Source organism: Gymnogyps californianus, chromosome 4 (genome assembly GCF_018139145.2).
Source record: "Gymnogyps californianus isolate 813 chromosome 4, ASM1813914v2, whole genome shotgun sequence".
Classification (NCBI taxonomy): domain Eukaryota; kingdom Metazoa; phylum Chordata; class Aves; order Accipitriformes; family Cathartidae; genus Gymnogyps; species Gymnogyps californianus.
In genome coordinates this window covers 15993133-16137311 of record NC_059474.1, presented here as the reverse complement: position 1 = coordinate 16137311, position 144179 = coordinate 15993133, and the positions used below count along the sequence as shown (strand labels likewise).

Below are 144179 nucleotides of genomic sequence, written 5' to 3'. Positions count from 1 at the left end.
AATTCCTACAGGAGTGTTTGTGTTTGAGCCGCCCAGCCTTCAAGGGGGCTTTTCCCCATATAAGGAATATGAGCAGAGAAGGCAATTGCAAACCAGCTATTAAAACTTACTGAGCTAATTTGCTAAGAGGTTGTCAAGTTAAAAAGATTAAAGTTCCCATTGTCAGCATTATATTTGCACATTCTCCAAGTTTAATATTCAGTTGGATTCTAAAAATCATTCAGATTTCTCTCTTAATTGTAGGTGGTATATCCTTCTCTCACTGAAGTCCAGAAGCATCTTACAGTTGGCAATCTCAGCAGCAACACAGGATCCTGACGTCAACTGCAAAAAGCAATTTGAAGGCTGAGTGTTGCAGCAGTTACTTACGTGAGGTCCCTCACGAAATGCATGGAGAAATCCTGCTAGGAACTTGTTTTAGAGATGCACAACTGTCACCTACTGTGTAGCTACGGTTACATTTGCTTGGAAATAAATTATTATTTAAGAACCTGCTCAAAAGCAGATGACCTGAGATTTTCCTGCAAAACCAGCAAGTTGCCCAGGACACGTTTATGTGCCTTTGCTGCACAGCCAGAGAGGAGCACAGCGAGGTAAAAACCATGAACCAAATCTTCCCCATCACCAACAGAGTCACAGGGGATTAAAATTCCTTGTAGGAGGAAGCGCTGTTTGTACCATTGCCATCTTCCACATAAGCCCCTGGAAAACCCAGCAGGAGACTCCGCAAGGATTTGCATCGCTCCGTGTATATCGGGAGGCAAACTAGGAACAAGTTTGGGGAGACAGCTTTCGTCTAGGAAAAAAATATCACCTCTAATTAGGTATGGCAAAGGTATTACCTACCACCATGCAGGCTCCGGGAAGTGCTGCCAAGAGGGCTACAGTGTGGGGTAGCCCTGGGCCATGAAACTCTCTGGCCTGCCTCAGAGCTGAGAAGGCCTCGGGGGCAGATAGTCGGGACAGAAGCGGGACTGAGCTAGCCTGGCTCTGCCCAAGAGCTGGCGCATGGAGGCTGCATCACTAATTAATTTCCCGTACTGGGCAAATCCTACCCTGAAGGAAAGGTTGTAACATTTCCTTTTCCCAGTGCAAGCTACTCCCACCCAGGGGACCATCTGGGTCTTTTTATACGACATTATATATTGTATAAAAAGCGTGTGCTCTTTACAAAGGCTTTTTTAAGGTCTTGCAGCCACTTTCGTGTATGTGTGCGCTGTCTTTCACATGTTTAGCTGATGCTTTCATAAGACACCCATGAGCAGGACGCATCCTTCCCCGTTTCATCGCCCCATGCGCTACACGCAGCGCCTCTGTGAGCGAGTCTCCTCACACCTGGAAAGAAAAACGTCTCCGGTGACTGCAAGAAGCCCCCTCACGCTGCAGCCAGGCAGGCTCCGCTCCCGCTTCCCCAGCCCGCACCACGGTTTGTCACTGGATACTGGGACAGGGCACTGGGGCCGCGCCTTTGCACCCGTGTCCCCACACGGGGCGGCCTTGCCCTGGCCCACCCCGGCCCCCGGTGTCACCGCGGACCGGCTGGGCGCCCAGGGCTGGCCAGCGCGGCCGAACCCCCCCAGCCCCGAGGGGCGGCCGAGGCCGGGCACTGCGGCCAGGACGCCTCTAGGTGGGGCCGCCCGTCTGCCGGCAGCGCCCGGCCGGCTCCGCCGCGGGCCGTCCCGGCCGCCGCCGCTCGGAAACGGGAGGGCGAGGGGCGGCGAGCCGGGCTCCTCCGCGGTGGTGTCGGATAAGGAGCCGGGGGGGTCTCCGGTGGGCACAGGGAGAGGCAGTTGTGGGGCACGGCGGCGTTTGGGTTTTCCGCGCTGCAATGTAATACACGTCTGCAAAACGGCGGATCCGATACAATATGTGGTGTTTGGCTGCTTCCAAACCGGGGGTGGGGGGGGGTGGGGGGGTGCGGAGCCCTTATCAGGAGCGGGGACAAGGTGGAAATCGTGCCGCCGCCGACGTCCCCGTTTCAGGCGCTACCCTGCCCGCTCGGCTGCCCACCCCGCTGCCTCCTCCCGTCCCCCCCGAGCCTTTTCCTGCGTGGAGGGTTTGCGCCCCGTTTCTCCCACACACGCTCGGAGGGGGAGCCTGCGCCCGCCGCACGCCGTGGCCGGGGAGCCCTTGCCCTCCGGTGCTGCCCCAGCTGAGGGCGGCCGGGAGCCGGCTGCGAGCCCCTCCGCCCGGGCGGTCAGTGCGGAGCAACGCCGGGCCGCCGCTCTCCCCCCTCTCCCTCCCTCCTTCCCTCCCTCCCGCTGCCCGTCTTCCCCGGCGGGGCTGGAGGGCGGGCGCGGCGGGACCACCCAGCTGGCCCCCGGCCGCCGCAGCCCCGGGACCGCCGGCCCTGCCCGGCCTCCCTCCGCCGCTCCCCTGCGCCTTACCCCCGCTGCTGCTCGCTCTCCTCCCGGCCTCCTCCCCAGGCATTTCCTCTCCCGAACAGTAGTTTTCTGGTCGGGAAGAGGGCGCAGAGATCGCCCCGGGAGGCGGGAGAGGGGGAGAGAACAAAAAAGAAAAAAAAAAAGAGAGAGAGAAGAAAGAAAAAAAGAAAAGGAGGTGGCAGGGAGGGAGCTGGGTAAATTAGCAAAGAATTACAGCCATTATAAACTAACCGCAGGTATTTCCAAGAGCTTGGACGCGAAGCCTTGTAAATCAGGGACTTCGCGGGCTGGAAGCTGCCTGTGCCGGAGCTCGGAGCTCGGCTGCACCGGGGAGAGCGCGTCTTCCTCCTCCCCGCCGCTCCCCCAGCCCCAAAGCGGCCGTCTGCTCTGCCTCCTGCTCGGCGGTCTGCCGCACCTGAGCGGAGCCCGAAAAAAGAAGCGCACGCCGGAAAGCTGCCCCGGCCAGTCCTGCCCGGAGCTCCCGGCTCCGCCGTGCCCAGAGCCCCTCTCCGGCCGTCGACCCAAACCACGGCTCCCGCGACCCGCACCTCCAGCCTCTCCCCTTCGAAGCGCGGAGCCCTTCCTCTCTCCCCACGTCTCCGTCCACGCGTCTCCTCTGATACCCCAGAGCTAAACACTCTCGGCTGTTTAGCACCCCTTAAAATGCCCGCACAGGGCACCCTTCCTACACCTCCTACACATCTCCTCGTAAGTGGGTTTCTCGCAGCTTCCCCAGACGCCTCTTATTTCCCTCCAGCTGTTACAAAAATCCCCTTTGGATATTTCCTGAGCGTATCGTGGCACCGGAGTCTTGGGTGGCAGAAGCGATGGCTTTCCCGGGAAATACCTGGGTGGGAAAAAGGGATAACGAGTGAGTCCAAGCAAGGTTACTCAAAGGGGCTGAATTTGTTCAGAAGGATAAAGCCTGTTCTCGTTCAGCCACGCAAAGGTGCTCTCCGGCTTCGTGCTGCGTATGAAAGCGGGATTATTTATTTTATTCATTTATTTTCCGGGTAAGAACGATGATTGAAAACATTTAATTCGTGCCAGAGTCGTTGATAATCAGTTACCGTGGCTTCGCGGTCTACTGCAAACAGACGCTCATCTCTGCGGGATTAAGTAAGGAAATGTTGGAGGTGGACGCACGCCTGTGAAGAAGCAGGTTAACACCCTGGGAATTCGGCTCACGAAGCAAAGCCGAGTTTGGGGGTATCATTTTGATATGCTCTGGCTCGTTACGTCGCCGCGTCTCCCCAGCACCACAAAACCACGGTCGTGAAGCGCTGGCATTTAATTTCTCGTGTACCTGCTTGATACCCTCGCCGGGGTTTTTCTGTTAGCTCTGAGAGTGCCAATAATGTCTGAAATAAAGAAAAGCATGATGCTTGGGGGCACATTGTTGTTTTGGCAACGAGTCGCATTTCTGCAATTCACGTGCGTGCAATAGTTTCCAAAAGCTTCTTGTTTAGGGCCATTTTCTTTCAGGGAAAGGATCGTTTCGAGGAAAGCGGTCTTTAATCGGCGAGAAATTGCCCTCCTAAAACGGTCTTTAAAAACCCCATGAACCGAAGACCGTCCCTAATATAAAACGGACCACGTTTTTAAACAAATGGAACGGTGAAAAGCCCATTTGCAAAAACCGTTCGAGGCTACTTTGCCTTTACACCCACAAGGCGAGCGGCCGGAGGTTTGGGCGCTTCCCCCGCAGCGCACACAGCCCCGGTCCCGGCGCGGCGTCGCGGTCTCCGACAGACCCTGAAACAAGCCGTTTCCCGAAGCTCTTCCCCCAGCAGCACGCATCCAATGCTGGCCAGCCTGCGGCGTCGTTCCCGTTCCCCCGCGACGTTTCCCGCCGTGACCGGACCCTTCCCCGCCGCCGGGCTGCAGCCCTCGTTGCCCGGCTCGGCCGAGGCGCGGCGAGAGGGGAAGCACCCTGAAACTATTATCCCTCACTCTCCGGGTGGAAGCCGCCGCTCTCCGCCAAGGAGAGGCACCCTCCCTCCGAGGGTCGCCTCCGCCACGGGCGGCACCGGCCGGCAGCGCGGCGCCCGGGGAGCCCGGCGGGGGGGGACGGGGGGGGGGGTCGGGGAGCCCCGAGCCCCGCGGGCCGCAAGGGGTTAAGGCGCGGCGCGCCCCGCCGCGCGCCCCGCGGAGCCGCGTCGCCCCGCGGCGGGGAGCCAATCGCCGGGCGGGCTGCGCGGGGGCCGCCCAATGGGAAGGCGCGGGGCCGGCGCTGTCAGGCGGCGGTGAGGGATGACAGCGCCGCCCGGAGAAAAAGGAGAGGGCGGGCGCGGGGCGGGACAGAGCGGGGCGGAGGCAGCGCCCGCGCCGCCAGGGACCCGCGGCGGCGCCCGGCGGAGCGCGGCGCGGCGGCCCCGGCCCTATGGGCGGGCGGGCCGGCAGCGGCGCAGAGAGGCTGCCCCCGCTGGCGCCCGCCCTCCCGGCGGCAGAGAAGGGCCCGGCACCGGCGCGGCCGCGGCCGGCGATGCGGTCGCCCAGCTGAAGGCGCGGCGCGGTCCGCTGCTCGCCCGCGGAGGCCGCCCGCCGCCGGGCCATGGCCGTCCGCGGCGGCAACGCCCTGACGCCTTTCTCCATCCAGGCCATCCTCAACAAGAAGGAGGAGCGCGCCCGCCACGCGGCGGGGCGGCCGCCGCCCCCGGGGGCGGCCGGCGGATGGCGGCTGTGCGGCGCCGCCGAGGGCCCGCCGCTCCCCTCGCCCGCCGCCGCCGCCCGCGCCCCAGCGCCGCGGACGCCGGTGGGCTGGGACTCGGACTCTGCGCTCAGCGAGGACCCCGAGGGCGAGCGGCGCTCCGAGGAGGAGGGCGCCGGTGGCAGCGCCCGCCCCGCCGAAGCCGCGGGCGGGGGGCGGCCGGCGGCGGCGGCGGCAGAGGAGGCGCAGCCCCCGGAGACGGCGGAGCGGGACGCCGCCGGCCTCAGTGACAGCGAGATGTCGGCCGCCGTCTCAGGTAGGGGCGGCCCCGGCGGCGGCCCCTCCGCACCCGCGTGGGGAGGGCGGGAGAGTCCCGGGCGGGGGGGGGACTGGGGGGGCGGGGGTGATGTGTGTGCTGAGAACGGGAGACGATCGGGGCTTTCCGCCGGCCCCGCGGGGTTGTGCGACGGGCCCGGGCTGTGCCGGGGGAAAAAGCCCCCGAAACGCGTCCCGCGGGGCGCGGGAGGGCGGAGCGGGGAGAGCCCTTTTCCGGGCTGAGCCCGCAGCCCGGGAGGGCGCCCGGCGCTTAGCGGAGAGCGAGAAACCCCGGCTGCCGGCGGCGGCTGTCCCGGCGGCGGCGGGGTGGGCAGCGGCCCGTCGGGCTCTCCGCCCGCCCCGTCGCTGCAGGCTGGCCGCACGGATCGCGCCCGGCCGCCTGCGCGGGTGCGGGGCGCGGGGGGTGTGGGTATCCCGGTGCCTGCCTGCCCTGACCGCCGTGCTCTCGCCCTGCCCGCAGATCGCAGCCCCCCGGAGGAGGAGGACGGAGCGGGCAAGTGCGGGAATCTGCTGCCGGGGGAGGAGGAGGCGGCGGCGCCGAAGCCGCGGAAGAAGCGCTCCCGCGCAGCCTTTTCCCACGCGCAGGTCTTCGAGCTGGAGCGGCGCTTCAACCACCAGCGGTACCTGTCGGGGCCCGAGCGGGCCGACCTGGCCGCCTCGCTGAAGCTCACCGAGACGCAGGTGAAGATCTGGTTCCAGAACCGGCGCTACAAGACCAAGCGGCGGCAGATGGCCGCCGACCTCCTGGCCGCCGCCCCCGCCGCCAAGAAGGTGGCCGTCAAGGTGCTGGTGCGCGACGACCAGAGACAGTACCACCCCGGCGAGGTGCTGCGGCCGCCCTCGCTGCTCTCCCTCCAGCCCTCCTACTACTACCCCTACTACTGCCTGCCCGGGTGGGCTCTGTCCACCTGCGCCGCAGCCGCTGGCACCCAGTGAGGGGCACACATACATACACCACCACCACCACCCCCCACCACACACACTGGCAGCCAGGAAACCCATCTCCCCTCTGCCACCACCCCCCCACCCATCCATCCATCCATCCGGCTTCTCAAATCCAGAGCCCCAGCTGCAGCTCTCAGTGCCTCGGACAGTATTTATTATTATTTTATTGTTATTTTTATTATTAATATTATTTGGATGGTTCCTCACCCGCTCCTCTTCCAACGTAGGACTTCTCGGCCACCCCCGCCCCGACCCTCACCCCGTCCCCACCCCGCCAGCTGAGGACTCTCGCGATTCGGCACGACTAGTTCATGGTATCCATGTTTGTCAGTGTATTTGGTGTAGACTTTTTGTTTGTTTGTTTGATTTCGCTTCGGATTGGTAGAGACTCGATCTTGTGTTGGAGAGAGAAAGAGAGAAAAAAAGGAGAGGAAAAAAACCCCACAACCCGCAAAACCAAATGCAGCTCAAAAGAGATCAAGGACTCCCTCGGTGGATTGTAAGGAAGATTATTTTTGACGTCTGTTTGAGTCCTTGGTCTTCCAACTCGTTGCAAACTGAGTGTGCCTTGTATGGTGCTGAATGTAAGGAAGCCTCTTTCAGATCCCCCCTGCTCTTGTTGCCCATGTTATTCCTGTACTCCATGATCCCTGGCAAAGGATAAATATGTCACAAAAGGGTGAGACTTATATCGAAACTCCAGACTTCTTTTCCTTTTTTCCTGAGATCTTTCTGTGTTCAAGGAGGGAGGACTTACGGATTTTTCGCACTTTCCAGTTGTATTAAAGTTGTTGTTATTATTTTTATATTCAATGTGAATATTTCTAGTCAGGCTTTTTAAGAAATCGATGTAACGGGAAATTTTAATACCATCAGTGCCTTCTGCAGTTCTTCTGCAGACCTCTCCTTCAGGGGCGGGGATTTCTCGTCTGCTCAGCAATGTAATTACAGTCTCTTTCTTTCAAGGTAACTCATTGCTTTTTTTTTTCCTTCTCCCCCCCCCCTTTCTCTTTTAATGGCACTGTGCACTCAACTAGATTATTTACTTCAAATGAATTGTGAATGTTTGTAAGCTACCCGCTGTACTTTTTTTTTTTTTTTTTTTTTTTAATTTATAAACTTTAGTTTAACACTTAGCTCTGCTGCTTGTGTCGTTTCTGAGAGCGGACACGGATTTCCCCAGCGACTTTTTCCCCGCAGCAGACTTCAGGCTGTAGTTCAGACCATGTCCCTCCTTTTTCCACTCGCACGGAGGCTGGCGGTAGCTCTGGTGGGAACTGGCAGCTCCGGCGGTGGGGAATCGTGGGGCCTGGAGGAGATCTCGCCCTCCGGTCCCCAGGCCCGCTCTGCCCGTGTGCACCGTGCAGCGCCGGTGCCCGTTCCCTCCGTGGGAAGTGGAGGGGGCGAAGGGGCTCGGGCCGGGTGCCCGAAGGAGTTATTTGATAACGCGTGTCCAGGATGGAGCGATCGCCCCTTCTGCCGGAAAGCCGGGATCGCTGGTTTAATTTACGGCTGCCTGGGTTACGGTGAGGATGCGGTGCGGTCGGAGGAGCCGCGGGGACATCAGGTCGGTTTTCCCGGGCGAGGGCGGTCTCGCTGTGCGGGCTGGGACGGGCGGCCCGGCAGTCGCCCTCTTCCACGGGCCGTGTCGGTTTAAAACCTTGGCAGCTCCCGGGGAAAATGCGTGGGTCGGCGGACTGTTTTCTCTCTGCCGGAGCCTGGCGGGGAGGCCGGGGCCGGGGGCCGCGGGCGGGCGGAGGCTCCGGCTGGGGCTGCAGGATGGGGCTTCGCAGTCCTCGGCGAAACGGCCGAGGCCGTTTTTATCCCGACACAACCGCGATAGCCGCTTGGGGCAGCCTCCCGCCTTGGACTGAATCCCCTCCAAGCCTCCGCGGCGAGCCCGGGCCCTCGGCACGGTGCTGGCAGTGCATCCCCGCCGCCGGCTGCCGACCTCCGGCCGTCCCCGCCGGGGCCAGCGCTGCCAGACGGGGCGGGCAGCCTGCGCTGGGGTGGGCAGCTCCACCCGGGGGGCCGGGGCCGGGCAACGGGCGCTCAGAGGGACCGGACCCGGTGGTGGCTGCGGGAGTTTCTCCACGCCGATGGAGCCCTGCCCGGGCCTCTCTCACAGGCGGCCGCGTTGCCTGGGCGCCGCCGATTTCCCCATCGCCGCCGGCTTCTTTCCTTCCCCGCTGGGTCCCACGGGCTTCCCTCCGGCTCCCGAGCACGGAGCGGCTCGGAGGAAGTCCCTGCTGCCCCATCGCCCCCCCGACCGCGGTCCTTGCGAGCCGCCCCAAGAGGCGGCCGGGCCCCCTCGCCCCGGCGCTCCCCGGCTGTTATTTCGCTCTCCCCAGGCTCGGGCAATCAGCGCTGCGGGCTGGCTGGCTTGCCCCGCAGGTGCGGTGCACCCGGGCCGGCACCCCCGGCCGCCCTCGGCGGTGGGGAGAGGGGCGGCGGCGGCGGCGGCTGCCCGGGGGTGCCCCGGCCCCAGCGGGGGCTCGGGGCGAGCTCTCTGCGCCTAAAGCCGTCGGTCGTCGTGGCATCGGGGGGAATGCTTTCGTTTTGGTTTTGTTCCGCCGGGCGGGTCGGCAATCCTGCCGGCGAAAGGAGCGCTCCAGCTGTAGCGGTCCTGTGCTCTATAGCGAAGACCTTGGCGGATGCGGGAGGACTGACATTTATTAGGCCCGATCCTGAAACGCTTTTTCTTTTTTTTTTTTGTTTCTTCTTTTTTTTTTTTTTTTAAACTATTTCCTTCCGCCTTTCCCACCGCTTTCCCTCCTGGGAAAATGAACGTTTTGGATGGCAGGAGCAGGGCCCCCGTGCACGTGGGAAGGTGAAGAGGAGCCCCTGCTGCCCCGCAGACAGCTCAGTTTGCTCCCTTTCTTGCCCCTGGGGATGTTTCTCTGCCTGCAGCCCCGTGTCCCCGTGTGAGGCTCGCAACCCCGTACAAGACATAGAGCCGCCGACTCCCATCCCAGCTTCGATGGGACAACTTACACCAGCGGAGGTTTTGGCCCCAGTGGGGATGGGGAGGCAAGGCAGCTGGGGTGGCTTTCGGCGAAGCTGCTTATGGTTCCTATCGGGCTCTCTGTTGGAGAGAGAGGATTATTTCGAAGCCTTCTTTTTCCCGTAGGTCACCGTGTTTTATTATTTTGCTCCGTGCTTGCTGACGGACGTAGCGCTGTAGGGAGCCGCCTGATATGAAAAGAAAGCGTCGGTCATGAGAGCTTCCCCGGGGTTCCCGGGGTTGTAACACTGGATAAGATACGCAGGATAAAACGTCAAACTATTTTTCTTTGAATCCGGTAAAACTAAGATGCATATTACTCGAGATAGAAATTGCCGAAAAAGACGATCCGAGTGAAGTTACTTGGAATTTTAGGATTGTGTTTAATATCGAATATTTACGCATCGAGATTGTTCTCGTTTGACGTTGACAAAATCCGATATTTGAGAAACGTCAATATTTTGCATTGGGAAAATTTAATCGATAATTTAACGGAATTTTACGGGAATTTGGAGGCGTTTCTATTCCTGTTTTTATTGATAATTTTATGATTTGAAATATAAAGCAAACGCTCTGAGTCTTTTTGTCTTTTCTTAATGACAAAGTCCCTAGTAACCCGCGTGTAACTGTACCAAGGCCAAAGGAATTAGTCTGGATTTTCGGCGTTGAAGTTATCAGCAAAACCTGGGCTCTAACACGCTCTCTCCTTCCTCCCCGAATACACATTCAGCTCATCAGCACATCCACGGCTGCAGCATGAAGATAATCTCCCTAACGATATGTCCCAACTTCGGCCTCTCTCCCAAACCCCGAATCCGTACAGGAGCCGTGGGAATCATTTTCCACCCGGCCATGGGCAAGCTCCAGTCTTAAAGAAGAGAAAACAGTCGCAACAGAAAGAGGGAGGGAGAGAGAGAAACTACCGCAGCTACAAGAAATTCGATTGTTGAAATGTAGTGTAAATTGTGTATATCTTTGCATGTCTGTCCATAGGCGCTTGTGTTTGTGTATTAAACACTCGCACAGGCGCAGAGACCAACTCTGCAACTGGGAGGCTGCCTATATTTAGATACCTCCCGCTCGCTCGCAGGGTAATAAAACAGGAAACCACGTAGATTTCCCCCCCTCACACACATACATACACACTCGTCAGGTAGAAATCAGCGACGCTTCCCCGGGAGGAGGAGAAGCAGCAGAAGATGCCGGAGCACTGCAGTCCCCCCGACAGCGCAGCACCTGCCCGGCCTCCCAGGGGCTCCCGGGAGCAGGGGGCAAAGGTGGCCCGGAGGTTAAGGGCCTCTCCCCGGCAGGCCTGGGGCTTTGGCAAGCACTTTTCCGCTCCGTTTCTCCTGTCAGTGGGAAGGCGACGCACCCCGAGGGCCGGGGGCACGGGGAAGCCCAGCTACCCTCCCGGCGGCTCCCCCGGGTCTGCGGCACCACACCGCCGGAGCAAGCAGCTCCTCTTGGAGGGCCCCGGAGCCCAAGGCAGGGATGCTCCTGCCCGTAGGCGCTCGGGAGCGCTGGGAGCTCTGCCGCAGCGGGGCTGAGCCAGGCGGCCGAAAAGCCGGACCCCCGCGGCCGGGGGAGCCCTAAGGCGGTGGCAGCGGTGGCTCCAGCGAGCAGCCTGTTTTTTTTCCCGAGGTGATAAGAAAAACAAAGGGCAGATCTTTCTGCCCCGGCCACATCCTCGGGGATGCTACCGCGCCTAGCCTGTCCGAAAGCCTCCCAAAAACGAACTCTTCCTCGGCGTTGTTCGCTGCTGCGGGGAACAACGCGATTAACCGGGGAGCAAGGTGAACCAGGGAGCAAACGAAACGTCTCCCAGCCAAGTCGCACGGCGGTCAGCGCCGGGACCCCGCACCGCTGAGGGCCGGGGCAGCACTCCCTCCTCCGGGGGCGAGCAGAGACGCCGGTGGGCGAGGAGGCTCTGCCCGCAGCCCCCCGGCCCCGCTGGGGCTGCCGCCTGCGGGGCCCCGCGCACCGCTCTGCCCCCGGGGAGCCGCGTTTCCCCCCGCACCGAGGCAGCTCCGCACGACGGCTGGCCGGTGCCTTGCTGAGGGACCACGGGAGCGGGCGGACTCTCACCCGCAGGTGGGACTTGCCCTTTTTTTAAAAAATAGATTGCGTTTGTATTATTGTCTTTTTTTTTCCTTTTTTTTTTTTTTTTTTTAAGAGAGGGAGAGAATTTCGGCAATCCGCACGCAAACCCTCTCTCTCTCCGGAGGGATGGAGCGGAGCAAGAGGGCGAGTTCACGCCCGGGCCCGCCGGGGAGAGGGATGTCGCAGTGCCCGGCGAAGGCCGGCACCAGCCCGGGGCAGGCCCGGGGCGAGGGCTGCCCTCCTCCCCCCGCCACTGCAGACACCGCCCTGCCCAGCTCCCAGCCGGCTCCCACGGGGCCGAGAGGAAAGCCCTGGCCAGAGGATGAGGGTTTTGACTCCGCGGCCCGGAGCCCTTGGGGCGGCTGAAGAACCATCCCCGCCTCTTTTCCCCGGCTGGTTTCGCCAGCTCTGTACCGGAGCTGCGGGAGGTGTTAGCCACGAGGCTGGTCCCAAGTGATGCTGGCGATGAGTGCAATTGTCGGGGCGCTCCTTGAAAAAATAATAGCGGGGAGTGGTGGCTGCAGAGCCGCGGGTTACGCCGTTTTGGGGCTCTCAGGTGCGCCCGTGGCTTTTTGCCTAAAATCTGACTCGGTAGTAAAGAGGCCGGCGCTTGGGCTCCCGAAAGACACTGCTGGCAGCCAGCAACGGATCCTCCGCTGAAACAGAAACGCATCTAAGCCAAGGAAGCCTCTCCTCTCCCGCGGCAGTAGCTCGGCTCTGGGAGCGGCAGGCAAGGGGGGCTGCCCTGCTGCTGGCCACGGGCGGAAGGCGACCTGCAGGGACTACCTGCTGTCTCCAAAGTTGCCACCAGGACTGGTGACTGATGTCCTTCTCACCAGAGCAGGGACACAGCTATTAATAAAAATATATATATCTAGGTAATAGTGCTCGCAGGTATTTCAAACATTGTTTTTTTCTTTCTTAAAAAAAGAAGGAAAAAAAAGCATGGGAGCTAAAAAGGCTACACGCAGCCTTCTCACGTACGGCCGATTGACAACCAAAACAGCGCTTCCACACCGAGCAAGAATGGCCATAAAACCATAAATCGGGTGGAAAGGCAAAGAAGGGTCTCATTTTCAGCTTCCCGGGGCTGGACGACATCAGCGTGGGAGCAGGGGCGCCGGCGGGCCGGGGCAGAGGGGCGGCGGGGGGGGGGGAGAGGGGGGGTGTGTTGGCCACCGGGCCGGGGCCGGGGCGAGCGCCCACGGGGCAGGAGCCGGCTGCTCGGGGGGGCGCGGGTTACTGCTTTGTTTCCTAAATTGCTCTGTGGGGAAAGCAAATCCTGCAAGCGGTGATGGCTCTGAAAGCCACCGTCTCCCCTGCCCGCTGCTTCAGAGCCCGACCCTGCCTTTCGGCTCTGGCGGTTTGAGGACCCTGCTCGGCACTGGTGATCTGCTCCCCGTTAAAGCCACCCGACGGCGAGACCCCCCTGCTTTTCTCCCGGGTAGGGGTAAACCACTTTGCCCATGGATCTGCGCTGCGTTGCGCTTAAACTGGCCGGGGAAACTCTTTGTGTCGCAAAGGACTCGAGTGATAATTAGGGATGAAATGCGCGTGGAGAGGACTAATATTATTTTTGGCTTGTGCGGGAATAATACAGATTTACAAACTGTACGAATAAAGCTGGGTAGGCTGGGAGGGGAGGGAGGGGAGGCAGTTCTGCTGGCTGCCGGCAGCACTTGGGCTTGATGGCGAGGTTTGTGCCGGGCTCTTCTGCTCGGGACAGCGAAAACAAGGGACGGGTCGGGTCCGGGATTTGCTTTTCGGCACCCGCGTGCGGTAACGGGGGGCGGCCGGGGGTCTCTGGGGGCGATGCGGGCGGGTGGCGGGGTGCGCAGCCCGAAAGGCACCGCCGAGAAGCCGCGGGGCCGTTTTCCTCCGGGGGGGGGATGTCGTGAGCGGATTTACCGAGGTGGCGGCGTCGCCGCTCTGTTCTGCACGGTGGCACAGTACTTCTAAATGAACACAGCAAACAAATAATTTTTAGTTGGCTAATTAAAAAAAAAAAGGAAAAAAAAGACGATTCGCGGCTCCCTTTATTCAGTTAAGAATAAAAAATAATCGCAAACGGGGAACTTCTACGGACATATTACTTTTTCCCAGCGACCGCAACAAGAAAAGAATATATGCGCTCATTCCCTGGTTATAAACACCACTCTGCAGGGGTGCAGACTGTCATTTTGTCAAGTGACTCTGAAGGTTACTTTAATTTGTCTGAAATTTTACTAATTTATCGGATTAAAAAAAATTAAAATGCTTGGAAGAAGCGGACGATTTTCCTCGCTCTGAGGGAAAAACCTTTTGCGTGTTGCTTTAAAAAGTGCGGTCTGCGCCGTGGATTCGCGGACCCTGGGAAGTTGTGCTTAGATGTCCGTGTCAGGCTATGGCCCGGGGGATCACAATGGCATAATTTTACCAAAAATACCTCCAAAAGATACTGAAATGTCCGCTTCGTTTTTGCGAACAAGTGATTTCGCTGAAGAAGCATCAGAAACCAAGGGAGAGGGTGCAGAAAAAAAAAAATCTATCGCAAGCCCTCGCCGTAAGGGGCGAACTTTAAAAGGAAAAAACGACATTTTATCTTAGAAAAAATATATGCAACCTCTGCAACGTGGAAATTACTTGCAAACCGATCTCGCCTTGGGAAGAGTCTCGTTTTCAGAGCGGTGGCACAGCCCTTTTGCCAGCCAGGCGCGGCAGGGGTGAGCGGGGGGCTGGCGGCGCCGGCTGCGAGCTGGGGACCGCGGCGGGGCCGTGGCGCGCTGCCCCCCCGCAGGAGAGGGGGAAGCGGGTCCCCGGACGTCCCCTCCTGCCAAGGACTGGTGTAACTACGGGAGATGCAGACGTGTCCCTTGCAGAGGACATCTTGCAGAATCCCTCCCCATCGTTTCTCTCCTGCCCTCCTTCCTCCGGGAGGTGCCTGCTGGCTGCTCGGGACAACCGCCCATCGCCGCCGCATCCCGCCCGGCTCCGTGCCCCTCGCCTCCCTCTCCCTGCAAAACCTTCTCTGGCCGACCGAGCGCCTCTCCCCTGTCCCCCCACCGTGAGCAGGGCCACGCGGGCTCGGGGCAGAGCCCTCGCCCCGGGCCACCGCGGGCAGCGAGGCGGGAGCGCCCGGCTCCGGCAGCACGGTCGCCCCGGCGCCTCTCCCGAGCCCTGCCAGCGCCCCGCCGGACGGCTCCCGGCCTCCCGCGGCCCAGCAGGGAGGGTCTCCTCAATGCCAGGCCTGTGTATTTGTAGTTTGATTTCGCACGTCAAGGATAATTTCTTCATACAACTTAATGGACGCGGCTTGACATCCATAATGATCGCTAATCATTCAAATTATTTTTGCTAGCGCCCAGACATGTTCCAGTTGTTGTGATAGATCGCGTTTCACCCATAATGACGGACAATTACCATTTCTAATTCGCCGGCTTTTGACACCTAAATCCACCCACCATATGTGGCTGAAACGCGCCGGGCTCGGCGGCGAGGCCCTGATGACATTTGCAGCAAGCCCCTCTCCTCTGAGAGCGGCACCTGGGATGCCACCCACCCCCCCGGCACCCCCGGCCCTTCCCCAGGCCGCTGGAGCTCGGCCGTTTGCCATCGCAAGCCCCCGGACGGCAGCTCCGTGGCCGTGGGCGTGCGTGCGGCGAGCCGGCGGGGACAGAAGTGAGCCCCACGCGGAGCGGCCAGCCCCGCAGCTCACCGCCTCGCCACCCTCCTGGGGCAACCGAGCTGGGCTCGGCCTCGGGGCGGTTACACACCGGAGGAAGCCCCGGCTGGGAAGGCGGCTTGGTCCGGGAGCCGGAGGCGTCCCTGCGGGCTGTTCCCTTCCCGCTGCCCCTATCGCCAACGCGGCCAGGGAAACCCGTGCGTTTATTTGTGCTCTCAGCGCGGGCGAAAAGCCCTGATCCTCCTCGACGTGGGGACACATGGCCTGAGTGGGAGAGACGGAAAAGGGTGGCGGGGAGGTTCAGCGGTAAAAAGGGCGCGCAGTGCCTTTCCATCACATCCATTAGCTTTCCCGGGGCATTTACCTCCACGGTTCCCCTGGAAATCCGATGCACCCGATGGAAGGTCTCTCTGCGGGATCCGATGCATCCGATGGAAGCAGGACCGGCGGCTCCGTGCCTCCGCTGCCGCCGCCGCCGCCGCCCCAGCCCCGCTCGCCCGGCCCGGCCCGGCCCGGCCCGGCCGTCGGGGCACCCACCCGCTGCGTGGGCAGACGCGCCCCGGTGCCCCCGGCCCCTCCGCGCCGGGACACGTTTTGCCTAAAGCAAGCGGGTGAGGACATACCCTAGGTGATTCTTTTTTTGTTGTTTATGAATGAATGAACGAATGAAGCCGTGGCGTTTGGTTTTAACCCCCGCACGACGGAAGCGCCGCCGCAACTGCCACGACACAACGTCCACGGCACAACGTCCCTGCCGAGTGCTGCAAGGCGAGGAACTCCGCGTTCCTATAGATTGGCAGGCATCGCTTGCTTTTTAAGCCCTAAATATTTCTGCTGCACTAACCCTTAAAAGGCCACATGAAACATTTCCTTCGGCAGGAATAATTGACTGTGGATATCCCAGTCAGAGCTGCAAGGAAGGGCAGAGAGAGAGCAAACAAGGTCAGATCCCGACGTTGTGCTGCTCTCCCCCGCAGTGCAATGCTCACCGACGCAGCCCAAGGCGTACTTAGAGCGACAGAGAAGCACAGAGTCACGCAGAGACACGCGTGTTTCCAGTGAGACAGGCAAATTTTTCCGAGGGCTGGTGATCACCGGTGTGAGGGTCAGACGTGCGAGCATGTCGGGGCACTACCCGGAGCTTCTCAGTGCCCTCATCCCCTTGTTGTGCCCCCTGAGCGCCTCTACAAAACCCACCCGTGAACTCAAGTCTCCCCGCACACAGCCCTTCCCCGCTGCCTTGGACATCGCTTCCCTTCATCGCAAAAGCTTAAAACCCACCCAAACCCGACAGGTCCGGTTTAATACCCTCTCTGAATTTTTTTTTTTTCCCCCTGCTGTTTCTTCGCTGGGCATCCGCCAAAAAGCTGCCGCCGGCGGCAGGGCGAGAGGACCGCCGTGTCCTCCAGCGGCGAAGCGGCCGGGAGGATGCTGCGGGGATGCGGGCGGGGGAGCTGCCGGGCCAGCCGTCGCCGCCGGACCCCAGCTCGGGGCGGCGAGAGGGAACTGTCATCGGCGGGAAAGTGCTGAATTTGGCCTGCCCGCCGCGCCGCCCCGGCCCCGCTCCTCTGCGGGCGGCGTGAAGCCCGCACCCCCCGCGCTGACCGCAGCGAAACGGCCCCGCGAAGAGCAAACACATCGAACCCCGCTTTGGACAGCTGGGGGTGAGGGAATGTGGTTCTCATTGTCTTTTTAACGGAGAAAGTGGAAGGATTTCTCCATCAATATGCTTTAAAATAAGGACCAGAGGGATTGCCTGTCTGAGGTTTCTCGGTTCCCGGCGAGGTATTTTGATTAGGAGGTTTATTTCTAGTTAAAATTCCACGGCATGACTGAGGTGTTATTGCAGTTTCACCAAGAACTAAACAAAATACTTTCTCAGCCCTCGATTTCGAGGTAAAGACGATGGAAAAAACCACCGGCCCACTACATGTTAAAAATTAGGGCTCTGCGAGTCAGCGAGTACCGACTGACTACCAGGAGCGAGGGCTTCTCGCCTGGGAAGGGAAGGCTGGTCTGAAACGCCCCGGTCCTCAGGCGGACCCAAACACACCGCAGGGGAGGGCGAGGGGGCGGACGGGGAGTTTGGGAGCTGTGTCCCTCCTCTGTATCCTCGCTCCCCGCACCTGGCATGCGGGAGTCTGTGTCTTTGCCACCTCCCTCCCCGGGTGCTTTATCCCACCAGCCCTTATTTCTGCAGGGCCGCGAGTACCACTGAGCTCTCCCACCCGTGTCTGCCTCACCTGGATCCTCAAACACCTTCTCATCCTTCCTCCCCTCGCCCCCAACGGATCTGCCCGGTTTTAGGTCAACGGGAGAAGTGCTCGACTTGAGTGTCCTTGCTCAAGTAATGACACGCAGTGAAAGTTTCGCTTGGTGGCACCTGGGAGGTCCAGAACTGCATCATGCAAAGGAATAGACCCACGGCCTTCAGCAGGAGCAGGACTGGGGCTCAGGTGCCCAGTAGTGCTAGGAAGGTCATCAAGGACACCCCAGTAAGAATCCCCCAAACTCAGCAGAACAATACTTGTTAATGACCTTCACTGGGTTTGGACATACTGGTGTGATTAAAGGGTCTTTAAAGTTTATTTCCCCGCCGGTACTCTGCCAGGTGTCTGGACTCCAGATAGCTCAATTTCTGCCAGGTTTGGTCTGGGGCTTTTGCCACGTTTTAGATCACGTTCGCACCTTCTCCACTCTGGCCTTCACATGCTCACCCTCATTGGTTGTAGTGAGCTTCCTAAAACAAGCAACAAGACAAAACCATGGCATTTAAGAACTAATCAATAAATTTTCCTGTATGTCTTTGACAAAGATTAGGCTCTCACTATATGTGTCACTCCAGCCAGCTACAGAGACTGGTGATATATGAATTGGGGGAGGGGGGGGGAATTAACCTATATCTCCATTCTCTGCTAGGATGACCCCAGGGAAAGAAAATCAATGTTCCAGCAACAGAAGGTCCGTTTTCCTTCAAAACTTTGCAAGATACATATTATTTTATGTCTTAACACACCATCTTAAACCTGGACATCTCAGAGATCTGTGTGGGAGCAAGACCTGTTCCATTTATTCCTTTTGCAGGGTATTTTCTAGGTACTGTTGGAACAGAAAGGTCTCTTAGCTTCCTAGCCAGAGTTCCATTGGGGTACCAAGGAAAGCACGAAGACCTCAGTGCTGCTTGCTTCTGTCCCCCCTCCCAAGAGACCCAGCTGAACCAGTCTGTAGTCCTCTGGTGGCTTGGTACGTGGTGTTTGACACTGCTGTCTTGTGTTCTAGAGTTTCAGCTATTATTTACAAAACCAGAGTGTCTGTCACTAAGTTTCAATGAAAAGGTGTAATTTGCAAAGAAAAAGGCGTAGCTGAGTCTGCAGACAGTTTAACACATGCTCTCAAAGGGAGGTGCCAAGTGCCCGTTTTATTTAAGACGCTAAATTTCAACATTTTAGCTTCTAGCTAAAGAGCAAAGTTTAAGCATAATTGAGCCTGTTGGATCTTCTCGAAGGATGAACAGGTTTTTCTGTGTCTATCATGGTACAACTCACGCTTTGCTGATCTCTCAGGTCTCTCCAGTGGCACTTTTCTTCTAGTCATGTTTACCATTCTCTAGGAAGAAACTAGCAGAGTTTATTTATCCTTCGTAGACACAAATATGAAGTTCATGTCAATAGTTTCCTGTGTATTTTCTGCCTTTTCTACCACCACTGTAACCTCACACAAATCTCTGCAGACTCACCATGCAGTTTTGGTGAATGGCTTCAACAGGTAAAACTGCATGAAAGAGAAAAGCTAAGGAAAATAATTCAAATGAGGCAAGACAAGGAAGTTTTACCCTAGCTTAATCATTTGAACTGACTGGCACAGACATCTGGACAGTGAGGACAGAGGGAGGTGAACTGAGGGCGATATACCCGTTTTATACCCACTAATAAACATAAAAACATTTTGGGGAGCTGGAAAGGGAAGGGTAAAATGAGGACAACAGAGGCATCTCTGGAAATGCAGAAAGGCTGTCAAACTGTGTCTTTACTTTTAACTTATCTGATTTTTTTCCTTACAGAGAAGGCCTAGTGGCATGGTAAAGATAATGACCCGAAGTTTATTTAATGTTTCCTGATTTTTTTTTTTTTGGTATGTTATGACCTAGATTACTTAAACACGGTTTTCTTTTTTAATTAAAATAAGTATAGATTGTAAATCACTGTATCCTTTTAAAAGTATTAAAGTCATATAAGAATGGTGTAATTAGAGTAAGTGATGAAAACTTTCTGGTCAGTACTTCAAAACATGTCAAATTAATAATGAACAACTTGAGTAAGGTGTTGCAAATAATGTTAATTAAAAATGTCCACGTGCAGTCCCTTTGAGGGCATGTGAATAAATATCTAACAGTTTCTATTGGGGTCTCAGTTTATACTGAAAATGAGGAAGTCTTTATAATTCATAACTATTACAGAGTCTTTATGAATGGTCTTTCTCATATTTCCCACTGGAAACCATTAGATAATCTGTTTTTATTATACAGAGCCAAACATTTGGCTTAATATTTTTGTTTTAGAACAGACCACAGAATCGTGGGGATATTAGCAATCTCGTAATTTTTAGGGGTGCCTTAAAACCATGTACATTTATTCCTGTCTTGAGAGTTTCTTAAAGTTACAATCTTTGATCCTTGTTCTCCGAAAAATGTTACCCGAGATACATATAAAACAGGCATTAAAGGAGTTTCCTACTCTATGTTTCTTCATTAACCATCTACCTTACCACCCACCAATGCTGTGGATTTAAGAGTCTACATAATTGAGTCCGTAAATTAACAAAAAAATCCAGACAGCTGGAGCAACCAAGCAGTAGATGGTACATTGGCCTTAATGTTCTCATATTAGCACATTAAACAAGCAGAAAGGGAGCTTTTAATTATGCCTGGGTTTTTTTATGGCAACAAGATACATGTCTTTCCCTGACCTTCCTGCAAAGTCAATATATTTTGGGGGCCAAAGCTGAATTAAGAGAGATAACAAAAGTGCGTGGATTGAAGGATTATTCTGAGTATCTGAGAAAGATTGTTAAGTAGGAAGCAATGAACTTCAAGCGCAAGCCAAACTGGTGTTCAGTGTTATAAACTATGAGTTATTCAGCATTTCAAACTGACAGCTTGTAAATGTAGATTTTATTAAATGCAGAGCAATAAAATTTTGTAAGTTTCTGTCATTTTGAATTTTAGTGGCTCAGATTGAAGCCTCCAGCCTTTTAAATCACAACTTGTATGAGCACAGCTCTAAAGCATTCACCATTCTTAAATGTGTGCTTTTCAAAACCTCATTATTGCCTTTGCTCACAAAATATCCTTGTCAGGATCCAGGTATGCATGTCTCATGTCAATGATAGGCTGACAGGCTCATGCCCTCTGTTGTGTTTACATTGCATATTGTATAAAGCTTTCTTCTCTTCATTCTCACTAGGCAGAAAATAAAACAGGGTTAGCAGTGATACCACTCTTCAGACCAGCCAAATTTTCTCCTTTGATCTCCAAAAAATCTCTTTGCATGTGCATGGCAAGAGTCTGGCTCAAGGATCCTTGTTTTGCACTTCAGACAGACATTGAATGACTCAGGACAAATGAAAACATACTAACACCTATCAGTTTAAAGCTGAAATCTAGCAGGGAATATTTTGGAAAAGTTCTTGCATGACAAAGTGCGATCAGTGGAGATCTCTGGTAACATTTTAATGGATAACAGAGCTTGAGGAGAAGGCAGTTTTGTGTAGGCAAAGGATTGCAGGAACTTGGCCAAACAGCTCAGACATTTATAAGACCAATTTTTTTTCAGAAGATTACAGCTGTCACTGAAGCACCAAAGTGAAGTGACAGAATTGCACAGCATCCAACAGGTTTGTGTTTGCCAGTGGGGATCTAAAATCCAGCCACTTCACTTGATGTGCTCCAGCAGTCACAGATACGTATATCAGTGTGTGTGGCTGTGGGTGTGAGTGTACATTTGTCCATTTAAAAGGAACACTATCAACTCGAATATCATATTTTCTTCTAAAAATGTGTACTCTAATTACAAATAACCATAGAAAATCACTCCAAACATTTCAAATTGTGTTGCATGGTGAGAAAGTTTAAACAGCCAGCACATCTAATTGTAAGTCTGAATCTCGGTTCTCATAGCACTCTAGATGTGTATTTTTCCTAGTATTCATCAGGTCCATGCAATAAGCTGTGCAAGCTCTTAGTTCATTTAATATATTGCCAAACTGAACACGAATTTTACTCTGTTATTATCCAGCAAGAATTTTGCCTGAGTAAAGTAAAGTAAAACCAACAAGATCTGATCCACTATTAGATGCTAAAAGGATATGTGGTGGAAACCTCAAGACACTGAAAATAATACCCTAATCTCTCATTAGTAATAGTTGCACATTCTCAAAACCTTAATTGCAAGGTTTCATCTTGGTCTATTTGAGTACAGAATTAGATATGCAAATTCTGTCACAGTTGTTGCTTTTAATTTTTCCTGGTGTGCTTCTCCTATCTCTTCCTTACTATTTTCTATATTTATTGGGTTGCTAATACATCTCTACAGTTTGGCTAAACATAGATCTGAGATAATCATGCCATAAAGCTACTCCAGCTCCATCAAGAACGCCTATAGTTTTGGCAGTGGTAAATGAACTGCCCTCAAAGACGTAAAATTTCCTGGGAGGAAATTAGTTTGGGAGCACATAGGCTAGCGTTGAGCAAAAGCATTTTGGGTGAGTCATAACTTTTGATACCACATCACAAGAAAATCAATACAAAGTAGGGTTTTGAAAATCAGTTATCCCAGATATGTAATTCTGCTGGTCATATTCACTTATAGATTATTGGCAGTTAGTTCTGATTTTAGTTTGTCATGTGCAATAAGAAAGATGGACAGGAAAAGTATCTGAAATTTTAGCCCTTTGTCATTCCAGCTGAGACACATTACCACTGAGCTGTGAGCTTTACTGTGTTAAACAATACCAAATATATCCAAGAGAGTAAGTTTATTAGACCTACGGCAGGCCAGCTGCTGAATCGGACTGTGATGCCCAGCCGCCCAGCCAGGACATCAGCTCTCCAGTTCGCTGGATGTCACAGTAGCTGAAGTGGCAGCAGGGATTTGTGCCCGGCCTCACTCCTCATGTCATGGCTTAAGTCACTGATGAAGACTGAAGATGAGTTCACGCGAAGGCATGAGGCTGTGGTCTGGGTGAGTTGTGGGCGCACGTTCATTGCTGCCAAATCTCTTGCTGTGGTGATAACTGCGGGCAGAGGTGTGGTAGCAAATAACGGAGGGGTTGGGGATGATAACATCATGAAGTACTGCAGCTGTCTGCTCTCTGAATGCGAGTCAGAGCCCTCTGCCACACTGGGTAGTGACACAAATGCCTGTCAGGCAAAACAGACATTTCAAAGCTGATCAAGACATGTTACATTTAGTTATTCAAATGGGGATCATTTTCTGGCAAAGTACACTGGGGTAGTTAGTGCTTCAGTCATCTTTGCCTTCATTTGCTGACATGTTGCACTGAAATGGCACAACTGATGAATGACTGGATGGTTTGTGGAGGTAATGCTAGGCTTCATCCTCTCTTGCCCTGTATCTTATATAGTCTCTAACAGCAGTACATAGCTAAGCAGGAGGCTATTAAATGGCACTTCACAGACATTTCAAATTCATTTTGGACTGGAATAGTTGCTTACTCAAGAAAATCAGGCTCAGGTGTCTGCAGTCAGTGCAAACCTACCACTCCCATGACAGTTTCACAGGAAAGCGTGCATCCAGCTGAGTAATTCCAGACTGAGGTGTACACCTGACTGTATTGCTCGTATATTCACAGCAGCTAAAAACTGTAGTCAGGTATGAGTATCTCAGTTCACCAGGTGATGTACACAGGTAGAGCCAATAGATCATACTTGTTCCTTAAAAATTACAAATTGCAATCTAGGGATAAAGAAAGAAACAGAAACTTGCCACAGTCATGGGGGAGAACCAAGAAACAATGAGACAGTTTTATTCAATATGACAGACAACTGTACTGGATCATCAGCACCTTCCAGCTGCAAGATACTTACAGACAAGGAGGCTGAGCAGTGAAGGAGTGGAGGAGGAGGCTCTTGTCTCTTCACATCTGAGTCCTTGTGTAATCGGACTGGTAATGTTTTTTCCCATACAGTATGGGAGCTTCCTGAAGAGCTATGCAGGTGCATAACCAAAATAATTCGAAGTCCAGAGAGATCTCTTTCTGGAAAAAAGCTCCTGGAACAGGGATTCAAGTTTTGCCAAGTGGATCACAACCCAGAATATTTTTCTATGCTATACAGAGACTAGTAAAATAAAGCCTAGGAGTCTGGGGAACTAATTAGGTTTGAGTACACTGAAAGCATGGTTGGTATGTGCTGCAGTGAACACAGAACTGCATGTTTAGGTATAACAGTCATGACTATAACATCTGTAGTTGTTGGAGATAAATATATTTTTGGAGAGGTCAAGGTAGGAAATCCTGAGCTCTAATCTTGCCTTTGAGGCTGATCATCATATATGACTTTAAGCAGGTTAGTTAGACTTGGCAGAAAGGGGATTGCAGTGGGTTTCCCATGTCAAGACTCATTCAACTCATGTATGTGCAGTTCCTTGGATGGAGATCAATAGCAAATGATTATTGTTGGAGAGGCTGATCATAAAAATGCTGAAAGGGATATATTCACTATCATGGGAGTCTTAAAAATAATTTGCAATTAATAATTTATTCAGAAAATTGAGTTCGTCTTCTTGTGAATTGTTCACAAGTAGATCATATCTTCACAGATTGATAGATTATATAAAGGCATTTACTGATGTACTTCCAAGGGATTACTCTTGGCATAAAGTTCAGTGTGAAAAAGAATAATTAATAAGGACCTCCAGGCAAGTGGAAAATAAGATACATTGCAACACAGGTTTACTTCATATGTCAGATTAAGGTGACAGTTTTCTTTGCTGAAAGATTTTTTAGACAAGGGCAATATGGTAGTGTATTGGGTTTGCGTGGCAAGGTTTTGGTAGCGGGGGGGCTACAGGGGTGGCTTCTGTGAGAAGCTGCTAGAAGCTTCCCCTATGTCTGACAGAGCCAATGCCAGCCGGCTCCAAGATGGACCCATCTCTGGCCAAGGCCGAGCCCATCAGCGACGGTGGTAGCGCCTCTGGGATAACATATTTAAGAAGGGGAAAAAGTTACTGTGCAGCAGCAACTGCAGCTGGAGAGAGGAGTGAGAATGTGTGAGAGAAACAATTCTGCAGACACCGAGGTCAGTGAAGAAGGAGGGGGAGGAGGTGCTCCAGGCACCGGAGCAGAGATTCCCCTGCAGCCTGTGGTGAAGACCATGGTGAGGCAGGCTGTCCCCCTGCAGCCCATGGAGGTCCACGGTGGAGCAGAGATTCCCCTGCAGCCCGTGGTGAAGACCATGGTGAGGCAGGCTGTCCCCCTGCAGCCCATGGAGGTCCACGGTGGAGCAGAGATTCCCCTGCAGCCCGTGGTGAAGACCATGGTGAGGCAGGCTGTCCCCCTGCAGCCCATGGAGGTCCACGGTGGAGCAGATATCCACCTGCAGCCCGTGGAGGACCCCACACCGGAGCAGGTGGATGCCCGAAGGAGGCTGTGACCCTGTGGAAGCCGGCACTGGAGCAGGCTCCTGGCAGGACCTGTGGACCCATGGAGAGAGGAGCCCGCGCTGAAGCAGGTTTGCTGGCAGGACTTGGGACCCCGTGGGGGACCCACGCTGGAGCAGTCTGTTCCTGAAGGACTGCACCCCGTGGAAGGGACCCATGCTGGAGCAGTTTGTGAAGAACTGTAGCCCGTGGGAAGGACTCGCGTTGGAGAAGTTCATGGAGGAGTGTCTCCTGTGGGAGGGACCCCATGCTGGAGCAGAGGAAGAGTGTGAGTCCTCCTCCCCCTGAGGAGGAAGGAGCGGCAGAGACAACGTGTGATGAACTGACCACAACCCCCATTCCCCGTCCCCCTGCGCCGCTGAGGGCGAGGAGGTAGAGAAAAATCAGGAGTGAAGTTAAGCCCGGGAAGAAGGGAGGGATGGGGGGAAGGTGTTTTTAAGATTTGGTTTTATTTCTCATTATCCTACTCTGATTTGACTGGTAATAACTTAAATTATTTTTTTTTCTCCAAGTAGAGTTTGTTTTGCCCATGACAGTAATTGCTGAGTGATCTCCCTGTCCTTATCTCAACCCATGAGCCTTTCGTTATATTTTCTCTCCCCTGTCCAGCTGAGGAGGGGGAGTGATAGAGCAGCTTTGGTGGGCACCTGGCATCCAGCCAGGGTCAACCCACCACAGGTAGATATCATCTATGTGGACTTTGACAGAGAGTAGCTACTCATTAAGTCAGAAAGGTGGAAATCAGTAGATGAAGTGAAGATGGGAGAACTAGCTAAAGAGAAAATGATGATGGCTATTACTGAAAGAAGTACCAGGTTGCAGGGGATGGGCTACCTCAACGATAAGCTTCAAGTGCAATCTTGTGTAATGCATTTCTTAATGAGCTACCCACAAAAAGAAGGATTGGGCTGATTAACCGGTAAGAGGATGTTGGGAAGCTACAGAGGAGGCTCAAGATATTGGGCCAAAAGAACCAGGTAACTCTGTGGTCTGAAACGCTTGATGTGGGATAAGATTCAGCCGTATAAAGTGCAAGGTCGTACACTTGGAAACTAGTAACTAAATCTTCAGGAGAAGATAAGACATTATAGCTAGCAATTTAAGAGGAGAATGAGATGGTTACTAGATCTATTGGAAATGTGATTTATTTGTGAAAAAAGCAAATGCAATTGTAGTGCTCAGTAATAAAAGCTGGGGGAAAGGAGGAGAAAGGGGGACATCTGAGGTCATGGCATTTGTCTTCCCAAGTAACTGTTACGCATGCTGAGGCTCTGCCTTCCAGGAAGCATCTACCTGCTGATGGGAAGTAGTGAATCAGTTCCCTTTTTTGCTTTGCTTGTGTGCGTAGCTTTGTTTCACTTATTAAACTGTCATTATCTCAACCTTCATTTCTTGCTTTTGCCCTTCTGATTCTCTCCCCCATCCTGCTGAGGGAGAGCGAGCAAGTGACTGGGCGGGAGCTTATCTGCCAGGTGGGGTCAACCCACCACATGGAGTCAAACCACTAGACTCTAGAACAAGCTTCCAGCAAGAGTGGTGGGGGCAAATGACTTTCCTGCTTTTGTCATGGAACTTGATGGTTTCCTTCAGGAATTCAACAACAGGACATCAGTGATTCAGGTGGGTCCTTCCAAACCTGCAGTCCTAGATGCTAGAAAATAATCCTAGAATTATTTTCCACATTGTTATAAAAGGAAGAAAAAATTAATGGCTTTTTATTGGACTGGTAACAGGTCAACACTGTGAGAAAGACAGCTTTCTCCATTATTCTAACAAGCATTATGGTTTGGAGACAAGGAACAGGAGATCCCAGTGATCCTCTGTGTTCAAGTGGGAAATTTCACATTTGCGCGACCCTCTCAGTAGAAGTTAGATGTACTTTGTGTGAATTCCAGTTGCCTCTTCTATAAATTAGTTCTTGTTCTGAAGGTCTTTTTGACCCCTTCTCTTTCTCTAATTGTTGTTGTTATTTAGCCTGGCTGTTGCTGGATTGTCGACTCTGAGTTGGCTGGTGTGCTTTCCTTCAGCAGTGAGAAAAAGTGTTTACCACACTGAAAATGTGGTGTGGCTTTATTAGTAAATTCGGCTAGCGAAAAGACCAGAGAACTTGTTTGTGCATTCACACAACTGGAGAGCAAGTTTCCAGTGTGGGTTTTTCATATTAGCTATGGCCAGAATTACTGTTCATGTCTTAAATACTAGCCAGGTGTCAGTTAGCTATTTCCCTTTCCACAATGTAGGGAAAATTTAGCACCTTACACAAAGAAAAAAGCTACTACTTACTTTATTCTTCTCTCCCCAGCACAGACAGCGTAGAAGGAGATACTTTGTTTGGGACCACATGCCTTGGTCACTTTTGCGGTAAGCAGGATGCGGTTAGCCTTCTCTTAAACATTTAGCTTGGCTTCCATAGTTTTGTGCTTGGTGAACCTCACTGGTCCTGTTTTACTGTGTAGTTTGTGGGGAACAGCTGGCTAGTGGTTCTTCCCTGTTTTATTAGGCGATGTAGTTAATAAAAGTTGCGGCCTTCAGTTTAACCATAATCCTGTGTGGAAAGTCTTGTTCATTGCAGCGTCTGGGCCAGAGACGTTTACATCACTGTAATCAACAAGTACTTGAAGCAGTTATTCCTTAAATGACCTTAGGTTAGCAGGAAGTAAGATGGAAGAATGCCCTTCCAAAAGCAAGGATTTCCAACTTGAGTAGGAACTGTTTTTTACATGTATAAAAACAAGTGATTATTTACCATTTCCACTCAGTTGTCAGTCTAGTCAGCCGCATTAATCACTGAGTCTGACTCAAGGCACAGCAATCAAGCAGTGCAGAAGAAAAGACTATCTGGTAAAGACATTAGAGATGATACTGATGAAGAAGAAACAGTTCGGTTTTTATTTGCAAATCTCTAGTGCAATTAAAAGTAACAGCTGCTTTCTACTCTGCTCCAGAGCTGAGTGGCAAAATCAACACAATAATGCAAGTAAATCTTTTTTTTTTAATGCCCATTCCACTTTTTTTGCAACAATTTTGCTTTTCTTTTCAATAAGAACCCTTTTCGCGTTCAAACAGATGTAATGGCAATTTCCACCTTGAAGAAGAGGAGCGTCTATGGATCCCAGCTACAGATATTTGAAATAGAAAAATTGGTATGATGAAACACAAAAGGAAATGCATGTGTTTTTATAAGCACAGGAAGAAACAGCAGAACCAAAGTTAAAAGAATGGCTTGCATTGGTAACAGAGGGGACGGCTCCGTCGATCACTCTGAGAAATGTGTTGTTTCCATCAAGCGCTGAAGGCAACAGCACAGATGACTCACTAGTTAATGACCCTGCATTCCTGACGAGGATGGCAAAAAGGTCGCAGGCTCTCACACATGCTGTTCCTTTTTCTGTCAGCCCAGAATTCCCCCTCATTCAGCTTGATTCGCACCTTTTCTCAGAGCTTGGGAGAAGCATACAGCTATTTCCTATGTAGGTAGTGATTTTTGGCTCTTTTGTAGATACTCGCACATAGGAAATGCAACCTTATACCATATTCTAAAAAATTCACACATTCACAAAGGTCTAGTTTGCATTTGTACAATTTGCATTTGCAAACACAGTACACTGTGTATGCCACAATTATTTAGTCAGGGTAACGTAAGAACATGGGGGTAAAGGAACCAAAACTGGAACTGTGCTATTTCTTCTTCAAACTGAAACTGGTTACCAACAGTTGTTTTCTAATTAAACTGGAAGAAAATGGTGGGGAAACAAAAAGAGTATTTCTGATTGCCAGCTCAAAACAGGAGCAGAAATGAAAAGCAATGGCTTGCACTGAAAAATGTGATCGGGAGGCTGCAGGGGAAGATGTGAGGGAGGGAACCGGTGGCATCCAAAAGAGGCACAGAAATAAGCAGGTGCCAGGAAGGAAAGTTCCTTTTAACCCAGATGAGGAGTGAGCTGGGTACATGGCTCTGTCTCCCGTGAAGGAGGAAGATGTTGCACAGCAGGGGTGGACTGCAGAAACTGAATAATAAGAGACTCCCACACTTGTCTCTGATCCTCAGAAATTCCCATAGATCTTTCCCTGCACCAGCTTCCTACAACACCCACTCAACCCTTCCAGCCCCCGTTCCCTATCTACATAAAACCTCTGACTCCTCCACCACTGCCTGTCTCCTCTCCTAAGCCTCTCTGGCACCTCCTGTCACACTCCATTACCTCTGTCCCCCCAAAACTCATTCAGCAGTTGTAGCGATCCCACTTAGGGAGAGCTGCCAAGCCTTCAAATACTGGAGCCTTTTCAGCCAACACTGAACTGGAACAACTTCAGTGACAATCTGAAGATAAAGAACCAAACCGAATGAAAACATTTATTAAACTCACTGCCCAGCTGATAAAGGTGGAAGATTTAGTAGTGGCATAGAGCGGCAGCAACAATTTAAAAGTCCTCAACTGGAAGTTAAAATCTATGTAGGCTAAATCTAAGCCTTCTGGGTTTGCTTTTCTCAGCAACCCTTCATGGACTCCTGTGAGGTGTTTTCAAACACCCAAGCCTCCACTGATCAAGAACTATTGGTTTAGGGAATTGAAATGAGTCATATAGCTCTTCCCTCCCTTTTTCTGAAGTATAGAGATAGGAAACTGCCTATACCATTTGGTTTCAGATATTAAGAATTCAATTTAATTCAGCAGAAAATGCTCAAGCCGAGTAATAGGCCAAAACTTGACACAGAATGGGGATACAATTACTTTCTTATTTGGAGTTTAACTGAAATATGGGAATTTTTAAATTGTTGCCATCTCACTTATCATTGACAATATTCTCAATTACCAGTGGATTACCAGTGAAATTTCTTCATAAAGAAGTAATATAACGTATATAGAAATTATAATGAAAAACTAAAGAGCAAATACCAAAATACTGACTGAATGTCCACTAAACAATATACATTTTCTGTGTCATTGGGTGACCCCGGCATTTTTCAGTGAAAGCTCTATTCAAAGGCACTGCTCAAGGGTTTTTTTCTTAGTATTCTAAAAATGCAGAAGAAGAGTTTCAAATTATTTGCATACTGCCATCAATGAAGAAAAAGTAATTTTGACTGCAGTGTGTTCTGTTTGTTAATTCCAGTGCTCTTCAACATGCTTCACGTATTTCCTTTACCTGTAAAGTATCAAGCAGTCCAAGACTAGCTTCCTTTCATCTATAAAATGTTGTTCATATTTAGCAAATAACAAACTAGGTAAGATTACAACGACAAAAACATTTCAATTTGAAAACCTCCCTAGAGGGGATGTGCTGGTACCAACAATTCGTACCACTCCACATAAAATAACCACACCACACTGTTAATGTGCTTGATGAACATCGACAAATAAGACGTATAAAAATTTGTAGTCTGATTCTTTGCTCCGTTATGCTAGTATAAAGTGAAATGATGGTAAACAACACTCTTTTGCAGTTTTATTGTTAATTAAAGCATTAACTCCATTGGGCAGCTTTAAGCTTGTACACTGATTTTTTTATATAATAAAAAAGGATTTTAGTACATCCCTGTCATCCATACACTTAACAACTGCAAGGAGGCTCTTGGGGGCTGAGTTGTCTGATTACGTTACTGTGCTGTCTCCTGGGGTAGTTTCCATTCATCTTTCTTGGTAGTCAACAGCAAACATGTGTGTTTATCCATATCAAGTATTCTTTGTCTTTCCAAAACTATGCCTTAATATGTAAGTGCTTGTTTAAATAGATCAGATACACAGCCTCAAGACAGGTTTAAGCCCATGAATGCCATATTCAAGATCAAACAGTTTTTTCTATATTGTTCCCTCATTTAAATGATGACGCTAACTTTTAATAAGCTTGGGTGATTTGTGGAGGGAAAATGAATGTAATTAAAGAAGAAAATTAAGTTTGGGGATGTGTATTATAACACACACATTTCTTTGTCATATTTCACATGAGAATACATGTAGCCTGGAGGCCCGGAGCCCCTTCCTCTCTGATCATCCTGCCTTTGCACACGCAGCCCGAACCTCGCCAATTCTCATCTTGGGGGTTGAATAGAACCCTGCTTCTCCCCAAAAGAGCCGGGAAGCTTTGAATTAATCTTTTATGTTCTTTCTTAGTGTGATTGAGGCAGAATTGGCAGGAATATGAACAGTTCCATCAACAGTGGTTTATCAATCATGTGTCTGCCCTGACGTGAGGTGTGGAGCTTTTAAATGTCTAATGCCAATTGTACAACCGTTCAGTATGTCAAAAATCATAAAGGAAAATTCCATGTTTGTCCCTGTTGCTCTTCCTTCCAAGAAATGCCGTTCAGCTGAGCCCTGATGCTGATCTTGCTGAAGTTCCTAGTTAAGAGAACTTGCAGTATATTTAGGCTAAAACATGATTTGAAGTGGAAAACACTTGATGAGTAACACGTTTAATTTGTTTTGAAGTATGAAGAAAGTGACAAAGATGTGTGTCTGGTTTTCCATTAGAAATTAAGGGCTTTTTTGCTTTTTTTCCCGTTTTTTCAGAATGTCATTGGGAAAGCATTTGGCCTCAATTCTGCAAACGCTTGAATACATGAGTAATAAGGAATCTTCTTGATCCTGCTGAGGACTGAGTAAAACAGTGTACTTGTAATATTGGAAATTTCTAACGTACATTTCAAAAAGAAAACCTGAAAGAGACTGAAACAGGAATTTCTATTCAGACAATACACAAAGTTGTTCTAAAAATTCTTAGCTTGATACTGAATCCATTAAAGTACATCTATACTTTAAACAGTTTTAGTTCTCTTTTGTTCAAATTGTTGTGTAAACTATACCCAAAAAATTGTTATCGCTCATCATATTGGAAGGATATGTCAAATAGTGGCTTGCAGGCATCTGGTACTATTGGGTATCTTTATTAATGACTTTGGAATAGAGAATATGATTCTTAAAGTTGCAGATATAACCAAGTTGGAAGGGATAGCACGCATTTAGGAGGACAAGATTATAAATAAAATTATATTGACAAATTGTGCAAGTAGCCTGAAATAGGATGAAATTCAATAGGGACAAGCAGAAAGCACTACTGTTAAACAGGAATAAAACCTCAAAGTGTATGAAATTCTGATAACAGGAGGGGATTCAGAGGTTTTTTAGTAAATCAGAAACAGTATGAGTCAGCAATGTCATACCGCGAAGAAAGCAAACATCATACTGTGATATGTAAACAGGAATCTCATATATAAGACACATGAAGTAATACTTCCACTCTACTCAGTAGTCATAAGGTCTCAACCAAGGTACTGTATCCAGTTTTTGGCACAGCACTTCAAGAAAGTGGAGAGAGGCCAAAGGAAAGCAACAAGAATAATCAGAAGTCTAGAAAATACAACCCAGGGAAAGACTGAACGAAGAGGAGTTGTTTAGTCTATGGAAAAGAAGACAGACTGAAGACATGCTAACAGTTTTCAAATATGTGAAAGACTGCTGCAAAAGAGGAGGTTATAAACTGTTCTCCATGGCCATTGTGCATAATAAAATAACGGTTTAAAATTCAGTTAGGGCTATGTTGACAAGTTTTCTTACTAATTACCTATATGAATCAAAAAGTTCTCAGTAGATCACTTAAGAAAATGGTGGCATCCCTATCTGGTAGGTTTAGAAGAAAGTTAGGCAGAGCTGTCAAGAACGGCTGAGCTGCAACGTGGGGAAATCAGGCTGGACTCGGTGCAGTGCTTGCTATCGCATTTGCTTTCTATGTTAGCACATTTCTTCTTTAAAAATATTAATGTATCTTGCTGCTGTGTGGAAGCCCAGCCAAGAAAGGGACTTGGCCGTGGAGGTGGATGTAGCCAGCATGAAAATGCAGCCCCTTGGTTGTAGCAGATCACCTCTGCTAGGACGCACGGCAGACGACCGGTTTTCTGCCCTCGAAGGAAATCTCTCCGGGAACACCCAGTTTTTGTCTTCCCTTTGTAAGTCTTCAAGTCGCCCGCCGGAGCTGCCCCCCCCGGAGGCCTGCAGCCAACACCGTCAGGAGAGCCCTGCGGGGCGAGAGGGGCGTCCACCCCCGCCTCAGGCAGCCCCGCACCGCCGGCCGCGGACGCGGGATGGCGGAGCGAGCCCCCCCGCCCAGGTCCGTTGGGGCCGTTAGCCCCGCCCTATGCCCCGCCCACCCCGCGACCTCTGACCTCCACGTTCCTTAGTTACCGCGCGAGGCGTCACTTCGGGGCTAAACCACCGCTGCGCGTAGTGGCGAGTCGGGCTGAACCATTCGTCCAGCCGCTTGGGGGGGGGAACGGAAGTGAGGGTGTCGCGGGTGCTGACCGCTTGCGCCCACAGCGGCTGTTGGACTTGTTGCTGTAGCTCCCGCCCGCGAGCTACCCTCTCCCCCTTGCCTCCGCTCTCTCGTTGGTCTCGTCCCGTGCGGGCCATAGCGACGGCGGGGGCTCTGAGGGAAGATGGCGGCTCCGGCCTCTGCACAGCTGCCGGCTCCGTGAGCGCGGCGCTCGCTCCTTTCCCCCTTCCCCTCCTCGCTCCTGCACCTCGTCCCTCCCGGCTGCCCTCCGCCTCTTCTCCTTCCCCACCGGGGGCGTAGGGACCATGTCGGACTCGGAGGAGGAGGAGAGTCCGGACCGCCAGCTCAAGCTAGTGGTGCTGGGGGACGGCACCACTGGCAAGGTCAGTGCCGGCCCCCGCCGGCAGCGCCCCGCTCCTCTCCGTCGCCGCGGTGCCCCGAGCCCCCTTCCTGGCCTTCCCCCCCTCAGCGGTCCCCCCGGCTCTCCCGCTGAGGAGGGAGCAGCCCGCGGCGGCTTCCAGTCTATCGCGCTGCCGTTGTCGCGATACCCGGCGGCGTGACGCCAGCTGACTGCTCCCCCTTCGCTCCCGGCCCTGCACTTCTCCCTCTCCGTTGTCTCCCCCACGTGCGTGGGGCGGGGGCGTAGCGGAGAGCCGGGACGGGGCCTCGCCGCTCCCCGGCCGGCAGGCAGAGGCGGGCTCTTCGCCGGGGAGCTTCGCTCCGAGGCCGCCTGTATCCGCTCCGTGCTCGGCAGCGAAACCCTCTAACGGGGTTTCCGTACCCTCGCGGCACCCGAAGAGCTTTGGTCAACAAGTAGACGTATACGACTTTACTCTAATTTTCTTGAGCCCTTATAAAAGGAGCGGCTAATAACGTAATTACTGTGGTGCTGCCTGGTATGGAGTTTCCCATTGATCCCCGTGCGCTGCATACCGCGCACTGGTGACGGGTCATTGCTGGGCTGGAGTTGCTGGAATAGCCCGAAGTTGTTCTCAGTGGCTGGCAGTGCCTGGGAGGGGGCTGGGGTCGGGGCCGAGCACGTGAATTCGCGGTTCCCGCCGAAACGACGAGCAGGAAAGGTTGCTTAGCTGGGTGTCCAGGTTCTCTTGAGTTCGGCTTCAGAGCTAGTAACATCCTGAGGTGGATAGAACAATTTGCATCTATTTGAGTTACTGTTTCAGAGTTTGGAGAGACACTTCTGGGTCAATTTCGTTTTTGTTTGTATGGGTTTTTTTCCTATCTATAATCAACATAATTAAATACTGTTTATAAAAGTTTGTTTATAAACAAGTTATACTTGTCTTTTTAAAAGAGAAATTTTGACAAAGAGACCAAAGAAGGCGAAAGAGAGGCTGCTTTCTTACCCATTAAAATAGTCACTGATCTTTAGTATATGTGTCTGAACATATCCATTGCCATATGTAGCCTGAATCCTTTTGTGAGATACACCTGAAAATAGTAATTTTATTGTATATTTGAAGAATACAGTTTTTCCTCTATCATTAACTTTTGAACACATGGGGAGGCAGAAAGACTGCCTGCCTCACAGTTCATGTGAAAAGTAGAAATATTCTTAGAGATGGTTTAAATGAACTGCCTGCCATTAATAGAAATAAGCTCTTAGCAAAAGTACGTGCATGGTTTTGCTCACTTACTTATGCAGAGCTCTGTGAAGAAATAAAACATTTTTTGTGTCTCCAATGATTCTAAACCCAGTCTGAAGTGGTACTGTATTCATCTGAGTCAGTAGATGGGCAATTCCAAACAGCTGTGTCATGAGAGCATAATAAATGCACAGGATTGACAGCTGAAGTGCTGTTTCACTGGTAGCATTCCCCAGGACTTTTCCATTCAAACTGAGGAATCCTTTTTCTACTGCTGTACAGCACCTTGTGGCAAGACTTCTTGCCAAACATGGATTTTCAAGCATTCTTGAGTTTTGATGTATATTCCTGCTGGTTCCTACTTCTCACGCGGGAGCTGCCACTCACTGAATGTCTTGCTAGCTCTAGGAATCCTGTGCTTCAAGTGCAGTTTATTTTGCATGAACAGCAGCTGTGCTTTTCCTCCTGTCCCCCCTAGATGATGCTGTAATAGAGGCTTCTTCCAGCCATCCTGATGGCCTAGCAGCAAACACTTGCAATAATAGATTTATTGTAAGACCTTGTAAAAATAAAGAAGTGATTGGGTCATGGAATGGAAGGATAAAATGTACCTAGTGTTATTTCAAGCACATCAGAAGACTAAATTATTGAGGTTCCTCTCCTTTGTTGGCTACTCGTTCTGCTTACTTGTTGAAACATGTGTATGTCTATATGTTTTCAGCTCTAAATAGCCTGCCTCTCACATCTGGTTCACAGCTGGTCTTTACACACTTGTATCCTTAGCCTCTCATTTACTGTGCAAGACATTGTTTTTTCTCTTCCTCTGTCGCTGGGATCATTGGACAGGAGGAGTGTAGGAAATAATGGAATATATCTTTGAAATAGTGTCTCGTGTTTAGTGTGAGATGTTCACATTTGACTTCTTTCCATTGCTCCCCCTCCTGCCAAAAAAAAAAAAAAAGGAAAAAAACCTGATTTTATTTCCTCCCTCTTGGCCATCTGGGGCTGTCTGGTCTTCAGTTCCCCAGGGGAAAAAAAATTATGTCTTTGTGAGTCAGCTGGCTGAAGGTCTAAACTTGCTTTCTTTTTCCTCACCCATTGTTTAGAAGCAATGTGATTCAGGTTCTGTGCAAGGGTTGGTAGCAGTTTAAAAACAAATCAGTGTCAGTTCAAGCTAAGGGTAATGTTTGTGTTTCCACTAGCTAGGAATTGTCCTATCTATGAGGCAAGGGAGGGACTTTGTGCTTCTATTCATTTGTTTTGTGGTGGTTGAATGAATAATTGGATACTTAGAATTTTAAGGGTAGGAATAAGCACTGCTGGAACAAGCTCTAAGGAGAGAAGAGTAAAAAGGGAAGAAGGAATGAGAGGAGTGAGACAGAGCAGAATTTGAAAAAGTATTGGGGTAAAATAGAGACGGTAAGGAAATGGTAAATTGTTGAAAAGTTGAGGAAGGCAAGGTTGGTTAGTAAGAAGATAATAATAGAGAATGATTTTAATGAACTAGACAAACTAGGAGAACAATCTGAAAAGAAATCGGAAGCGGGGACAATGTGAGATGAAAATAAACAGCAATTATTAATAGCAGTTGGCTCTTTGATTTTGATTACAGGATACACACAGCAACCTTATGCATCTAGGTTTTAAATCAACCCAGTCTTCCTGAGCCAAAATGATTTTCCATTAAAATAAACCAGCAGTACTAGTATGGATTGAAAAAAATGATGTTATGATCCAGATATTTCCACTCTTGCTATGCACAGATTGGCTTAATATTGAAGTATCTAATGATGCTGATTTGAGCTAGAAGTACTCTGATTTGCTACTGTTGAAAAAGGTTTTGGGCCTCTGGAAGCAAATCTTGGAGCTATTCATGGGAAGGGAGGTCCTGAAAAATAGGTGTGTGGGAGGAGCAAAGCAGCCGAGGTTCTGTCTTGCTGCCATCTGTTGCAGCTGCGACTGAAGTACAGTAGCAGAAACATCCTACCTTTTCCTTCTCCTCTTAACAACGGATGATGAAAATGAAAGAGCGAATGCTCGACCTAGTGTGGGAATTTGTAGGAGCTAAAATGTAGGCTGGAATACAGAGCGGTGTCCTGCTTGCTTCAGGATTTTTTAGGATGCCAGATTTTTAAGGATTGTGCCAGTTCTGGGTCTTGTTACACATGGGCTCAAAAACGTCATCAGTGTTGACAGAAACATTGTTGGCATTGTTCAGTCTTGCAAATGGAAAATTGCATCAAGTGTCCTGTGGAGATTGGCCTAGCTTCATAATGTCGAAAAGTTTGGATAATTTTCTCTTTTTCAGTGAACAAAGTTTCATCAGTAGTTAGGAGTGGAAAGACATCAGCTTCAGGTGACAGAACTACTTCCTTTGTTTACAGAATACTCCTCCCCTCACCCCCGCCCCCCCAAGCTAGACTGTTCTCAGTGAGAAATTCTCTGTGTTGGACAGTTATGTGTTTTTATGCGAGTTAAAGCATTTCGTTATTTAGCCTAGTGTTTCTTTTCATTTTGTCTGTTTTAAAATTCTTGCCAGTAGGAATAGGACATGACTGGGGGGTGAATGTTGCTGTGCTTGGAGAATGGCATTGACATTCTACAAGAGAGTGAGGGAGGGGGTGGACTGGGATGGGATATGCGTTGCTTTTTGGAAAGTGGATTCTCAATTGGCGGGTAAAGTTGGTATATGACTGGAAATTCATGGCTTCAGAACTGTGTGCTTGCATCCCATTGAATTTTGGTTTTAGTTTTTCTTTCTTACAACTGTGACACTACACTTTGGCATTGCTTTCTGAAAGCTTTCTTCTATAGGATTTTGCTCAAAGAATTGTCATTGGCAGAGTTTTCTCTACAAGTTTCCGTGTTGTCCTGGTGAGTAGTCAGTGTCAGTCAGAGCTGGCTATCATTGCTTGTTCTGTTTGACTTTCAATTTATTTCAATTTATTGACTTTTCAATTTATTTCATAAATATTGTTTGCTTTTTTCCCTATTTACTCAGTATGTAGGTGTTTAGGAACAGCTTGTCAGCAGTTTATACTGTGAGTTGTTGATATTGAAAAATAGAAGCAAGAAATTGTCTTGCCTCGCCTGTGAGGTTTAATTGCATCTTCGTTTGTTTCCAAAAAACCTTCCCAAATATCCCATTGTATTTTGCATTTAGAATACTGTAATTTTTATGTATTATTTTTTACTGCTGTCTTGATTGCTGTATGTTAGAACCCAAAGACTTTTTTTTTTGTCTGAAAGGAGGGAGTTTGTAACACCAACCTTCAATAGTGTATTGCTATTCAGAGCAGCATATAAACATTTGCTTTGAAGTATTTAAGACAAATGCGTGAACCTGCCAGACTGGGTGTAATGGAAAGTCTGCTATGAAAGTTAGTGGCCTGGTTGTCTTAGTAGAGATGTGAAGGAACAAGGCCTTCTTGATATCATACTGTCCTCTGATCTCTACATTAATGGCTGAAATTTTATGAATGGAGCATAATCTTTTTTAAAAATGGTCACTGATCACTTATTTATTTTTACAGCTACAGTTCTACTGAACCTTTATTTAACTTTGGTTATTTTTTACATAGATTGTACTCAACATATCCCTACAGGCAAAACTGTCATGCAGAATCTTTTATGGCAAGCATGGCAGAGAACAATTTTAGGATTGAAGGGAGTATTTGCATTGTAGAGGTACTTGAATATTCATTGACATAACTTCTTTGTTTACTGATGTGGAGAAGTTTGAACTGTTGCTCTTAGTATTTTGTGGATAAATGCTTGTTCTGTGAATAAATAGAGGACTCTAGTCTGGTAATCCAACACCTTCCTTGAGCTCTAACATTTATTAGGAAAAAAAAAAAATTAAGGAGTTAGTCAATGATTTTCTGCTATAAATTCCTTTGCGTTCAAGAGCACAGTAGAGGAAAACTGTTTAAGAGAACTTTGCCATGCTGTTGATTGCTTGCTGCTCTTATTGGTTGGCTGTTAATTGAATGTATGTTGTTTATTTTTACTAACACCCCTAGAAGCCCTCAGGGAATATTGAGTGTCACAGAGTGATAAGGCTAATATTTACTGAGCCCTTAAAACAAGAAGGGAGTGGTTGCTTATTTAATGGGGTTCTAAATTAGTGAGTTGGAGAATATAGAATACTATGATATAGTCAGATGATATTTTAATCTGTACTCTGGGTACTGGTTACTTTTCCGAAAAGGAAAATTTCAAGGAGAAGACTGTATGGTGTATTCCTGCAATGTTCTTATTCTTATTTACATCTTTAAGGTCATGACAGATTAAAAATAATGTCTTTGTAATCTTGACGTGCTAACTATTGTGATTAAAAGGATCAGTTCTACTGAATTTTTCAGTACTACAGTCTAAATCTGTATTGAATTTTATTTTGTGCATGTTGTTATTATTACTATCACATAGCTGTAGGCAGAAGAATCTTCTCACGATTCATCCTCTGTGGTCTTCACCCTTTCCACGGTGATATAAATCTATAAGCATACACATGCTATTTCTTAGTTAAAAATGCAAGTTTACTCGCTTTTTTCCCCATTTATTTATTTATTTTTAATCCTCTCGGGGCATGAGTTCAGTGAAGTAAATGAAAATGTTGCCATAATTGATTTTTTGGATTACTTCCTAAACATATCTTCTGATATCAAAATATCATTTATTATATATATATATGACAGTAATAGGAATATAAATGTGATCTAGAAACAAGAAAACAGTAAATCTTGTGTTATTTACTTCACAGATAATTTAATGGTTGAATAAATGTTTGCATATTTATACTAGAGCTTTAATGCTGGAGCTCTGGTGATCATGTTTTCATGCAAAAAAAGAGTAAGTTACCTTTTCTTCCTGTGTACATTTGAGATTATTAGCATAATTTAGATCTTTGTTATAACAGTTCTATTAATAGAACTTGCCTATTCTCATTTTTCAGGACTATTGGCATTATTTTGCTATTACATTTTTAACTACATGTGCTCTAACAGCAATTTCTAATAACAATTGATGTGACTCATCTCTTTGGGTCTTGATGAATGGAAAGCTGGCAAAAAAATTCCTTCTTGCCCATTTTGAGTTTTCTCAGGCAGTGTAAGGGTTTTGTGAGGCTGTTAGGCTTTTTTTCTCCTTAGATATGTAAATGCATATTTAGATTTTTTTTCCTGCAATTACTTTGTTTTTATATTTTCAGATGTCATGTCGACAAGACATTTGCAAGTGTACGCCACTAATTTGGTGTAGGATGTATTTTATCTGTCACATTAATTTTTAATTTTTTCCACAATACAAACTTTTGTATTCTTTATAATTGCACCTCTCTTTTCTCCTTTCCTTTTTTTTTTAACCTTAGATTGTGAGGCTTTTTTTCTTTTTTTTTCCTTTCTTTCCCTTCCCCTCCCCTCCCCCCCTTCATGGAGAACTTAAATTGCTAGTGAAAGAATATAAATGCCTTGCTTCATTACTTTATGTAGGTTAGTTGTGTATCCTTTTAGCAGTATGTAGTAAAAGCTGATTATTAGGTCAACAGTGTATTGGTCTACTTTCGTAAATCCACAAAATATAAATTGAATAAATAAGTTTCCAAAGTTCTGCTTAAAGGAATGACTCTGCAAATGTGCATTCTTAACATGTGTGTCATTTTTTCTGTGTACAAGAAAGTACTCTTCCTATCTTAGACTTCATGTAATCCCTGATCCTGAAACTTTGATGTACAGTGGCAGGAATCCTGCCACACTTTGGAGCTCCTGTGGGACTCTGCACTGTGCAGATCTCTGTTCCCTCCCAGAAAGTTGGTCTGGGATCATGGTGTTCTGTACCAGGCAAAGACCCTTGTTTTGGAAATGAATGCTTTTTAAAAGTAATAGGATCTTCAGGTATGGATAGTGTCACTTAGATTTGTGTTAATTTGAGCGTACTAATGATACCTCATTCAAATCTGTGTAATATTTTGTAATATGAATATCACAGTATCTTTGAAATACAAGGGAAATATGCACCTTGCTTCTTTTTGCATAAATTAGTAGCCTTTGCCACCTCCTTTTATTATGTTGAAGTTAGCAGGAATGCTTGTCCATCCAAATCCATGAACACTGTCAGCATGCATTGATTTAAAAAGTGCTTAACTGTATTTCATACTTCTGGTTTAACATCAAGTTTTTTTACTATTTAAAATGACAACTTAATTTGATATTGTTCTGTTTTAGACATCCTTAGCCACACGTTTTGCCCAAGAAACATTTGGAAAACAGTACAAACAAACCATAGGACTGGACTTCTTCTTGAAAAGGATAATATTGCCAGGTAAGAGAATCAAAACTGACACTGAAAGGTTGGGCAGCAGTAAGACTTGCAGAAACAGATTCTTCAAAGTAATGTATACTAAATAAGCTTAGTACAGTGCTTTTTATGGAAAAGTAAATTGGGTTATTTAGAGAAAATTTTGTTAGTACATTCTTGCCAGGTGACAAAAGGTTATGCATTTGCAACTTATATCTTTAAGTAAAACACTGAATTCAAATAAAAGGAATGCTATCTATGTTCATGATTTTTGTTATCTCTACTTGAGTGTACTCGCTGTCCATATGGGTAGTGTAACATACAACAATGAAATGGAACTTTAAGTATATTCATTGAGAAAGTATATGTGTTTTGAAAGAAATAGATTTTTTTTTTTTTTTTTTTAAATGAAATACACAACTTGTATGAGTTGTGCGAGAGAAGCATAATGCAGCTATGGAATCGCAGTGCTCTAATATGTGAATGCTGTTTTATGCAAGGCAGCATGAAATTGCTGGCATTTAATAGACCACTAAAATTTAGGGTCCCTCGGCACTCATAAAAATACAGTTTGAGCATTCAAGATGTTTCAGTTCACGACGGCAAAGAAACTATTTAGATGCCAGTTGCAGCACACTGCATGGAAAATGCAAAGAAATAATTAAAAAAGAATAGTTGCTGGTAGAAGTTTGTCTCCGAACAATTAGGGGTTTGAAATAAGTCTTTTCATTGATTTGTCGTTGCTCAATTTCTAAGTATGAAAGTATTTCGTTAAATGTGTTTTCTTCTGGCTTCAGAAATCAGAAGTTAGAAAAAGTATCTGTAATTATTAAAATTTGTAGTGAGATTTGATAAAGTTGATGCGAGTTCTGTAGTTCTGTCTTTTTTCTTTGTGGAGGGCGGGGACGGAAGAAAACCCAGAAATGAAGCATTTTAGCTATAACCTGAAGTTACAAGACAATATATATAGTTCTTGAACTTACTTTGTTAAAATTATATTGCCAATAATTTCTTGATTATGTTTATATATTTTCTTAAGTGAAACAGAATAATCTTTTCAGACTATTCCTGCATTCACTATTTTGGTTTGGCCATTTTGCTGTACTTTTTTAGTATCTGGTGAGTGATAAAGTACCAAATTTCAGTGCTTATTTCTCCATAAAATCAACAGAATAATTTTTTTATTGTCCTGCTCATGCCTCTAAAAATACCAGTGTACATAATACTTAACAGCAGTACTTGCAAGTGGAATGTGTACACAAATCATGCACTGTGCATGTTGAGAACTTGCATTTTGCAAGTTTTTTTCCAGCTGTTAAGCATACAGAAGCTATTAGTACATTACTAGGATTCTAAATATTCTTGCTGAGTAGAAAATTTGGAAAATTATCAACTATTGATTCATTCATGTTTTACTTTCTTCTAGTTTTATTTTGTAACAAAATCAGAATGTAGATGAAAATAGCACCAAAACAGCAACAAAGTCTGCACATCTATTTTTCTCATTTATCATTAACAAAATAGTAACGTTCATGGAATGTATTCATATTCAGGAAGAAGCATTTTTCTGTAGATTGTCATTCTGATTTTGCCTATGCCAATATATTTGTTTAGGTATATATGGATTTCTGTGTTTTATAGGTAAGGTGAACTGGTGGTGGGGAGTGAGAGGGAAGGAAGAGAAGAGGGAGGGAGGTAAAATTTCTAAATACTGGAATGGGAAGCATTACTTAAGTAAGCGGATTTTTCTAATTTCTTGATTAGTTCTGGGTTTGTAGAGCTGCTATGTTTACTTGAAATGTTAATTCATACTGCTGCACAGAAATTATAATATGTATATCAGTAGGGAAAAAAGCCTCGATTTCTTTTATTAGGAGAATTGATGAACAACTGTGGTTCAGTATTTGATTTTTTTTTTTTCTTCTTTAAATGTAAGCAAAGATTTCAGAAGTTAAAATTACTGATTTCTAGAATTGCACAGAAGTTTACATTAGGCCACATGAAAAATGCATTTTAGCTTGTAAAATAAAGTACTGTTTTCCTGTTTTTTTGGCTTTTTTAAAATAAAGGCTGTATTTGTCTCCAGTTGTTTTACTAACTGATGCAGTTTTGCAGTGAAAAAAGTAAATATTTTACATAGTAAAACAATATGGTTTAATACAAATAGTAAATACTTTGATTAATTTTGAACAATATGACTTTTAGTGTTCAACTGTTGATGAATTCTCTTCATGCAGTTTGTTCAAAATATTTTTTTCGAATGCATATCAATTTCAGTATATTTATTCATGCAGTATCTTGTATAGTCTGGATGCAACCACAGTGTAGATTTTACTGCTTAAATAGTGTATCTGTTAGTCAGAGGGTCTGCTGATAGAGATTCTTAACAGCCATAGTCGAATACTTTTAGGAGGGTTGTGGGTGCAGTCCAGTAAGCAGGATTCTTCTGTGAAAAGGATTTTTTTAAGTCATCAGTGCAAAAAGTGGGCAGACTCATGTTTTTAGTTCCATCTTGACTGTGCAGCACTTTAAGTAAGGTTAACCAATGCACCAAGTATACTTCTGCAGGATCACTACTGAATCAGCCCAGTGGCTTCAGTTCATACCAGGAACAGTCTAGATACCTGCACTGTGTTGCCTCAGTTATTTTAACTTCGCACTTGTGTGCATTTTCTACAGAGTAAAGAAGTGCTAGTGTTTTCTTGTTCCTTATCAGTGTATTACATACTATTTTTATGGGATTCTTCAGTTATTTTTATTGGTATGTTAACCTTGTTTCTAAGAACTGTCTTATTATGCATGGTTTATTTTGGTTGTCATTCTCCAGTTTGTATGTTCCTCTTAAATCTATGAAAAAATAGAAGATTTCAAACTGCAGAAAACTTCATGTGCTACTATCACAGTTGTTAATTAAATATTTGCTAGGCAAATTGTCCACAGTTTTTCCTTCTGTCAGAATAACATCCTAACATCCTTCTTTCTCCCCCAAAATCAGTCTGAGCACAAAGCAAATATTACAGGACCTAATGGAAAAAAAGGGAAAATGAAGCATTTTGCACTGGAGATGATCAGCATGAATTTCAGTAGTTAGTGAGGTCTTAATTAAGAACCACTTCACCTTAAATGAACAACCTTTTTTCCTCAGTTTCTTTTTTTTCTCTTCTTAGTGAAGGAAAGTAAATAATTCATAACAGTAGATTTTTAAGTTGAACCGTCACTGTTAGACCATTTAGTTTAACTTCCTGCATTAAAGTTTCTCAGATAATTTCATACAGTTATCCAGATACTAAGCCCGGTATGCTGTGCATGGTTATTACTCTTAGGAGGAAAGATGAAGTTAGAAACTTTTTAAAGCATTTGAACACAAAATTAGGCATCTGAAAATTGTTGAGTTTGAAAGTGATAATATTTATAAAGCTTTTTTTCCAAATAGCTGGCATTAATGACATGGTAAATTTCCAGTAGAATACATACAACCAAGTTAGGGGTGGAATACTGCAGCATGGTGAGCTTTTGATCATGTTTAGTTTGTTTACCCACTGAGGATGCATAGTCATTTCAGACTGTGGATTGGCCAGTTTATCCACATCAGATGCTTTATGGAAGACTTTCCTGCATTGTTTGCAGTCACTTATGTTCTAAGCTTTAAAAATAATTAATAAATACATAGTATATGCACTGTCAAAACAAATAAGCTTTTTATTCTATGAAAGGTTGCCTTTATTGAACTGGAGTGTTTATGATGTATTTACTAAGCTCCATGTAGAAATTCTTTATCTTTATATTAGATAAAACTCAGTGTAGCTTAAAAGTACTGTGAATAGATTGTCTCACATTCATCTTTATATATTTGCGGCCAAAGTAGCTGTTTAGGAAATCTGCACTTTTAACAGATTAAAGCAAGGTGCATCCTAAAAATGTAATGTGGTATATTTAATACCACAAGTAGCATATATTCAGCTATATAGTTCTAATTTGCTGTTTATATTCACTGAGCGCTGGGATATATTTCCATGGAGCACACTCACTTGCATAACTAATGTGAGTGTGTTAGTTATAAATTGATGGCTGCATAGATCACATTGTGTAAAATAAGGTTGTTAACATAAAATAGTTGAATTAAGAGTATATCTTTCTTAGCAGCCCAAAATATTGTGTTCTTTTTCACTCGACTCAATTGTTGTGATGTGGAATTTGTTGCAATTTTTTTTTTAATCTAGGAATAAAATTAATAGGCAGTTATGATTATTTGTGAGTATGTAGAATTGTTATGAACATGTAAGTCACGTGAGTTGTGCGTAGATTAGAAAAATTTTCATCATGCCTTACTGTTAGAGTTTGGTGCTTCCAGGTAATCAGTACAGTTTTGAAGACTTCTCACCATGCAAAATGAGCCAAATTATACTTTAATATGTTTGTATGCATGTGGTGACATACATTGCTGTGTGTGTATGTTTAGTCTGTGGGTTTCCAGTTGTTAGCTTGCAGAATATGTATGACTTGTAGGATATTAAATAGTCTGTATTTACACTGTTTTGTTACTTTGTTTTTGAAAACCTGTTAATGGTTTCAACATAGCTTAGAGACTGTTTAGAGCAGAAAGGAAGAATGATTCTTGGTCTAGATTCTTCAAAGATGAAATCATGTAAATCATGTCCAATTTAGTTGCTTGCTTTGGGGTGGTGGGTGGAGGAAATAATCATAGTTTGCATCCTCAACTTAGATATGTGTCAGTATTTCCATTTCTTAATCTGTCAACTATATAATTCTTTAACTGTATAGTACTAAGAGCATCACTACCAAAATACAGTTACTGTGCAGATTTTCCCCGCTTCTAGATTTGTAACGAAATTTGGGGGGGGAGGGAGGGAAGGGACACGGTGTATGAAATAATGCGGTTAAGTTGGCATTAATTATATTACCTTTCAATTCCAAATACTGCAGTATAGAACTTTCTCTGTAAAGAGGAAAAACAAGCTTTACATGTTTCTTCAGTGAAGTATGTTATATAATTTCTAGTCAGGAATGTTATACTTTATGCAATTCCAATTCTTTTCTGTTAATATTAAATATCTTAATATTTAGCTGTAGTTTTACTGCATCTTAATGACTTAGCTGGACACAGGTGACTTTTTTTCCAAATGATACAGTCATTTTTGTGTTGAAATTTAGTTACTATTTATTGTATACTTGTAAAAAGCTATTGCTGGTGATATGCTAGAGCTGTATTACCTGCTGTGATAACATATCTTTAATTTTATTTGTATCTAAATGTTCCAGGTTACACAATATCTGTATCATTTTCTTTTTCAGGAAATTTGAACGTTACTCTTCAAGTGTGGGATGTAGGGGGGCAAACGATAGGAGGCAAAATGCTGGATAAATATATTTATGGAGCTCAGGTACAGTATAAATGATGATAATTGTATCTGTAATAATTATATAAAATTCATTGAAACTTTGTTCTTAAAATTATACATCTTACAGGTTGTTGTTTTGTAGAACTCAAAAACGTTGAATCTCTGCTTAACCTAAACTTAATTGCTATTAATACGCAAGTCTAATTTTGGTATGTAGTTAATTTTTTAGAGCTGCTTAAAAAGCAAAGCAAGGGTGCACATTTGTAGATCTGAATAACTCTTAAGAACAGATGTATGTTTCCATGCTTTGTGTCTTGAGTTAAGAAAAGCAATCATAGTAAATAGTAAAGGCTATTTGGATATCCACATGGTAGATATAGTGGCTGCTTTCAGAACAGATGCCTCCTGGGGGGAAAAAGTAGAAGGAGGAAATTAAGAGCAATCCTACACCATTAAACTCATACATGCAACTGGGGTTATAAGAGGGCAAACAAAAGGAGGCAACCAGGTAGCTAAATATTTTTGCAGAACTCCTATCCAATGAAAATTAATTTTGTCTTGAGGTTAGCTAAGCAACTTAAAGGGAATGGTAGGATTAAGTAAGAGCTAAATGTTATAACAGTATCTTGAGTTATGAGATGATTTAGGAGGATGTACTATATGCCAAACTTCTTAACATGAGTGATCCTAAAATATACTCTGCTCTTTAATTTGGAGTTTGTAATGAGAACGATATGCATAACATGTTTTGTTATGTAATGTTATATTTATCTGAAAAGAAAACAAATGCACCTATTTTTTCCCCCAATACTTTAAGCAATAGGAATATGGAATCCTAAAACTTTTATTGGACAGAAACTTTGTGCTAATAAGTACAGCACAGGGATGGCTAAGTAAGGAGATTAGAATTTATTAGTTAATAGGATAAAGACAAACTTGTCAATTTAACATTTTGTCACTTTCAAAAAAATGTCTAAATGTTTTTAGCTGTTGCATCTGTTTTATAGTGTTTTCTTATTTTTTAATAAAAAACATTTTGCTGCCCTGTTAAAGATCTACCAAGCAACAGGAGAAAGTGGCTTCCATGACAAAGGGAATTTGATTAATCACAAATTGTTGCCATATGCCCAAAGTACACTGAATGAAGGAAATAAAAGGCTATTAACTTTTTCTGTATTGAATTTGGTGATAAACTTAGGAGTTTCTTATCAGCAATAGCAGGTCAAAAAGGTAATACCAGTGCCCAGAGTAGTGAAAAAGTTGATATCACTAAGTCTAAAGTTACAAAAGCTTGATTTTTTTGTCATTCTGAGCACATTAACAAAAAAACCCCAATCTCTTCTCCTTTAATTCTCCCCGAACCCTCACTGTAACCCTAATTTTTTTTGATGAAGTATTGGCTGTTCTCCCTCCCATTGTTGGCATGTATTGCCAATGTCTGTAATAGGCTTCTTATCATCAAAGCTAACTTGTAACACACTTTTCTATTAGCTTTGTAACAGCACCTGTTAAAGACACATAAAACTACCTTTATTTTCATCTATTCATGAAACACCATGAATAATTCGGAAAGGCACTGCTTTCACCTTGTTTCTAGGCAGAAGCTTATTTCATGTTGAACATCTGTAGCTTTGTAGAAGAAAAAGAGGAAAGGTAAAGTAGAACAAGTAGGAGTATTTAGAAAGAAAAATCCTTTTAAGTACGTATAAAAAGTCCTGTGAATGGACAGTAAAGCAGCAGGAAAGTAATTGGGAAGAGCTAGCATGGAATTAGCAAGGGTAAATTGTGCCCAACCAACTTGATTGCCTTCTGTGGTTAGGCGATTGGCTCTGTGGAGAGCAGTGAATGTCATTTACCTTGACTTCATCAAGGCCTTTGACATAATCTCGCATAATATTGTTACAGACAAAATGTAGAGATACAGACTGGATGGGTGGACCATAAGGTGACTGAAAAGTGAACGGACAGCTGAACTCAAAGGGAGATGGTCCATAGCTCAATGTCTTACTGGTGACTGGTTATAAGTTGTATTCCTTAGCGGTTGGTACTGGGCTCATGTCTTTTATTGATTCTTTGAACAATGGAACAAAACATTGTTTGTAAGTTTGCAAATGACACCAAATTGGGGAGGAATGATCAATATGCTGGAGGGTAGGGTGCTATTGAGAGAGACCATGACCAGCTGAAGGAATGGACCAACAGAAACCTTGTGAAGTTCACTGAAGACAAATGCAAAATCCTGCACCTGGGACAGAATAACCTTATGCAGGCTGGGAATCAACTGGAGAGCATCCAGCGAAGGGCCATGGAGCTGATTAGTGGACTAGAGCATCTCTCCTATGGAAAGGCTGAGAGACCTGAGACGGTTCAACGTGGAGAAGAGAAGGCTCGGGGGGTCTTACCAATGTATAAAAATACCTGAATGGAGGGTGCAAAGAAGATGGAGCCAGGCTCTTTTCAGTGGTGCCCAGTGACAGGACAAGAGGCAATGAGCACAAACTAAAACACAGGAGGTTCCCTCTGAACACCGGGAAACACTTTTTCACTGTGAGGATGACCAAGCACTGGCATAGGTTGCCCAGAGAGGTTGTAGAGTCTCCATCCTCAGAGATATTCAAAAGCCATCTGGACATGGTCCTGGGCAGCTGGCTTTAGGTGACGCTGCTTGAGCAGGGACCTTGGACCAAACGACCTCTAGAGGTCCCTTCCAACCTCAGTCATTCTGTGAAATGGCTTTGGAGAAAAGAAGGCGGAGGTCTTACTGGAAGAAAAAAAACCAAACAGTTGAATGGGAGTCAGCAACGCACCCTTGCAACAGTAAAAGCTAACTGAATACTGGGCTGCATTATTAAGAATGAAGTAGGCAAATCAAGGAAAGTGATTATCATCCTCTCTGACATTTTTGAGGCTGCATTTGGAGTACTGTGTTCAGTTTTGGGTTCCTTGGTACAAGAAAGTGTATTGGGTTTGTGTGGTAAGGTTTTAGTAGCCAGGGGGACTACAGGGGTGGCTTCTGTGAGAAGATGCCAGAAGCTTCCCCTATGTCCGATAAAGTCAATGCCAGCCAGCTCCAAGATGGACCCGCTGCTGGCCAAGGCCGAGGCCATCAGTGACGGTGGTAGTGCCTCTGGGATAACATATTTAAGAAAGGGAAAAAAAAGTTACTGGGCAGTAGCAATTGCAGCCGGAGAGAGGAGTGAGAAGATGTGAGAGGAACAACTCCGCAGACACCAAGGTCAGTGAAGAAGGAGGGGGAGGAGGTGCTCCAGATGCTGGAGCAGAGATTCCCCTGCAATCCATGGTGAAGACCATGGTGAGGCAGGCTGTCCCCCTGCAGCCCATGGAGGTCCACGGTGGAGCAGATATCCACCTGCAGCCCGTGGAGGACCCCACACTGGAGCAGGTGGATGCCCGAAGGAGGCTGTGACCCCATGGGAAGCCCACGCTGGAGCAGGCTCCTGGCAGGACCTGTGGCCCTGTGGAGAGAGGAGCCCACGCTGAAGCAGGTTTGCTGGCAGGACTCGTGACCCCGTGGGGGACCCACGCTGGAGCAGTCTGTTCCTGAAGGACTGCACCCCGTGGAAGGGACCCATGCTGGAGCAGTTCATGAAGAACTGCAGCCCGTGGGAAGGACTCGCGTTGGAGAAGTTCGTGGAGGAGTGTCTCCCGTTGGAGGGACCCCATGCTGGAGCAGGGGAAGAGAGTGAGTCCTCCTCCCCCTGAGGAGGAAGGAGCGGCAGAGACAACTTGTGATGAACTGACCACAACCCCCATTCCCCATCCCCCTGTGCCGCTGCGGGGGGAGGAGGTAGAGAAAATCAGGAGTGAAGTCAAGCCTGGGAAGAAGGGAGGGGTGGGGGGAAGGTGTTTTTAAGATTTGGTTTTATTTCTCATTATCCTACTCTGATTTGACTGGTAATAAATTAATTTTTTTCCCCAAGTCGAGTCTGTTTTGCCTGTGACAGTAACTGCTGAGTGATCGCCCTGTCCTTATGTCGACCCATGAGCCTTTCGTTATATTTTCTCTCCCCTGTCCAGCTGAGGAGGGGGAGTGATAGAGCAGCTTTGGTGGGCACCTGGCATCCAGCCAGGGTCAACCCACCACAGAAAGCCTTTAAATATTCGAGTGACTCTAGCGAAGGTTGCTACAAAAGAAGTGTGTGTACCTATGGTGTGTTGCACTTGGTCAGCGTGTGGTGCAAATGGGATTTTAAACATCTTGTTTGTAAAGTACACAAGCTGTACACATACACAGAGTAGATGATTTGGATCTGTTGCAGAAATTGTATTCATCTGCATGTATTCTCCAAATCTAAATCATTCAGATTTAAAGTGCATGTGTAGAATAGCTTGCAGTATGCCTACAGTATGCGTCATGCTTTTTTCCAGTATTTGCAGATGCCCATAGCCTTGTATAGACTTCATCTGGTTGATCACCATGAGAGTCAGAAATCACAAGTGGCTGAATTCTTGGTTTTCTGCTCAGAAATCTAAATGTATGGTAGACCTATTTATAAAATACTACAACCAGCTGGAGATGGAGGTTTTGAGAATCTACAGCAACTGAAAAGGTTATCTACAGTCTACAGTTCACTTGATCTCGGTTGAAATTTGATCAGGATACCAGGAGGACTAAGTGGAGCATCCATCTATACTGTGCTGCAAACCTTGCTGCTGGAGGTTTCCTTCTCTTTGAATGAGAGCTGAATCAGTTCTCTAGGATGGATCTTTTGGTTAAGTTACTGTTAAGGCGCCATTTTTTGAGTGAGATCCCTGGTTTCTTGTGCCATGTTTTAAAATAAGAGTGCCAGATTTGAGGATGAGAACCTACTCAATTTGCTTGTGTGGTTGCAGTTGAAGAAATTGCAGTTCACTTGCTGTCTTGAAGCAGTTGCTTTTTTACCTTGTTTTTTCTCTGGTGTTGCTCATCCAGAACAATATAGTTGCTGCATCCCATCTTGGCAGCTGAATTTCACTGATGGGTCAGAAGAACTCCGCAAGCTGTGGGAATAAGAGCTCTTTGATCTTTGTAAATAAAAGGTGCTAATAAACAGCTTTCTGTCAGTGTTGATTGAAACTGACACATTTATCTCAGAATTGAGAGAGGCGAAGAGTAATCGTATAGTCAGTTACCACAGCTGAACTGATAGACAGTAGCTCATTCAATTATGGCAACTCAATCGCATGTATTTGAGTGACCATATCCTCAGTATCAGCAAAGACAGCAGTGGTTAAGTATATGTAAACTGTTTTCACTTGTAAAAATAGCATTTCTGCAGATGTGCAAGATATCATAATGAAGTTACTTTTTGTTAAAATGAATATTCTGTGACTAGAAAAAATATTTTAGAATTTTGGTCTGACATATTTTCTGAATATTAATGAAAATTTGAAAGTTAATTTAGTTCCTTCATACTAAAGTCAGTCATAGGATGAGGGCAGCTGAGGATAAACCTGAAGAAGAAAACATAAGGTTTTAATTAGTGTTTTCTGTAGCTTTCTTTTATTGTGACAAATCTTGACATAAACTTGACACCTTTTAAATGTTGATTGTCTAGTGTGAATATATTGCCTGGTTACAACACTTCCATAATAGCAGTTCTGCTGTATAATAGCATTGCTGCTGTTCACGTGGTAAATATTTCGGAACCGCTCCCATCTCTTACCTGTAATTGCTGCCCCTACCCACATATCTAGTTTAAAGTATCTTTAAGAGCTGGCATACACTACCTCATAAATTGGCTTGTTAATAGAATAAGAGTACTGCAGATTCTACCTTCTCCAGAGACCAGCAAATAATTTCTGCAATATTCTCAGTTTCCAGTGACCTATTTTTGAAAATACTCTGTAATTCCAAAACAAAAAGCACTCACATATGCACTAATGTAGGCAAAATGTCTCCCTTTCTGGAGTGCAATTATGCAAGCAGGGACTATTTGCCACGTTGCCGGAGACTAGAGAATTAACGTGCTGTTCTTGGCATGTTGTCTGCCATGAGTTTCAAACTTTTTTCATGGTAGGGAAATGCGCTACTTTTGTGTAAAAAGGCCAGTGTTCATTTTCCACCTTAATTCCTCATACATAATAGGGAAACAACAGCTTTTATACTATCTACTCATTCTGTACTCCATATACTGTCAGTTTGTGGAAAATATGATGTATTTTTGTGAAAGCAATGATGGGGTTTCTATGTTAAATAAAAAAAGGTGAAATAAATTTTAGCTATGGAGTTATGACTAGTCCTTCATTAATTACCTATATCATACTCAGTTACTTATAGAGTGCTGTTGTGGCAAGAATCTAAGCAAGAAGTATTCTTTATGACCTGGATGCCATGCTGCCGCCTTTTGCATCTCTAAGATGTCAATATTTGCTATACTTAAACAAAGATGGCAAGTATGACAAGATTCAAGAAAAGAATGGTTAAGAAAAGAATATGCTTTAGAGGCAATGTTTTAGGTCATGGAGAAGGAACCAAAAGGAAGTTAGGTGAGCTCTAGTTGCGAACTTTGTTCAATAATTTCTTTCACGGTAGATCCACTGTGAATACCCTTTCTTCTAAAGGTGTAGGTAGGCTGCAGTTGGCTAGAGGACATGTAGCAGAGTAGCATTTTGATGAAGAATTAGTTAGAAACATAGTTGGCCAACCTTAAATGCTCAGATTCTATTAACTTTATTTTACATCTAACTCTGATTAAACTCTTCAGTGCTGAAGATGGTTTAGATAGTCTGCTCTGCTTTTCTGCAAGCTGGTGACAGAACTTGACTGCTGGTGGAAGCAGCATGCCGTGTGCTCTTTCTCATGTACAACTTTCAGCCCTATGTCTGTTTTTTTTAACCTTTACAATACCTGTCCTTCAGCTTGAGTTTCTTCTTTTCCATTGAGTATTTAGTAACATCGGTATGTCCTTCCTAAAGCAAGGCTTACATTATGAAAGACAAATATATGCATGCACAGGCATTTGGGTAGTTATGAAAATAGTCAGGAGAAGTTAACTGAGATGCAAGATATTAAGGAATAAATTGTACAAAATTTGAAAGAGGGAAGTGGATGTTTAATATTAGATTTGATTAGTAAAGTAAAGGAGGAAAGGTAACAAGGGAAAAGATGGGTGTCGTAATTCTTAATTTCCTTGAAGGAAATGGTGAAAGCTGTTCCTCAGAAATTAATAGCAGCCATATAAATATAAGGAACAAGAACTCACTTTGCCAAGGAGTTTATGGCATTGAAGGAAAAGAGATAGATTTGTATTGCTGTCACAGGGAAATAGGAATTGAAGGGATCTCCATAGGATCTGTTGCCGTCCTCTGAAGCTATACCTGTATAATGTCTGTTTATCAGCCTTCAAAAATCCTCCAGTGTTGGTGACTCTGCTATCCTTGAAGGTGGTGTATTTCAGAGCTTCGCTATTCTTGTCTACATGTTTTTTTTTTTCTAGTATGTACCCTTACTATAATCTTCTTGTGGTAAGTTAAACCTATTGCTACATGTCATATTGGTCACAGAATCGTAAGAAAGTTCAAGGTGGAAGGGATCTCAGGAGGTCTCTAGTCAAACCTCCTGCTCAAAGTAGGGTCAGCTGTGAGATAGGACTAGGTTGTTCAAGGCTTTATCCAGTTCCTTCTTGTAAACCTCTAAGAATGGAGACTGAGCAACCTCTTTGGGCAGCCTGTTCCACTGCTTGATTCTCCTCATGGTGAAAAAGCTTTTCCTTATATCTAGTTTGAATTTCTCGTTTCAATTTATGCCCGTTGTGTTTCATCCTCCTGCCATGCACTACTGTGGAGAGCCTGGCTCCATCTCCTTCATAGCTTCCTCATGGGTATGGGAAGCCTGCTTTTAGGTCCTCCCAGGGCCACCTCCTTTCTATGCTGAAGAATTCTGGTTCCCTCATCTTTTCCTCATAGGGCAAGTGCTCCAGCCTCTGATCATCTTGGTGGTCCTCTGCTGAACTTACTCCACTTTATTGATGTCTTGAGGGGCCTAAGACTGGATGTATTACTCTAGACATGATCTAACAAGTGCTGAGTAGAATGGTGTAGATCTCTTGGTCTAGTGGCTGTGCTTCTGCTAATACGGCCCAGGATCATGTTGGCCATTCTTGTTGCCAGGGAACGTTGCTGACTCATATTTGGCTTGCTGTCTACCAAGACTTGCAGGTCATTTCCAGTTGCTCCCCAGTCAGTCCCCCCAGCTTGTATTGTTTATTCCTCCCCAGCTGCAGGGCTTTGCATTTGTCCTTTTTGAATGTTGAAAGGTTCCTGTTCGCCCATTCCTTGAGCATGTCTGCAGACCTCTGAATGGTAGCCCTGCCCTCAGGCATTTGTCATCTGCAAACTGTATATAAGAGCATATAAAAAGAGAACTCTTGTTATCTTCTCTTGAAACTTTTACCAGCATCATCATGCCTGCCATCAGTCTTGCATTTGTTGAAACAGTCCATTTTTTTCAATTTTCTGATGTCAGTCATGGTTTCTAAACCTCTGATACTGTTACTGGTCTCTTCTAGTCTACCCTTTTCTTGACATTCAGTGTCCAAAGCTGGATGCATTATTTCACCTGAAGTGTTTCATGCCAGTGTGATATTTGCCTTTTTGCTACAAAATAAGCTTGACATATTCAACTATGATCTGCTATAACTCCTTGATCCTATTGTATAGAACCTGCTACAAAGCCAGATGTTTCCTATTGTGCAGTTGATTATTGCTTCCTTTGAACTTGTCATGGTACTTATTGAATTGCATCCTGTTATTTTTAGATTGTTTCTCATCGTATCATCTAAACTCTGCTCAAATAATCTTGCAGTCTCTACCAGTTTGTGGTCATCTGTGAAATTAATTTAATAAGTGTGCACTCTATTTTGTGATCTAAGACACTCCTCATGAAACTGTCAAGTAAGGCTGGGCCCAGACAAATGCTTGAAAAAACTTCACTTGAAAAATCTTTTCTATTTACAGTGGGTCATTGAACCAGCTGATTTTGTATGCGTTGTATTGCTTTTTTAGAATATTTGTGAAAATTTCATGTGAGGAACAGAGTGCAGTTGCAGGGATTTCCCCCCCCCCCCCCCCCCCCCCCGAGGTGAACTCCATGAGAACAAGTGCAACAGAAGCCAATTCTGACTTTATTCCTCATTTACAAGATACTTACTCTATTAGGGTGTAGTGGAAAGCAGGGGCAGAAGACTCAATAATTGAGAGGAGAGTGGTTTGTGAGAGCTGATCTTAGAATTATGGAGGGGAGAAGGTGGACATTTGGGCTGTTAATAGACTGTGCTTTATAATATTGGATATTAGCTCTGAGGAATCCTCAGTAATGTCTGCTTTGAGTAATTGTTACTTGTAGCCTGGCCCAAAACCTCTGAAATACATGGGACTCCCTTCTTTTTGACTTCTGACCACATCTTTAGTTTCTCCTTTGAAAGTTTAAAGCTTGCCAGTACTTCTTGCTTGTCTCCTACAACAGTGAAGGAAGGGATCTGGCCTTTCTCCCCAAAGGAGAGCAGACACATGACAGTCAGGCAATGTGCAGAAATGTACGATTGAACTGCTTTTATTTTTCATTTTTTTCAAAAAGGGAACAGTGAAACTGCAAATAATATTAGCTAATATAAAAGTCCTTCTTCAGTGTGATTTTTATCTTACTATTAGTGTGAAGTGCTTTTTGGGCTTTTCATAAAGCAGATGCAGTTTGGAATATTTTTAGTATAACTAATTGTGCTCTTTACTGAATTGCCATTTTTTTTTTCTGCCTTTGTAGCTCAGTTAGCATCTGAATTTGGAACACATGGAGTGCAGGAGAAATACTGTAATACGATGTGTTTATTACAGAAACTTATAATTCCTTTAATTATTCCTCAAAAGATACAATGCTGTTATTTGTTAATGCTCTATTTTATGATAATAATAATTGAGACTGATGCAAATTTTACCATGTTAAAATATTTTTACAACCTGTAACATTTTAAATATATCTTTTTATTTAGGGTATTCTCTTGGTTTATGATATTACCAATGGCCAGAGTTTTGAAAATTTAGAAGACTGGTATAATGTGGTAAAAAAAGTGAATGAAGAATCAGAAACACAGCCACTTGTGGCCTTGGTTGGAAATAAAAGTAAGTTGTTCATACTTAAATATTAATTGAAATACTCTGGATGTTGCTTTCTATTGAAGAAATGGCACAGGGCATGTATCTTTAGTAAAATGAAACTAAATACTGTCTTGCGTGTTGTTGCTGTGTACAGATGACGTTTTTGGGTGTACCTCAAGATTCTGGTTCTGGGCAGTTAGGTTGAGGGACTTGCTGCATCATGCTTTGCCTAGCCTGCAGCCTCTGCATGTGTTTTCTTTACTTGGAAGGAGCACATAGGAGTAGAGAGATCTCTCTCACCCATGTTTGAATTTGATAGGGCTTCAGGACATAGCCATGGTATGCATCTAGAACGGAGAACTGGGAAGCATTCCTGAGTCTAATAACAGGTATATTTCATGATTCTGTATGTCAAGAGACTGCTAAATTAAGTACTGGTATATATTATTTAAAATAACTACGCTATGCACTAGGCATACTGTTTATGAGTTGCTTATTAGGCTTTTTTTGCATGCTATCTGTAGTTTTGCATATGAGATTACCCATTTCCTGTTGTTTTGGGATTTTTTAACCTGTCCTCTTTTTGATCACGTAAGTATGATATAATGGTTTTCTTCTGACCACCAAAATATGCCACTTTAAATACCATCACCTAGTTAGTTTCCTAACTAGATGGATTCCAAATTCCCCCATTTCCAGCTAAGGAATCTTACAGAAATATCCTTATTAGCATATCTGAGGTCTTGATCCTGGCTCTCTTACCCTTTTTCTATTGAAGATGATAAAAGCAACATAAAGCAATTTTAGAAACAAAGTAGTGGAAGCAGATACAGAATTTTTTAACAAAGTAAATATATTTATTTGAACAACAAAAAACAGATTTGATTTTTTTTTTTTTACTTTCCAAGTAGTGTCCATGTCACAATGTCCATATCATGAACAAATCTGAAAAAAAGACCTCATCCAGCAAGTTAGTATTGTTTAAAAGCATTTGAAAACAATGTAGAGACAACACTTTCATTCAGAACCATTAACTGTAGTGTTGATACTGTGATGCTGTAACATTCTATGATATTAATTATGAAAGACTACTTATTTTCTGGGAAGAAAACAGAGAAGCTCTTAGAGTTACAATATATAAATAGCACTTCTGAAAGTATAACATAGACAGTGTTGTACTCTAGCAGGCCAGAGTCAATAATACAGATTCTGTTGAAATTCAAATGAAAAGTATTTTTCACTGATTTATATTTTGCCCCAAAATTTGACTTCCTAGCTGAGTTCTGCAAATCTTATGAAGTATTTACAGTAAGATACACTGTAACATAGGATAAATAATGTTCTTTTGCTGGAATGACACCACAGAGGTAGAAAATCAGACACTGGTTTCCATTTGAAGGAGTTTTATTTCTGTTATATACCTTAAGTATATATATTTTTCTCATATACATGCCTGCAATTCTTTAAAATCCAAATATTTCCTTGGGAGCATCTGCAAATAGAATACAGTTTCGTAGGTAAGTTTCCAGATAAAGTTTGACACTGACTAGTGAAAGGTCTTTAATTTTATGCAGCTGAAGGAACAGTGTGCTTGCTACCTTGTTTTCCTTCAGAAGCTGTGTATAAAGAAAAAAAGCAAACTGTTGCTTTCATGTGATCCTAAGGATGTTTGTTGTTGTTGCACATGTCAAGCATGCAGGGGATGCTGTTTACAGAGGTCGTTTTTTTGCTTTATTTTTATTTCAGCATGATAAAAATTAAGCTTGTAGAAGTGTATTGCTTTTCTGAATTCTGTAATAGGAGAAGAATATCTAGGTCTTCCACCCCAATACTTTAATGGCCTGTGAGAGGTGACTGTAGTCAAGCTCCTATTGTTACATAATTAGAAAACAAGGTAAGTGTTTATATGGAAGCATAGTGTTGACTCTTGCATATTATGAAAGGATAAAGCTACCAGTACTAACAAGTTCTTCAGGTGGAATCACTGTGTTCAGAATAGCTCAACTTCTTTACTCAGTAAGTGATAAGACACTCGTATGCAATGCAAAAGCAATAATAAGTTTAAAGCTGAGAAAAGCCATTTGATGAATTGATGAACTTATTTGACCTCATGCATCATACAGGAGAAATACTTTCAGTCAGTAGTTTCTGTCTCAGGATTGTACCTGGTTTTTGAGCTATACATGTCTTTTAGGAAAACATCCAGATATGCTTACTTAAAGATTAGAAACGTCTATATCCCCAGGCAAGTTATTCTAACGCTTAACTTTCTTTCTGATAAAAGTTTTAAAAAATAGCCAAGAATGCAGTTATTTTCATTCGTAGCAGCTGGAAAGCATTGGGCCAGTATTTAGATACCTAGATAAGAATTTGGAAGCCCAGCTGAAACCATCCTAAATTTGGCCTAAATTTAGTGCTGCTCTTCTAAGTATACTTAGCTTGGGCTTAGGCTCTCATTTGACTGTTTTCACTTACTAATACTGTCTGAAAGAAATGCATATTTTTCTGCTTTTAGGGTACATACACCTGGGATCTCTGCTGTAGTGCTTCAGAAATAGGAATAAAGCTATAGTTTAAAAAAAAAAGCTTGGAAGAAAATGAAAAATATTTTTCTTCACAATGTAATATTGAAAACCGTACACAGGAATTCTATTAGATGAAAATAATTTTGCCATTGGAATTTTGTCATTGAAAGCAAGTTACTTCAGGTATAGCAGTATATGGTGCATAATTGTGTTCTAGCTGTTAAATTATATTTAAAACTGTATGATTTATTAGTGGTGTTTTGTATCAATTTGTAGTCATTCTGTTACATGCATTAAGTTTGCAGGAATTTCTTCAGTATTCCACCAAACTTGAAGAAATTGTTCAGTGCTGATTTAAATGAATCAGTGCTAGTTTTGACTATTCTATTTTATTGTACATTGCAATTGATTAGAAGCATGAACGCAGTAAGCTACTGTGTCTGTTTAAAGCATGATAATTAACTTCAGAGTGGTGGCAATTTATTAAAATGTCCTGTTGTGATTGTAAGAGATTAAGATTTACTCATGAAACATTGGAGAGGTGATTTCTACATAGAAAGCTCCAATCAGTCTCCAGTCTCTCATCCATCAGTCATCCATCAGAAACGTATTTGAAAATAATAGAGTAGTATGAATTGACATCTCCTAAATTCTGGACCTTCCCACTCTTTTTTCTTTTTCTTTTTTTTTTTTCCTCTTTTTTTTCTTTTTTTTCTTCAAGATTAGCTAAAATGAAGGACTGTCATTGCCCACTAATTTATTAAAAGTAATTGGGAGAACAAGAGCTTCAGACATGCAGTCCTCCTTTGTGAAAGCGGTACTTGAAGATGACTGTCTTCCTCCTGGGTGCTTAGTTTTATTTTGCATTCTTTCTTCCTTCCCATACATTTTTTTTTTTCCGTAGCCTGACCTACGCATTTGGTCAGAGAGAGTAGAAAACTGATTTGAGTCAAGATCTTGCCCAGAAATGCTTCCTGCACTTATGTCCGATTAGCAGTTAATTCTCTGTCTTTCCATAGATTTTTGTCTGTGCATTTGGTAAACAACAAAAGGAATTGTAAAATTTAATGTAGAATTCTTCTTTTTCATATTAATTGTAAGTCATAAGATCTTAATAATCCTAAAATTTACAGTTAGTGTTGAATCTTAAATTTAACTTTCCTTGTAACTTACTTTGCGGTATTTTAATCTTGTTTAATACAAAGTATATTTGAAGTGTGCTTGTTTCTGTGTTGCTAATACCACTTCATTTGCACCAGAAACAGGGGAGTAAACCTTGTTGTTAAGATTAATAAATGCTTGAGTTTCAATGGAATAACTTAAAACATCTATGGATATGTTGCTGTCAAATACTTTGACTTGTATAGTATAAATGAAACTATAGTTATTAAGTGAATGAATTGTGTTTTGTGCACTTAGGATCTTTGCTTAAATTTAGTATTGACAAAGTTCAGTAATTGCAATGGATCTTCTAGTCGTTAGTGTGAATTAGAGAGGTTTTACTGTGTTTTGTATGACTGATGTGTTTCTTTCCTTTCTACCTTGACTATATATTTTCCTCCTCACTGATCTATAAGCAGTCTCCTCAAGTGTCGTACCAACATTTTCAGTGGATATATTGTAAACAAAAATTAACCCAGGTTGCATGGGAGCTACACTCATTTTGATTTATAGCTACCAAGATGGTCTTAGGGCAGTGGTTATCTGTAGCTTATATAGCGGGTAGGAATTATCAGGTACCAGTGTATAGTGGATGGATGAATGATTTCTATTCTTAGAGATATTAACCAGATCCACTCCTCAATAAAGACTTAATAACTCAGATTTTTAAACAGTCTTCATGACAGATGAGGGCACAGAAGAGAATGCATCAACACTAACTAAGAATGTTGACCGTTTGTTCATCTTAGCCATGATTAATTGATACTGAAGTGCTATCTCTGAACAGGAAGTGGTATGCTGTTACATTGCGAAGTTTAAAGGTTACATTTTCGTGTACCCTTTAACTTGCATTCACATACAACGTAAAATGTTTTTACCTGTGTTATCTGGGTGCAGAAAGAAACGTTTTCCAGCTCAGATACAAATGAATGTTTGGTGTACTGTCTACTAATGTGAATCTGGCTGGTAACAGGACATACCCAGTCTACTTTTGGACTCTATTACTGCCTTATATACTTAGTCTCCCCAGTTGTATTCAGAAAATGTCTTCATTGATACTCATTTTGAGATGCTGGCTTATTAAAAATTCAGAACTATGCATTCGTGCTCTTATCCCTCCCAACCTCCCCCAGCTGTTTTCTGTTTTTGTTTCCTGTGGGCTTGCACTTGTTAGGTCCTTCACCTGTAATTAAGACAAGTGTTGAGCAGCAAATGCAAAGACCCCTGTTCTTTTGAGTCTTATGCCTGATTAAACTAAAGTTCCTGTATGCCTGACAGCAGGTCCAGTCACCTGAGCCTCACACATGCTCCTGGGATTGGAGGGTAAACTACTTACATGTAGTGGCTCCCTTAAAAAGAAAACCTTGTCCTGTGCTACGGTCAATTTACCAACTCATTTGAATAAATGTAGAATGCTACCCTGTTTTAAAATATGTATAGAATGTTTGTCTCAACAAACTCATAAGATTAATAGAAAATTGCAGTCTTATGGGTTTGTTTGTTTCAACGGTCAAGTAACTTTTTTTTTAAATTATTTTTAACAAGAAACTTAAATTAATGAAAGGGAAAATCACAGGTGAAAATGATCCTTTATTCACCATAATAATATATTTCCAACCCAGTGTCTGAATATGCTCTGCATTACTTTAGGGATGGGAGCAGCCTAGAAACATACACATTTTTGAGTGATAAAATTACCTTGCTTGTCTGAGAAAGCATCTGTCTTGCGAGATTTTGATCCTAAATCATGCTTGGCTTAATTTTAATGGTGCTGGCTACCATCACTGCCGAAGTGATTTGTTTAATTATATCTGTTAAATTGCCATGTGGGCAAGTCTACTAAACTGTGATATATGCCACACAGAGATACATAAACAGCCTGAGCCTCAAGTGTCATTCTTTAGAAAGTAGCTGAGCTCACAGAAAATTATACAGAACAAAAGAAGGAAGGTTTATTGCTGTTGTGTCGTACTTACTTAGACATATTCCATTGGCTGAGAAGGGAAAACACCTGGCAGGATAGATCACAAGGATCTGGGCATATGTACTCCATTCTGGCTCCAATCTCAGCGTAATCTGCTGTGATAAATGTATCTGTTGCATCTGGTTGCAAATCAGCCCATATTTTACTTGGACCCTTCTTTCGGAATCCTTCATTAAATGATCACTTGGATGGGAAGTCACAGTGGATGCAGCAGCTGCTAAATCACCTGGTTAAAGGCAGATTTTTAGACTTCTGGACTTTCTTCCAGTGCTGCAGCCATTACTGGAGCATGTATACAGGATAAGTTTTGATGGTGGCTCTCAAAAGCCAAGTGGCCTGTGCCAGAGTACTAACAAAAAAAAAAAAAATAGAGTAGAAAGGGGAAATCTTTTCTGTCATGCTGCTTAAAAGATAATTAATCATCATTATCATAATTTTCTGCCCTGCCTGTCTTAACACCAGTTTCTGATGTTCAACACAGATAGGATTAGTTAGTAGTGAGCTTGCTTTTTGATTTGTGTTCTGCTGCAGCATGGGATTCAGTACAGGGATGAAGCTGAATAATATATACATCTTGCACACAGAAGATGTATTACTGTTATACCACTTGTCTGAGTTTGAGATTTGTACAGCTAGACAGAGCCCTGATATAAACAGGTGTAATTCTATGCAAATCAATGAATTTGCATTCATCTGAACCAGGATAGATTAGATATTGTACAAACTGTTTGCTGAAATTGATGTTTTCTCATTTGGATCATATGGTGCTTTAACAAGAAAGTGAGGATAGTCATGAACTTGTCCAACTGATAGACAGTTCTTATGTTATGCTTTTTTATTTTAGTGACTATGAATAACCTGGTTTCTTCTTCCTGCACTTAAAATCTTGAGGCTGCACTTCTCTCTCTCTCTCTCTCTCTCTCTCTCTCTCTCTCTCTCTCTCTCTCTCTCAATGTGTGCACATAAGTTTTGCCTGCTAAGACCAACCAAGAAGTAAGACCAAATTCAAGGACCTGGTAGAATAGTTAGTGTAGTTGGAACTCAAACGCCAGTGTGACAGAAGTGCCAGTAAATAACACATTCTCATTCACTAACAGTTATGCTTAAATTCAGAAAAATCTTTAAAGATGTCATTGAAAAATGGAAATAGAAGTAAACCATTTAAATACAAAGGTTAGAACAGTATATGTATCCTATTTTTATAATAATACACAAATGAAATGCTGAGAGATCTCTTACTGTTTCCGTGGATTTTGTCTGTAGTTTATTTAGCAATGTAGACATACGTCTAATAAAAAAGATGCTGCATAAACCATAGTCCAGGCTGAATGTGCTTCTGTTTTTGGTTTAGGTAGAAATGTTTTTTCTGGCTGCGTCCTTCATACTTAGGTCTTCTTACAACAAATGGAAAGTCCTTAATTGTACCTAAGGGAATAGTTAATCTATGGTGGACATATGGTGGACAAAAGCTGAGTCTAGTAAATGAAAAAAATTATAAACAGAAAATGTGTGAATGTCTGCACAGTCTGAGAGTCATGGGAGATATTGTACTGTTGGATTGTAGCTTCTTTTAAGTTAATTTGCTATTCTTTTCTATTAGTATATTAATGGGAGTCAGTGCAGCATAAAATATGTAGTTTTAAAAACCAATCAATTTCATGTCTGTTTTATTGGATTTAAAAATATACCTGTTTTTAAGACAGGACAGAATTTATTTTCTTTGCGACTTGTCCTGCTCCCACCTTTGCCATATGACATAAATGCAATTTGATTTCATTAGTGGAGTGAAGCTCTCTGAAATTTTTAAAAGTTATAACATTGGATTGGGGGCAGTTAATCAGTGTTAACCCTGAGCAGCTCTTGGGCTTTATGGATTCAAGCATTGTATGTGGTTGCACTGCTCCAGCAAAAGGTTAAGTATTAATGGAAAATGTTCACAGCTCTTTTACTCAAAGAAAACATGTTACTTGTAAGTTTTCTTTTGATTTTACTTTTACAGTTACATTGAATGTCTTCATTCATTTAGCCATCCATAAAGCAAATATTGTTGCACATGCAGTGGATAATAAGTCTTTTTAGGACTACTTGTGTGGTATGTCACAGATCATTAACTGCAAGTAACCACCTGACTTGAGGGAAGTCTGGAAGCATCATTACAGTGAAATAAGCTTTTATTTCTGTATCACTGCAGCACATTGATTTGTAGGAATGTCTCCATTAGCTACTGTGGAAATATATTCTCATATATTATTATTGAAGGAAGTTGATGAGAGAGGATAACCAAATTTCAAGTGTGAATAGGGCATTAGTATTAGGATTTTGGACAAAGTGGGAAAAAGACAAGTGCTATTGTAGCATTATTTTCTATTTAAAAGCTAGATAAGTCAGTAAACTAGTCTTTTTGTAATGCTTCACAGTTTCAGAGTCAGACTATTAAGTATAGTAACAGTTGTACAGCATTTATGTGTACACTGCAACTTCAGCTGAAATGCATATAGTAATTGAATATGTTTACTACTCTGTACAGGCAGAAGTGTGGAAGAGAAGTTTCTTCCTAATCAGCAGGGAAAACTTAAGCTTTTTCTGTTTATTTCAATGAACCATAAAAACTTAAGATTTTTATTGGAAGTAACCAGTAATTATTTCAGCTCAATTTAGAGGATGAAGGATAGCCTGTGTTAATATGGGGAATGATCATAATGGATAACCTCCATTAATATGATTAATAGGAGTTTGTAGCATGAAAAATGCAGTTCTGAAATATTGTCCTGAAAATATTTTAGAAAATTTGGAGTTCTTACAGAGATTAAAGTTAGGATAATACTGTAGCATTATCTTGCTATGTTGCTGTTTTTCAAAATAATTTGCTGTCAGATCCTTTAGGAGCAAAATACAATAGAAGACGGATAAATGAGTGTTCAAATCATCCTCTCAGTGGTATAGTATGAACTATGTGCATGCAGATTTAAGAATGAAGAAGAAAAATTATGGGGAATGCATCATATGTATATTTTAAAATTGTGTAATTGTCAGGACATTATCATGTTTATTGGGTATTTGCAAGAGAAGAAGCGGAAATTAATGGTACTATTTCAAGTTTAGTCCACAGTAATAGCTCCATACACTTGATATAATGAGGCGTTCTGAGTTTATGATGCCCATTTCAGTGTAGGAGCGTGTATAGTCTGCTAAATGTGCGGCTTTTTTGATAGCTCTTTAAGCATATTAATGCCTTCGTGACATTAGCACCTCTGGTTATGGATTCATCATTGTTCCATTATTTGAGATGGTATGTCTTGATGAGGTTCTGAACGAGCTGCAGTTTGTTTCTGCTGTCTGCTTTGGTTTATTTTATAGATCAGGTTTTTTTGAGGAAAAAAAGGTATTTGAAAAAAGGTATTTCATTATTTGTCTGTGTAATATGAGACTGTGAAGGTGTTACCATGGGAGTAACTACTAAGCCAGTGTCAAACTTTGATCTTAATAGTTCACTGAGATAAGCCAGGTAGTTTAAATGCAGACAGCATTCTTGTTACTGTTGTTGTTATTTACACTCTGTGCTTCCAGCCCTCATGATATGGAGGATAACCTCAAAGTAAGTTTGTTGTTTTCAAAGGAGAGATCTAAGATTCTGTAGTGCCAAAAAAATCAGTGTTAAATATCAATTGAGATTTGCTGAAATGTGTTGATTAAGGAGGCGGAGTACAGTGATGATGAATGGTAAATTAGAAATCTAGTTTGTTTATTTAAAATAAGGTCTTAAAAGAAGAGAGCTTTATGTACATTGTACATAGTTTCTATTTAAAAAATACTGAGTTCCCTATGAAATTTTCATGATATATTTTAGCTTTTTTATCTCAAATTTTTTGCGGAAGTAGTGCTTTCAAAGTTTTATCTCCCTTGTTTAACAATGCAACAGTATATTTTGTGAATATGACAAGGGAATTGTAAATATGTAACTTCTGCCAAACCTTTTGAGAAGGTTTAATTTCATTCCATCCATTTGTCCTTTGATGCTATGAACACAAGGAGTAACCATCCCATGTCTTACAGATTAGTATTTTTAACACTTAAAAATTTTTACAACTGTAAAATGATCCATATCACATTTGCTGCATTCTTTTGTTCAGTGTGGGGAATCACTGACCTTAAGATAAAAAATTTGGTTGCTTACATAGGTGTAAGTTTAGAGCACGTTTAGTGACTTCAGATGAGCTGCTCCAAGTTTACTCTGGTGTTTTCATGACTAGCCCCTAGATTATAATATTCTTTCGGATTACTTTTTTTTATATATATTCATGTGGTCTTTCTTTTGCGGTAAGTATTGTCCAACATGTTTACTTAATTATGTGTGATAATAGGAATATGTCATACTAGTATAATACTAGCATGTGATGGTAGAATTCATTAAAGTTTTGAAATATGTATGCAGAAAGAGGAATAACATTACCTTTTTCTGACTTTGACTAGAGAACTCATTTCTAAGCATTCCTACATAACAGCATTTGAAAACTGCCGTCAGGATCATTGCTCTTTTGTTTCAGATGCTAAACAAACACAAATTCAAAAAAAGCTACAGACTAAATAGTTGAATGGAACACACAGAATAGTAAAATGTCTTAAGAAAGGCTTGCTTTTCAAAAATACTGGGGTATAATCATTATGTATATTGAAGGCAACTTTAAAATGCTGGATTTTGCAATCTTAAGCATTTTTTGTGGTAGATAATTTAAAATGAAGGCTGGAAAAAATAAGATTTGTACAGATAGCGCACCTTGGATACTGTGGAAAGAAAGAGAGTCCCTCAGTTGCTAAAAACTTACTTTATACATTTACAGGAGAAGTTTGAAAAGTAATTTGCTGTAGGCATGCAGAAGGAAGAAAGCAGTGTATAGGAGTTGTTGGTCAGGCTGTTAAGTTGGACTTTTTAAAAAATATTTTTATGTTCTGCTGTCCACATAGAAAATGGTGGCATTCTGGAGTCTACTTCTCTGTCCCCCTTCAAAAGCATTATGGAAATGCTTGAAGTATTTTGATTTGGAGATGCCACTGCTATGTCTCATGGGAAGTGTAGTGCTGATGCTTCTCTTCCCATTCTCCTATAGGCTGTGCTCCTGATGCTATGGATATAAAGGCTGGGGTTTTTTTTGTTTTATTTTTCCCTTTATGTTTTCTGTGATGTATCACATCCTATTAGGTATGATAGTGCTTTGTGAGAGTAATGCATCATGAATACCGTCCAACTGGCAAATCCAAACTTGGGAGAAAATAACAGTGTAAGACAAACAAAACCCCCTCTCATTAGGCACCATACTGATCTTTCTGAATCAAACTGTTCTGTTCTCTTGGTTGGAATTTTTTTAGGGAGTTAGTTTTATATGGAAAAAGGAACATTTTTGAGCAGAAAAAGCAGTTTTCAGTGTAATAAAAAAACCCTAGTGGTTCTGACTGATGATTCTGGACTAGTCCAACTGTAGAGAGTTTCCAGAGTTTTTGATTTTGTTCCATTGTTCAATTCTAAGAATACTGTTGTGGTAGTTTATTTTAATAACATTACCCTGTACTTGCAAATAATAGAGGGAAAAAAGCCTAGTCTGGTTATGTTGCAATTCTGTGAGGTTAAAAATGGTTGTGTGTGAAGAGTATTGAAAGTTCTTTCACAGCAATATTCAGTAAACAATGCTGTAAAGAAATTTTCCAGAAAGCACTGTGTAAAGCAGTTGTAAAATATGAAATACAAGTTCAGGCTGTAGAAAGGTTCTGGTTTTTCCTAGAAGTTACTTATTGCGTTCTTTACTCAGTTCTTGTCATGCTACAGTAACTAACTTTCTACAACACTACTGATGTCTGTCAGGAACAATTACTGAAAATGTCTGGACTTAGTTTGAACTTACATGTTTGTTTTGTTTTTGGTTTTTTTTTTAATGTGAAGGGTTTTTGTTTCTTAAGTTGTCTCAAGCTACACAGTAGAAGTAAAGGAAACAATGTAATGAAAGAATAAAGAACAGTCGTTGTAGAGAACTACTGCCAGCTAATACATCACCTAATTAATAATTAACAATTTTCTTGTACTTTTTAAAGTACATATGTTAAGATGACCTCCTCTTACACTGTAAGTTTTGCAGGTTTTTTTGGGGAATGTTGTATCCAAAATGTTTTTAGAGAATAGTTACTGGTGTAGTTGCATGTTTAAGTGGTTGATCACTAGGGCAGTAACGCTGGTTTCTGAGCACAGCCAGTACTTTTTCCAGCTGCTTTATAGTGATATCTTGAAGCTTAAAATGTAATCTATATGGGTAAGCCACGAAAGCCACTATATATTAAAGCAGACTCTGACAGTAAATCAAAATTGAACAGCTGGCAACACTACTAAAGTCATAAACTTATTTATTAAAAAAACTAAACAGAAGAATTATATTAAAAAGAGAGGAATATGTTCTACAGACCAGTGGATATAGCTTAAAACCTGGAAAGTGTTGCAGATTAAGGGCCCAATTTATGAACATCTGTTCTGGCAGTTTCTGTGAGATTCTCGTGTTCTTTACAATAAAAGTGTGAAACATGTTTTTCCCCCCATGCTAATCATGCTTTTCTACAGTTCATAAAACTTGCATTGAGCCTTATGCAACTAGGCCTGTCTGCTTTACACACTTGCTAGAGTAATTACTATTCATGAAAGAGTAAGTACTATAGCAATGTCACAGTCCCACGATATACACTTATCCTGTCTTGTTCCAAGCGGTCTCATTGGCTTCAAAAGCAGTGAAAGAACACTGAAGTTTCCTTCATATATTTAAACGTAGAGCGTGGCAATGAACTAATAATGGAAGCAGATCACTAGAGAGCAAAATGGACAGAAAAATGTCTTGTACGTGGTTTCTCTAAAATTGAAGCATGCTTACAAATCTGCTGTTGTGCTCTTTAACAGTCACCAGAACAACCGTTAACTCCCCTCATCTCTTAATTTTGGAATAAATGATCATGGAAAGATTGTTTTAATTGCGATGTTTACACTGAAGAGTAATAGTACCCTGAATTTTTGTCATATTGACAGGTATGTGAGGATAAGCTTTAGGATATTCTTGATCTGCTTTGAGAGGGAACTGAAAAATAATAAATTTAAAACTGAGTGTCTAGTTCCACTGTCAGCAGTACTGTTTTGCCTTTGATGTCAGTGTGTCCAAGATTTGTTTCGGAGATTTTAGCCACAAGCCCTGTTTTGTAATCAGGCTTGATCTGCATGGCACAGGTCATAATATTTTGCTTGCTAACTCTTGCTGCATGTCTAGAAATTCAGACTGAACTAGAATAGATCATTGTGAAAGGCCATCAGTTTTTCTCTCAAGCAGTGCAGACTCTACTAACATCACAAGCCCTGCTGCCATTAGGAGACAAAGTCAGTCTCTCAACAAAGTCAGAGATGAGGAAACCAAGGTGCAAAGGGAACGCTGAGCAAACATGCAATAAAACCACTTTCCCTGTCCTAGGCAGATTATATTGCTTTATTGATGACAATGGTTACACTTTCTTTCCATTTGAATTTGATTAGTTTCGCTGTGTTATGCCTTTATTTATTAGGTTGCAGAACCACATGCTTTTATAGTTGTTTAACCTGAGGAGAACACTTCCAGCTAAGAATACTCGACAGGAAAATCTCTGTGCTCCTTTTGGGAGCTAGCTTCTCATACGTTTAGGGTCATACTGACTGACAGCAGGGAAAAGAAAGAGGATTTCTGGTATCCTTTAGACAAAGAAATATCTTATGGGAATAAGGCATTTGCTGTTTCCATGCCATCCATTTTTGAGCTTTTTGTAGTGTGGGTGCATCTCTGTGGTCTTATTTGTAGTGCGTACCCATTTCTGAGGTTGCTTGGCCAATTTTTTTTTCAGCTAACTTATGGAATATTATGGAACTGTATTTCTGCCAAATGTATATTGGTCATTGATAGTTCCTTTTGTCTTTTCATTGAGTGATACTTTTATAATTGATTTATGTATATTTGTAGTGCTGAGGGCAGTACTATTAGGCAACTAAACAAAAGGTGACTTATAACCACTTTGTAGTTATGGAAGTTGAATTTTTTTTCTATGCTGTCTGATATGAAACATGTTTTGTTAATTGGTGCACTATGAATCATTTTATCTCAGTGGTGTACAGTATATTAATCTCAGTTCTTAAAGCATGGTTTTATTTGTAGAAGGTTCAGAAACATTAATGCTATATTTGCTTTATCAGTGTGTTTACCTGTGGTGAACTTTTATTTGTTACGTTTGATGTGTTAAAGTGCACAAATGTAATTTATATGCACCTGCATAAAATGTTTTACTTGTGACCTGGGTTTCATTTGTCAAACTGTGCCTTGGATTCAGCAAGGAACTAACCCAACAAAAACCAAGGCTTCATATCATCAAAGACAATATCAAGTTATGTCCCAGAGGAACCCTAGGCAGGGATCCAAGTTGTCGTGTTTTTTATTGGACCTGACTAGAGTATTCTGGATTCCTGGTTTTGATTAGCTCACATTTTCATATTTGTTATGAGTGCTTTATTTCTCATCCTTGAGTCCCTTGTATCTGGGTGGACAAGGGAGGCAAACAAATGACTGCATCACTAAAATTTTCCACCTGCCTCCCTCTATTAGGCTCTGCTGTCCAGGCTGGATTACATGTCTCTTTCCTTGCACTTTATTCTCTCCATTCTCTTTACACCTAGTCCCTTGTGCTTGGTGCAAAGGGAGTGCTCTTAATGTTGTTGGTTTTCTTTTTCATTCATAGATGATCTGGGAGTGCTGCTTCATCACCCTGATATGGACACCAGGTTTTTGTTCTTTTTTTAAAAATAGTTATGTTTTGAGAAGTGTGAGTTAGTTTGCATACTTTTTTAGTATGTTAGACATCTTACAAAAAAATTTTATCAGCTTCTCTGGTTGAATAAACTTGATAGACGCACTACTAAGGTCTTTTGGTTTAAATAGTAGCTGTACTAGTGCACGGGAAGAGATTTCTTTTGGAGCTGTTACAGTCTACAGGCTATATAATCCACGTGGATTAATGTGGTATTTTCTTCATAATCCTATGAATTTTCTGCCTTAAAAATACTTTTATGTTTTTCCTAAGAGTTTTAGTAGAAAAGACCCTTTAAATATATGGTGATATCTAGAATTATTATATTGTCATTGTGTGCTTTGGTACTTAAGGTGTACGAGCAGAAATAAATTGTGGCATTTTTATTCTCCTTTCTTTCCATGGGTTTTTTGTTTATTTGTTTGAATTTAGTGTCTAGTGCTATGTATCAAGTAATTAGGCCAAGAGGGGAGAACTTTTGTAAGTACGTGGGTGCTTAAAAATGTAGACTGCTGCCTGGTGGGATTTTCGAATGTGGTTAAACCATTGCCTAGTTGCCCAGTAGTTGCTTTGGTACTTTGGTTGGGACTTTAAAAAGTCCCCCTAGGAATGCCTGCTTGTGTCTTTCAGTATCTCAGTACCATTGCAAATCTGATTCTAAACGTTTAATTATTCCAAGATGACATCTAAATGCAGGGGAAGTTAAATTCTTTTGAGAACCAAACCAGTAAATGTATGGCAATATTAGTGAGCTGGTTCTGAGTTGTGTGTCTGAGTTTTCTGAGTTCCTAAATGTATTTGGAAATAATATTGAGACTTGTGAAGCCACTTCATTCTGGAATTAATTTTAGGATTGCTCTGAGGGAAGAGCATAGTAGATAGCCAAATTCTATTATATTTGCAAAATACAATTTAATTTTGGAAAACATTTCTGAAGAAACATAGAGTTAACTTCCCATTAGCTAATAAAATCACATAAGTGTAGTGTGCACTTAGTTTCATGAAACTTATTTTGTGTGTTTACTCTACCTCACTTCTTGTTCTGGAATTCTTTTCCCTAGCATCAGCACAGCTGCATCACCCATTTCCACGGTCTTTTTAACCTCCACTTTTAATTAAAAAAAAATTAAATCAGATACTGTTTAAAGCTTCCCATTTAGTTTTGGGAAAATGAAAGTTCACATCTAGCTTAGGCGTGTGTGAACAGCTGTTAAAAGCCACAAGCAAAACGATACTTATAAAAGCGGTGAGGGGAATTTTAAGAGCAAGCTGCCAGTTTGACTGTACTTTTCAATAGCTCTTCACTTTCAGCCAAATGGTTTTAACAATAATTTTCTTTGAAAAAAACCTGTGTTTTATAGAAGCAGCAGCCCAAGCAGTTAGGCCAGTGGTAATAGGAGGCAACTTGCCATTTCTCTTTAACTTTTTATGAAATTTTTCTTTGAATCTGGGGAAATTGCTCATTAGAGAGATTGGAGGGGCTGATGTCCACCCGTGCCCACCCACCATGTAGGTACATCTGTCCCCATCTGATTCTAATGACGGATCTTGTTCATTGAAATTCCCGAGTTCCAAGACTAAGTGTAGAAGGGTAATACTTCCCTCGCGCCATATTTTGCAGGCATTATAGTCCTGCTCATGACTTAAGCATTTTGAGGTAATCATAGGATTTCTTTTTTGACTCTGAGTTACCAAATCTGACTAATCAGTTGGACAGAAACATGCAGGGAATTTATCAGATATTGAATATTTAAAAGAAAGGGGAAAGATTTATACTGTTCCTTGTTCAATCCACCTTCTGTACTGTAAGGAGCTTTCAGAGAGAAAAAAAAAGAAGAAATAGTTCCTTCAAGAACATTTTTGTCTTTACTGAGGGGGGGTGGCGGCTAGAGTATAAAACGCTCTGTGACCTAATAACCATGTATATGTGTGTCTGGAATTCATCTGGGCAGTTTTCTTTGGGCCTGTCCTAGCCGGTCCATTCCATAAGCGAGACATCATCGCTGCAACGCCTTCTCAGATATATGGTGGCAGTCTGCCTGAACAGGCGTGACTTGTCCCACCAGGTTACCCTGTGGTAGGGGGACAATAAGGTTGCTTAGCTCAAGCTTACTGTGTCAGTGTGCACTAATACTCATTCAGAGCATGCATCTGGATGTGGAATTGTCTTCATACAGTTTGGAAGCCTGGCAGATATATGGCTGTAGCACAAGCCTGGGCTACATGTGGCATATAGATATAACCTTGTATGTGTGAGTGTGACAGAACAAGCTTAGCATGGCAACTTGCGCTGATCCACTGAGGTGAGATGTCCCCTGAGCCACACTTTCTAATTAAGTCTTTTGACTTTTTCATGGGGCAGCAGGATGATGGTAATCATAAATGCTTTTGAAGTTTCTTCAATGCTGCAATTTTTTTTAAAAATGGAGGTTGTTGAGATGTCTGTTATCTTTTAATCTTAGCAGATTACAGCCTGTGTTAACTGGTGCTGTCACTAAAGTGGTCTGTCTTGGTATTTGTTGCTTTGTTACACTTCTGACTGCTGTGTTGGGGTTTCTACACTTGCATGTTATACCTTCAGTATCACTTTTACCCCCAACAGTGTAGCCTGCAGTGTGCAGCCTAATGTTTCAGGTTTGAAGGTTCTGTATGGCTTTCATTTGACACATCTGTCTTTGCAATATGCTCATGTTTTCTTTGCATGGGCAGCTAGTGAAGATGAGTTGGGTAGCAATGTAAATTCTTTTAAAGTTATTTTGTCATTGTTTTCTGCTTATATGTGTAAGTATGTTATGACTTCATATTATTAGCAAGCAAGAACCAAAAAGCTTGTTAATCACTTCCAATTTCTTGGATGTCTTATTTTTGCATTGTTTAGTTAGAATTCCCTAAAAATTTCCTGCTATCATTTCTGAAAGGAAAAGAAGAAACAAGTAGGACAAGCACAATGCCAAGTGAGTAATTTCCTTCTGTCACAGTGAGTATCCCTGGTGCCAAACTGTAAAGCTCTCATAGGACTGTGTGCTGGGATTAGAATTTTGGGTATAAATCACAGAATTATCCTCAAGAATTGGGAAAAGTTTAGGTCGTCCCAGTTTACACAGTGTATATAGGAGGGCAATAATGACCAGAGGAATGAAAAAGCTTTTATATGAGGAGGGACGAAATAGATTGAGTTCCTTAGCAGTAGGAAAAAGACAAACAGGTGTATAAAACCATGAGAAGAGACTAGAGAACAATTATATAGCATCTTTTCAATACGAACCGGAGGAAATTTCATGCCTTTTTATTACACAGCGAGCTTAAAATAAACAGATGAAATTACTTTTTTTACATTGTGAATGATTAAATTGTGGAAGTCCTATTCATTGACTGTTGTAGAAGCCAAAAGTGTGCATGGGTTCAGAAAGGAACTGCAGAGAGTTGTGAAGGGCTGGTCCACCAGTGGCTATAAAACGTTTCAGCTGTATTCCTAGCAACCTGGAGATGTAGTGTCACGCTGAGGAACGCAGACTGCCTGTAAGTGAGGTGTGTATCAAGGAATGATCATTGTAGTTGTACTGTTTCTTATTTTCCTGCTGCAATACCTGCTGTTGACTGCTCCTTGAGGTGAGTTACTGTCATGGGTTATACCAGACCTTCGAATATCAGATTTTCAATAAACAAATTCCTGACCTTGAACTGTTAGAACTCCTGTTCCCCCACTCCACCCTCCCAAAAAAAAGCCCCAGAACAGTGAACAAAACCCCCCCTTGCCATTTTGCCCTCAGTGCCTTAGGTTGTGTAGCTGTATTTGTGTGTATTACTTTGTAGCTGGTTGGTTGGAACAGTGTAGGTGAGAGAATGTGACCTGGATTCTCGTGGCTGCTCCAGAGTCTCCTTTATTTTTCAATACAACAGTCTTTGGATAAAGTAATTAAGAAGTCTGTGGGATAGAGAGAGGCACTGAGTATCTGAGTAATCCCTAGTGATTAGTTTTAGGCCCTCAAGGTCTTTACAGTATCTGCTCTTAACAAATTCAGTTGTGTTAGTCATGCAGACTCTTCTGAAAACCCCACTTCTTGCCTAGACTATGTTAAAGAAGTTTGTTTTGCTGAAAAGTTCTAAAAATCTAACATCATGTTTAATATATTTTTATAAATATGTTTTAAATGGAAGTATGATGGTGACACCGTTTTTCAAAGAGTGCTCAATGATGTCCTAAACAAACGTTTAACCATTAACTAAAGTCTCTTTACTATCCTAATTCTGAAAACTTCACCCATGGAAATTATGCCTGCAGAAACTCCATGCCCTCTTAATGTATATAAGAAGAGGAGGACTGTACTAAGTCACAAAGAAACTAGGTCATCATCAGGGCCGTGCTAAAATTTTAGTAGATAATATCTTGGGGTTATTCACGAGGGACTTGTTAACTTCTTGACTCATATTCTCCCTTTCCTTCAAACCTAGCAAAAGGAAGTGCTGCTTATCCTTGAGGACTCCTAACTATAAAAAGTAGAGTGGGTTTGTTTAACTATTTGAGGTCATGACTGACCAAATGATCTGAGCAAATACACTTTCAGCATCTAAATACTGCTGTAAGTCAGATGTAGCTGATTTCTCTAACGTCAATAAAAATTGAATGAAGCAGAAACTCTTAAAATCGTCTTTGGTTTTAGGAAGTTTTAGGAAAAAAAATGCTAAAAAGTTTACAAAAAGAAGAAGTCCCAGCTGAACCTTAACTTGCTTGCTCAATATTTTCAAATTAAAGTGAATCCTGACAAAAATTTTTAAGAGTGCATACATGTGTCCAAATTCAGCTGTTGTATTCCCCACAACACTCAGTCCAGTCTGAGGAGGTGGTTTCGCAATTGACTTAACCCAGTTTTGCTTTTGTCAACTGTAGTCATGGTAGCACTGCACAGAGAGTTGGTTCAGTTCACTGATCCAGCCTATACTGAACAGAACAACGGGAGTTCTTGTTTGAATGAACTTGTGGATTCCTTTTCTTCTGCAGTGGTACTATCACATGAGAAGGTTTGGAAGCGCTTGGCCAGCAGCACAGGGAAAGCCAGGACCATCCATTTGATTTGCAGTTATGGTAGCTTAAGCTGCTAAAGAAACTACCACTTCTCTAACTCTAATTTCAGGCCAGCCCCTTCCACTGAACCATCTACTTTCTTGATAAAAGTTTTTTTTGTGTGAGTTTGTTTTGGTGGTTGGTTTTTTTTCTTTTCTTTTGTGTGTGTGTGAGAGAGACAAGAAGAGGGAATTGGATTGCTCCGCACAGCCGGATTGCCAGGTTAGCTCTGAGAAGAGTATGGACCCTGCTTTGTTAGATTGGTAACAATCAAATTATGTACAAAGTACTTTTCTTATTCCTTTGGGTCCTTTATGCATTATATAGCTTTTTAAGTCTTGGACAAAGTTGTTAACGATTTTTGTTCAGTCCCTTGTGGCTAGCCTGATGAGTTGGTTCCTCTTGCTCATCTGAGACTGGTTAATACTGTAAAGTTGCAATATTAGTATATTCTGTCTTAATGTGTCTGCTATTGGATGTTTTTAATTTGTTTGGAAAAATAGTAGATATACATATTGTAGAAGAGCTTTTGTAGCTTTTCCTCAGTATCTGAATCAATTATAGCCTTATATTAAGTTAACAAAGTTTTGGACTGAAGTGTTCACATCATGATAGACATTTATGTCAGGAAGAAACAAGCTATATGCTCATTCTTGGAGACAAGAACAGTTCTTCAATGATGAACCAATGATTGATGTATTGATTAAAATTCAGGGTTTTTTTTTTGCCTGGGTGACTAGTTAGTGATAATGAAATATGTGAGTTGGCAAATGTAAGAGAGGTTTGTACAGTCCCACTTCTACTGTCTGGTTTGAAATCGTCATGTTGTTGAAATATAAATAGTTTGAATACAGTTCTTTGCAGTCTTTGAAATCCTGTGGCTCAATTTAAGAAGTAGCTGATAAATTTATTATCAGTGATCTGAATATGTTTGGTTTTCATTTCTCCTTTTATAGTTAATTGAAGTATGTTGTATTTCTTTACTAAGCAGTCTTACTTTTTTCTTATAAAAAGTAATTTAATATAAAGTTGAGTTGTACTATTAATTTTGTAACTGCCAGTTGAAAACAGTTTGGCTTGGTAATAATTAGTTACAAAAGCTTCCAAATGGATGTAAAACTGGGCTGCTGTCAAACAGGATTTGATACAGATGGAACAGTTAAGCAGTAATAAATTGCCTAGTAACTGAGTAATTTCACTCAGATATGTGCCAATCTTGCCTCTACATTGAAAAAAATTTGGAAGAAAAACTGATGTTTGAAATTGCTTAATGCTGGAGGTTTATCGTAATAACAATAATACTAACTTGGCCTGATCTTTGAACATTTAAGGCTTGTTTTTATATCCCAGTGAATGATTTAATATTCATTTATAATTCTTGTTGTGGGAGAGCTCCCAGAGGGGTATGTAGGAGAAGCACTAAGTGTCTCCAACTCTTTATTACATCTGCTGGAGGCAACAATGGAATCAGGCATGGTAGGACCCTGGAGCTGACCTGGGTTGGCTCTGTTAGGAACAAGTAATTCAGAGTATTGGATAAAAGCATCACACGTGAGAGGATAGCCAGTTTTTTAACATGGCTGTTTGGCGTGAAGTCAACGGAAGTATACCTGTGGAAACAGTCTATATAGATGGATGCAGCAACAGCCATGAAGAATGCTGGAGTGGGTCCTGTAAGGAATTGTTATTTATTAGGTAAATGCTTTTTATAGGAAGAAGTTTTGTATTAATAGTTCATTTCCATGGCTTCATGAAATATATTACTCTGAGATATGTTCCTATGCATTATTTTGAGAACACTGTTTTAGGAACTGCTATGTAAGGATAAAGGTTTTTGCTTGATGTTATAGTATGTCCAGATTACTATTTTTGGAAGAAATTACTTGTACAACTGTACCTAGGTTGCAAGGCACTGTAGAATATTTGAATTATAGGCAGAACTGCAAATGTATCTAACATTTTTGGGGGGTTTGGTGGGGGGAAGGTAGGTGGGGTTTGTTTTGTATTCTGTCTATAATTACAGACTGCATCTAATCTCTGAATAAGGAGATATCTGCCTTTAATAACATGAAAAATTTAGTTTTTCGTATGCCATAGTGAGACTGACTTTGTTAACTTGCCTGCCCTTTTGAATGCTGACAAAGAATTCAGCTCACAGAGGCTGCAGTTCCATGATCAGTTGGTTTTGTGGTGAAGCCAGTTTACAGCTTGAAGTTAGCACTGCTGCCCCACGGGAAATCGGATCTGTGACTTGAGCTGGGTTAAACAGAACATTGCAAACAGAAATGGCTATTTTTAACATGGATCAGCTCATTGAGCTTCATAAGCTCATACGAGTTGCATGGCCTCCTAAGTAGGTGAGGAGAGAATATTGCGCTGTGGCACGAGGGTGGGAATGAACAACCAGGAGTGGGACAGGTTGGTGAGATTTTCTGAGCTTTGGTGCTGGCATCGGTAGGTCTTGAAACTGTGGCTGGAAACTCTTGCTGTTGACTGCAAAAGGACACAGATGTGAGTGATGGAAGGTAGGATCTAAGAAATATATGAGTTTTCATTAAGATCCCAAGACCTTGAGTTTATGAAATTATAGTGAGCTTTATATTTTATGGCTGCCAATCCACTAAATCTTTATGAATTTTAGAATGATAAATCATTTAGTGGTGTTCTTAGTATTTAACTGAAGATGACTATACTTTTGTCCTGGGCTTGATAAATTCAGTGATGATGTAGTAGATACATCAAAATTAGAGAAAATATTTGAGAGAGATGAAGAAAAGCTGATCCATCCATGGCTTGCAGAGATATTGGACTAGCACCATCTTCTGAATGTTTAGTACATTACAGCTTTATGTCTTCACTAAGGTATTAAAGAACATTTAAAAAAAGTATTCACTCAACTTTGAATTTCAGTAATCACAGTACTGTAATATCTTTTTTACACTCTATTGAGTTTATGAAATTGTTAAATTAAACCAAAACAAAGGCTATCTATGGTTGAATTAGTGAGACATTAGGATTTTTTTTTTAGATTTTTTTAACCTCTGTCCTAAAATGTAGATTTAATATTACAAGGGAAATTATTTTGTGAAAAAAGCTATTGAAGTCCATCAATTTGTCGCTAGTAGCTCAGCTAAATCAATTTAAGCAGTTTTTTAAAAGTTTCAGTAATCTTGATAAAAATCATTTCATGTTGAATCAAAGAAGGGTCTGTTATTATTTTTCTGTCAGCAAGTCTTGTTTCAGAGTGCTTGGGCAGTCATTAAAGTTTGGTATAGGGAAGTTTGGAAACTACTGTCAAAAATGGTAATGTGTAATCTAAAGAGAAACATATGTTTTGAAGTTAGACTCATAGATTAATTTGTCAAGAGGAGTTCATATGAACCTTTTAAAATGTGTATTACAGTCATCATAGTGTTAAAAATATTCTTACAAGATTATGAATTAAGTAATTCTGTGTTTCTCATATGTTGCTCTGTAAAGGGTAGTGTTACACTGGTGAGAGAAAATGTAGATTCTAAATGGTATAACTTTTCTTGTTAGTGTCGGTAAAACATTGGCAATTAGAAAATGATGTATCACTTGAAACTTGGTTTTTTTCAATGTGTATGTTTAATTACTGTGTTTGTGAAGGATGCTGGATCCAAAAAGTGAAATATTATATGTATTAATTGTAGAAACTTTTAAGAATGTGAGAAGAAATGCTGCAGCTAGAGTTTCAGAGATACAAAATAATTATTATGTATTTTTATGCTCTATTGTATTTGAGTTGTGGTACTTAATTAACAGAATTGCCATTTTTTCGAGATGGTCACCCTAATGCTATTACTCTATCATTTGTAATTTCATTAGACATTTCATTGTCTAATGCCAGTGTGTTAGAGTGTGCCTGTGGGGACTGGAATTCCAGCTGTTGACAGGCATCCTGGATTATGGTTTGTGTGAGTACAGGTTAGTTTGTTTTGTTTTGCTTTCTCAGTGTCGTTCAATAAACATGTTCAACTGTGTTCGTGTCCTGTGCTGGTCACTGTGACTGCCCAGTGTTTTTTATAATTGAATCAATATAGCAAGAAAAATCCAGCTGGGGGGTGTTCTCCTGTCCCAGCCCTTTTCTCATTTCTCCTTGTCTCCAGGAAATAGCTATTTATAAAGATGTTTGAGTCCAAATTAACAGCTTCAGCTTAACAAGGAAGTAAAACTAATTGCTATCAAATTTCTCATTGGCAAAAAGATTAGGAAGCCTAAACACAAGTGTTAAAGAAGATAAAAGATGATTTAGTGCACAAAGCAATAAATTGATGGTTCAGTGAAACTTCATGTGATCTTAGGCAAGGCTTTAAATTTGTCTTTTCATACATGTTTCATTTTTCCATTTGTAAAAATAAGAATAGTATTTGCCTAATTTACTGGCAAGAGAATTAGTCAGCAAATGATCTGGTAGTAATTGCAATGTGCTTATAAACTGGCGATAAGGGCCATGTAAGAATCTGACTGACTGGATACAAAGCAACAGTGAACAAACTGTCTTCTTTCCAGGACGACCTTGTAATCTTAGGATACATTTCTCTGTGGAAAGTAAAAACTAACTAACCAAAGGTGTGAAATTAGAGAACATTAAAGTCCTGTGAGATGATGCTTTTGACAGAGAGTGGCATTAATTTGCTGAAGCTGGGCTGTTCATTCTCCATACCAGTATGCACAACAGTGTTTCATGTTCTTTCATTCACATCCCCACTTGATTTGTTAAGCTTACCTTAAGGGCGTGTTTATTTAGGTCTGTACACTGCAGACAGTAAACAGAGATACGTGGTAAAATCATCTGCACAGAGGTCTGTGCTGCCACATCTAAACTCCTTGTGCCCAGATTAATGCATTTCAAGTTAACTTGGTTGTCTCTTTGCTATGCCACTGTCTGCCATCTAGATATGTCTTCAATGTACTTAGTCACTTGAGTTGCAGGGTGAGGAGATGGCAGTCAACACATGCCTTTCATCCTCCTCTCTTGCTTTCTGTGTCCTTATGATACCCTTTTAAAAAGGCAAAAAAAGGCAGAGTTGTTCCAGTTGTGTTTTAATCCTAAGATAATACTACAAAGTGACTCAATTGTGTATTGGTTTAATAATATCATCTTTTTTCCAAAAATGTCTGCATTATGGGTAGGGATAAGGACTATAGGTACCTAACAGAAGGGATCAGATTCTAACTATCAGTGTAATCTTAGTCTGTTCAGTCAAATGATAAATGGTTGCAAGAACTTCTGCCAAGAATTTATTAAAAAATGAAAATGGGAAATGTCTAGCAGAGAAAAAAATATTCTTATTTTCTCTTTAACTGTCTCTTCAAGCTGTGTAAGCCAGTCATCTATCATCTTAGTTTTGAAAAGAAACTTGGGTGTATTCTTTTTTTTTCTTTGTAAGAAATTTTACTCTGGTATGAAAAGATGCCTGCTGTTTGTATTTGCAAAGGTCAACGTATCTTCTTAAAAACGACCTGTCGTCTACCAAACATTATACATGCTTGTTATTAGGTGAGAATCTTGTCACATTGTGCTCTCTATAGTTAGCTGCACTTGGTGTGCTGACATGGAGACATTTGCTTCTGGCTGTTTTTCTTGGTTTTTGTTGAAACCTATTGTGAATCTTGGAAATGTGAACCTCATTAACCTTTTGTCTTCTAAAGGTGCACAAGAACCACTATGTTTTATAGCTTTAGAAAAGATGCTGTAATCCTTTATTGTTTAACAGTATTTGTAAGTCTCATTTAATATGGGATGTTTTTATGTAGAAAACTTAATACAAAGATTACAGCTACTTCCATAAATACAAATCAAAGAGAACTTGTCATGCTAAACACATTCTTTCTTATTATTTCCTGTGTTAGAACAAACTATTAGCATCATCAACCTGATTTTATTGTGTGAAGTACCCTTATTCTAAGAAGCTCATCACAGATTTTGTGTCTTCATATGTCATTCTTTGAGAGGAAAAAGAATTCCACATAGGCTTTGTACAAATAAGTGGAGGCCCGTAAGAGAGGTGTGCATAAAACTAGGCAAAACTCACTTCACAGGCAAGATGCCTTTCTGTTTTTAACCGGAGACCTAGGGATCACTCACCTTTCCTTTTCCATATTAGGCATACATTTTCTTGTCTTGTATCTGTAGGAATTTGTCTTTTGGTTTAGAAGGAGCTCAGATCATAGATTTGGCATTTAGAAAGTTATATTTTTCTTTAATAATTGAGAAGCATATTTGCTGATAATTCTAATTTTTTTTAGAGGAGGAAGTGTTACAGTGTTTTCTGTAAATTACAAGAGTTTTTAAGCTATCAGGTTTTTTTGCTTTCTGAAACCAGTAATTTCCTGTTGTAGCTGGAAATGTTAAGTATAGTTTTTTAAGTATTAAAGTGCAGCACCAGCTATTATTATTCTGCCTTAGCAAGTCGTCTACTACAATGTTTCATTTGTTACTATGGCCTCATAGGGAAGCATCAGCAGTAGAGTGTACATGACAGTGAGAAAGTAAACACATGCTTGCAATCAAATTAATGTATTTCATCTGTCTTCAACTAATAACAATCTGTCATGCTATCTATCTGAGAAGGGGCATAAACAGTTTATTTTGTGTTTGGAATAACTTCCTGGAGGTAGTTAATGTGACATGTAGTTTGTCTGACATGAGTATAACCAGATCAACACTCTAGATGTTTTCTTGATAACCTAAAAAAATTACTGAGAAAATCTGTACTGGAACTATATTTATATTTCGTTTTGAGCTTCCTTAAATCAGAGTAGTGACATAGTTTTCAGGACTTCCATGAAAGAGTTTTCTTGGCAGTTATACAATTTTAGTGTGAGAAAAAGGTTGTAAGTATTAATAAAAGTTTAACTACAAAAAACTGCAGTTTGCATTCCGACATTTAGGTTTGAATATTTGAGAAGTGTGTGCTGTAATAATTTAAAAGTACCAAATCAGAATTGATTTTTAAAAAGTTCGGTAATACACAAAGTCTGATAGTAACGCAGACTCGGTACAATTTGTGGTTGATTTATTATTATTTCTGCATAATTCTGGTTACTCTTATGTTATTATATCAGATAAATATCTGATGTTATTAATTATTATATATCAGAAAGAACCTTTGTGTCTAATTAGAAAATGAGAGTGCACTTGCTTGAAGTTCTAAGTAACCCATTCAAATATTCTTTAAAAACTAAGGCATAATGAAATAGCTCCATCTTTTAGTGGGAAAGCAGTAGGTTACTGGTAAGCTGAGCAATAAAAAGCTAGGGAGGTTTTTTTTCCTATTTTCTTTGGAGTGATGGCAGCATTAGAATTAAAACTTACGCTTATGGCGGAAGAGGCCTGAGAGGTGTTCCTTCTGGCCAGCGCAGTGGGACCTACTAAGCTATGTTCTGCTGAGGTGCTATGGGGCAGAGGTCTGATAAACTGGGCAGTAAATCCTGTTGCCCAGAATGCTGCTCCCAAAGTTCATCATGATTTCTGTTTTATTCTTTAGAATAGTGGATATTTGGCATGTCTTAGATAAATCCCTCTTTTATTTCCTCTTTCATGCACTTTTGCTTATCCATGAGAGCAGCAGAACCTTCACACTCTGAAATTAAACTGACCACACTTCTGGAGCAGTGTGTACTGCGTGAGGACAATACTGTATTGTCATCTTCAGTCTGTTAGGTTTTCAGGTGTTCAAGCTAGGTTTGTTCTTAAGAAATCAATCTGAAATTATACCAAAAAATAGGATGAAAAAGAAATTGTTATATACAGCCCCCTTTTTTATGACCCTGGAGTATTTTCAGAAGAGAAAATATGTACATAATTTTAAGCACATGTAAATCAAATTAATAAATTATTAAAGCATTTTACTTGTCATGTCTGTGTGGGCTAATCGTGATAGCTCATTATTTAAACATTATGTAATTGTATACCTTGTGTGAACAGCTGCAAATACTTTGCAGAAAGATTTATATTTCATTTTTTTCACAGCATACTATAAAAGAATATATTTTTGTGTGGTACCATAGATTAATACAGATGTTTACTCATAACTTTAAAACTACCCTTAATTATATTAAAATATGAAATAGTTATAATATGCATGATAACTACAAAACTAGATAGTTGTAAATTCATTTATGTGTTAATACCAATTTTAATGGAAAATACTGTAATTATCAATTAAAAAAAAGTTCGGCTCAAACAGGAGAACTGGCCCTTTGTAACAGACTCCCTTGCAGTTATTACAATTGCAAGCTTTGAAAGTGAAAGGCGGTCAGATTTGGGTGGAGAGGCATCCCTTTACTGAAATTCTCTGAACTGTCTCTTTCATGTTTCTTTTCATACATATGGTTTAGAAAGTGGTTAGGTTGGTTATCACTGGTATAATCATCTAAAATGACTGTATAGTGCCTTACAGTTTGCAAGTGTAATCTCATGATCCAGGAGAAATGCCAACAAACTATTAAACAGTCAGACTTGCTTAACATGCATTATGCATGCCACTCAGCTGTTTATGCCATTCTGAACAAGTACTGTCACTATTTTTTCAGCTGCTTGGAAGTACCTGTACAAGTTATATATTTGTGTTTCTTCCAGAATTACCTGAAAGGAAGATTCATGCAAAATGGATGTTTTCCGACTTAAAAAAACCCTGTAGTTTTACATGGAGTTCTTCTCCAGTGATGTTATGAAAGAAGAGACTGGCAGTCCTGTGGGAAAGGGAGATAAATAGCATGAGTAGCAGCCTTTACATTCTGCATAAATGATGTTCTGTTGTCTTTTTAGAGTATATGCCGTAATTTGCTTGTGTGACAATATTTAAATCAAAATATACTATTATTACATTTTCGGCATTTTGAAAGATTGTGAAACCAGAATATTCATCATTCTTCTAACTGATGATACATATTTTAAAATACTTACTGGCTTCGTGTTTGTACCAGTTGTATTACTCTGGTAAATTGTTACATGTATTTTATTATTGCCTTAATTTTAAGACAATACAGCTGTGGGATTTGATATCACACTTTATTCCTTGAAACAGACTCTGGTGAGCTAATTACATTTGTTCGAGTTCATTTCAGTGAAGCAGGTGAACTAAAGTAGTATTTAAGCTGCTTGACTATTGATTTTCCACATATATATAGTGTAATGGAATGGAAATGATCATTTGTCCCTGCACAGTGGTGCTATGTGGCTTGTTGCAGGCCTTTTTTTATCTTATGGAATGCTACATATATTAAATAGTGTAAGAGAACAAATTTGGCATTAATTTATTTACCATTAGCGGTTTCAGAGTCTCAAGTCAAAAGTAGCAGAATTATTCATCAAGACTGAATTGCTGTTGAATAGCTGTGTGTGGGTAGATTGTAAAGCACCCATTTGTGTTTTATCTAGCACTTTGTAGTGTTTTTCTATTCCCTTGCTACTACCCAATAAACTAAAGTTTCAGTGACTTACTCTTAATTTCTCAAGTAAAGTTACATACAGATATGAATTTGAATAACTATTTGTACTGTCTCAATTGTTTGCTCAGAATTTTTCTATCATTTGATATCTAGCCTTGCAGACAGTCATTTAAAATACAGTTTCCTTTTCCATTTTGAGTTAGCACTGTCTATCAGCTTTTCACTGCAAGTAAGTGATATATAGCAGTAATTCAAAGGATAATGAAAATGTTGTTTGTATAAATCACCTGAAGATGTGACCTAATCAAATCTCTCTAGTCCTAACTTAAAACGACTGTTTTGTCCTTGTCTTCTTTGAAATGTCACTTGCTCTCCACAGAGGTGACCGTGGTGGTGTTTACATCTTTTTCCTCACCTAAATTCTGCAGTGTTCTTCTTACCTGTTTTTCTTCTCACATCTTCAGGAATGCCTTAAAGGGAGTATCGTTGGGATTTCTGTGGGAGTTCCATACTTCTCTCCTAGATTCTGTTTTCTTTTTTCACTTCACTAGATCTCTGTTTAGTCTCACCTACAAATCAAAACTGAACTCTCCAGAGTTCATGAGAAGCAAGTATTTTAGTAAGCCTTACCTACTTTTGCTACAGCAGACACTGATCTATGCTGGTTTCATCTTTGACGGGAGATTTTCACTTGGATCTGTTTGGCTTGGTGGAAGTCATGTTTGAATTCCTGAAGTTCCTTATCTTTGTTGTGCCAGTATCTTTATGGGATACCTGTACATACAAATGTGTATAGATCTGTTAGTTATGGAGCAGCAATTTATCTTGTTAGCTTTAATTGAAAGACTCTTCACACTAGACAAGCTTAAAGGTGAATGTTTAGTTTTATTCCAGAGAAACAAAAAGTTGGGTTCTTGACTAGTTAGTTAGAAACAGAGTTGCAGGAGAGGAAAAGTAAGGCAATGGAGATGATTTTTGGAGAATATCTGGCAACCATGGGTTTTTTTGTAGTTGTCGCATAAACTTTTTAGTGTGTATTTCAGGCATAAAAATGAGCAAACTGCAGCAGCCCATATTGTGGATGCCTTTTCTTAGAAAGGGACTTCAAAATGACTTCAGGGGCTGGTAAGCCCCTGTTTCTGTCCTCATCAGGCCAGTCAGGGAAACAATACTATGACCTATCTCTCTCCCCCACCCATTGCTTGTGATGTCCCTCTGCTTCTCCTGATTTCAATTTTCATGTGGTTTATTTAAGTACTCCATTTAATGCAGATATACTAAGTGGTTCCTGTATAGTCAAGGAATTAGCAATGTACTCCTTTGACATTTTAACTATTGCTTTGCTAACTTATACTTTAACTGCCATTCCTGCCTGTTGGTCCCATTCTTAAGACCTTTAGAATTTTAGAAATGATAGATCAAAGAAATACTCTCACTGCATTCTGTAAAATTTACACATCTTGGGGTTGCTTTAGCTTGTCATGATCAGAAAACATAATTTATTAATGTAGATAGCAGAGTGTATCCAAGCACTTAACCCAAAGTACTGGTTTGTAACATTGGTGTGCTTTAGAGATTCACTGTTTGCAAATAGTTAAATCTCTTTTCACTTTTCAAACTAAAATCCTTGTGTCTCCTTTAGACATCCCATTGTGAATTTCTAGCCATCAGTTTATATTCCACTTGGTAAAAATGGAGCTATTAATTTTCCCCTGCTGTTGTCTTCTTTCTCATTCACTTTGGATGAGGAGGATGACTGTACCATCTGGCACGTAAACTTCACTTTGGGCCTTTCTCTAAATGTTTGTGTTTGATGTGTGTCCAAATCTTGCAGATTCTTTCTTTGAGATCTTTGTTAGATATGGCCTATCATAACCATTACCACAGTTAAAATATTCTTATTTTGCATCTTAATTTCAGTAATTCCTTTTTCTTGGCCAATGCAGTGTTATCTAGTCATTTAGAATATTCTGCAAGATCATTTTCCTGGTTTGTAAAATCAAACTGTATTTATGTATCTAATTCTCTTTCTTTCTATCCAAAACTTATTTGTCTTTGCCTTTAAACTTTTCATGGCTTAAGTGCATTCTAGTATCATCCTTCATCCCAAGATATCTATTCCTGCTGTTAATTGGCTCATCATATGAGCCCACATTGGCCAGCTGTTAGTTTTCTTTCTATAAAGTCCCTGCATTCCTTAAACATCTTTTTAGAAAATTATTTTTCTCCTCCAAATTCCTCCTTAAAGTCGTTTTGCTGTGATGTCTAAATAAAAGCTGGACAAGACTTATCTCCTGGTGTGCTAAGAATTCTGCCTGTCGAGCTGACCAACTTTAGATGTTCAAAAAAGAGGACTGGAGGGTAACTATTCACTGTATTTTAGCTGGTCTTCAGTAACTGTCAATGATTGTGCCCTTAGCCTGTGGCAATGCAAAGTAATTTGAGTTAGCATAGTCGTCTTTCATTGACTGCAAACTGCAAGTTTGTGTAGTTAAATATTTATTAACGCTTGAAACCCTTTTCTTGTACTAAAACTGTGCCCTCTTTCATTGAGAGCTAATGTAACATGAATTGCCTTGCATTTACTGTGGGCTGAGGGTGTGCACATGGACAGTTACCTGGCAGTTATCTAGCATAACAGTAACCGTACAGTTCACAGCAGACTGCCCATAATTCAGAAGGCACAAGGTGAAATACTTGTAAGTGGTGAGAGGGACTGAGAATTACACAAAATTCAGAAACATAATTTCACCTTGATTTTCACTTCCAGTCTGTTAGATTCTAGGATCTTGTGTGCTTTTAATTTCTCTACTGTAGTAAAGTATAGGCTACACTGACCATATATTATTCTTGATGTTTCTTCAAATAGAAAATAGGAGGCATTTGAGGATATGGTTTCCAATATGGCAGTGGCATTTTCTTCCTGAAAATTCATCAACCTTTTAGCATGCTGTTGTGTTCTTCCACTCTCTATTCTTTCCTTCCTGAGAAAGAGAGTTTGAGATTGTAACTTGTGAGCTTGTCTTTATGGACTTAGATAAGCATGTCATGGTATTTTAGAGGGATACAGTGTAAATGCTATCTATCTGTCTATTTATTTATTTTTATTGTAATCGTGTGTAGGTTTTTGGAGTTTGGGTATAGTCGAAGAAATACAGTCAGTGAAATTTGGAGGTGGGGTTAAGGTTCCTTTATGAGCTCATCAAATAAAAATAAAGAAAATATATATTTATTTTTCCCAAGAGAGTAATCTCACTATTGTGTTTTCCAAGCTGCACTTAAAGCTAATATGTGAAGGGTAAAAATAATAGTTAATAATTATACGGTTCAGGCAGTATGCTGTATTTTATTCTTAAAAGGGTTTCAGCAGAGGCTCTCTTCTGGTAGTTATTTTTCAGAGAAAAAAGTTAAGTAGCTGTTACGTAGACTGCGTGAGTTTTTAACAAAATTGTTATTGACTTCGGGTTTTATCTTATTAAATGTATTTGTTCTTCCTATTTTTTATGAAACTATTCTACATTTAGTATTATGAAAAACTGTACTACAAATGTTAGTGTTAATAGCTTAGTATTTTAGTCCTTCACAAATTAATACCTGTGGTAACTGGATGATTTTAGGCCTGTTCTTATAAACAAGGCCTTACTGATGTGCAAGGAACAGTAATATGTGGCAAAACCTCCACATTAACCAAGGTAAGCAGTATAAATGGGGTGTAGGAATCCCCTGTTAGACTAAAAATCTCCAAGAGAAAATCTCTAGAGCCTACAAATTAAAGACCTCCAATATCATTTTAAAATAAAGCCTTTTATGTAGTAGGAGAGCATTTCTTCAGCTGATAATCAAATGACACTATTATGCAGGCTTACTAGATTTGCAAATTTACAAGTTTTTACAAGTCAGTTGGGTCCCTTCCTCAGGAAATCAGTTTAAGTTTTTTTTTCCTGTATTGACTCAAAGAGCCTGGTTGTCCTTAAATCCTTCTGAATATATTTGCCTAATAATTTGACGGCATTGAGTCAACACCCTTATAGGAACTGTAATGCAATAAAAAGAGAAACTGTTCAATATAGTTTCCAGTTACCTTAGGATCAGATTTGGAGAAACTGGAATGTACACAATAAAACCTGTGCAAGACTTGAGTTCTATGTTGTTTTGGAAGCAACCAGTGCTTTTCAACATAAAATACCATTTGAAAGCTTTGCTCTGCTTCCAGTGGTTGTAAAATGATAAAAATGAAAATGCATGTGACTTGAAATATGCATTTTACTGTTTTTAATTTTCTGAACTATACCTTTGTGAAATTGAAAGCTTCATATACAAGTAACTAAGCATCAGTGGTTTTACTCGGTTCATTTTTTATTATAGTGAATGTTTTTGCTCTACCATGTTCTGCAAGAAAGTTCTTTATAACTCATTTACATTTTTTACTTAGAAAAAATATGTTGATTCAGATGTGCTTGATGAACTCTATTTTGTAAAAGTCTTTAGATTACACTGGAATCTCCAATATGCATCATGCTTGCAAACAGAATGTGCAAAGTTTAGTTCTGTCTCAGGTTTTTGTATGTAGTTAGCAGTAAAGTTATTACAAATTGTTTGTGTGTATCCAGAAATAAATTTGTCCTTTATTTCAGATAAGAATTTGTTGCATTTGACCATACAATTTTAATTGTGGTTTCATTTTAGTTTTGCAAATAAAATTAATCTGATGTAATTCATTATTTTCATTTTGTCAAATGATTATAAAAAGAAAGAAACTTGCATTTGCATACACTTGTAAAGAAGGAGATTACATCTGATGTGTTTCCAATGAATAATTTCTAAGACAGGTAACTAAATGGGCTCCATTGTAGTAATTTTTCCTTTCTTCAACTTATTTTTAGTTGACTTGGAGCATATGCGCACAGTGAAAGTTGACAAGCACCAGCGATTTTGTCAGGAAAACAATTTCAGTAGCCATTTCGTGTCGGCCAAGACAGGAGATTCTGTAAGTAAGAAACATAAAATCCTTGTAGACGTCTTTTTTTTTTTTTTTTTTTTAAAGATGCAGCAGTTTTTTTATACTCCCCATATCAAACCATGGAGAATTTTGGCTGCTGTAGGTCCTTTTTGCCTGCCTAGTTGCATGAAAAATACATCTTTGTATAAGTGTATGTATTCTTTATTAATTACAGTGGCTTTTGATGTGATTTGCAGTTTGAGGTATCGATTTTAATATGGAAATGGTCTAGCTTGTACATCAGCATGAGAACTGAGACCAGCTGGATCTTTGTTTGCTGTCAGTTATATGTATTCCTTCATTCCAGGTGGAGTCCCATCTATAGACCATCGCTATAGAAACTTTCAACAGTTGGTAATGTCACAAGACCCTGTTGCAATCAAAGTTTTTAATATGGGTCCTGAGCCATGAGAGACACTCCCTCCACAGGTCCATTGAAATTTGAACATTATGGTATTTGTAATGCTTTGCAGAGCACATTTTTGAACAATCTTTTGACTCTGAGCTAACTGGGTTATTTGTTTTAGTTGGAAGTGTATGGAAGAAAAGGTTCTTTTTCAGCTGACTGTATCAGTCAAATTAAATCACGTTGTATTGTTTTACTTGATTTCTGTCACATGCCTAATGACTTTGTCATTCCCATAAAACAGTCCTGTATCTGTGTCCTTAAAGTTACTTGCGACAACATAATTTACTTTATTTTTATGTCATTGAATGGTAAGACCATGTTCAATTATATGGAAGTATAATTCTGTAATACAAATGGCATCACTTGTTGTTTTAAGATCTTTGATGAAACTTCTACAATGGACTGCCTAATTTTATAAGATAATAGTTTTTCTGTAAAGTCTAACAATACTGCTGTTACAAATGCAGTAAGTCCTGATTCTCCTAATAGTTTGTGTTAAATCTTTGGCATAATTTTTTGTTTAAAGTGTGAAAATTCAGGCTTTTTATGCTAGAAACAGAAGAAAAATTTTATAGTACTTCACTCAATGAAGTGCGCATCTGATAAAATGTATTCCTTTCTCAAGGACACAACCTTTTTGTGGGGTTTGGTAATAGGAAGAAAAAGCAGTTCTTTTTATAAGGCTGATATATTTAACATTACAAATTGTGAAAGAATCTTTATTAAGTCTTTTTAATTGATTCATGGATTACAGCAGCATCGCACTATATATACTGATGGTACTTTTTTTTTAACTTACTGTTTAAAAACAAAAGTAAATCTGAACATACCTGGAAAGCATTAACCAGAAATCTCTGTTTAAATATCTACTAACAAAAGAAGGTATGAGGTATAGTTTACAGTTCACTTTTAGTTTCGATATAGATTTGAATTAACCCTTTCGCTGTTACTGCACACTGGCCTTTCAAAATCTTCATGTATTTGGGTAGTTGTGCAGGAAGGACAGGGCGTTTACCCTAGACAGTGATTTAAGAAGAGGCCATCGATTGCTACTGTGGATACAGACTAGAGGAGTCTTAAATACTCGGTTAAGATAAATGGTTTGTTTTGTTTACCTCAAATCTTTCCAACAGACTCGTTTGCAAAAGATAATTTTATGTACATAGAAAAGCCCAAAAGTCTCATCAGGGGAGAAAAAATTTCATTAAAGATTTAGTATAGCTAACTGTCTTACTGTCCATCAAATTGCATAACTAAAGCACTGAACTCGTGCCTGATGTTTTGTGCACAAAGCATCCTCATGGCAGGTGATCTAGCTCAGTACACCTGAGAGCCTGGTGTGGGTTAAAGTAGGTCTCTGGAAAAGGTAAGCCTGTTCAGGATTTCCTTTCTTGCTGTGTGGATGCTAGTAGAATAGACCAGTACTAGACCAAGTAGTTCAGAGGAAGAGAAATTATTTTGGAAGCTACTGTGCTTTGTTGGTTGTGCCACTAATGCATTACTGGTTTCCATCTCAGGTGTAAGAAGAGATTCTGTAAATGGTATTTTTTGAATTTTCATTGAAAATGACTAAAAGCACTTACACAGGCCTTACCTTTTGAGGGTGGCAGCTGCATGATGAAAAGCAATGTTTGTTAGTAGTTTAGATTGTGAGCTCAGTTGAATAACCATATAGATATAATGTGTAGCTTGACAATACAGTGTTCAGCAGCAGTGCAAGCTTAAGCTGCTCCTCTTTAACATATGTTGTGTTCTTTAATCTCATTTAAAATGCAGCTGCCTAAACAGTAAGATTGGTGGACTGGATTGAGATGAAGTAAAGGAGTTATTTAAGATAGCATTGCCACCCAATTTTATCTGTCAAACCATGTCCAAAGTCTAACTCTGCCAGGCTGCTGCATGCTGTACAACATCTTGCTTGTTTCCTAGATACTTCTGTTCAGTGTAACACCCATAATGTTTTGTGAGACTCTTCAGAACAAATGTATCATTGCTTGGCTTTCGTATTGCTAACGTTTTTTAAACACATGCAGTAGAGATTTTGGTGATGTTGATGCACAGTTCTGTTGTTCTCAATTTCAGAAACCTACATCTCTATTGCACAATACATTGGTAATATGTTTTTTTTGTGCTAAACATTAGTGAATACCCTTATTCATATTTTATAGCACTGAGAGTAGTATTTGAGCGGAGGGTTGTGTAAAAGCTTGTTTAAACTTAGGTCTCTGGAGGCAGAGTAGAAGTGTTGCTTAACAATCCAGCATACTGTTCATTCCTTGTACCATTGTTGAGTTATTTTGTCCAATTTTTAAACAAAATTGAAGGTACCAGATGAGGTTATTTTCAGATCTGTTTTGCACAGGTCATAATTTTGTATATCTCATTGTTTACAGTTCAAGAATTGTTTGATATATTTGAAAGAACCTCGAGGATGTCTGTTTTTAATCATTTAAATGCAATTTAATTTTTTTCCATAGGTCTTCCTGTGTTTTCAGAGAATTGCTGCTGACATACTTGGCATCAAATTAAACAAAGCAGAATTGGAACAATCACAGGTGATTTTCCACAAATACACTTTTTTTCTTAGTATTTTATTTAGTATTAAAAAAATAATCTCATTGCAAATTAATAACTGTCCTTTAAAGCAAGCTGCATCTGTTGTTCTTAAGACAATTATTTACTTTCACAACAGCTTTTTTTTAAAAATAATAATTCTTTATTTATCCATCATGGTAAACTTGCTGAAACAAGAAAATGTATGTTCAAAAAATTAGGAAAAAACTTTAGTTTGAGAGCTGTTTGTTTAAAAATAGTACTTAAAATTGGTTTAGAAATTAAAAACTCTCTATATGTATGCATATACAGGTAGCATGGAAGATACTCTTGTATATACATTAAATACTGTACATTGATGACAGATACACTTTTTATGACAATTGTTCTTTTTTAATTCTTTACATATTTAAAAACAAATTTCATTTTAGAACTCTACAAATTTAAGTGATAGAAGGCATAAGCTTCTGTGAGTGGAAATGTTCTAAATCAGTCTTCATTGTAGTCATACAGGAAAAAATATTGTCAATCCGAGAGTCAGGAATTAACTGTGTCAGATCCTATGTTTGGTTAATCTGAGATTTTAGTCTTCATTGTGTGCCTGTATAATACAGGACCTTAGTAGTGACTGTCTGCCTCAGGGCAGGAATATTGACTGTGTAAGGTTACTATTTCTCATTCTATTCTGATGTGCAAATGAGAAATGAATCCTATTCTGGTTCAGTATACCAGTTCTCAAGAGCAGGCAGACCTGTGGAATCATGCGTTTGGGTAGCTATTACGGCTCCCTGGCATCTGCAATTATTTTTCTCACTGTACCAGTCCCAAGTAATCTCCCCCTAAAGGAGCTGCGTAGTTTCTGCCCTTGCATTTTGTGTTTTGTTCTTTGCGTTATGAGTGTTATCTTGGAGATTTTCTGCCATTTCCTCTGCAGTAAGAAAGGGCTGAGAGAGGGGAGAATGTTTCCCAGCAATAGGTGGGAATGTCGTCAAGAAGGTTGTCCCCCATTCTCTTACATTGGTTAGCAGTGAGTCAGGGATGTGCATATAGCGATTTCACTGTGAACACATGGCAAAACCCTGCTGCCTGTCCTGCTCTGAACTGTAGCAGAGCTTTGTTGCAGTTCATGCTGTTCAGTAATTGCTGTATGCAAAATGGCTCTAATGAGTGTTGCTTTAGGACCTTACAAATTAATTGGGAAAAGATGTTTTTCTATTTTTAAAAATTTGAACTGTAACTATATTAATTAAAATGTGAGTACTTGCTTAACTGTATCTACCAGAGTTGGAAGTCACTTAGTTTTTATCAGTGAAAGTTAGGAGATCAAAAATGTGTTAATTGTTCAAATAAGCAAGCAAGCAAGAGGTGTTCTGATATAACCCCTTTTCCCTTACCACCTCTGTCTTCCTAGTTCCTGCTTCTAAAAATAATTTTCCTGCCAGTAAGACTGTGTGCATAGGTTTAAACCAAAAAGATTTTATACAAACCCAGTTTCAGAAACCTCAAAACCGAAGATTATACTACTGAGGCAACCCTTACTATATAATGACGTTTGAGATTACAATACACTTATTTTAAATTTACTTATTGAACCAAAAGGTAGCTGTTCCAGCGGTGTAATATCCTGGAACTGCTAGTTACTACCAACATTAAACAAGTACCACAAAATAAGTCAACAAGTTTAAAAAAAAAAAAAAGGCAAAAAATTTCTTAGGTACAGCTTGGTCTCCTGCTTTTTGAAATATACAATAAATATGTAATTTCTGAAAGTGTTTTGCCACAGCAGTGTTTACAATCTGTGTTGAAGTGGTCAACTAGAAAACTGTATTGCAAACAGTAAAATGGTAGAATATACTTATAGTACATACCTAACAAGCAAAGCTAAGGAGCTTTGAAAAGCTGTAATTTATAGGTAGAGAAATATTGAGTCTGTCTTTTCAATGATCTTTTACTACTAAGGCACCATCCATTTATTGTTCTGAGCTCTATGATTATTTGCATATAAATAATTCAGCACATAAAGAGTTCTTTAATTTTTCTTCGGTTGTTTAACTAGCACTGGAACATCAGTCTTAGACCTCTTTGTGCTGTGTGGTGTTGTGTTCTGGTAACGCAGGTGTAAGCTTGTAGATAGGCATGCAAATACCTTAAATTAAAAAGAGAATATGATAAATGGGGTTATACAGAAAATTGTAGCTTTCTAAAGAAAGTGTCTATTTTTAGGTTGTGTTTAAAGTAAGAACCTCTATATAGCCCTGACTCAAGAGTACATAACTTTCTATGTCAAATTGGTATCAGCTTTAAGTAGGCTTCCTCCTACCTTAGTATTGTAATTACAGTTTTTAATTTTGTTGAGCAGATCAATGGAATATGCAATATGTGAATTAGACAAAGTCAATATTATGCAAATTGCAGTAGCAATAGCCTATAAATAGTTAATATGCATAAATTAAATACTGTGGGCCACACATTACTGTTAATGTGAATCCAAGCTATAGTGATTAAAAAAAAGGTAAAAAAAAACCCCTGAAAAACCAAGAACAACAACAACAAAACAACAACAAAAGAAGAAACAAAGAAACAAAGCCAGTAAATGGAGTTGGACAGAAAAGAAATGTCATTGTTGCCATTCAGGTACAGCAGAAGTCACTACATGGTGCTACGCTGTGCATGTAGGTAGAGAGTGAGAGCTGGAAAGCAACTGCCTGACTTTGCAAAGTTCTGCTAATCGAGCGTAGTTTCAATCTACTCCGAACAAGCAATAGTTCTTTGTTACCAGTAAAACGTTTGCTTCCTTTGAGAGTGCTATTTTGAGCGGGCTATAGGAATTGCCCCAATTTAAGTCAGCGAGAAACCAATGGGAATTGTATTGGAGTGTCTGTCTGTTAGCAGTATCTTAAGGTTCGTTGTTGTATGGAACCAAATACCCTGGTCACTTCTTAAGACAGAAAAGGGAAAGTCTCTACATAAAACTGGAGAAGGAAAACTTTAACCTTCGTGTCCTCAGGGAGACGAATAGAAGGACATTTCTTGAGAGAAATTTATTAGTCTGCAGTGGAAAAGCTTAAATGAAGTAATGTGTAGATGCTGTTTCCCAAAAGCATGGAGCTGGTCTCTTGGCTGGAAGGAGGTGGTGTTAGATGATGGTGCCATTACTAGGTTTCTGGTTTACCACAGACTTTTTGTATGACAGGTACAGGTCCTTTAGTGTGGTGGTGTTTTTTTTTTTTTCTTTCCATCCGGAAAATGGGCACAGGGCTTCCTTAAATTGTGGAACAGTTATGTGAATGTGTTCCTTAAAATTTTTAGGCATTTAATACTCTAGCTATTGGACTATAAAAGTAGATAGATAGATAGATGTGTGCTAGATAAATGCTATAAGGAAACAAATAAAAACAATACAATAGTAAGTGTGACTCATCCTTAAATCAGTAAGTATGCAAGTGTTGACTTGGATTTTATCTTTAAACAAAGAGGAAAACACATTTTATTTTTTACAAATGTGCACTATTTACACACTGGATTATATCTTTGAATTTTCCATGTTTTGTGTAATGTGAGATTTCCTCATTTTGAAAAATAAGAAGGTTGCTGCTTCAATATGTTTGTCAGAGAACATCAGATGTCTTCATTCAGTCTATGTGGTAACAACGTATAAGATGAAATACTGAGTTTGTGTAAAATGCCAACAGCGAAATGCTATATGTGAATTATGTTTTATTTTGTATTTCTTCATTATTACTGATTGTCTAATATTGAGAATACTCTTTAAAAATTATTTCTAGCACTTTTGATTTTATGCCTGAAGATCATATTTCTTATGTTTAAAATCAATTATAATTGTCACAGTCACTAGGAAGTTCTTAGAACTGACTCACAGGTGGTTAGAAATAAGTAATAGGAATCCCAAACACATTATTTTAACTTGTATGAATTTGTGGGGCTTGACTCATGACTTTTGAGCTTTGATGACTGGCAGAACTGCAGAAGTTCTTGTGAAAAGTGGATAGGGTTCTTGGTCCCGTTCAAATTAACAGCACAACCTCTGTTAATCAACTGCAAGAACAAGCCTTAGAAATTGAATTATTTACCATGCATTGTTTTAGAAAACAGCTGCAGCAGTTTAAGATATTAATGCAACCCAAGCTATTTGTTACTGCCCTTTTGCTGGAATTTGTCACTCCCACAGCAGAATCAGAAAATGGAAGGTGATCGTGTGCCTTGGCCACATCAGGGCGAAGTTGAGCAGCTTAGCTTAAACTGCTGCTGAAAGTTGTTTTTAAGTGAAGCTGCCAGACTTTGTGCTGAAGCGGATGAGGTGCAAGTACACGTTACATTCCACCAGCTCTCCTTTGGCAGCAGTGATCTCCAGCAGACGAATAGGACAGACATTTGGGGGTGGTAAGTTTTTAAACTATCTCAGCTAGAGCTACTAAACCTTGTCTGTTAACATGCTGAGATGACTGTTAATCAAACCTTTATTTGGACAAAACTGTGGTGAAACAAAGAACTAAATTACTCTTTATGCGTGACTGGAAAGTAGAGCATGTTTTTGAAGTGGAACAGTTCCAAAGTAAGAAAATTGCAGATTCTGACTTATTTTCAGTCCTCAAAATATTCTCCCTTTTAAATCGCAAGGGTCTGATGAAATTTGAGGAAATAGCTCCTTTACTAATCAAATGTTTTTCTTTCTGTATTTTTTACTTTCAACCGTAGTGTAAAAACTGCATGGGGTACAGCTTTGTTCCTTGTCATTGGCAAGAGCTAGCATTTTTGTAAGTGATGTGTAGTTTTCTCTTTAACTAAATGCCAGTTCAGCAAACTAGGGTGTGTGTGCCAGCTTTGTACAATAAAACGTTTGGCAGATAAGTCAGATCTGGAATTCAGAGCACCTGCACCAAGAAGGGTTATTTCTCATTATTGACAGTGGTTTGAACCATGGTAATGATATGCCTGACGTAGAAACTGATACAAAGAAGCCCAAGTTGTTAATTACCATGAAGTTAATAAAAGAAATGTTGCAGTGGTCTTTTTTTACTCTTATTTAGATGAAATTCCTTTAGAAAATCCAAGTCATTTATGATAGTCAGTTTCTTGCTACAGCGGTGCCTAAGCATGGGTCACTAACCTGCCTGTGTTTACAGGATGGGATTTAGACCAATGTTTTGAGGAACAATTAATTGCCTACTGATTGCAAGACTTTTTTTTTTCTTTTTCTTTTTTTTTTTTTTTTTACCCTCAGCTCTAGTCAAAAGATTGATATGAAGAAACTAGGTCCTGTGAGGTCAGATAACACTGTTTAATGCTAAAACTCCTACTACCGCCTGACATGGGATTTGGCAACCTTTCCCTTGATAACATCAGGCCAGGAGTCCAGTAAATCATGAGTGTTGTCCACTAGATAAGATAATATGAATGTGATCAATTAAACTGGAGTACATCAGCAGCTAATAAATTCAGATCCCTTACCAGCCAATTCAAATATTGTTGCTTGTTTGACATATAGGTTTTATTTACAGAGGTAATCTTTAACATACACTGTTTATATATTCATATAATCCGGTTTATATATTGTTTCCTTTAAAATAAAAGCATTTATTCATTTATCCATTCATTTTAACCTTGAAAATACGTTGTGTAAAAGTTGAAGTATTTAAGAAAAAATTAGTAAATTGGTTCAGGGTATAGGTCATAGCAGACCTATCTCCTCTGTTACTTCTTTGCCGAAATTGTTCTATGGATTTTTTTCCCCTTTGCATGAACGCTGTATTAATAGTGAGAAACCGTTCAACAGTTTTGTTTGTCTTCAAGGGGAAAAATGAGAGCCTTTTATTTTTATATGAAGTAAAGAAAAATGAAAGCGTGCAGCACTTAGATGTAAGGTTGTTAATTTATGTTACTGTTCTTGATTATATATTTAGTTATAATGCAATAGTTATATAATGGAAAAGAGGCATGTGTACATCTAATGCACTTGTTACAATTGTTGATAGGAAGCTGACTAATGTAATATTTAAGTACCTTAGACTTAAAGGAATAGGCCATTGTCATCTTTTCTTCCACTGAATTGCCTTCCTTTTTATTCTGTCCATTCTCTTGCTTTAATACACTTCCGTTGATTGCAATATGAATATTTCACTTTGGTGCTTTGAAAGGGCATGTCCTTGAAGAAGCTTGAGAAGCCGCCCTGATGCTGATAGTGACGCTTTCAGCTAGACATGTTGCTCTTGTAATCAGCATAAGCCCTGAAAAGAAACACACTTTTGTGTTGCTTCTGCATAGTCTTTTTATGTCATTCATTCATTCTTTTCAACTACTGATCAATCTCTCCATTTTTTTTTCCCTTCTCTTTTCTTTCTACATTCTTCTCCTTGCCCTCTATCCGTTGTGTTGATACATGATTAACAGCATGTTGTCAGGGCAGAACTAGTGAAATATCCTGAAGAAGATAACCAACGTCACAACACTTCCAGCTGCCAGAGCAAAGTCTGCTCAATGCAGTAGTTCAGGTATTGATGGAAAACTTGGGGTTTTTTTCAAGCTGCGTTGTTTTTACAGGAAGTAACTACTGTTACAGTAAGTTCTATTGGAAACTATGTTTTGTATCTGTAAGCACTTGTAATAATTAACATATTAATTTGGAACTCTGTGTACAATTACATGGTGTTTCTAATAACCAGATAGTTCACAGAAACTTTGAAATATTTCATGGTACTCTATTAGGAAGGTCCTTCAGTGCTGTATATTCAAAATGTTACATAGCTGCCTCAGATGGAAATGGACACAAAATTGGAATCTCCTTTCCTTCTCATCATATAGGAGAGACCAACGGTCTTATCAAATGCTTTGTAAATAGAATGGGTAATATCTGTTGGATCTGTATTAGAAAATAAGTATTTATGGTGCGCAGAGGTTCTTTTTATGTTAATTTAGTCTTTAGTCAGTCTGCCTATCAAAGCTTTTTTGAAGTACAGTTGTATTTGAAATGTGCTTTGAATTCTGTCCATATTTTCCTGTGAAGTGCTTGGAGTAAGGACAGAAAGACAAACCTACGTAAAATTTCCGATTACAATTTAGGCAGTTATTCTTAAAGAATGCATACCATAGTCTTTGTAAACAAATATTGTTCTATTATTTCCATACAAAACAATTTTCTTGGAAGTAAAACTGTATTCATTGCTTTTGCAAAAAAGTCATGTTCCATTTGTAGTGTTGTGAAAACCTACCAAGGCACTTCCTTCTGCTTAGTATGGATAAACTGGTATTTAGAACGAGAATTAGCACCTGATAAGACTTTCTGTAAGGTAATGAAAAAAACTCTAAACAGTGTCTGTTTTGCCTAATCTTTTTCCCTTCATATTTCATAGTTAAAATTCTGTTGAATGCTTGGCCAGCATGAAGATTATATTTTCTGATTGTTACTGTGTTTTCTTTTATGACAGAGGGTGGTGAAGGCAGATATTGTCAACTACAGTCAGGAGCCTGTGACAAGAACCGTTAATCCTCCTAGAAGCTCAATGTGCGCAGTTCAATGACCATGCTATTCTTCTCCGTTTTGTTACCTTTGGCGGTCCTCCTACCTTCACACAGGCTCTGGGATTACCAGGAACTTTGTTTTGACAGTGACCATCGCAACAATGCAATTAGAGGTTTCAAAAACGTGTTGCACCATTGTATATTGAGAAGCAGCAGGCAGTTTTTTGACTGACTGAAATTCAAACATGAGACCACACACTCTGAAAAATTAAGATCTATATTCTTTTAAATTAATTTAAATAAAGCAGTGTAACTGTGTTTATATGTTTCCTCCGATCTATTTGACTGATACCAGAATAAAAATGGATAAAGAAGTCCTGCATTCAGAATACTTTTAAAGACATCACTGTGGAAGGGTATTTTGCCAAAGCATTTTTAAATTTTTTTTCTCTTTTTTCCTCCTGTGATCTGAACTAACTCACTCAGCAAAATGTAACTTGGAAAAGCTATTGCTGGAATACTTTTAAGCACCTAATATATTTTATCTAGGAATAATTTGGAAAGTATTCCGTTAATATATATATGTAGTGCAAAATGTATAAATTGTATCCAGTAAGAAACAGTGCTTGAAATAAAGCTGTATTATAAAACCAGATACTTTCCTGAAGTCTCAGATTGTCTCCATGGATGCTCTGAAAAATGCTAGTGTTTTTGTGTATTTTTATTAGCACATCAGCATTACTTCTTGCAGTAGCAGATATGCTCATATGTCTTCATGAATATGGATGAACCTCAGTCAACAGTTTGGGCTGTAAATGTTGAGTGATATATTCAGCATGCATTAGAAACTGTTGATAGATCAATTAGGATCAGTCATTTTAATAACTAACTGAATGACTTTTGGCCTGGTACTCTTTTCTTTCTAGTTCAGAGTAAATGACAAATAAAAAGCTGTCTGCTCTGTGATCATCACATTTCTCCTCTGTTCCTTTTATAGCAGTCTCTTTTAGACATACAGTTCTCTGCTGGCACATCTGAATAGAAAGCTAAGGAGAGAAAAAAAAAAAAATTAAGCCAACTTGATTCCAGACTATATATCTTTTCCTGTTTTAACTCTATAGAATGTGTTTTCATATAAAGTACAACAAAACATTTGGAGATTTAGAAAAATTAATGAGGCTGAGTGAAGGAAGCTTGTATATCACAAGTGAAAATTATAAGGTCAAGTGAGTGTTCCTATTCAAGCAAGTCCTTAATAGTTGGAACTATTAGTAGTTTAATAAAATAGTTAAACTATTTTAACCATGTTAAAAAAAAAAAAAAAAAAGATTGCAGATGGCAAAAATGTGCTATCTGTTATTATTTTGGTATATTCCAAGTTCATTGAAAAGCTAAGTTAATTTTTAAGCCATTCAACATGCAGCTTGACATACAGTTTTATAACTACATGATAATGAGTTAGTGTTGTACTATTTTATCATTCAAATGTGGGAAAGTCTAAAAACCAAGCTGAGATATTGAGAAATTATTCTACACTAAGGTAGGTGTGAATTTGCAGTACATTATTTATTCTAGGGTTACACTCTGTGTTCTTGCTCCTGTCCCATGGAGTTTGGGTCCCACTGCGTAGCTTTACCTTATAATTAAATGCAACTGAAAGGTGAACTATCTTCCACTACCACCAGATGAGAACTTCTGTTCAAACAGTTTTTCTGAAGTAGCTGTTACGTTTACAAGTTTATGCCCTCCAAAGCATGTGGTAAGTTTTTTTTGAACCCTTAGATTTCTTGGAGTGTTTGTCCCCTGAACTCTGCCCATATGTTTAAATATTCATGAGAACTGCCCCCTCTCTGAGGAGCTGAGCACAACTTGGCTCAGCTAGATGGCTAGAGCCATCTTTCTCTAGTGCATGTGAGTGAACTTCATAGTCCTGCTTCCCAAGTAGTATGTAGCATGGTCTTAAAAGCCGAACACTGCTTTTCTCTTAAAAACTTTTGTAATCTTACTTTTCAGAAGACAATGCTATTTCATAACTCGATACACAAAGCCCATTATTACCCTGAATAATAAAAAAACTTCTGCTTTTACATTTGGGGTAATCCTGCAGTATGAAGGCTGTGATACATGTCCCAGTCCAAGCTATTTTACAGATGGATTTTATGTCTCCGTCTCATCACGATCTTTTATTCTCAGTGCCTGTTTTTCTAGCTCTTTGACTTGTACATCCTTTTGTGTTTTATTCCCATTGATCTTTTCACCATTTTCTATGTTAAAGCCCTACCTCCTCTGAAGATATTTTTGTTTACATTTCCAAGCTGCTCTCATTCTTCCTCCCTAACATACATGTATAGTATTTACGCTAACCAAGAATCTCTTGTCTTCTGTGCCCCCAGCCCCTCCTGTTGCTGCCCCTCTTAACCTCCTCAGATTTTCTGTATTGTATACTGACTTCCACTCTCCCTGCCTTTCCCTACCCTTCCCGCCCCATTTAGATCCATTACCTGTCCACGTTTTAATCCTTACAAATGAGCTTTGCTCTTTTTGCTCAGCCCTGGGGACCCCACCTTGAGCCTTCGGATTCCAGCTGCAGTCTAAATCCTTAGCTGTGGTAGCTGCCTTTGAAGTGCTGCAGCAGCTGTGGTTGAAGATTCGGGGGTGCCTTTGCCATCGCTATGGCCCAAGTTCCACCAGGCTGAGCAGAAAGGTCAGAGAGAAGTCTGGAGGATTAAGCAACATGGAGAGAGGGAGTAGACGCTGTTCTGCAGGGAAGGCAAGGGCTCTGGAGACTGGAGGGATAGAAACAAGTTTAGTCAGAGGGGTGTGTAGGGGGAGGCAGGTGACCCGCTGCCCTGTGCCACGTCTCCTTCCGTAAGTGATGTCCCGCTACTGACCCACACGATTCACGTATGGTGGAGTTTAAGCGTGTGCCATATTAATGCGCTTAAAAGTTTTTTTGCGAGGTGAGAACTGGTTGAAAGCAATTCAACAAACAGCAATGAAGTTAAATAATGCAACGCTTTCCAAAAGTGAGGCAACGTATGCTTAATGTCTGTTGACATGGGGAGGGGGCTGGGGCGGGGGGGAAGCATGTTTTTTTCCTGAAGCTGAGGCCAGATGAAGGGAAGAAACGTGTTCAGGCCCTGATCTTACACAGATCCACACTGGTGAAGTGATCTGCCTGCTCAGAGCTGTTGTAACTAATCATTTCAGTAACAGCTCCGCAGCTAAAAATTGTTTCTAAGTTCAGCTCCTTGCTAGGGTCAGTCTTGTGTGATGGGGTGGATACCAGTAGGTATGTTGTGTCTGGCTGTATGTTAGATTACCAGTGCTTTTAAAACATGTATTGGAAGCGTTACTAGACTCATGCAACTTCTTATCTGTTGTGGTTCTAAGATTTGGAGGGGTCAAATCGAGTCTCTCTCACAAACAGCAGTGTAAAGGTATTTTCCCTTATGACCAGCTGCTGTGAGTGCCAGAGCCTGCGACAAGTTCATGATCTCTGAATACGTCGTTCTTTTGACAGTTCATAAAAGTTATGAAAACACGTGAAGCTTCTTTTTAGCCAGAATAACTTTAAAAAAAAAAAGGTTTTAAAGGACACGTACAAGGTCACTAGAAAAATTACATGAAGTGTGCTCTTTTGAGGAATTTGAAAATTGTTGGTGCTATCTATTTGCATCATTAGGCATCTGCTTACAAAAAAAACCTGTTCCATAAAGCACTGTTTGGGTTTCACTGGAACTAAAGGGCTTTTGGATCAGGCGACTTCTTTTAAGTGCAGAGATAATTTGATTGTCAGAGTAAACACTGGCAACTGTACCTGATAATGAACCTGGTAGCCAAATTTTTATAATAATTTTATAATGAAAAATGTCATAGTAATATTTAAAGTTGGCTATTCTTTTGCTTTTTGATGATGATGGCAATTTAAATAAGTCAAAATCATATTTTTCCTTTTTACATTTATTTTAGGAATATGGTTGCGTTTTCACAAAAGGTTTGTAATCTTTGTTTCATGATGATAATGAGCTTTTCATAACATGTTTCATACAAGTTGTAGTAGAGAGTACTGTTTAGAAGGTGTCCCTATTTCATGTGTTGACCTGAGACCAAAGATTCAGGTGTCGCTGGGAAGAGCAAGTGCTGCTGAAGCCTTGTCGCCATGTACCTGTGCCATGCTTGGATCGCTGCTCTGAGCTGGCCCAACAGCTGTAACTGGCTGAAAGCAAAACAAAATCCCCCATAACTTGTTGTCTTTCAAAGTAAATCTTGGTATATCTAACTAGAACTGTACTGTCCTGTTTATGTGGTGGTGTTGACGAAGACAAAATTGCTGTTCCTTAACATAATTAACGATTTTATAATAATGGGAAAATTTCTGCAGGAGAATTTTTCCTATTTAGAATACTTGCATTCATTTCTGATGTAGCTTAAGAGTTTGTATGAGGGGCCTGATAGATGTATTTAAAGCAGCATTGACTTTTATAGAAATTATATTTACAAAGCTGATGTGATTATCTACTTTTCCTTCTGGAATTTGAGCATTATTTCCCAAGCAAAGAGGTTATTCTACAATGTTGTATTCTTTTCTTTCTCAGTTCAAGTACTACTGCTTACCATATCATCTGATTTCTTTAGACTGTCTTTATTTAAAACCAACTCATAACCACTTAAAATGTCAAAATAGTTGAATGCTGCTGGAAAGAAAAAGCCAAAATTTATCCATGTTTGCATAGGGGTAATGGCATACATATGAGATTAAAACTCCAGTCCAGTTAATTATCCGTAGGAAGCAAATTTATGCTCTGATTTCAGATGCTATGAATAGAATGTGATTAGAATTTAATGTGCTACAGTTTTATTTGCAAAATACACAGGTCCTATATAAAACCTTTTCTTATAAAGTACTCTGTAGAAGCCTTGGGGATCCCTGTTTAACTTGCAAATGCCGAAGTTTGATCTTCCCCAAATAGAAGATAGTGAAGCTCCTGAGTTCCATGAACTGATTTCTATTTTCAGCTTCCCATAGAGAGCTGACTGTTCAGCCAATTTAAACTTTTTTTTTTTTCTACTCCACTTCATCTTCATTCATTTTGGCACCATTTTGAACTGGAAAACTTCCAGTTAGCTAATTGGCCATTTGCCTTGTTTTATGTGGGGGTGATGTCAAGTGCTGAAATAACCAATTGACTGAAAGCAATCTTGTTTCAAAGGCTGGTCAGAACCAAACCTCAGAAGGTACCAATTTCAGGTTTGTTTTGTATTTAACCGCTACACAGCGTTCCTTATCCTAGTGGACGAACCTCGGAGAAGAATATAGATTTGAGGTCAAGAGCTTGTATTTGCTCAGATACCACATTTAGAGCACTGAATTCTGGAGGAAATAGGAATCCAGATCTTTTTTTCATTTCACTTTCAAGACTTTCTCTACCTCTACTCTCTAATGTCATATTGGCAATCAATGTTTTTATAAAAATATTAATTCCAGTCTCCGTTTAAAAAACAAAATGTCGTAATTACACTTTGGTTCAGGGAAGTTTTTCTTTTAAGGATGAGTGGAAAAAACTGCTTATGTTGTACGAGGTATCACTGGCATAAGTGAAGGTGTTTAATACACATTAATAATCATCTTTACTTGTTATGATCTGCTAAATATCCTATATTCTGCTTTCTACTTTTCTTATTTAAAATATTCTTTAGACTGATAACGATTATAAATACAGAATAAAATACCAACCTGTTTTTAACTAATTTGTGCCTCAGAAAACTGGTCCTGCAAACTGCTCCAGGCAAACATTTTTTCTTTGCTAGCTAAACTCCATTTCTGTCCTTTCCTGGGCTGATCCATACCAGGTAGCTTGCAGGATCATGACCTACTAATCCTTTTTGATTTCTGGTGAGCTTTTAAAAACAAAGTAGACCAAGAAACATCAAAGGAGGATTTAAAAGACACACACCGTACCCTGAGAAGTAAATGTTGCTTTGGAAAGCATTCTCTCCTTTACAAAGAAGTGAATGCCGTGGTTCAATACTATTCACCGAAAGCACTTAAGCATATGCTCAAAATTAAGCGCGTATTTAAGTTCCCTTGAAGTCTACGCCATTTAAGTACACACTTGAAGCTAAATACATTCTGGCATACTTTGCTGACACAGAAATTCTGGCTTCATTGAAATAAATGCCTTTGAGGCTAAAGTTCTTTCAGGAATTTCAGTGTTGTTTCTTAAATTTTCTACCCATTGTGAAGCGTATAAACTAAAGCCACTCCCAAGTTAAAAAGGAAAAAATGAATAAAGGTGTTTCTCATATATTCAGTTGCTTTTCTGATACTTATGCCTGGCATGAATGATACAGAAGTTGCAAAAAAAAAAAAAAAAAAAAAAAAAGTTGAAATGTGGTTCAGTTGTATGATCAGAGCATTTACTTGACGTTGGGCGAGTTGCTGTTCTTGGAACAAATGCTCCTCAGATCCATAATGAATCAGAAACAGAGAAAAGAATCTGGAGATGCTTGGCAAGTCTCATTGCAAACTGAATACCGACTGATAGTGCAGGAAAACATATCAAGCTCCCATTTGTAGTGTCTGAATTGCAGATCTGACATGGAGGATAAACAAGAGCCAGTACTTCTTGCTCAGATTTGGGGAGGTATTTGATCACCATCTTGGAAAAAATGAAGTGTGATTTCTGGATATATTCCAGTATTTGTCAAAGAATGGTGAGGCAATGTTTAACTGCATAATGGAAACTGGAGAGAAATTTTGTCATCCCACTCATCAATCCAATTGCTTTTTTATCTCCCCACTGTCTTGGAAAGAGAGCAAAGTGTAAACCAACATTTGGCACAAATGGGCTGTCTGTGCCATTTAGCAGCAATTTGCATGTAATTGGTAACAATTATACAGACAACCCATTTATAACAGTGAGTGAGCTCACAACCTAGCATAAACTACAAGAAAACTGATCATATCCCCCAGGAATCGCACACCGATGTAAGAAAGGAAATGGAAGTCTTTCAGTTTAACCTCGTTCCTGGTTTTATCACCCAGAAATTCAGGGATGCAAATAAGCCTGTACTCAACAGGTTACACTTTCTCAAATTAAAAGCACGATTTGTGTTTGTGCCAATTAAGCTCGAATATAATCAAGAGTCTTAAGAGAGTGCTCCCTATCTTTTTTTCACTATGGTTCTGCTAATCTTTCTGACTAAATGGCCAGCCTTTGACAGTCAGGGTTTAACTCTGTCTCCATACAGTCAACAGCTGAGTTGATGACACGGCTTTCCAGGCTCCTCTGTCAAGAGGACCTGGTGGCCAGCCAGGCTGCCAGCAGCAGAGACTGAGACGACAGCCAGTGGTGATGCTGCAGCGCAGCTGAGCATGCTTGGAGAAGGTGCAGACAGATTTCGCAATCACAGAAGTGTAAGTTAATTGATTGAGATACAGTTAGTTTGATTTGTACACGTCACCAGCGGTTGAATTTCTTCTGTTGCCTTTTGGGTAGGACACAAACTTACTTTTTTTTTTTTTTTTTTAGAGTGTAAGTTTACTGTAGTTGTTTAGTTGTGACAACGGGTTGGAAGCTTCTGCATCCTCCTGGGTGTGGGCATAGTCTTTTCCTCTTTGGTTGAGAAGCTTGTTGCAGTGCAGGCTCGCTAACCATGCTGATTCAGGTTGGACACTACCCAGGTTGTGGAAGTCTGGAAATACCAGCTGAATGTTCCCATTCCACGTGCAGAGCAAATCCAGTTCCTTGCAGCTGTTATATAGGTACTTACATGACACCTGTGCTGTTGTATTATACCTAATGCTGTCTGCTATTGTTGCTATCTGTGTATGTACTGCAAAAAGATGTATTTGAGTCCATATACTTTAGCCCTGTTAATAGAGTTTCATGAAAATAAATATAGGGGAAAAACTCAGAATGATTGATACTGTGGAGTGGGAAATCCATGCCCTCCAGAGACAAAACAGACTCAAGGAAAATGCAACAATTTCAAAATAAAGGTGGATTTGTGCACATACGCTCATCCCCATAGTAGCATAAATCATGCACATGAGAGAAGGCTGTGGTCAGGGTCCATGCAGAGTCTTCCGTATCATGTAAGTCCTACACTGATCTGTGGAGTGGCCATGTGGAAAGGCGGAGAAACGCTAGATGGGATCAGCACAAGAACTGGGCTGTTGGCTCTGCATTTTGTTATACAATAAAGTCCTATAACTCCTTTTGTACCCAGATACTTCAAAGTGACTACTCATAAATTATTACTACCCTCTGTGCGCATGAACCTCCATTATTCAGTAGATGTTTCTCTCTCAGGGCACATTTTGTGGCTTTTGTGAACAAAAGTTCAGGTTTTCTGAATCAGATTCTTAGCATTTTCTGGTTTCCTAGGCTGGAGTAGCAAGAATGAGGCCAAACCTCACCCCAAAAGAGTAAAAGAATGTTGATTCCAATGTCTGTTGTTCATCTGAGGAGGAAATAGTGGTGCCACACTCCAAGTGTGCTTTGAGATAATTGTCTGAACAAGTAAATACAAAAACTTTCAACATTTTCTAACAACTAACCGGAAACCAGTATAAGAAGCACAAATCTGCTAAATGATGGCATGGATATTTGCAACCATGGATTTGCCTATTCTGGTGAAACGTTTATGCTGCCAACAGAAATATGGTAGATTATGGCAACGGTAGGGTCCACAAAGATGCCCAAATCATTAACAATGATCTGCTACTGGTAAAAATCCTTTTTGTCATTCAGCATATGAAAAACAACTTTCCTGTTGGGTCGTAGAGAGCTACAAGCAAGCTAAGTTCTTAGAAGCATCATTATTTTTCTGCGTATGAAGTTAATCAAAGCTGTGTGCTGTACCTGGTTTGAATCATCAGCAGGGAAAGTAACTGGAAAGAAAGAAGGAGGGTAAAGGTGATTGTCAGAGATCAGTTTATGTGTAGAAACTGTATTTTGCAGCTTACCTGTATTTCTCTTCAGAGTTTTACAGAGCCAGAGATCTGTTACCACAGCAGGTTTGTCAGACATTAAAGATTTCCTGCAATAAAGAAGTGAATTATTCTCCAATATAAAAGGTATTCTGATCATGACCACCGAATCTGACTCAGCTTTGAGAAAGTTTGAATCCAGATCCTTGTGCAGGCACCAATCTCATTAGCCAGCTCTCTGAGTAACATTCAGTATGATGCTGCAACATCCATTAAAAGAGGATGGTATAAGTAGCTGGTGGTAATTCTGATCTTTGTGATTGTTTCTCTGTTCTTCCCCTGCCCCCAGCATGGTGGAAGTGCTGGGCAATGAAAATTGGTGAGTTGCTGAATATCGGTGGTTTGGGGTTTTTTTGGTTTTGTTTTTGTTGGTTTTTTTTTTTTTTTCCTGCTTATAGGACCTTACTAGTCTAACTGACACCTATTCACCAAGAAATTCAAATGATAATGGCTTTAAGATTATTTGGAACTGGGTGTTGCAGATGGGTGTTTTGAACAGAAATTGGCAGAATGGCATCTCTGGCTCCAGGTTGGAGGAGGTGCAAAGGCTTCCTGTGTGCCTTTGTACAAACCGCTTAAGCTGCCTGTGTCTTGGGACTCTCTGCAGGGTGACCATAATACTCCACCCAGCAGGACTGCCATGGACACCTGTGGGAATGTCCTGTGCTTGCGTACTGTGGTGGAGTTGTAGTTTTGACTGATACCTTGTTCAGACATGGGAGGCATCAAGCAATATTTATCTAGGATTCTTGTTAATGCTTCCATTGTGCCACTGTGCAGTCTGATGGTGTCCCTCTTATAGCCAAATACATGGGGTGGACTTGGACTGGGTGTATTTTGGGTAACAAATAGGCTCAAGTTTATAAAAGCTATCTGTTCCGGTTTCGGCGGGGATAGAGTTAATTTTCTTCCTAGTAGCTGGTACAGTGCTGGGTTTTGGATTTAGTGTGAGAATGATGTTGATAACACGCTGATGTTTTAGTTGTTGCTAAGTAGTGCTTATCTTAAGCCAAGGATTTTTTCAGTTCCCCATGCTCTGCCAGCAAGCAGGTGTGCAAGAAGCCGGGAGGGAGCACAGCCGGGGCAGCTGACCCGAACTAGCCAAAGGGGTATTCCATACCATGGAACGTCATGCCCAGTATATAAACAGGGGGCAGTTGGCTGGGAGGGGTGGATCGCTGCTGGGGCATCGGTCAGTGGGTGGTGAGCAATTGTATTGTGCATCACTTGTCTTTTTCTTGGGTTTTATTTCTCTCTTTTTTTGGTTATATTCCTTTTCATTACAATTATTATTATAATTATAATTATATTTGTATTATTATTCGTTAGCATTGTATTTTATTTTACTTTAGTTATTAAACTGTTCTTATCTCAACCCATGAGTTTTACTTTTTTCCGATTCTCCTCCCCACCCCACTGGTAGGGGGAAGGGGGACAGCAGCTGCGTGGTGCTTAGTTGCTGGCTGGGGTTAAATCACAACATTATCCCAGTAAGGTTAGCTGACTGTTTACATCATACAAGCCATAAACATTAAAAAATGTTGTCCATTTCTGCTTAGAAGACACACTTAGAAGAGAGCTGAAGGCTAATGCAAGTGATCTCTGAGGTATTCTGGTAAAGCCTGGGGATGGATGGATGCTCTGCCTGACCAACTAGTCACGTAAGTCAGTCTTGGGCTTCTTTTGAATTAATGAAAAAAAGATTCGTCTTTTTACTGGTCTGTTCCTTTCCCTAATTATTCTAGTAAAAACCAAAAAGTTACCAAAACCACCTTTTTTTTTTTTCCTTTTTTTTTTTCTTTTTCTTTAAATGTTCCACTCATTAGAGCAGTAGTTTCTGTTGTATACTTGGCAACTGCAGTCATCCTCAATAGCAACCATTGTGAGCATAACTGATTCTTCTATTGCTATATACTTTAGTAGGACATTATATTGCTCACACACACACACACGTCTATGTATATATAAATATATATATAAGCCTGCATATACTTGTGCACATATATAGGTCTCAGTAGTTGGTGCTAGCAAAGTTTTAGATAGATGTTTGGTTCTCTCCTCATCTGTCTCTACTGTTCTAAGCCAAATGTTTCAGTACTGCTAGAAGAACATATTAGATCACGTGGCTAAAACTTGGAAATACCTACAATTATTAATGGTATATATTAAATATAGCTGTCTCTAGGCTATGTTGACTACATCGATACAGTAAATTAAGCAGGTCCAAGGAGCACTGCAGAGCACTGAAACATTGTTGCTTGCACTGCTGTGGTGCAGCAGTAGCATGCCTGCCCAGAGCTCACCTTCTACTTTTAATTACATGGTGCAACAAGAGCTGCAGTGGGAAGCAGGGAAATGGGAAGATGGCTGGAGAGTAGGTACGCAAACCAGCTCTCATTGTCATTTCACCAAAGCACTTGGATGTTCCCAGTAGTATCAGCCTACAGTATTTCAAATCCCCCCTCCACTCCACTGTCATTAAGACAGCACAATTATTTATAGGGCCACGTTATAATCTGGACTGGGAAAATGAACCAGCTTAAAAGATGTGGAAGAGGAGCATAAGAGAATCAGTTTTTATTAGAAGACAGGATCGATGTGGCCTGGCACATATTCTTTAAGCACAGCTGAGGTGACAGTGAGCTGGGGCACAGAAGCACCACGAAGACAGCTTCTCGTGGAATCACAGACCTGGGAAAATGTATAGCTCTTTATGACCTGCATTCCTCAGGCTGTGCAAAAGTTGTAAAGAAAAGTGACCTTTTTCTCATCCTTCTCACCACCATCTGACCTCCTCTGGACATCAATTCTACCTGCAGAAAGTCAGTCTGCAAACACGTTCTTTCCTGGGCTCCCAGATATTCAATTCATATTGTTTTCCTTGCACGTTGCTATTAATGGCAGAAACACAGCAGATAATAATGATTTTCAAGAATTTCCCCTTTTTTTGCCAAGCCAGCTGCCTCATCAAAGAACATCTGGCACCAAATGACAGACCTGACAGTGTTCCATATAGGGGATATTTCAGAGATGCCTAGAATGAGACACTGAATACCTGAGCATCTGATTGCAGGGCTAGGGTTACTCCAAGTTTTGAAAGGTGATCTCTCTAACTTCTTTCTCTATAAAATAATTTGTGGTGTTTTTTTGTTTTTTGTTTTTTTTTTTTTAATTCATTGAAGAAAGATTATTACCTTAAGTATAAAATGACCTGCCCCTTTTCTGCACCTCTATAGTGGTTTCAAGAAACAGCACAGGAAAGAGAGAGGAAATGCACAGGGATGCCCTTTCAGCCTATCTGAAATCTGTTACAAAGAAATACTTTACATTCCTCCCTGGGTTTTCTGGCACTTTTTTCACAAAAGGAGCAGTTGCTGTTTTTAACGTACCTGGCTTTTCTGTTCTTCCATCTGATGGTGAATAAGTGACTTGAGGAAGGGAGAGTAACTTAATGGCAAAGATGGCTCCATACTGATTAGAAGCTTTCTCGTGTAGTTTTGCTCCTGGATCAAAAACTTCTCTGTGTGAGAAAAGTGTGTGTTTAACATATGGCTGCAACTGACGCTAATGTAAGTGTGCCTATGTGCATCAAAGCTGAAGCTGCCCCCTTGTATGGAAGCTACAGTCCCTAGGCATAGCATGTTAATTTATATTTGCAGTATGTTATGTATGTAAATGCTTATGCCATGTAAATGATATACATTTGGTCAAATCATTCAAATCTAAGCATTCCTCTCCCCTTTTTGGTTTGGGGGTTTTTGTTTGTTTGCTAGGGGAAACATGGAAGAATACTTATTTGTTATCTTTATCAAAAAGTGCTAAAACCCCAAGTGTGATCTGGAATTCCTGAAGCTTGATGCTGTTCAAATGCAGAAACAAATGATGGCCTTGCCCCAAAGAGCTGCCATTGTAAGTAGGAGTCAGGAACCAAACGTGGATGCAGAAAGATAAGGGTAAAGTGAGGTACAGGTGCACCTTTAGAGGTAGAAATGAGGAGCTCTGTAGGTTGGATTTTGACAAAGGCAACAGCCCACTCTTCTGCAATATCTGTGATGCTTGGTGACACTGATTTTGTTCATTAAAGTTACTCATCTGACTGGCAAAGGCTGAGTAGCCTTTCTGTTTCCATCTCTCAAGGTGGAGGCCAAATGAGGCCTCCTGGATTGCCAGAGACCAAAGGGAGTCTGTCCTCAAATTCCTACTATTCAGAATAGTACATTCATATGTAGTGTAAATGGTAATATTGACTATATACATTCAATGTGAAGAAGCTGCATGGTGGTGTTGCAACACCTTCCAAGTAGGAGGCAAGACCTGGGGACATGACTTGCACGTTTGATGACATTTCCTGAGCCATCACTGCTAGGATCTGAGAAAGTGTTAACTGTACAGGAACTTCTGTGTTATTGACTGAAAAATTTCTACTTCAGTGCTAAACGGTGATGTCTAGGCAGATATCCAATTGGAAAGGAATTCTGCTTAAATGCTGTCGACCAGGCATTTAAAAAGAGAGCCAGCTTCCATGGATGGAGCCCTCGGATCGGGGCCAGGAGACCTGGACTTCTCTCTCTGGTTCTGGTACAGACATGCAGTAACACCTCGGGAAACCAGTACCTGTTGTATGGCAAGATTACAAGGTTTCTTGTCCTTCAGATCAATAGTTCACAACCCAAAGAGATAGCTGGCAGCATAATATGGAGGGTTTATATCCCTCACCTGAAGAGTGCCCATTTTAGAAAGTGTTAAAACCACGAGCAGTGCAAGTAATTATGGCAAAAAAGCAGAGGCTCCTTGATTCAAGGTTGTTTCTACACTAAGCTGGTGTGGCCTTCAAAACATTTGCTAAATTTTAATAAATAATAGATGCATAAAGGACTAAGGGTTTATCCATGCAGCTACACAGTACTTAATCTCCTACTTAATAGAGTCAGGAGATAGATTTCATAATAGTTGGACTCCTGCCCTTGATTACTAATTGGTTACCATTTACACTCACAGAATCAGTGACCTTTCAGTTTGTAATTTATGAGAGAGTCTTACATCTGATGATACTTCAAAATATTTTAGATCTTACTTTTTATCCAGACATCGTGGTTTAACCCCAGCCAGCCACCACGCAGCCGCTCCCCCCTACCAGTGGGATGGAGAGGAGGATCGAGGAAAAAAAAGTAAAACTCATGGGTTGAGATAAGAACAGTTTAATAACTAAAGTACAATAAAATACAATGCTAACGAATAATAATAAAAATATAATAATTGTAATGAAAAGGAATATAACAAAAAAAAGAGAGAAATAAAACCCAAGAAAAAGACAAGTGATGCACAATGCAATTGCTCACCATCCACTGACCGATGCCCCAGCAGCGATCCGCCCCTCCTGGCCAACTCCCCCCAGTTTATATACTGGGCATGATGTTCTATGGTATGGAATATCGCTTTGGCTAGTATGGGTCAGCTGCCCCGGCTGTGCTCCCTCCCAGCTTCTTGCACACCTGCTTGCTGGCAGAGCATGGGGAACTGAAAAAATCCTTGGCTTAAGATAAGCGCTACTTAGCAACAACTAAAACGTCAGTGTGTTATCAACATTATTCTCACACTAAATCTAAAACCCAGCACTGTACCAGCTACTAGGAAGAAAATTAACTCTATCCCAGCCAAAATCAGGACAGCAGACCAGCTGAATAAATGTTCTAAAAAGTCACTGGGATTTGATAAAGCTGAAATAAACTGAAGCCCATTATTTTTTTTGTCAGTGTGCTGCTAGTTTTTTTTTTTTAACTTGAGATGTTTTACTTGGTCTTAAAGTTGCAAGTAGGAAAGATTTATCTGCCTTGTTCTCTGACGTTAGGAGATGGGGAAGCTTCCTGTGAAGACTGAGTGCTCCTGGTTGCTGTGAGATCTTTAGAAGCTGACATTGCAGGGGCGATTCTTGTATGAATTATTTGATAAAAGAAAAAGTTAATTTTGCCTCACACCTCTAACAGGGTTTTGCTACCAGAGCTGATACTGCACAGTGGAAGGCCAGTACCTCTATGCTATCATGGTATTGCTCGGTCTTCATAAATGAAACTGCTTTGCTGTTGATCACGCGAGCGCTTACAAGGTGCTCAGCTGCACTGCTGTCCTGCGAAGGGGAGATTCAAAGGGACAACGGTGGCCGAAGGAGTGCAGACAGGCCTCCAGCCTCAAGCATTGGGATCGAAGGCCCTGAGCATCTACACTCAGACCGTGAACTCTGAGATGCAGAGACAGTGCCAGGATTTTCTTCAGACTCCAAGGTTTAAAGTAACTGTTGGGGACTCAGTGTTTGAGATGCATCTGTTCAGAGGCCAACAGAGAGCAGATCGCTAGGTTTTAGGACAGCAAAGATTTAAATTAGCATAGTATTCCCCACACCACTGTATGGTTTCCTCTTAGGAGCTGGTGTAATTTGTGCTCAGAGATACTGCAGAAGAGACGTATTTGATCCAAGGCATGCACCCACAGCTGGTTTGTCCAGGTTATCCCGGTTGTGTCCTGTAATGCAGCTATGTTTGTTGGGTTGAGGAGAACCAGCAGACAGGGGTGCAGAGAAACATGGGCTTTATAAAGGGAATCTGGTTTTGTGTTTGTGAGTGACCAGCTCATCAATACCGGTTGTTCCTCGACGTGCAGGAGTGTGTTGATTTGACCACAAAAATGTGTGTTAATTGGACAAAATTTCCAAGAATATTTTTTCCAGTTACTGTAGAGACAAGAAGTTTTAACATTGTGTTTAAGCTTAAAAAAACCCCTCAAAACGATTCTTGAAGTGTAACTTCATATTACTGCAAATATGCAGTAAATCTGCAAAGATAGCAAGAGTTAATTCAGAATATGTAATAGATTTTCCTTTTGGATTAGAAAATACACACAAACAACACTTTTCACTACAACTGTTAACATCACCTGCTTTCCATAAAATTACCTTTCTTTCCGTGGCACGTTTTGCTGGGAACTGGCCTTTAAAGTAGTGCAACATGAAGCACCCCTAACCTTGAAAGTAGTCTTTGCAAGTGAGTGCTTCTCTGTATTCTAGGGAGTGTTTTTAACCCCATGTGCTTTTTGTTCTCAGTTCAGATTCCTTTTCCCTAGAAGCTGGTGTCTTCTTTTGTAAAAAACTATTGGCAGAGCTGCTGCAACTTCTTCTGCAAAGACCGACCATGTTACATTATCCCTTCCAGTTCCCTGCATTCAGTTTGTAAAAGCTTTGCTAAACTTTGGCTGTTTGGGCTGGTGTTTCTCCTCTTGAGCGGGTCTGCAGGGGTCAGAGAGGAGCTTCATCAGAAGGGATTCAAGGAAGTCAGGATTAAACCCCACCTTTTAATTTTTTTGCTGGAGTTATGACTTGGATGGAAACGTCATTCTCTAGGTGTGGCTGAGACCAAGATTACATGAGGAATTGGGTGACTGGGGTGTGAAACTGTGGAAGGCAGCAGCCTGCCAAAGGGATTGGGACCAAGCGGAGTGATGGAAGATGGAGACAGGGGTGTTGCGAAAATACGTGCGTGGTTGAAGCACTCAGTTACTATGGGGATGTGCAACACCACATTCACCACTGAGGAAATGAATCCTGCCCTCACAGCAAGGCTTTCATGCAGTAAATGACAGAATGTGCCGCACCTTTCTGGGGGAGGGAGGGAGAAAATATGCAATATCTGGGGGAGGGTTTCTTTAGGGAAAAGAGTAAGCGGTCATGTAATGGGAGACAGTGTCAAAACGTATATGCATCAACAGGCAGCGCTATGGTGGAACAGGCAACTTGAACTCTGGCTTTTTGCTAACTTTTCAGTGTTTGGCTTTGGACCCTTAATGTTCTTCCATATGGCTTTTTTGAATATAATATAATATACGTTGAATATAGTATACATGTATAAATAAATATCCTATGGTGGAGCCAAGGCTGCCATGTGAGGTTTAGTAGACTTTAAAGCAAATTATCTTACATTTTAGTTGGGTTTTCAGTCAGATTGAACTAGCAACATTGTAAAAAGGGACCTTTTCAGCTTCTTAAAATATGTCCCTCAAGATTATTCCAAGTTACCACAAACAGATTGTGTTGGGAATGCGTTCATGTTCTTAAAGTTCAATCAGTAATCTGTGTAAATTCATTTTAGTCTGTGGGTTTCTTTCTTATACCAGTTGCTGCAAGTTATTCATGCCATAGGATCATTCATTGGTTTTGCACGTTATTCTTTTTGTTTCCTTATGGAAAGCTTAAGACTGAAAAATGTGCTATTTTGTTCTCTGTTTCCAAGTTGCTTAAGGATTTGTAATGGTTACTTCTATGCTGTGAAATAAGAGCTTTTTTTTCCTGTAAATGCAAAGCTTGACTGCATGTATCCATGGTTTGCATGAGATAGCTTTCGATCCATGCGTAGTCCCACTGGCTGGCTCCCTGTGAGCAGTAAGTTGTGAACATAAGCGCTAGCAGTATCCTCGGCCTAAGTAAACAAGCAGGGTGCAAATACCAGTGCAATGAATCAGCAGAAGAAATAATCAACAAAGGAAAAGTATTTGCAAATAAGTTTTGATGTATTTGCCTAGCACTATTAAATAAAAGATCTGGAAAAATTAACTGCTGTGATTATCTGACAAGCGAGCAAAATTGCCAATAGTCACTACCAGTTAAGCTTGGAATTAGTTAGTCATAGCAGACTGAAGGGTAAAAAAATTAAAGTACCAGTATGAAATGCCAAAAATAACTGCAGATAAAACAGAATGTTAATATTTTTTTCGCTTTCTCTGGCCTCCTTGCCCCTCCCCATCTGGTATTAATTTTGATTTGATTTGATTTTAAATAATCTTTAAGACATCAAGGGCATTAGGGCTTTGTAGCTTTAGAGCACTAGGTCTGCTTTTCACATTGAAGTGAAAAGAGTGTACCTTTGAAGTACACTCATGGTTCAGAAAGGAATACCCCCACCCCCTCTTTTAAAGTAGAGTGAACCTCAGATGTTTTTAAATATTGGCTTGATATGTAACGTTTGAAAATGTTTTGGAGCAGTTTCGTTTCCTCTTGAGCTTTGTATCAGCCTTGTGGGGGATGCTGCTGACTCAGAGACAGATGGAAAGATGTATTTAACAAGTAGAAGATTTAAATGAAATTCTTGCTCCCACCCAATTTACACTGCACAGTCTGGATTGTGCTGCATGTTGCCAGCTCCTTAATTGTCGTCAAAGCTCCTGTTACTTCTGAGAGTGCAGAATGATGAAGGTCACAACCAAGAGACTGTTTTTATGCCAAACTTTCTTCCTATGGCTTCTCGCTCAAGGTGCTTTAAAGAGTAAGAAGTATTACTTGTCACTCAAAGGTACCTAATCTTAAAGCATGCTGTGACAGCAGCATGGTAGCATGCTCTGCTAGTGAATAAGGTTTTATTTTAAAGATTGCCTAAATAATGAATGGATAAGGCATTCTACTTAGACTTGGTGCTCATTCTCATAGCAGGTGAGAGATGCAAGTTTTATTCTTTCCTTTTGCTGAAGCCGTTTAAGCTGGTCTATAGGAACATGCCGTTACGCAGCTGATCAGCAACATCTCTGTACAAGATAGCAGCTCTGGCCATCTCTACAAGGCTTGCAGGAGCTCAGCTGGAACAGGACCCCCTTCCTTGGTGAGACCCGCAGTTTGTCAGGTGTCTCACGCCTCTGGGGGAGGATGTCAGGGAGTTCCTGTGGGTGCTGCAGCTCTGAATGTCGCTGTTTGCTTGGCCAAGTGGGCATATGGCGCTGCTGAGAGTAAGACAGTAGTAACACGACAGCCTGCTGCAGACCATTGCACTTCAGCTACTGTGTGTTTTGATTACTGGGGGGGGTGAAGCACTAAGTTTACTTTTCCTTCTGAGGACAGCTTGGGAGGTCCAGGCTGGTCTAAACTGAGAGGCTTTCAGCCTATACACCCATAGCCGTTCTCAGATAGCTGACTGCAGGTGTGCTGAGCCCTGGTATCGTGGTATCAATGCTCAAGAGACCGTGGAGCAATACAGAGTCCCTGGTCAGGGCTGCCAGGCGCTGCCTCCAATGGCAGGCAGTAGTGCGGTGCCATCTGTAACGGGGAGGGTCAGCAGACATGGTCCTCTCTCCTGTACAGCACAAATCATCTATTGGAGCCTTTCCTAGAATAATACCACCTCCCCAGGTCAGATTTGGTTTTCATATCACAATTTTTTGCACTTTTTTTTTTAATGTTAATGGAAAATACGAAATCAGGGAAGTGTCTCTGCTTTGATAGTGTGCTGTGATATTAGATGGTAACTGTGATGTCTGCCTTTTGGGGAATTTCACTATTTGCTCATCAGTGTTAATGTGAACTAATTTGCAGTAGCACAGGGCTATGAAGTTCTTTACATGAATAAAAGAAAATGATTTAACAAGAATAATATATATTTTAAACCTATCCTTTCTTTGTCATGGTCAAGAATGCTACATCATTAATATTCTTTATGTAGTAGAGAGATAGTTTTATGAGGAAGGGAGCTATTGTAAGTGTAAGATTTACAATTCCTTTGTCTAACTTCGTGAAACAATATTAATTTCTCACGCTACTGCCTGAAAGAAAACATGTCACTGTTGATTTATAGCCTTTGGTCAAATACTCCCATAGAGTTTGATCCATCTGTTAGACTGTACAAATTTTTAGAAAGATTAATCGAAGCATGTAAATTACATCTTGTTGAAGTTTCTCCTTGTCTAACTATGCGTCTGTCAAATAGATAATTACACTGATTAAGTTTGTCAAAGAAAAAGAATTCTAACCAGATGTATGAATAAATGTTTTGTGCTGTTATAGCAATTAAAATCTTCAGTTGAGGCAACAACTTAAGGAAGCATTGAATTTATTAGACTTAATAAAAAGGGGGTGTTTCCACGAAACCACCCATGAGGTTTTACAGCAACAAAAATATTTAAGATATTTGTTACATTTCATTACGATAGTTTCATTTTTTTCTCTACGTTTCTCTCAGTGCATATAGAAATACAGTGCCTTGAACAAAAAATTGTTCACCTGTTTTTGGTAATCACCTGTTCAGAAGGGTAATGTCAGACCCGTGGTACTAAATATGTTTTACAGTGGTGAGTTTATGGATTGAATTGCTGTATTTATTTAGGAAGCAATAAAGTCCTTAACTAATAGCAGAATATGAAACTATAGGAATCTCATAGGCTTTCATACCCTATGGAAAGCAGATGGGCCTCGTAGACTCTCTGCATAAAGTCTTTCCATAAAGATTGATCTAAACTTCTCAGCAAATGTTTAATACATCCTGAATTTTCTACCATGACATAATTTGCTCATCAGACAAATATTAGAGCATATTGGTTCCAAGTGAGGACAGAGTAAGTCCTCTTAAGTAAGATTCACAAGACTAAAAACTTACGTGTATAATTTTGCCATTTACAGAGTTGTACTGGGGAAATGCAGCATGGATGCGTTAAAGCACAGGAGTGTGGTAGGCGTGTGGAGACTGAGAACAAGGAACTTAATGTGTGGGCTCTCGGAGCCAAATCTTTCATGAGCTAGCACTGTGTGAATTTTACTTTTGTCTTCCGTAAAAGAAAATATCCTAGATCTGCTATCACATCGTAAGTAGTACAATGGATAGGAGTTAGGATTGCTTTTGTTCAAACTTTGTTTCTTTGTGCTAATCATCAGAGGCACATCTTCACATTTACTTACTATGGGCAAGAACCTCTTGCCAAAAGGAGTTTTATTTTATATATGAATGTAATCAAAAAAAAGCAAAAGTGATTCTGTTGAATAGTGAGAAGGTGAGAGAATAAAACATACAGTGATAATCCTCCTGACTTCTTCATACATGGCTATGAATAGTTCCAGTAATTGCAGTGAGACTGCTTACGGTTGTGAAGTGTTTGCGTGCACAATGTGGCTGTGTTCATTTATTCTGTTGCCATGCTTTTACAGCTATATGAGACACAGGAAATGTAAAGCTATCCATTGTATATTCTCAGTCTTCTGAAGTTGATTGTTTCCGGTTTTTTTCCCCCAATAAACTTGTATTGAAAAAATGCCTTTAAGATTTTCAGCTGTAAAATTCTAGATTCACCATGAACACAGTTCGGCTAATTCAAAATCTGTGTGTTTCTGTTGGATGTCTCTAGAAAGTGAGAACAAAACTATTATCTTGAGCAGACGTGAGAAGCTCAGTAGAACCTAGCGATTTCTAAGGATCTAGAAGTATTTCATCTCCTAATTTTAGTGGGAATTAGCATAGAAATTTGGATATGAGCAGATAAACACCCTTGTGGAATTGGCCCTGACTGAATTTCAGAGAAACAACTGAAACAACATGTGCAAACACAACAGATTGTTAGGTAACTTCAGCTGGATACATGCATAGCATAAGAGCTAACAAAAATAGGCTTAAAAATAGATTATTCAGTTGGTTATTGTGATTTAAAAACAGTATGCTTATGTTTCTGACTGTGTACGCTAGCAGAATTTTAGATAACTGATCCAAACACCGTAACTCCTGAATCCTAGAAGAACACACGATCCTGCTGTTTGGATGCTCAGAAAACTGAGGAAAATATTTATTGCTTTTACTATAATTCAGCACTGGGAATGGAATATTGTGTTTAGTCTTACAACTGGTTTTCATTAAAATGGCTTAAAATCCTGTAGCTATATCCTTTTAAGGGAAGTGCTCTTTTGGGGGCTAGTTTTGCCAGAGTTTATTTCAGCACTGGGGTAACTCCACCTTTAATAGTTTAATCATTTGTTGTAATCTATCTTCATCTTTAGAGCAAAATTAATCTTTATTGAAACTCCATATCAGGGGTATGTATCACCCAAGATTTATCTTATGTTTGTGTATGCGGGATAATCATAACTCCTAGCTATTATTTTATTATTATATAGAATTCAGGTGTTTGCAGTCCGCTTGCTTGTAATTCATGGCATGGTGAAATTTAGTCTTGCTGAATAACCTCTCGCTGAATTGCTCAATGCTATTTCTGGATAGAAGAACAGAAGAATTGGAGTCAATTGGGTTTTTACAGTAAACTTGAGAAACATTCAGCTTCTAATACAAGAGTAACTATAACTAGATTATTTCAATGTGCCTAACAGTACATTTAAGACAAATTAGTTATTTTTAGTCCTGTCTATCATAAGGGATTTTAAATGACAGCTGGCTGATGAGGCATAAATTGGCTTTCTTCGGTGTAACTGAGACGACCCTTCCTTGCTTCCAGTCTTTGCAGTCCCTCAGCTAATCTGACAGCTCAACAAAGGTGACCGGTGTCTTTGGCTTTTAAAAGAGTTCAGGTATCTAAGCCCAACAGCTGTGTGTTTTCTCCCATGAACATCTGGCACTCATCGTGGTATGTATTGTTGTATGTTTTGTTTTACATGTGCCAATACTGCCTTAAAGCTACTAGAAGGCCAAAGTTTATTTTGGCTGAGTAGTCAACTATTTAGAATACACAATAATATAAAACTGCTCATTTCCCTCCAAACTCCTACAGCTGTTTCGATAAGTTACGAAGCAAAGAGGAAAAACTAGACATGACTAACTATAAGATGGATTCTCTGGTGCATCTGCAGCGGGCTCACAGCTTGGGTGGTTGCAGGTCAGATATATAAAGGAAAAGGGATCGTTTCACACTGGTATCTATCATTAGCAGTAACTTAGGACAAATATTAATATTACTGAAATCAAAGTTCCTTGAGTGTTAAATGGGCTAGTTACATGTAATAAGCTACTTAAAACAAGATGAATAGCTTTAAAATTGTAGCCTCTTGAGCAATTAAATGTCCATTAAATAAATTTCTGGATCTTTTTAATCACTAGAATGAATTATTTAAAATTCAATATATTAAGATGAAACCACTGACAGCAGTAAGGGTAAACCTGCCACTGGTTAAAATGTGGAAGGTTTTCCTGAGCTATGCACGTGTGACAGAAAGATGATTCTGAGGTATTCTTTTATTATAATGACTTCTAAATAATTTGTGACTGTAATAGCTTCTCTAATAGTGGAAGAAAAGATACATTTTTAAAACAAGTAAGAATCTCCACCAAGATCATAAAGTTATGCAACTTTAATCAATGAGTTAAACCTTCAGTCTAAATATAATTCCTGAAAGAAAAAGGTTAAGTCGCAAAAGGTCTGTTAGTGGGTCACGAAGGAGAAACTATTCCGGTCTGTTTTGCAGAAATTCGTATTTAATGTTTCAGTACAAATTTATTCAGTGGTCTGCAATGGAAACTTCAGGTGGTGCATTCCCTTGTTCACTTTCACATATTCATCACAAATTACAGAACTGCTCAGTTATGTGCAAGACACAAAATGGAAACAGTCCCTTGCTCATTTAGTTTAGTACTTAAAGGTGGAAAGAGAATATGCATTGGGAAACCCACTGGAAGGATTAATTTTCAAGTTATATTTTTAGACAGAAGAAGATGGAATTAATTCAGAAGTGAAGGTGGCATCATATTTATCATAAACTCCAGTTTTGTTTCTCTTTTATGAAATGTGTCAAGCTGTCCGTTGGACCAGCCATTTCAGAGTTACAGGCCCTACAGGACCTGCCATTTTGGGTATACTCTAAGACAAAAAAGGCAATTTAGCATAGTACAGAAACCTGCTAGCAATTATATGTAGCAAGGAGAAATTAGTTTGGGACAGAAGTATTTTTAAGGGGATTCTGCCCTGTCTAGTTGGAAGTTCCATTAACTTTATGGTAGTGTGGAAAAAAGCCACAGTCAGAAATGGGGCAGCTAGAAAGTACTGCTGTCTGGGCAAAGGAATGAGACGATTGTTAAGTGGAGCCTTGAAGGTAAAGACAGGCTCTGTTTTTTGTTGGAAATGCTTAACATAAAGGTGTTAGGAGAAAACAGTAGTGGGTGTCTGTGTTAAATGAATTGCAAGGGAGAGGCATGGGAAAGTTGGGTGTGTTTTAAGTGTTTCTACATTGTACTTACACTTTCAAAGCTGTTATCCTGCCTCTTGGGTAAATAATATTTAGAAAATATTTATAACATATACAGTCAACTTGATGTTTAGGTCTTTCAGAGCCTAGGAAAAAAAAAGGAAGTAGCAGTAGTGTTAACATAGTTCAACCCTTGTGTACTTAAATTGTAAACTTATGGAGGAAGAATTGTACAGGGATGTATTTGCACAGTGCTTAATACAGTGGGTTCCTGGCTTCTGTACCTTATTATACTACAAATAGCAGACAAGAAACATAACTAGATTACAGTCACTGTATTTTAGAATTATAGTTCAGACAGTAGTGATCAAACCAGTGGTAAAATGGGATTTCAGTCTGTTTTTGCACATGCATAATTTGAAATTAAATCCTCAAATAAGCCAGGAGAACCATAGCTGTAGGGGGAGCAGATGATCGGAGTTCAGAGGCCAGATAGTTAGTGGAAGGAAAAATGGGCTCTGGGGTTTCCTTTGTTTCACCCATATATATCCGTAACCCATACAGCTGCAAAATTGCCTTAGTTTGGCTAACTACTGCCTCCTTCTTCTGTCCCCTCTCGCAAAACATGCATTCTTTCTACTCATACAAACTGCAGCTGTAGAGCAAGTAGCATGCAACACGAAGGCTAGTGTTACACTAGCCTTGTCATTCCTATGCTTATTCTCTTCAGTACCTGCATGGAGCCTTCATCCCTGGAAGTAAAGGCTTTTCCTAAAGTCTTATCCATTTTTAACTGCTTTTGGGTGCTGAGATATTATATTGAAAGACACAGGACAGTATCTTTCCTTATCCAGCAAAAATGTTGTGTGTTTGTTTGTTTGTTTGTTTGTTTGTTTTGTGATGATAAAATGAGCAGATAAAATCTTGGTGAGGTAGCACAATCAAGCTATGAAATTTGTTCTCAAGCTTTTCCTGTTCTTCCATGTATATGACTGGAACAGGGGTACTTGCATTTTTGATGCTGGAGGGAGGTGAATGTTTCAATGACAATATTCATTCTGGTCTTCCTGGGCAGCCTTGTTAAAATCCAACTTCTTCCTCTCAGGAATCACAGAGAAGATCTCAGCTCTGCTATTCTGCCTGCTCCGCTTGAGTGGGAATCCCACTGGCTCTACCCACAGGAGGAGAGCAAACAGCAGCAGAGATGAAACCCAGTGTGCATGTGAAAGAGGAGAATTTTGCTTAAGGCATCTGAAGTATTGTGGGAGGCTTAAGACAAAAGTTGTTTTTGTGTTTGGAGTGCAGCTGTGGAATATCTGACCTCAGGCTCAATAGCTACCAGGGACTTTTAGTTTCATCATTTGATGGTATAAAGTTTCAAGAACCTTGATTCTGCACTGCTAACATTTTAGATGCAGTGGATGCTGCCTCTCGTTCTCTAGCTGAATTTGCTGGAGGGCATCAACTCAAGAATTTTTCTCCTTGTTTTACTGGGTAGGAGAGACTGACACTAGCTTTACGTGAAGATGAATTTTAAGTATCACTTCTTAAAATTCTGTTTTTCCACAAATCCTACAAAAAGAGTAACAAGCACCTGGCAAGCTGACACTACCACCCTTCAAGATGACTCGTTCAGTTTTCTTCATACTTTCCCATCTGCCCATCTGCATTTGTCCGTACCTTCTTGTCTGACACTGGAATTGCAATTTTCTGTCGCAGGGGTCGTTCTTCTGCTCAGGGTCAGGCTACACTTAACACACTGATGTCCATGCCCAGCACTTGTTTTCCCTGCAGCTAATTCAAACAAAAATGAGTTTAACAACACTTCAGGAACTGCAGTCAGCACCTCTCACTCTGCAGATGCCTATGATTGCTGTTGCTTGCATGTGCAGACTAGATCCTCACAGTGTAATTCCTCTTGCACGCATATTTATGCTCATATCACTCTCACCACAATGCTTCACGTTACCGGAGACTTAGGACTATATTCTTTTCAGAGGAGAGCAACAAGATATTCCCTGTCTCAGCAGGATGCACAGCCTGAAGAGACACATTTTGCCAGATCAGGCCAAACTGCAAAAATGGTACTCGTGGTATTTTGTCTGCAGCTTCACTTTGCTTTTTTATAGCCACCATGCTGGGGTGATATTAGCTGGTAGACTGATTGCTTAAAAACTGGCTATGTTCTGTAAGAGTCCCAGATGAAGTATGAGCTCTGTATGAGCTCTCTCAACACTGGACACTTTCTCTGCAGTAGGGCACAAAATCCTTCTGCAATGACTCAGTATCCCAAATACTGCAGACATTGCTTGTAAAAACATTCTGTGCTGTTTGAAAACCTAAGTCAGTCCCCATATCTCTGTAAACAGGTTGACATCTTTTCCCAAGCAATTGAATGAAGGAAGGTAAAACTCGTTTTGTCTAATTTCAAATCCACTCAGATATCATCGCTTTCAAGGTTCAGCTCAAGCTTGAACATTACTAGGTTCATGTTTCGTTTCAAGATTGTGGTAAAGGGGCAGGGGAAAAAAAATCAGTGAAAATATAAAGCAAAAAGGGTAATGGAGTGCTTTTCTCTGGAAAAACAAATATGGAGGTTGAGAGTGATAAAGAAACAGGACTAGGAAGGGCAGAAATTCATATGAAAATGTCAGCACTCTCTGTACTATATGGGCCAGTCACTGTGCTGGGTTTGGCAAATTTTCCTTATCCATGAACAACGGGTTTCCATTTAATGGCACAGTTAAAAAAAAAAAAATTGCCCCTAACATAATAAAAAAGGTTTAAAGAGGGAAAAAGAAAAATTTTAAAAACTTTGATCCCTCTTACTACCAGTGTTCACCAGGAAGATTTTTCACAAACTTTTCAGCTTGGGAAAACTTGTCCATCTTTTCTCATCAATTTTTCTTTATTTCTTCAATGTTCCAACTGAACAGTTGCTGCATGTCCAAGTCTGGCTGACTACGGTGCGATAGTACTAGCCTTCAACACTTACTTTAGAGTCTATCTCTTTTGCCTATTTCTTACCCCTCCTCACTGTGTAATGTGATACATGGCAACTCTAGTGCTACTTGTTAAATTTCCTTGGTAAAAAAAAAAAAAATTCAAGTATGTTTTGCTTGCTTGCTTGTTTTCTTGCAATACATTGCTCGTATTCCGTACTTGCAAAAATTATGTCATGACTTGTTGCTTACTCTGTCTACAGTGTAGCTAGATTCAAAGGACTGGCTGGGAACAGCAGAAGGCTGGAAACTTTGTTCAGCTTTCAGCTGAGCTTTTCTCTGAACTTCGCTTTGCCTTGCATTGCGGGATCCCTCTTCTGTTCAGGTGCACAGCCAGGGAAACATGGAGTGTGGAAGCCCTTGGAAAGAAGACTGGAAAATCCAGGGATCAATACTTAAATGAATGCACTTAATTCTTCTCTCCAAAATAATTTCTTCTCCAAAATAATAATAATTTCTCCATTTTGTAGACTAAACTAGTTGGGCAGGATCATCATTTTGTGTCTGCATCTATGGATTCTGTACCCGTGTCAACCTGGCAGGAGAGTTGACAATAACCATGCTTTTTGACTCCCAGTGTCAAAATCTCATAAGGCTCATTAGTCTTTTCATCCCACACCCCTAGATTTTGCTTTCATGATATATTTTAACTGACTTGTAATATAACAGCACCCCTCTCTCTGTATGGACCGTGATACTATAATTCTGTAATGGTATTTAGGGGCAATGGTGTTCTGATTAGCTTCCAGTGGTGATTAATCTTTTTTTCCCCCCAAATGGCAGTTGTTTATATCATTGGTAGCGCTCTCAATTCTGACCAGCCTTTTCTTATCAGTCAAGTCCTTTTTCAACACTTGGACCTGGCAATGGATTTCATGCATCAATGCCTAAGAGCTATTTTAGAGCCAGTAACCGCACCAGTGCTTACAAATATAAATGTTACATTCTCCAAGCAGCATCCTGTTTCCTAGTCCCCATATTCCTCTTCCTTCCCCTCGTCTCCCTGTCCCTATCCCCTCAAATTATTTTAAAGTAACCCTGTGATTCAGACTAGCCTGAGATATTCGGCAGTCTGTCCTGCTTTTCCAGTTTCCAACCATACACTGACTTCCAGTAGGAAAAAAAAAAAAGGAAAGAAAAAGGGTTTTTACTTTACTGAGGCTGGCTTAAACATCTGCCTACTCTTGGCACTGTCTCAACCTGGAAATTTAACAATGCTGTACTCTGAGTTGGCCAGTAGGTGTCAAAATAACCTGTCATTTGAACAACTGCAGTGTGTTACTGATGGCAAACTGATAATCTTTTGTCTTGTCTAGGGTTTATGAAGAGCTGAGCTCAGCGAGTATCTGTGTCCTTACCCAAGAATAGAGCTGATGTTGTGGCAACTTACTGAGAGTTTGGCACTGCTGTAAATAATAGTATTACAGATGTTGTCTCAAATCTAGTGAAACCAGCAGATACAGGAAGTTTACCCAGGCTAGTAATGCTGTGGGAAGCCATACACTTCTCTGACTGCCTTTCCCTCTCCCTCAGTAATACTCAGCAAACAGGACACATGCTTTCTGAGAGTCTGCATGTAGTGCTGCCATCAGTTGAGATGAACACCTCATTTTGCTGGTCTTGTTGGCTTTGTTTTCAGTCCTTTTGTCCCACCACATTTGAACTTAAACCTGACTTTTCTGAACGTCTTGTACCTGAGAGCAGACCCGACAAGATGAGTTTTGCCCTCAGGGGTGCAAGGTGGCTCCTGCTGACTTTGGCACTCAAAGTGACCCTATGAAGTGAAATAGTTTAGCTGTTGCATTCGGTGTCTCACTGAAAAGTTAGGGAGCCCCTTTACGTACTCAGGGTGTTTGGATTATGAACAATTCTCATGTTCTTTGAGCACTTCAGTTTAGAAGACAGAAAAATAATTGATGTTTTTGTACTGTCTTCAAAATCAACAGCTTGCTTAACGTTCACGTATGTGTTTATTCTTTTCAGCCTGAAATGTTCCTACTTGTTAATGCGTATGGGTACATTCTGCGGTCTCAGTTTACCAGGATGAATGTCGGCACAGGTTTGCTGCCCTAAAACTTCACATGCTTGTACAATTCTAGTTTAGTATTGTGAAGGAAAAAGTTTACCGGGGTCTATAATTGTAGATTTTATAAACCAATTTTTCGTGTTTCAGTTTACTGATGAAACAGAGTAAAACTATAAGCAGTGAACAGAGGTTTGATCTGTCTCTTTTGGGAATGGAGTTTTATCTGATTTTCTAGTTTCCTCAAAATGCTGTATGTGAGTGTGGATGACCTGATCTTTGTGAAGGGTGCTGTTAATATTAATTTCAGTTTATTTCAAGTTTGGTCACCCACATGTGGCAAAATAGGCAACCCTTTGGCTTCAATGGGGATTCCAGGCACAGGTCTGGTTGGAAGATTGCTCTCCTGAAAATCAACCCCCTGCCTCTGTTCATGATGGTGATGCACCGAATTAGCTACAGTAAGTGAGAGAACTAATGACTTAGCAAAGGCTTCACTGAAAAAAAATTTCTGTTTTTATTTGGGGTTTTCACTGAAGGAGAAATTAAAAGCTGAGAACTGCAATGACATGAACAACAGACAGGTATCGATTGGTCATAACAATGTAGTCAGGCTGGAAATGAGAAGGTTCCCACCCCTCAGAGCAGTGAATTGCTGAAAAAGTCTTCTAACAAAATGAATGGGAGAAAAAAAGCGCATGAAAACAAAGCAAGCCACAGATTATTTGAGGCGAATTATATAAAAACAATCACCTGAATTGGGGCTTGTGAGAGCCAGGGCTGGATCTGATGACCTGAAGGGTCCTTCTAAGCCTGTTTCCTTTGAAAACAATACTGGAAGCCATGTGTTCCCTCTCTGATGCTACAGAAGAGCCTGCGTTCAGGTCACAGGATTGCCTGGTGCTGGGTACCATGCAGGCTTAGATTAACAATTGGTTGAAATCCATTGGTTCCTCTCTCTGTCAGAGTGTGTCACGCTGGCAGAAATGCAACACTGAAACATCTCATCCAACAGTGGGCAACTTGTCAAAAATAGGGCTGTTTATTGTTGGTTTGACTTATGCCAACTCTTTATGCCAACTCATCAATACATAGCTTATGTATTCATGGCTCATCACGGTGTGGGTTCCTCCTTACTGCTTTATGTTCATGGGTGATTGTGGTGGAAAATTTGTTTTCAGTTAGTACAAGACCAAAATGAGTAGAAAAATTTTAAAGTATGGGGGAAAGATCAACCCTAAATGAGTCCAGAAAGCACCTTGGGTAGGAGGTGAACCAAGACCCAAAGGAGTCTCTTCAGCTGAGTGGAGTGATCAGGCAGGATTTGGTTTGAACCAGAGAGCTCTAATTGATGAGATCTTAGAAGACATCACACATCTGGGGGATCTCTTGGTTCCTTGACCTGGTAAGTAAATATAATTTATTTTAGTAAGATTTTAAATTGAAATACAATGTAAACTGACTCCTACCCTTTCAGCTTTCACTTATTTCAGATGAGTTTCTGATCCTTAATGCCACACTATAGTAACAATAAAAAAGTCCTTTTAATACCTCATAGTAGCTGCCAGTAATAACACTGGTTTATAATGAAGCCAACAAATACTGAAATTTGAACAATTTGTGAAGTCAGTAGAAAATGTGTAACCACATACTCAGGCAAATAGGCTTTTCTTATATAATAATCACCCTACTCTTATAAAAAGCAGATGCAATTTCAAAGCAATAGAAAATATGTGTGCTGCATATTGGAATACGCTTGTTTAAGAAATCATCTCTTAAAAAGTCCATGGCTTCGTGTTTACTGTCTCTGTCTCCTCCTTTTTCTCAGTAAGATTGTTTTCTGGTCCCCCCTTCACCCCCCATCAAAGGTGCACACCACCCACCACGATCATGCTCCATTAAGTTCTTGTGCTAAACAAAAAAGTTCTACAGAGCTTTCATTTATCAACCTTCCTCAAAGTGCTTTATGCATTTCATCAGGGATTTGCAAAACTATTCACAGCTTTGGAAGCACAGCACTGAAGCACCATGATCGATGGGAGAGGAATTCAATAACCGCCCAATGCTGTTGAGCAATCCTGGGTAGTGGTTTGGGACAGGAAGTGAACGAGCAGAAGATAATGAGCTTGAGCAGTTGATTAGGTCCTCGTTTAAAACGGATTGGGATTTTTAAGTGCTCTTGGCAGTTAGAGCCTCACTTTTAAGTCTCATTCAAAGAATGTTATTTTTGAGAAAAACATAATTTAACATGCTACTGGGTATTGGTTCAGGCCTGTCCCAGGTAGGTATTTTACCTTGCAAAGAGAGGTGAAGTGCAAAAATATTTCATTATCACAAAATATCTCATTTATTTATATGCACTGATTTTATAAAGATGATGTTGCACTGATGGACAGTGATAAATACAGATGTAAAATCATGCACAGGATGGATAGTACTGCTTCAAGACAGAATGGTGCCCTGTAAGCACAAACCCTTGTTATCTGGATTTACCTTAGTGCTCGCCATCCAAATACAGTCGCAGCTTAGCACTGCTTATCTTAGCTATCCTATTAATTAAAATAGAAATGCCTTCTTAGGCAACACTTCCCCTTCTCTCCTTCAGAGCCAGGACTGGTGTAGTGCGGTGTGATCTTTCAATCCTGGAATAAGAGGGTTTGCTCTTGCAAATGTCGTTGGAGTGTGTCAGTCTGAGCTCCTTTATTCTGCACTGTAGATGTCTGGAGAATCGCTGCGTCTCCTCAGCTGGATATTCTCATTGCTTAGCACATTCCCTGCAGCCCCTGACAAGAACGTTACTGTGGGAACAGGGGAATGTCCAAAGCACACGATGTTCTGGCAAATCCCAGCTGGCAGGCAGCCCTCTGGGGTCACAGCTAGCCAGATGTGACGTGGGCTGCTCTAAATCAGACCATTGGCAGGCTCGAAGGACCAAGGAATTTTTTGCTACATCCACTTACCCCCAGCAGATACTGGGGCAGCTGAGGTTAGAGGCTAACATAGTGCTTCTTAGCAATTTTGAGGTGGAACATCGATCACTGGTTTCCATGAAGAATTAAATGGTACATTCAGTTTATTGACACGAAAGGCTATATAAAAACATGTTCTCTCGTACACAAGAGAGAAAATTATGATGCTTAAAGCATTCATTTAATCCACAGTTTCTATCACAAAAACAAGGGGCTGACAGCAATGTTGTTTACAGTTTTATTTAACTCAGAGTTAAATGGGACTGTTCTTGTGGCCAGCCATAAATAATGATGAAGTCACTATAATTAGAAGTTGAATTATTTCTGAATCTCATAACCAGGACTGGGGTCCTGTTGTGCTAGGTTATTTATAAACATGGAATAGAAAATTCTTTCTGAGCATTTAATGGCAAAAAAGGACAAGACATGACATGGACAAATAATCAAACAAAAAGTGGAATAACTAAGTGAAAGTAATCATATGAATGGAGGAGATGATCCTCACAGCCCTATGTTAATAGCCTTTTTCACAATCATAGGTGAAATTGTAATTACTATGAACAATCCATAGCTGCTTTTTAAAATGACTATACGTTGTATTTAAACAAAATACAGCTGGAATGAAGACTCTGCAGAATTTTATTAAATTTCCTTCATTACAGTTTGTTAATTCTTATGCAGACAATATTTGTCTTATGTTATAAATAGTTATTTGCCATATATTATCTCATTTCATTAAAGCAGCCATGATTTTTAATGTCTTTTAAGTTTCTTTGAGTTGCTTAGTTTAGCTGTGTTTTAATCACAACCCTAGTCAAGCGGTGAAGAATAAATAGTAGATAACAATGATGAATGAAGTTGAGTATCACAGAAGATAGGTATCTGATCCAGCTTCTGCTGAAATCCAGGAATAGATTCCTGTTGACCGTAGTGAAAACAAATGGAGAAATGATCTTTCGATTCAAATTGCAAGCTTTATGAAAAATTAGTCTGCATAGTTAAATGCATACAAACCCTCAGCCATGAGGCAAAATAGTACTACAATATTTAGACCTGAAAGGAGTTATTAGTTGAAAAGCAGTTTTATTTGTCTGAGAATCGAAGAGTTGTCCTTTTATGTTATTGATTATGGGTAATTGAGGAAGACCTGGGTGGTCTTATGAAGGACAAAATAAATAATAACAGAGTATAAGTATGTGTAGATGGGATATAACTGTATGGCATACCATATAACAGTGCCATATGACAGTGAATTATATATTGCTTTTTTAACGTCTTGCCTAAAAATACTGTAACAGTTCTCAGACCATAATTTTGTATGATAAGAGAATAAGAACAGAAAGAAAAAAAAAAGAATGGTTCTGTGTCCTTCTGTGCAGTCTAGGAGTGTTGCTTATTTACAGAATGTAATGCTACTTATTTTGAATGTTGATGAGTTTGCCTCTTTCATACACAGCTGTTGTTCTGCTCAAGAACTTTGTCTGGGTTGCAAATGTAACTCTAGTTGCATTCTTCTGTTTCCTGAAAGAGATGTAGTTTTAATACTAATCTTTTTTTTTTTTGATTAATCTCTCTGAAATGCGTTTATTTCTAGCTGGGAGACAGAGTATTTTCCTGCGTATATCTATTGGCTATACAAAACTCTTGAAGTTCAGTTTGACAGAAAGCAGAATTTATATATAACTGACCTGTTTTCATGCTGAAGACTACACGAACTCTAGGAGAGAGGCTGAGGTAAGTGTTGACCAAAGGCTCTTCGACAAGTGGCAGAATATTGGTGGAAACAGCAAAGACATGAAAAGCAAAGACATGAAGTGATGGACACTTGAAGAAAGCTCTTGATGAATTGAAAACCAAATAATATTTTGAAGAGGTAAGAAGAAAGCAAGAGGAATACTTTAGACACGTGCATGAGATGTATAACCTGGCCACAGTTAAAGTTAACTCCTACAAACAAGTGGAGGACATGGAAACTTGATAGAGATAATAGATTATGCTAAACTTATGGTTGCCCACGCAGAGGAAGGCCACCCAATATGTGTTTTTGGACAGCTGAAGTCAACTCTGTAATGGGGCTATAGACTGGAGAGAAAGTGGAGATAAAAATGGCAGATAAAAATAGGTATGGAAGCTGAAGGAGAAAAGGCATAGGCAGAGGATGGAGTCTTGGGATCCTTTGTTGAAACTGGGAAACAAAAGGAAGGAGAGATGTTGAATAACACGCAGAATACCTAATCAAAAGGCAAAAAGCAAAGGAAGGCTAGATATAGAGAGGAAAAACATGACAAAGAGTTTGTAAAAGCAGATAAAAGTTGAGGGACAGTGAAGGTGGAGCAAGAACATCTGGATTCAAGTAGGAGGCGTGCTTCACTGTATCTGGAAGGACATAATTTCAAGGGAGAAGCCAGACTGGACTGAGTGAAGGATGAGGTCAGTGGGGAAGAATTCAGTATGACTGTTCATGGCAACTGTTGAAAAGGCAGGATAAAAGAATGGAAGCCAGAGGGGTTTTTGTGCCTTTCTTCTTCACACAGTGTAGGAGAGTAAAGCACGTTTCTGTCAAAAGTGTGAGGAAACTAATGAGAGTGAGAGGTTAAGGAAAGGCAGGGAGAGTAACAGGACAGCAGGGAGGATGGACTGGGTCACTGTCTGATGGTGGGAGTTAGAGGGGTAGTAACAAGTCCTGCAGTTACTGTGGCAGAGTGAAGGAGGAATAAATTTAATATTAATAGCCTTCCCTTCAAATGTACTCTCATTTCTCTAATGGCTTGCTTTATAACACTGCTGATAGCCTCCTGACTCTCCCTGATGTCACAGACAAACCTATGCACAGGCCATAGGCTCTTCTCCTGTTATGCATACAGTGCAGACTGTGTTACAGTGTTGCGTCCAACACTAATGTTAAAGGAAGGCTCTGCTTTTTATTTTCGAGTGCTCGGGCTTTCAAGGCTTTGGACTGAGTGCCAAAAACAATTCATCAGGAACGCTTTACAACTCAGCGATACAAAACCTGTTAGGATACAGATCACCCACTAGACAGAGTTTGGGGAGGAAATATGTAAAGCACTGGTTGACCTCAGCATGATTAATGGTTTTTAACACATTGAACTCTGTTGCTTATGATGTGAATTTTACGCTGGCTCACCCATGGTTGTTTATTTTTATTTTTTGAAGGAGGAGGAACCTCCATTTATGAAACTTTCATTCATATAGAAGTTAATGACAGTCCATGAGTAACAGCAAAATATTTATATTGAGACACAACTGTCCCAGCTGATTCTACTTCTCCTCAGCAGTTTGTTACCTTCAAAAGCAGCCTTTAAAAATTACAGACCTTGCAGAGTTTGTGTCAATCATCTCTGTCGTGAAAGGATCATTTACGGGATGTGAAGCTCATTTACTGGACTAGAGCAACGAATGAGATCTCTTCTCTAACTATGAAGCTACCCAGTCCCAGCTCCTTGGGTTAAGAATATCCTGAGTTGGAAGGGAACCCTGAGGATCATTGGGTCCAAATCCTGTCTCCACACAGGGCGACCTAAAAATTAAACCATACGTCTAAGAGCGTTGTCCAAACGCTTCATGAACACTGACAGACTTGGGGCCTTGACCACTTCCCTGGGGAGCTTGTTCCAGTGCTTCACCACGCTCTCAGTGAAGAACTTTTTCCTAAAGAAGAAGGAGTAATTTTGATTTCCTGGGCTAGCACAGGCCAAGCAATGGTCAGTAGGCCTGATTAGGCCAGTGGGACTCATAGAGCCCCTTATTTGTGCCTCAGAAAGTGAAAAAAAGTGTTATTAAAGTTGCATTTGGTGCCCTACATCTGAATGACGTCTAGTGTACCTATATGTTGCTAGGTGCTCGTAGTGATGGACTACATCTATTTGTATGTAGTGACTGAATTCATCCTTCCTTCTGAGCCTGCTTACACCCAGGAGCTTGGTCCTGTCAACTGCTGTGTTCATATGGCCTGCAAGAAGTCACCAAACAGCAGCAAGTGCTCCATGATGAAGAGACTCACCATCTCGCCTAGTCCAATATTCCTTGTACCCAGTGTTGCTGAGTCCTGACACACGGGACATCATTTCCAGTTACAGACAGAGCACTTCCTTCTGGTTGCAGCAGGTCCTGCATTCAGAGGCACTTGGTCACCTGCACACAGTGTGTCGGATTTGCTCGTGGTGTGCTGTAGCTGAAATGAGCAGGGCTGAGCCCATTTCTGCTGACAGTGGATGGGATCCTGCTTTTCCTATGTCCTTCTGGGGTGAGGCTGTGCAGCAGCTGGCAGAACGAGAGCTTCCAGCCTGTGAGTCCGGCATTTCAAAGCTATCCCGGACCGTGCACTGGCCGGGTGCTCAGGTGTCTCAGTGCCGGGCGCACCAGGCCTGGACACACTGCACAGTGGAGGGAGTGCCACTACTTACGCCTTCTAAGCTGATTCATCGTCTTTTTGACAGGACTTACAAACTTTCAAAGCCAAGGGACTCCTTGCCTTGTCCTAGTTTCAAGGAGGCCAAAGAGATTATAATTCTTTCTGGGCTTAGCTGCAAAGAGGATATGCTCTCTTCCTTAGCAATATTGAGAAGGGAGAATAAACCAGGGGACTGTTGTTCATCGTGAATCATGTACGCAGTCAGCTGGAGGGCTGGTTCTTTTCCAGAGGTTTCTGCATCAGGTTAAAAAATTAGGGCTCCATCCTCGTTAAAGTCACTTCAGTGTCACAGCAGTGAAAACCAGCAGCAGACAAAAACTTAGTGTGTTACAAATACTCTGGTACTAGGTGAAAAGGAGGAAGGTGTCACCTGTTTCATGAGTATGTACCTTTAACCTAGAGCTACAGCTTTTGTCTGGTTGACCCCTTATGTAAGCGAAAAGTCCAGACCCCTTTCTGTAAGCTCGTACTATCCATTCATCTCCCAATGAGAGACTCTCCATATTTCACCCTTGCTCTGACTAGTGTTACTTGTTAATCCTGAGCTCAGTTTAGAAGAGTGAACATATTACACAAGGCTTATACCAGCTAGTTCAAGTCCTTTAGCAGCTGGTAACTTTGTCAATTCACTTAATGAAAGCGAAAAAAAAAAGAAATTTTGACTCTCCTTCCTACTTTTTTCTTCTTGCAAGTGTTAGACTCCAACACTTTACTTTTCTTCATATATGCATTAACATTTTTCATAATTGCTTAAGTGCAAGTTCAAAAGTTACATGTATAAGCTCCTTAGAAACAAAGATGTTTTTAGAAACATTACCTAACATTTTGGAGGGTTTATTGCCTGTTCTTTTTCTTATGGAAATCATGCAGTTGAAATCTGAAAAGTGCTTATCCACAGGAGTATCCACTTGCTATTTTGAGGAGGTAATTCGGAGTCATGCCATTATAACACAGTATTGAAAAATATTAAAATTAATGTAGAAAAAATTACTGATAGATTTTCAAGTATTTAATACTGCTGTCATCAATGTAGCATTTCAAACCTGTTTTCTACACAAACCATCCTAACAATGTGATCTACATTTTAAATATCAACCATAATCTAGAAATAAATTATATTATACAAAAATGTTGATATGCTCTTAGCTGGCCAAGGCCAAAGAATAATACAGTGTCTCATCAGACCTACAGCAAATTGTTTCCCCTAGCAGCAAGATGAAGCATACAAGAACCCCCAAACTCCTGGGTTTTACCACATCTTCTGCCCTTCTTTCTGAAGGTTTCCCTGGACTGCATGTTCATGTGCAAACGTGAGGTTAATGTCTAAAGAAAACATGGAGCATGCCTGTGGACACAAGGGGAATTGGTGAGAAATGTAAATTTCGGCAAGCAAAGAAGAGAACAGAGGTGCTGAAATGAAAGGTCACGCTTCAGATGACGTAATTGCCTTGTGATGTCAGTGTGTAACGGGATGGTTTTGGGGAGGGTAGGGAAGAGGGAGAGAGCATAGTGCAGGGGTGATGCCTTGAGGCTCATTTCAGGAGTCAGTAGTAGGTTAAGGCAAGTTACTGCTCTGTTGAGCTCTCACACCAATCAAATATCTAGGTTCTTCTCTTATCAGTTCTGGAAATGACAATTACAGCTTGTTAGATATATTCTGATTACACATTTATTGTTGGAAAACAATAGAATAGAATGGAAAGCAAATGAGCTTATCTAAAGAATAAGTTTACTTTGAGTAGTGCAATCTAAAAAAAAATCTTTTTTTTCCTGTTTAACCATTTTCCAAATGAAAATGTTTTTTTCTTTTGCTTCCAATGCAAAGTAGGTTTGTTCTGAAACTTTAGTTGAGTTGTGAGGGGAAAAAAATCCATATATTTAACAGGTCAAACAGCAAACAGCATGAACTGTTCAATTGACCTGTATGCTATTATTTATTTATTAATGTTTTCAATGTCATGGCTTTTCATCCTATTTTGGACTGGCTAGCTATTTTGTCGTCTATGATGTGGAGCACTTTTAGAAGATTAATGACTATTTAGAGAGGTTCTGTTCTATTTGTGCTTAGAGCTCCTGACTTTATATGTATTTGCTGCTTTCTGAAGCAAAGTAAATGAAAAAGTTAAACTTTTTCTTTGAGTTACCTGCTGTGAATGGGATGGAGATGCGACAGGTATTATAGGTGAATGGACATTTTGAATTCCAGAATATCCTTTGTTTTTTGTTACAGCCATCAGAATACATAAGACCATAGTTTGGTTTCTGGTGTCCGTTTGTAAATGGAGGGTGGATACAGTGGCATAATAAAGATAACATATCTTTGGAGTTAACAGAATGCCACGGTGACACCTGATACAAATCCTGTCTACTTCTGGTTCAAACGTGGCACTGAAGCAAGAGTAAGAGCAATGCCGTGTGTCTGTTCCCCTCCTCCCCCAGTTTTACATAGTCTGAAGTCACCCAAATTCAGGGTCTGGGTACCGCTGAGCCCTTGCAAAAAGGGGGAGGTTGCTGGTTGATGCCAGACTCATAAGTGTTAAGCAAAAAGGTGTTTCTCCCAAGAGTCTGATCATGCACCATGAAAACTCATGGAAGTAGATTTCAGCCCTGGTTTACAGCTGTAATTTCTCCAAAATACTGTGCTTTCTTTCCTTGTAAGTCTCCCATCTTAAGGTTGACCACTTTAACTATTAATTCAAAATGAAACTCTGGCCCACTATGTCTGCTTCTGGAAAAGGGAAGGAAAAAGGAAAATAACTGAAACCTCAAATAGAGGATTCGCTTCCATTACTGAATTTTATAAGGTGATATGTGGCATATAAAAGTCTGTATTGGTAGCTTGGGATCACATGCTTGTGTTTCTGCTCTCTCATCTGGACTGAGCTTGGACTATCTGTGTTATGGTTTGGACTGGAGATGGTTTTTCCCTTTCTCTTAAATTGGTGACTACAGGATGTGGCAGTTCTGATTATACTGAAAATTACTGTAATTGTTATCAGGCAATAAACATTCAATATATTTTCGTAAGATGTACAGCTTAGTGGAAGTTTTCCAGTATTTGAGAAAATAACTGGAAGCAAAATGGTAAGGATACAAATTGAATTTGGACTTTGAATACTGAGAAAGTTGGCCTGCCTTATTCTGTTAAGAAACTGAGGATTACCGTAACACTCACAGCAATGCAAGTCGTGTTCTCAGCTAAGAATGAATATGAATGTCTTTTTCGTATAAAAACACATTGTAAGTAGTGCAGGAATGCATACCTGTCATAAGCATAACTGCTGTACAGAAAACAGAACAGGAATGCGAATTAAATGTTCTTACAAAGGACATAATTTTCCTTTTCGGTTCTCTCATAGGCCATATATGGGCAACTTCTATCAAATGAGCCTGTAGTAAAAACTCGGTATTGTGCTTTCACCTTTAAAGCAACCAAAAGATAATGCTTGTATAATTTAGGTGAGAGCTCTTATTTATTACTCTGAAATTATAGTAGTTTTTAAAGTACTCCATATGTGCTAGATGGGAGTGAAGATTCTTAAGTTGTTAACATTTGATCTCCTGTTATAATTAATCAGATCCAGAATGTAGCTTAAATAATGTGTTTATATAGTGTTGTCTAAGAGTTTTACTTACAGTCTTGCTTTGAAACTGTCTGTATTGAATGGGACTAAATATAGGTGCGCTCTTTTTCCTTTTGATAAAACACATTTCCACCGGATATTGCTCTTACTTTATTTTAAGAATTGATGATTTTAGAAAATGTAAAGCTAATTCAGAAATCCTGTAAGTATTTTATCGGCCTAGTAATGCCCGTAACTCACTCAGTTGAAACATTGCAGGATGGGAATTAGGTTCTTGGATTATAAAGCTCCCTTTTAAAATAAACAGGAGGAAACATAGGGGAAAGACAGAAGAGTGTAACTTGTTTAACATTTAACAAGCCTCTTGATCCATTTTCTGGACCAGTTGCCATGCTTTTGAAGATAAAAACAATTACATTAGATATGGGGGTGGTTTTCATACACTGGGGGTTGAGAGAATTTTGGTTCTTTACAGAAGCAGGAATGTGAATGCTTGGCTCTGCCTCTGGGGTGATTTTTTGACCATTTTTCTGAGTACATCTGGGAGAAATCCAGACCTCACTGAAATTAGTGAGGCTTTGCTCATTGCCTTTAACAGGGCCAGGATTTTGTCTGTGAATGTTCAAGCTTTCAGTCACTGGCCAGCTCCAGTGGAGCTACATTTAAGCTTTTCTTTTTTACTACTGCAAGTTGCCTCATCCTGGCCGTAGACTGCAAAATGACTCCCAAGAAATTTTCTTTCTGGAAAGTACATCGTTGATGATCTTAGCATGGACTCTTGTTAGCTGAAGCACACCAATATTTTGATGAAAGACTGGGGGCCCAGTAGTAAAGTCTGAACATTTGCTAGGCAGTGGATTATATTAGGCTGAGTTGGGTCAAAGCACTGTCTTGTAAATCTTGCCCAACCAGTGGGAAGCTTCTGCGTGGGATCCTAATGTTAAACAGAGGGCCTCGGTCCATATTGGGATCTCTGACAATGCTGTAACAAAGCTAGCAGTGATAATGGATTGTGCAGGGAAGGAGATTTGAAATCTGTGGGTCTCTAACAGAAGGAGGGTTTGCTTTATACTACCTCTGCAGAGAGAGACACACACACGCAACTAATGCAAATTCATTCAGCTTGGTCCTCTGACGTGTGCTTGTCTCCAAAATGGTTTAAAGGAAACAATTTACAGAAGTTAACTCGGAGATATAGGAAGTTAAGGCATGTTTTTCAAAGTCTCAGTGGTGTTTAGACCTAACCTTATTGCAGACCAGTGGATCTTGAGGTCCTTGATGCCTAATTTGTGTCTGAAAAAATGGAGCTGGACACCAGTCATCTATCTACTGATAAGCAAAGGTAAAGAGGCGATTCAGTGTTCCTGTGCATCATCTATGTCTGACTTCTGGGCTCTGCTTTTTGGAAGAGAAATTTTCAAATTCAAGGTAGGTGCCAGAAACCTCCCCAGACACTGAATAAGGGTGTCAAAGAATGGGTTTGCAGAAGGTGACTGAGAGATGAGTTTTTCCATTTGCCTACCAGGCTGCCGTTTGGTCCCTGCCTGAGACACGGATGTGGGATGCCTAGTTTGGAGGTCTCTAATGAGGTTATGCAGAGGAGGCTGTTGCTGGAGATAGTCAGGAGGCCAAGATGACTTGAGAGCGGGTGGGTCAGGCAGTGCCCTGCCCATGCAGACTGCTCACAACACTCATGCCAGTATGTTGTCCCTGTTCAGTTTGCGTTCCCTCTACTTACCATTGGGCTGCTGTCTTTTCAGGTCTGACTTGTAGTTTGTGGATTAGTTTCTCTGCATCGCTTTAAGGAAAACTGGGGTTGAATGAAAAGTGAATTCCATAAATCCTTCCCCTGTGGTCTGCCTTCAGTGGAAGAGGAAGCTGTCTTCCAAGACAACTCAAATATCATCATTCATCACAATGATGATCAAATTCAGATTTCAAGTTAATCTCCTAATACAGTTATAAATCTGTTGCATAGTCATCTGGTGGTTGCATATTAGAGTAACGTTTCCCTGAAGTTTCTGCTAGTCACAGTATGTTCCATAATTTTGGGGGGTTATGTAAAATTCTGAGTTCGGCTGTGATCTCATTTTGTTATCTTGTATAGTTACTGGAGAGCATAAAGAAATAGGTGGTGGTATGCAGTCTTTCTGATAATATGGGAGAGTTGAAAAGGTAATTTTAAGTTGTACTGCGTGCAGAAGGAGGTAAAATACATTGGAAGTTTTTTTATTTTTTGTTTTTGAAAGAGCAGAGCTCTAGAGTGGACACTATCTAACCTATGGTTTTCAGTCACTTTAAGATAAGCAAAGATTTAGAGTTCTGAATATTGTGTGTGTATGAAATTGTATGTTTAAAATGTAAGCCTTCAAGAATACACATAATTCACCCTTACTAGCTTCCTCTCAAAATTGGTAATGTGTTTTGGATTAAACATATTCAAACAATTTATGTGTCTGCAGAAACTACTCCAGTCTCCACTATGTGTTGCTGGTTTGCCACTCTGCCATTCAAGTCCCAAGTCTGATGCAGTAAACAGAAATGTTATTTTTACTTTCCTTAGTCCCTATGCAGCTTACCAGCCTGCTGTGTGTTAGCCACACAAGTAACTCTGTGGCAGGTCAAAAGGAAAGTTGGCAACTTTACGGCTAGGACACCTCTCTGCAAACAATGTAGGCTATTCCCATCTCTTTCCTGGATGGCACTGGAGTTTCCAGGTCCTTGTGACTCCTGTGGCTTTTTTCCTCCTCTGCTGAGTCTCTGCCTGTGCCTTGGGCTTCTTGGTTCCTCTGTTCCTTTACCTACAAGAAGCAGCTAGGGGCAGGTCTGCGAGGGAAGGCAAAGTGCTGCTTGCAAGCGGACAGTGTGTTTCAGATAAAGGAGCGAAGGGTGTGAGGTGGCTCAATATATTATTCCAGGAGGAGTTTGCTGGAGCCAGGAAAATCCAGCTCGTCCAGACTGGCTCTGCTTTCTTTTCACCCCCTCCCGTGAGTAATGTGAGTTGTTTATTTCTTCATCCCTGCCCTTGCAGAGAACAACTAAGCGTTCATTTCTCTTCCCACCTCCTCCTCTCCTAGGCCTCTCTTTGTTCCTTGAAGAAGCAGGAGGGGACAGGGGAAAGGAAAAACTTCAAGGAAAAACACTTTCACTCCTTTTCCTTGCTGGATCACAAGCCAGTGGGGGCAGATCCAGATGAACTGCCTGAGCACAGGGAAGAGCAGGACACTGTGACACGTAGAGTAAATGTCTCCCTGGCTGGGGCATGCGGCCCAGGACCTCTCCTTCTTCCGGACCCTGAGCAGTGACAGCCCCTTTGCTGTTGGGTTACATTCCTTTGCTGCTGCCCGTGTGTTTCCATACAATACCCTACTGGAGATTTCAGCTAGGACTGATTTTAAAATGAATTAGAACCTTAACTTCCTTTTCCTTTAATAGTTCTCTCTAGT

At 41.0% G+C, this 144179-nt stretch overlaps 2 protein-coding genes across 4 annotated transcripts; both read left to right on the top strand.

The window, feature by feature from the left end:
• Positions 1 to 4938: 4938 nt before the first annotated feature.
• Positions 4939 to 6306, top strand: NKX3-2 (NK3 homeobox 2). The gene is made up of 2 exons (XM_050896586.1): positions 4939 to 5350; positions 5831 to 6306. The coding sequence occupies exons 1-2, from the start codon at positions 4939 to 4941 to the stop codon at positions 6304 to 6306; spliced, it is 888 nt and encodes a 295-aa protein (XP_050752543.1).
• Positions 6307 to 33197: 26891 nt separating this feature from the next.
• On the top strand, positions 33198 to 101126 carry RAB28 (RAB28, member RAS oncogene family). 3 transcript variants are annotated; one of them, XM_050896090.1, is made up of 7 exons: positions 33198 to 33408; positions 40851 to 40947; positions 46237 to 46325; positions 56270 to 56399; positions 90255 to 90358; positions 93257 to 93334; positions 100775 to 101126. In XM_050896090.1, exons 1-7 carry the CDS (start codon positions 33331 to 33333, stop codon positions 100865 to 100867), a joined length of 669 nt encoding a protein of 222 aa, XP_050752047.1. In that variant the 5' UTR covers positions 33198 to 33330; the 3' UTR covers positions 100868 to 101126. The 3 variants fall into 3 exon arrangements, with proteins under 3 accessions (XP_050752047.1, XP_050752046.1, XP_050752048.1); XM_050896089.1 differs by lacking the exon at positions 100775 to 101126 and adding an exon at positions 99741 to 99836; XM_050896091.1 differs by lacking the exon at positions 100775 to 101126 and adding an exon at positions 98049 to 98111.
• Positions 101127 to 144179: the final 43053 nt, after the last annotated feature.

What these genes read in the sequence shown, in the direction of transcription:
- NKX3-2 (XM_050896586.1), top strand. Translation starts at nt 4,939, where the DNA reads ATGGCCGTCCGCGGCGGCAACGCCCTGACGCCTTTCTCCATCCAGGCC. An exon ending in GATGTCGGCCGCCGTCTCAG is followed by an intron (nt 5,351 to 5,830) that starts GTAGGGGCGGCC and finishes CCCTGCCCGCAG; the next exon opens with ATCGCAGCCCCCCGGAGGAG.
- RAB28 (XM_050896089.1), top strand. Translation starts at nt 33,331, where the DNA reads ATGTCGGACTCGGAGGAGGAGGAGAGTCCGGACCGCCAGCTCAAGCTA. An exon ending in GGGACGGCACCACTGGCAAG is followed by an intron (nt 33,409 to 40,850) that starts GTCAGTGCCGGC and finishes GTTCTGTTTTAG; the next exon opens with ACATCCTTAGCCACACGTTT. An exon ending in GAAAAGGATAATATTGCCAG is followed by an intron (nt 40,948 to 46,236) that starts GTAAGAGAATCA and finishes TTTCTTTTTCAG; the next exon opens with GAAATTTGAACGTTACTCTT.